The sequence below is a fragment of the Pipistrellus kuhlii genome, unplaced genomic scaffold, assembly GCF_014108245.1.
Source record: "Pipistrellus kuhlii isolate mPipKuh1 unplaced genomic scaffold, mPipKuh1.p scaffold_m20_p_15, whole genome shotgun sequence".
NCBI lineage: Eukaryota > Metazoa > Chordata > Mammalia > Chiroptera > Vespertilionidae > Pipistrellus > Pipistrellus kuhlii.
In genome coordinates this window covers 2964988-3076593 of record NW_023425460.1, presented here as the reverse complement: position 1 = coordinate 3076593, position 111606 = coordinate 2964988, and the positions used below count along the sequence as shown (strand labels likewise).

The 111606-nt window shown below is 49.3% G+C and overlaps 1 protein-coding gene across 1 annotated transcript; it reads left to right on the top strand.

Moving 5' to 3' along the window:
- The first annotated feature begins 12539 nt into the window (after nt 1-12539).
- On the top strand, nt 12540-84992 carry SH2D4B (SH2 domain containing 4B). The gene is given in 8 exon segments (XM_036438049.2): nt 12540-12849; nt 29402-29561; nt 31767-31914; nt 44416-44563; nt 55921-56124; nt 61002-61193; nt 78575-78795; nt 84514-84992. Coding segments are annotated over 8 exon segments (1350 nt in total). The 5' UTR covers nt 12540-12665; the 3' UTR covers nt 84607-84992.
- The last annotated feature ends 26614 nt before the right edge of the window (nt 84993-111606 follow it).

Here is a 111606-nt window from a genome sequence, read left to right as displayed (position 1 = left end):
CCCCGATGGCCGGGCTCTCCTGCTCCTAGGGAAGGTGGGCACTGCCTGCTTGCGTGGGAGCCAGGTGAGTGGGGAGGGAGCGGGCAGTCCCGGTGCTGGGCCTGCCTCTCGGGAGACGGGTGAGGCCATGGAGGACCCTCCGTTTCCTCCGCTCCAGGTACTCCTTTGGGTTAGGGCCTGTGCTGTGCTGCGGAAGCTGGGGCTCAGTTCTTCCTTGGTAAAATGGAGAGCATTCTCCTGATTTCACAAGGGCTCCGGGAGTGAGTGTGAGTGAGTATGAGTGACAGAGCGTGGTAACCCTGAAAGGCAGTGTCTATCCTCGGTCACCTTACTCGCCACCCCTGTGGCCTTTGACAAGGTATTTCGCCTCTCTGAGCCTTTTCCATAAAACGGGGTAATAATGCCCCAGGGGGGTTGTTTGGAGGATTAAATGAGATGAGGGGGTAAAGCGTTCTAACACAGGAGCGGATTATTTCCTGCACATACCCAGCGTTATTGCTGATACGACTGGAAGAGGCATTGTCCGTAGATACGACTCCCCCCTTCCCCCCCTCTGGGGCTGGGCCACCTGGGTCCCATGTGACGCCGCTGGGCTCCCAACCAGGCCGAAATAAACACCCCTTCCCTGTCCTTCAGGCAGGGCTGTGAGGTCTATGGGAGCCTCAGGCACCTGGCCTTCAAGGTCTGTTCGCTTTCTGGGTGGGAGGCGGGAGAAGGGTTGCTTCCTGCCTGGAGTGGATCCTGCAGGAAACCAGCACAGCGGGAAGCTGACCCTGGAGCCTTCAGAGGGAGCAGTGGCCCTCACCTGCCCAGGGGCCCTGGGTGTCTGCAGAGGCCGGACAGGGGAGCCAGCCAGCAGGGGCCACAGCCAGCCTTAGGGGCCCAGGAGGGGTGGTTGGTAGGAGAAAGGGGTTAGGTCAAAGTAGCTTTGAATGGAAAAGAGAAAAGGGCCTGGAAGCAGGCACTGCACATGTTCTGAAATGGCAGAATATGTGTTTCAGTGAGAGAGAGAGAAGGGGGGGGGGGGGCAGGCCAGCCCATAGGCCCGACAATGCTTGCCCACACCTCCCTCCACCTTCCTGGAAAAAATCTTTGTCTAAAACATGCTGGAAGTTCCCCAAGGCCAAGAAGTCACCCAAGTAAACTGTCTCCATCCGGGCTCTGAGGCAGCATGAGCCCGGCGTCTCCCCTTGTGGCCGGTCCCCCCGCCCAGCCCTCTCCCCGCCGGGCCTTGGCAGGAGCCCAGGGTTGTGGCCCGGTTTGTGGATCCTTCGGACACAGCAACCTTTCACTGCGGTGTTGGTGGGGGGAGCGTTGTGTGTTCTTTCAGTTTTATCTCTCTGTTTTTCTTCTCTCTTTTTTAAGATGCACACGGCTGTGGTCCAACATGGGAAGAAGTGGTGGCCGCTGGGAGGGACCCTCTTGTTTCACGGGTGGGGCTGGGAGCAGCTGCTCTGCAGGGGCCATGGCAGGTCTTTCCTTCTCTGAGTCAGCAGTTCTTCCTGTGCCCTCTGTTAGAGATAATCCCCGCCCCCCCAAAACAGCATCACTCATATAAATACTATGTATGCACACATCAGATGGTTCATTTAGCCCACATGTGTCAAACACAAGGCCCGCGGGCCAAATCCATCCCGCCAGGCCTTGCAATGTGGCCCGCACCGCGCTGTCATCACTGCACCCCGCTGCGTTTCCATCACAATGACAGTTTATGACTGTTCAGTAAACCATTCGGCCCGCGATTTAGGCTGGATTTTAGATTTTGGCCCCTTCTCTGATTGAGTTCGACACCCCTAATTTAGCCCATTAATGAAGCGAGGGAGCTGGCGGATTACCCACCAGTTTAGAGGAGGAACCACAGTGAGCCTATGTGGAGTAAAGGAAGGTGGAGACTGCCTTTTTTTCGGGGTGGGGAGAGGGGCCCGTTGAGTCTCGTTGGGATGTACGCTGTGTGTGTCCGTAGACAAGAAGTGTTTCCCATGAACTCTGTAACTCAGAGTAGGATGGGGAACCTCCTTTCTGCCAAGGGCCGTTTGGGTATTTATAACATCATTTGCTGGCCATACAAAACTGTCAGCAATTAGCCTGCTATATCTGGCCAAACATCCAATAACTCAGCCCTAATGCCTTGGCAGGGCCGGACCAGATGCTTTTGGGGGCCGTATATGGCCCGCCGGCCGGACGTTCCCACTCCTGACTTAGAGACTTGTAGACGAGCCCAAGGGCAGTGAAAGTATGGAGTCGGAATCAGCTGAGTGGAAGGGAGTGCTCTAAACATGCACTGTTTCCCACCAGACACACCGCAGTCTTCGCTTTTCCAAACTTCCCTCCACTCCTGCCGCCTGGCAGAGCTCACTTCTAAAATAGGGCCCCGGCAGCGGATCCAGAGTGGCCAGTCTCTCACTCAAAACAAAGCGGAGTTTGGGGGCTAGGGGGCCTGCCAGGGCCTTAGGCCAGGGGCCGCGGTGGGAGGTGTCCTGGGTGCACTGCTGCCCTCTCAGTCACGAGTGGGGAGTGGCTCGGGTTGTCTGCTGCCCAGAGAGCCCGGTGGCAGCAAAGCGGCTGTAGACTGTCCCTGTCCACTCCTGTAGATACTCAGTCACTGGATCCAAAGGGGAATCTAGCTTCTCTTCCCAATCGCAAATGCCACCCATACCCCAGCCCGCTCTTTCCGTCTTCCCCGCCTCAGCCAAATTCAGGCGTGTGAGCATCACGGGGCTCCGAGGGTGACATCAGCTCCAAAGTCAACAACACTGAGTCACCTGTCCTAACAGTTATACCTTTTGTCTAACCAAGGGATCCCGACATTTCACTCCTGGCACACCTGTCGCAATTTTCCTTCTGAACGATTCCCAGGACTCCTGCTCGCGGTGTGTGCATTTGAATCTCTTTCCAAGCATAACTGCGTTTTGCAGTGAGCTTACCTCCCTTCTGTGGGTCTCAGTGGCTCCGGGGAGCTGCGGGGAGGGGGCACTGGGTGGCACCCCCATGTGACAGAACCTGTATGGAGGTTCTGAGAAGCTGGCCGTGGAGTGCCCACCCTCTGGTGGGTGGACTCTCCCCTCCTTCCTCTCTGAAACACAATTCTTACACCTGGCAAAGGCGTGCATTTACCTTCTTGACGGTGGTCTTTTTTCCTACCCCCCTCCTCCCAGGCTGCCCAGCTGCTGGCCATGCACAGGATGGGCGAGCACCCTCGGGGGCTCTTGTGTGCCAGGCAGAAACGGGGGCCATGTCAGACCAGAGTTCTTTTCTCAGATCCCAAGTAGCTGCTACTGAAGTGTGATAGTCCCATATCCTCACTGAAAGCTGCATGGGCCCAGCACGGCTGGGCTGGTGGGTATGTGTGGGATTGAGGTAAGAGAAGTAACCCTGTTTCCTCCATTTGGCATGAGTATGGACTGCGTTTGTCCAGGATCGGAACACAACTGGCCTTGCCAGGAGAGCCGCTGAGTGGCAGAGCTGGGTTTCCAGCCCACAATTTCCACTCCGAGGAATGCCCTCCCCCGCTCTGATGACAGTAACTCACAGGACACCGTGAGCAAGAAAGTGGGCCGGTGCGGGGCACGCACTGACATAGCAGGGCGAAGGCAGCGGAGTGCAAATGAGAGAGCCGGGAACTGCCACCGATTCCTGGAGAAATGGAGATTATCCCAGCCCTGCAGCTTAGCAGATGGGCAGTGGTTCTCGGAGTGTGGTCTCTAGACCAGCAGCCGGGGAACTTGTTAAACATGCCAGTTCTGGGATTGGAAACTGTGTTTAATGCATGCTCAAACATGAGGACCACTGCATAAGGATAGAGTCATAATAGACTAACCACTATAGCCATATTCCCTAAACTTGGTAGCTTTAAAAAATAAATATTTATTTCTTGCTCATGTCAGAGTTGCTAGTGGGCTGTAATGCTCTGCTCCACACAGTCTTTCAAGGACTCCTTCCATTTTGTGGCTCCAAACTCCTATGGGTTTTTCTTGAATTGGCTCTAGTCAGTGGGTGGTTGGGTAAGAGAGGGAGGCCTGGGTGGCCGGCACACCACTTGTGTCCGCATTCGTTGGCCAGGAATCCAAAGCCACACTGAACTGGCAAGTGTCCAGCTGTGTGCCTGGGAAGCAGAGGAGAGGTCAGGTGTAGGAGGACACCAGTGGTCTGTGTCCCGAGTCCCATGGCTTAGGGGAGTGAAGACTGAAACGGGATTTTCCTACTTCTGGAATCTCCCTTTGTAGCAGAACGGAGGGCTGGTCTGCTACCTGCAGCCTCTGCTGAGCCTCCTGGCTCCAGAGAGGCCTGGAGGCGGTGGGCACCTCATCCGCTGGGCGGAGGTGTGAGCTCTCGCAAGGCCAGAGCTATGGCCTGAGCAGTGGGGGACAGAGGGCACACTAATTCCTGCAGTGCCCGCAGGTTTGACATGGGAAGTGTGGGCACAGCTGTGTGACCCTAGAATGACTGTGCAGCTAGAACAAGAGCCCCAGGGATGGGATGGAGGGAGGGCAGAAACCTGTTAGGGCTCAACAAGACCTGGGTTTAAGTTCTGGATTCAGTAGCAGCTATGTGACCTTGCCAGGAAAATTGGCCTTGGGATAATACAAATGCCTGCTTCACAGTCTTGTTCTGAGAATTAAATGAGATACAAAAATCCAGCTCTTAGCATAGTGCCTGCTGCCACAGTAGGCGTGTAGGGAATATTAGCAGTTCTTCCCTGGCTGCTCCCTGAGGAGGGCGTGGGGGGTGGGCAGGGGGTAAGGACCTGCTCTGGAGCCGTGCTCACTTTGGGCACCGCTGCTGCGTGTTGGGTCTTATCGGTCGGGCGGCGGGGCCCTGGCTGGCTGGGTTAGCTGTGACTCTCGGCGGAGGGGCAGTGGCGGGGCTGACAGACTGTCTTTAGACGGAGCCAGGGGAACTTGGGAGGGCTTTGTGGGCGGCTGCCCTGCCTGCCAGGGATGCTTCCCAGAGGGTAATCCTGCTGGCCACCTGGGACCCCAGATTGCCTCCTGCCCTTTGGTTAATAAGAACCAGTCCTGGACGGGGGCAGCCAATCTGTTAGACTTTGCTGGGCCGCCCCATTTCCAGGGAATAGGGATGGAGTAGAGTGGTTTTTAGTTAGCAGGACTGGGGCTCCAAGAGAGGTTTAAGGGGCAGAAGGTGTGGGAAGGGCAGGCCCTCTGTCAGTCTGTGTAGACGGCTGGGAGAGAGACGGCCACCAGCTCAGGACTGTTCCTCTCCCCCTCCTCCCATCCCCCCCCTTCCGACCAGGGCTTCCTACCCCACGAGCTATGTATAGGCACAAGGGACTCCGCATCCTCGGAGCAGGGACTCCCCGTCTAGAAAATCCTCTCTTCACTGCGTCCCCGGCTTTCCAGAGGCAGGCTGAGGAAGGGGCGGTGAGGAAGTGGGTCGGCTGCATTCAGAGATGGGGCCTGGGAGGACTGCCTGGAGGGGCCATGGAGATGGTCTGGCCCGGGTGCCTGAGCTTCTTAGTGTCCATCCTGTCCGTCTCTGCTGCATCCTTGGCAAGACAGGGAGGGCCAGGCCACTGGGGTGGTCAGGACATGGGGGTCACAATGACAGTAACTCAAGGTTAAGCAAAAAGGGGTTTACCTGCCGCCGTGCAGGGAGGGCTAGTGGTGCTCACACAGAGAAGCCAGGCCTGGGGCTAGAACGGACTTGACACCTCCAGGTGTTTCTCTCCGTTGGCGGCTCCTCCCGCCCTCCCCCTGCACGCAGACCCTGCCTCCTGCGGCCCCAAGTTAGCAACGGAAGGCAGAAAAGTAGCCTATTTCTCCCAGGGTTTCTTTGTCAAACCCAGGCTCAAGTCACAGGCCTGTCTGGGACTGAGGACTTTCCCCTTTAAGCCGGGGGAGTCTAGGGGACCAGCTGGGCAGACAGAACTGCCTACCACAGCCCAGCACCCCCACCCAATACTTTGATTCACCAGGTTAGTGAGGAACCAGGGCCCAGATTAAGGAGCAGGAAAACGGAACTCATTGTCGCCGACTGTCACCCACTGAATGCTGACGGGCCTGCACAGCACCCGGGTGACAGGCGGACACAAGGGAAAGGTGTGGGGAGACTCCCAGCGGCCAGGCTGGGCTGGCTGCACCCCTGGGCTCGGGACTTGGGGCAGAGACCACAAACTCGTGTGTCTGTGCTGTTGTCTTTGGTCTGCGAATGTCAGCGCGGGTGCCCTGGCCCTTTCCAGGTGCTCCGATCCCACCGATTCCTGGGGGTGAGAGCCCTGGGCCCTCTCCATGGGTTCTGCTAACTCCGGGGGCTCATGCCTGTGCAGCCCATGTGCCCCCCTCTCTTGTTCCCCTCGAGGTCTCTGTCCTCCAATGAATGGCAGAACTGGATAAAGTTCTTTCCACCCCCTAACTAAGAAATCTGCTCACAACAAGTGTTGGTGAAAGTTTGGTGGGAATATAAATTAGTGCAGCCACTATGGGAAATGATATGGAGATTCCTCTTAAAAATAAAGAACGCGTGGCCCAGTGGTTGAGCATTGAACTAGGAGATCACGGTTTGATTCCCGTTCAGGGCATATGCGTGAATTGCGGGGCTCGATTCCCAGTGTGGGGTGTGCAGGAGGCAATCAATGATTCTCTCTCACTCCCATCCTCTCTGAAATCAATGAAAATAAATAAATTAAAAATAAATAAATAAACTGTCCTAATATGTTAAAAAATAATTAAGACTAGAACAACCAAATGACCCCACGATTCCCCTTCTGGGTATTTATCCAGAGGATATGAAAACACTAATTTGAAAAGATACCTGCACCCCAGTGTTTATTGCAGTGTCATGGACAGTAGCCACGATAGGAAAGCAGCCCAAGTGTCCGTTGAGGGAATTAATAAAGAAGGCGTGGTGTGTTTATAGGGTGTCCCAGAAAAAGGTACACACCCTTTACAATGGATGTTTCTTTTCAGATTTAGCCCATTGGAATTAATAACCATTGAAAGTGTGTGTATATTTTGGGGGGACACCCTGTATACAATGAAATATTAGTTATAATTTTGGAATTTTCACTCTTATGACTGATGTTGTAGTAATTACCTTATCCATACCACAGAACCCTCAGAGAGCACAGCCCCTGAGGGAGGCCCTGCAGGGTCACAGGCCTCGGGCGAGGATCTGGTTAGCTTCCCTGCTCTGCTTATGGAATGTATCCCCCCACCACCCACCATTTTGATCAGATGCTCAGTAATTGCACATGTGTTTGGATCTGTGTCTGCCTTTCTCACTTCCATCCTCCTGTTTGGATCTGTGTCTGCCTTTCTCACTTCCATCCTCCTGTTCTTGTGTCAGAACTGAGATGTATGATTTTACACATTTGAGTACTGACAGCAAAGTTCAACATGCCTCATTATTTTCTGGGCTGTTCTCAAGTTAATTCTCTTGGCTAACAGGGGGATCATTTTATCACGCCTCTTCCCCACCTCCCAGTTGATTTTCAGATTTGGCTTGAAATTGTATTAAATGTATAAATTAAGATTTTATTACTTTTGAGGGACCTGTTACAGGAATATTCCTGTAATACTTCCGGTGGGTTTCCGTCCAACCACCGCCATCTTTGTCTCCGCGGCCGCGTGTGCTGCCACCACTGCATGCCTCGACCTCCTGCTGCTGCCTCTGCCACTGCCTCACACCCCACCCCACCCACCACACCCGCGGCCCCCACTGCCACCGCCTCCATGGCAGTGTGCCGCTGCTGCACGCCTTGCCCCGCCCTGCCCTACTCACCCCGCACCTGCTGCCAGTGCTTCCCCTCCAGCAGCCACAGCTGCCTTGCTTTCCACTTTCCCTCCCTTTTTCTTCTATGCTTTCTTCAGTCTTCCTTCTCCCTCCCTCCACGTATGCAAACCATCTGCCATCTTTGGTGGATTAATTTGCATACTTACTCTGATTGGCTGGTGGGCGTGGCTGGTGGGTGTGACAGAGTGATGGTTAATTTGCATATTACTTTATTATTAGGTAGGATGTGTTGATGCTTACCAAATTGAATGGATGTATATATATGTTTAACAAATTGGATGGATGTACACACACACACACACACACACACACACACACTGAGGGTTATAGGAACAGCCTTGCTGGGTGACTCTGGCTCAGTCCCTTGTGAGGTTTCAGTGAAACTGTTGGCTGTTGGCCAGGGCTGCAGCCTCACCTGCCCAGAGTCTTTGCCACCCTCACCCACCGGACTGTTGGCAGGAGCTTCAGTTCCCGGCCTCGGGCATCTCATGACATGGTTTTCCCAGAGAGAGTGAGGAGAGAGAACCCAAAGGGAAGCCCACGTGTCTACTGCCTAATCGCAAAGGGGACAGGTCGTCATTCCCGCATCATCTATTGGTCACACAGACCGGCCCTGATAGGAGTGGGAGGTTCCACAGGAGGCCATGATGCCAGGAGGCAGGGTGCTTGGAGCCTCTTGGAGGCCCCCTAACAGAGATGAACTGTGCCGTGTTCCTGTACCCACACACACCCCATGTGTGTTCTCAGGGAAGACCTCCCCTCTCCTTCACACAGGTCCCGCTTCATTAAATCCATCCTCAGTACCTCACATCTATTTGGCTGCTATGGTGAACGGGATCTTTTCCTCTTGGCATTTTCTAAGTCATTGCTGTGCTCAGACAGGGACACTATTGATTTTTATGGCCATAATTTGTCAGTAGAGCTTAACTGGTGACAAGGCAAAAACCACTCCACTTTCACTGAGCCCTGGGATTGCGAAACCGAGACCAGCTGAGATGCCAAATGTGCCCTTGGGAGCGGCTCCCCACGTGACTCAGTGCAGGGGAGGTGAGCACGCATAGGAGAGCTTTCCTGTAGCTGCTGCTCGCGTGGTGGCTGTGCCCAGGGTTTCCAAGCCGAGGTGATGGGGTTCTCTGGCCAACATGGACCCTGCCTTGGGGGGAGCCTGTGGCAGCTGTGAGAGGACAGCCGGGCGTGCTGCCTAAGCCCACGGAGTCAGCCCCTCTGTCCATGACTTCAGTGCCTGTCTCCGGCAGCCTCTGTCCAGGATCCTGTTCTGGATGCTTCCCTGGTGTATACTCAGCTCTAATCAACTCACTTTGAAAGTTCCTCATCCATTCCCCCTTCTTTTTTAAAAAAAATATATTTTATTGATTTTTTATAGAGAGGAAGGGAGAGGGATAGAGAGTTAGAAACATTGATGAGAGAGAAACATCAATCAGCTGCCTCCTGCACACCCCCTACTGGGGATGTGCCCACAACCAAGGTACATGCCCTTGACCGGAATTGAACCTGGGACCTTTCAGTCCGAAGGCCGACGCTCTATCCACTGAGCCACACCGGTTAGGGCCATTCCCTCTTCTAATAGGCATTTATCTGGCACCTGCTGCGTGCCAAGCAGTGTTCCGGGGAGAGGGCATCAGTGGAGTGCCTGGCCCTGTGGTGCGTGCCATCTCCTAAGGGAAGAGAGACAAAGCACAAATAAGAAAGATGACATTTTACGAAGTAAGGGCTGAGGGGAAAACAGCAGGAGGATCGGGTGTATAGAGGAGCTAAAGGTTTGAGCAAAGACTTGAAGGTGATGGGACCACGTGGGTTCCAGGCAGAGGGAACAGCAGTGTAAAGGAGGCCAGTGCATGGTGTCTGCAGAAAGCCAAGGACACCGGCGGGATGGGGCCAGGGAGGGATGGAGGGAGGGAGAGAGAAGGGGCTGCATGAGGCGTGAAGGAGGGAGGCAGATCATGGGCCCCTGCATGGACTTGGCTTTGACTCAGTAAAATGAGCCATTGTAAGGATTTAACGGAGATCTGATCTGATTGTAAGAGGATTTTCGGTGGAAGCAGAGATGCCTGAGAGGAGGCTTCAGGGTGAGGACTCTCCCTAGGCTGCGCTCTGTATTTCTCGTTGGCAAGGCCAGCTCGGACTCCTCGCCTCTGTGGTAGGCTTAGGCGTGGGCCAGCGTTTGCCACCGCTCTCCTGCCTCCTGCCTCCCGTCTCCTGTGCTCCAGGCTCCGTTCCCATCCAGCACCAAGGCTGTGTGAGGCTCAGGGCCCCTCTTCAGCCCGGAGCCTCCGAGTCACATTTGCAAAGGGCTTTTGAAATATATCTTATTTCAGTCAGATGAGTCATGTGGCTGACTCATGGCCTTGAACAATACGGACTTGTCTGAAGTGGTCTCCCTCCCTCTCCCCAGGAGAAAGAAAAGCACCATGTGTGTTCTTCGATATTTTCCCCTTTGCCTACACAAAATAAACACAGACTCTAAAAAGCGGATTACGCTGTGCACAATGTTATGCATCTTCATGTTATCTGCCCCGGACGTTTTTCCTGGCTACACCTTTGGGAAGCCCCTACCCGCCGGGGGGACATTCGGGTGGTTTGCAGAAGAAACTGCGTTAGCATGCAAAATCAAACATACACATAGGCCAGCAAAAAATGAAAACAAAATAAAACGAGTTGAAAGGCTGCAGAAACCCATGTCTGAGTACCCCAGGTGCCCATTTTCAGTCCTTTCCTGCGCGGCTCCAACCCCTGGGGTCCGGGTCATTAACAACGCTGTCCCTCTCGCTTGCCTGGCCAGGGGGTCCCCTCTCCTCAGGTCCTGGCACCTCCCTTAGCCTCCCACTGCGTCCCCTTGCACTTGGCCAAGTCTCCCCTCATAGGCCGTCCCTCTCCTCGAGGCCACCAGGGGGCGCCCAGCCCGGGCCCAGCGGCCGCAGCTCCGGGGAGGGCGATGGGCGGGAGGAGGCGCCACGCGGGCTGAGCAGCTCCGGGCCGCGCCCGCAGGAAACCCGACGCCGCTGGCAGCGGCGCCCCGCTGCCCTCCACGGCCTGGCCTCCTGCCCCACTGACCTGGGATTGCCAGGCAGCACCCGCCCTGCGGCACAAAACGGGGTGCTTCCCGACTGACCGCTGCCCACCTTTTCCGAACAGGGTCCCTGGAGTCAGCGCCGCAAGAGTGACCCCATTCCCCGCCCCCCGCCCCAGAACCTCCACCCCCCACGGCCTGCGGGTCCTGCCGCTGCCGCACAGTGCCCTCTGCCCCTCTTGGGGTCGGGCCTGGGGGACCCAGAAAAGGGGGGAGGCAGCCAGCACTTTCTGTGCATCCTCTCTCCCCTCCGAGTCTCTGGATTCCGGCCCCACCCGCCACAGCTCGCGCACCAGCCGGAAGAGTGTGGGGAAGCAGGAGTCAGGGAAGGTTCTGGGTCCGAGAACCTCGGAGGCCAGGGCTTGCAGGTGGAGGACAGAGGAGAGGGCGCGGGGCCAGGGGCCAGGGGCCAGAACGGGGCTGCGTGGCAGGAGCCTCTGTGGGAGCGCCCAGGTCCGGGTCACGCGGGGACAAGCAGCCTGGCCCTGCTCGCTTCGCTGTGATGCTGTGGTTTGAAGCTCATCTGAACCCCCTTCATGTTCCTTCCTGTTCCCTGTGGTCCATCACTCTGGGGTGCCCGATCCGCCTCCGTCCTCAAAGGGAGGAAGGATCACCGATGCCACCAGGCCACAGTGCTGAGTGCTGGTGACTTACTTCCTCCTCATTGCGTTACATTTTTGAACCATCAGAACATTCGTAGTTGGCATGGATGTGAAATTTGAAATCTGGGTAAGTCCCAGTGTGGCCGCTCATGGGTTGGGAGCCATAGGCGAGTCACTTACCGGCCCTGAACCCCAGTTTCCTTACGGGAGTTTCAGGGCAGCGGTGGGCAGCTCCGAGTGCCTGGCGGGCGGGTTCCATCTCAGCGACAGCGGCTGCTGCCCACCTGAACGCTGGTGGCATCTGCTCTGTCCCCGGGCGCCAGCTCCCAGCTCCTGGCGTTGCGTTTCCTTCCTTTTGGTCACCGTCAGACACCTGCAGCAAACAACAAAAAGACCGGTGACAACCACCCAAACTGCGGGTCCGTCTGTCAGCCGTGCCCAGCTCAGAACCTCCCTGTGGGGGAAGGGGAGAGGCTCTCTGCCTCCGGCCGTCCTTGAACTCCACGGAGAAGCCCCTTCCGTGGTCCCTCCTGATTCCACTTTGCTTTCTTTTTTGGCTCTGACACAGAGGGAGCTCTCTCCTCCCCTCAGGCAGAGTGTAAAGCGTTACCTCGGGATGCCAGACTCCTGGAGAAGGTGGGGAATGCGGAGCCATGGAGGGAAGGCAGGCCGGGGAGCTGGCTGCTCTGAGGCTGCTGGCTGGCTGGCTGGCTGCTCTGGTCGGTCTGAAATTGGCTCGAAAGACGTGGAATTAGTGGGCGAAGTCGCCCGCACCTCCTCCTCTTACCTGCGGAGGGGAGATCGGTTCCTGGCTGGCCGGGGCAGTGTCATCGATACAGCTGGTGTCATCGTTACCTTCCACTAACAGATCACTCGACACCCGTGGCCCCGGCGGGGCTGTGCCTGGCGCTGTCCCGGGAGCTGGAGCTCTGACCCTCCCATCGCCCCGAGCCCCGGGCAAGCTGCTGGGACGCGGTGCCCGGTGACCCAGCGGGACTAGATTGCTCCTGGTGCCCGCCTCTCCTGCCGGGTCCCAGCCGCCTCTCGGCTGGCTTCCTGTCCTGGGCGGAGGAGATGAGGTTGCCGCCTGCTGGGAGCTGAGGCAGAGGGACATGCTGCACGGAGCAGGGGCTCGTGGGGAGACCCTGGAGTGAGGAGCTGGGGGAGGAGCAGCCCGGGGTGTCCGGCCGCCCGGGCTCTGCTGGCGTGGGCACCCGGGTGGCACCATGCTGCAGCAGATCCTGCACGACATGTACATCGACCCCGAGCTCCTGGCAGAGCTGAGCGACGTGCAGAAGCACATTCTCTTCTACAAGATGCGGGAGGAGCAGCTGCGGCGCTGGCGGGAGCGTGAGGCCTGGGAGGCCCTGGCCCAGGCCGAGGGGCTCCGGCCCCCCAAGGTCAAGCGAGGTAGGTGCCGGGGAATTGCCGAGGGGCTCCTTATCGGTGCCGGGCTAGGTTCTGCTTTAAGTTGGGCACTGCTGGAATGTGAGGTGGGAGCTTGAAACCCTTGTTCTGTGAGTGTCTGGTCTTTGGCCTTTGGTCCAGGTCTGCGGGGCCCCGGGCTGCAGAGGGGGCCACGCAGGGCCGTGAGGATGCTGGGGAATGGGATGTGCTCTGTCCTGTGGGAAGCTCAGTCCTGGGAGGGCAGCGCCGGGGCCTCAGATGGTCTGCGATCCCGTTAGCTGCCTGGCGAAGAAGCCGATGCCGCCAAGCTGTGCGGTCATTCCCTTTCTGGTGTGGGAGGCACAGTGCTCTGGGCGAGGCCAGCTCCGGGCACTGCTACCCTCCGCCCTGCCCTCATGTGAGGGATCCCCCCGGGGGCATCTGGAGGGGGTGCCGGGAAGGTCCTGCACAGGGAACCTGCCCCAAATGGCAGGAGCCACTGCAATCAGGCAGGAAGGACCGGCCCACATTGAGGGGATTTGCCTGCTGCCATGTGTGGTCGAGCCCAGGGACGGGCACCTGTGAGGGAAGGCGCCCTGAGGCCGGCAGCGGCTAGGTGGGGGCCGGGACTCAGGATCTGGGGGTGGCCCTTTGTGCATGTTGCCTGCAGAGTGTGCAGCACCCGTTCGTTCCTCTCCCCGCACTCCCCACCAGCCTGATTCTGTTCTCCAGCGTGAGGTGCGGCCTTGTTCTGTTTAGAGTTTCCAGTCAAGATGAAATCCTGCTTCTGTGCTGCGCATGCTGGCCCCTTGGGCACCTGGCTCCTGCGTTCTACCCCGGGCTCACTGGACAGTCCCTGCCGTGTGCCACAGGGCACCTCTCTCCCCCCTCTCCCCCGGGGCAGCTCGCTCCAGCCTCTGTCTTTGCAAGAGTAGTTCTTCCTGTTGGAATGTCCCCCTGCTTTCATCCTCCCACCAAACACCTTTAGGACCAGTCCCATCCGGTGCACTCATTCATCTCTTCCTTCGCTCTCTTACCCAACACAGCCAAGGGCATCTTTTGGGGATGCTCCTGGACAGGGAAGTACTTACTCCTCTGCAGCTGCTTGGCATGGGGACCTACCCCTGCTCTACCCTTGCCACACTGGCATTCGCCATCTGCTTGCTTGGCTCCCCCAGGGACCCAGAGAGCAGGCTTTCCTCCATTGTCTTCCATCCTGGGTCCAGCCCCGCGCAGGCACAGCGCTCAGTCCTCCTCCTGCACACCATGCAGCGGGACCCCGGGGGGCAGAGCTGTGACTGGGCTCCGCATGGCTGGTGCCAAGGCTGGGCTGACGGCCGGGCTGCGCTGGCAGCAGCATCGTTAGCTGTTGAAAACGCAGGCCGCCGTGCCAGGCCCACCCGGCCGGCCCCGGGCCTCACACGGGCCGGGCAGTGGCTCTTTGGGGAAGAAGACAGATGCCTGGAAATTTAGTTGCAAAAATATTTTTACGGCGATTTGTCACGCGCGGACATCTTCATTCTCCTGGATACATTACGCCTCACACGCATTTGAGTTTCTGGTGCAGATGACTCTTAATTTTCTGACTTATAATTAATTTTCTGACTTATAAAGAACAGAAAAAGAGGAGGAAACACAGAGGACTGTGTGTGTTCCAAGTCAGCATCCCATCCAGATCCCAGCTCTTTGCTTCGATCCTGCCCGTGGAGCCGTCGGGGCAGATAAGCGGGAGCTCTGGGGCCCGCTGTGCCCGGAAGGCTGAGCAGCCTCCTGCAGCTGGTCCTGATCCCGGAGGCATGGTGCCCGCTTCCCGCTTCCTGTCCTCAGGTCCTGACGCACGTTTCAACCACCTCCCACCTCCCCAGTGAACTCCACGTTTCCCAGCTGCCCGCCCCCAGGGAACCCTGCCATATTCCACTGACCCCATTCCAGGGAAGCCATGGCTCACAGAAGTGCCACAATCCATCACGTCGACACTAAGAAATGGAGTTGGGACCCGTATCCCATGACTTTGACCGTTGGGTGCAGTTCCTGATGTTTTTCTATTCGTTCACTTTTGAATTATGACTCAAGTTCAACAGATCACCGGTACACTCATTCATCTCTTCCTTCGCTCTCTTACCCAACACAGCCAAGGGCTGACTTTGGCCACCTGGATGGAGAGAGCTGTGCAGATCTCGAGGACACAGCCTGAGGGAGCAAGGCTTGGTGCAAAGCAGCCACATGGGGACTCAGGGCGGGATCTTTCCCTCTTCCTTACCTTCGTGGGCACTCCTTCCACCAAGTTTGCCTGAAAGGGCGCATCTGCTGTGCCCTGTGGACCTGTGTGCCAGCCCCTGGGGTCCCCCGAGCACAACTTAGTCCTGGTAAACCTGGAAGGACGCTTCACCGCCTCCTGTCCATTGCCCCAGTGCTGCTTGGCCCTGAGGCCTCCACTCGCTCTCTCTTTTCCCTCCCAGCTCCTCCCAGGCCTTATTGGCTGCTTCTAGGACTGGGTGCTGAGGGCAGGGTGGGTCCAGGCACCCTGTCGCTGTGGGTGTCTGCTCTCCAGTGGAGCCAGGAGAGGGTAGGAGCCAACACTGGTGCTGCAGATGGTGCCAGGTCCCAGCGCTGAGCCTGGAGCACACATCGGGGCCGAACAGACAGACATCGCTGGGGTGGAAGGTGACAGTTATGACGGGAAGCAGCCCTCCCCTGACGACACAGATGTCTCTTGTTTTCACTTTCTATTTGGTGAGGATCTCCGGACATTCTAAGTGTCATGGAAGATACACGTCTTCAGCGTAGACACCCTCTCACTGCCGCCACTTTTGCTGCTTTGCCACATTCCCACCAAAATCCGGGTCCTCAGGCTGGGAAGGCAGTAGCATTACGTTCCTGCTGGTCCTCAGCCAGGCCCAGCATGGTGACGACCTTGGCAACCTCTCTCCCTCCTGTGCTCTTTCACTTGCGCAGGAACCCGCACCCGGTCAGGGGCTGCAGCCTTCACAGCCTCCGGCCCCTCTGCGTGCTCAGCGTCTCCGCTTCCTGGGGCTGAGCCGCTGTGGCCTGGGGCACAGGACTAGGGACACTCGTGTGCGAACTGCTGTCGTGACCCAGAAAGCTCCCCTCTGGCCTGTCAGTTCTTCCATGGTTGGCAGTTTCTGTCAGTGTTAGGTCGGTTCCTTGGTGACCACCTCCCTATCTGTCCCTACATCCTTTGCCTGGGAACCAGGCATCTTTCCCACTTCCTCTTCCGTTACTGACCACAGCTACACTCGGGCCTGCACACGGAGCGGCTGGCTTGTTGTCCTCTGTGCTTCTTGCTTACCCAGCCACCCCCATGGTAGCATCTCCACGGGCCTCCGTGCTGGCCCCAGCCTGGCCCTTGCTCCAGCCTACGGAGCGCTCTCACGCAGCTGGGTCCCAGCCCCACGGCCTCTGCTCCCCTCAGCGGGGATCAAGAGGTGGTTTCCTCCCTCCTAGAGTTCCCTCTCCCTGCCGGCTCAGCCTGCGCAGCTCCCAGAAGCAGCCCTGACCGGGGCCTGAGGGAGACACTCCTTGGCATCCTCTCTGTGTCCCAGCATTAAGCTGCTCCTGCTGCATATCTGCCCAGGCTTTGGTGCCTCATGTGTGCCGGATCCACACCCTAAAGAAGCTGTGGGACACAGTCCCCGCTGTGCGGCTGCTTTCACTCAGTAACCATGACAACCTTCCCTGGGGCCTGAGCCCTCCTAGCCTCAGTGTGTGGGTTCCTGTTCCCTTTCCCAGCTTGGAAGTCCTGACTGTAGACATCCTTAATGCAGAACTGTTCTCACACTGAGGCTGTGTGAGCCTTTCTCCCAGTGCCCTTTCAACATGCTAATTAGCTCACGCGCTTTCCTTCCTCAGGGGCACAGAACGTGCAAATGCCTTTCACTGGCCTCTGCCCACTCTCCAACCCCATTTCCACCCATTGGGCTCCCTCTGTTCTTTCCTGAGCCCTCTCGAGGCCAGTACCTCCAGCATTCATTTCCCATTACATGGTGAGCTTTTCACTGCCTGCCTTCCCAGTGAGCATGGGGCAGTCTCTTTTCATAGCACTCTGCCCCATTTTCTTCTTAGTGAGATGTGATTTTAAGCTGTTGGGTTCGTTGTCTCAAGAAATTGCCGAATGAATTCACGGACCAGGGAGGGGTAAGCAAGAGGGAGAGAAATTTATTAAAGCGAAAGTAGCAAGGCTCTCAGCATGTGAGAGGGTCCCTCCCAAAAAGGGGATTTATATTTCCTGCACTTGATTTTTATTGGCTTTTTTTTTTTTTTTTTTTTTTTTTTAGAAAATTTCCTTCCTTACCACCAGCCAATCTCCTCTTGCTCTTGTCTTCCCGCTTTTAGCTTCTGCTCTTGGGTTGGGTGGAGGGATGGGAGGTGTAGCCATAGAGTTGGCTGGTGCATTCTGCCTATCTTGCTCACATCCTGACCATCCTCTTGATCTGCTGTCTTCCCTCCCCGAGGCCCTTACCTTAAACTGCCTGATCCTAACTCCTCAACAGCAGATACTTTTTAATAAAAGAGTATCCCTTTTTTTTTAAACAAAAAAAGTGCTACCATCCACACCACATAAAATTTACCATTTTAGCCATGAGATGCTGTGCAATCTAGTGATAGTTAGCACGTTCAAAACTTTCTGTAACCACCATCTCCATCTTGTTCCAGAACATTCCTGCATCTGTGAATCTGTCACTCCCGATCTGCCCTCCCCTCAGCCCCTGGCACCACTGACTCCTTTCTGTCTCTATGGAGCCCTCCTTCTCTCCCTCTTCCCCCTCCCTTCCTTCTCTCTCTCTCCTGCCTCTTCCTGCTTCTGAATCTGTTTGCTCAGTTGAGGCCGGTCTCCTCCATGAGCCTGAAAGTACCATGAGACCATGGGTGTTGCTTGCATTGTTTCTATCTGGACTGTGCACCCAGCCTAGGGCTTTGGTGGGTGTGTGGGCAGACGGTGGAGTAGCTGGTAAGACCTTTGCAGCCTCATGTGTCAGAGGGGCTCGACTGGAGGGACAGGCATTACCCATTTCTTCTTGAGTGAAGGACTGGGTGCTGTGCTGTGTGACTAGACCTTGAAAATCTTTAGTGAAAGTATAAAAATCACAATTTGTGTGAGTTACAAAATACAATCTGTAATATACAAGTAATGGGCTTTCTGTCACCTCTCCCCTCATACTTCTAACTCATTTCATTTCTTGTTTTAGGATTTTGACTTAGATTTTAGTTCCACAAGTTCTGCTTTTCGTCTTTGCATCTGTTTAATGTATATTGCCTAAATCTTTTCTTTCTCTCTGCCTTTTGTCCCTGCTTTGTTTTTAGGAGAATCTATTGGAAAATGTAGGGCATATACTATTTTAAAACTTTTGAAAAGAAAGGCCCTCAAATTTATTTTCCCCATCGTTATCAAGATTGAACCATTATTTATTAATGATGAAAAAGATAAAGGTGTTTTTCAATTCTTCACTATTTTGTTGGATAAGCAAGGATTTTAAAATATTTTTATTGATTTCGGAGAGGAAGGAAGAGGGAGAGAGAGATAGAAACATCAATAATGAGAGGGAATCATTGATCGGATGTCCCCCACTGGGATCAAGCCCGGACCCGGGCATGTGCCCTGACCTGGAATTGAACCATGACCTCCTGGTTCATAGGTCAATGCTCAATCATTGAGCCGCACCGCCAGGCTAATCAAGGATTTTAGATAGATTTTGATTATTTATATAATCTTTCTAGGTTTGTTAAAATCAGTAATTTTTTTGGACATTAATTCTACTTTGCGTTGGTTTCATTGCTGCCTGCGTTTTTTCCCTCTGAGGGGAAGTGATATGCACCAGGGATTTGGCCAACCCACCAGCACCCCCTCACAGTCAGGAGTTTCAGCGCCTCAGATAGAAGTCATTCAACACCAAGAGAACCCAGGCCTGAAGCTGTCTTCCGCCCACCCCGTGTTGCCAGCCACGGTGTGGGCTCCGTTGATCTTGGCATGCTGATTTTCTTCAGCTCCTGCATGAAATTTCCTGTTGGTTCCAACAGGTTTGTAGTAAATACACTTGGAACACCGAGTTGCCAGTGAACACCGGGGTGTTGGGGGTGGGGGTGCCCAGATTTCTGGAGCTGTTCTCAGACTCCTTTCCTGGGTTAGAGTCTGGCCAAGGGCACATGCTTGGGTTGCGGGCTCCATCCCTAGCAGAGGTCGTGCAGGAGGCAGCCAATCAATGATTCTTTCTCTTCATTGATGTTTCTATCTCTCGCTCCCTTCCTCTCTGCAATCAATAAAAAAGCTGTAAATTAAACCAGATCCACCATTGTTTTATCAAAACAATGAGCCTGGAGGCATTCGCTAGAATTAAGTGACACAAATTATTTATGGTTCTTAGAGTTTCAAACTGGACACATATCTAGGAACAAAGCCAGCCGTGGTCCAAGGAACAAGGGAAAAGCACTCGTTTGTAAAATGTGACTTTTTACAAAATTTGTACAATGACCCACGTGACAGAAACGGCTCTGCCTTCATGGCCATCGCTGTGAGTTCACTGGTCACCATAACCATGCTGATGAGTTTCAGGGGCTGTCAAGTGGCCCCGCAGACTCCTCTGAGGAGGTTGCCGCTGGGCCGAGGCTGGCACGGGGCATTCCGTCGTACTGGTGAGCAGCCGTGCTGTCTGCTGCAGGGCTGGGAGCTACAGGGAAGTTCACAAGTTGAAATGTCACGATAAATTTATTGTTTTTCCTCAGGCTTTAAGCTCTGTTAATAACGCAGGAGAAAGGCTGGGGCTAAACCCATTACTTTCCCCTCACTTCACTCTTCCTCATTGATAAGGCATACCCTGATTTCAGAAATGTTAACATGTGTCTTCACATCAGAGAAGAAAGTTATTAGTCCTGTTTGAGTCCAAAGATAAATATGACTAGATTTTTAAAAATCTTCATGATAAAAGCTATGAAGCTGAGTTTTAAAAAAGAAGAAAACAGGAGGTAAAAGGAGAAATAAATATTTGCAACGTATTAACAAGGGATTCGGATCCAGGGAACTTGGAGATGCTCCAAATCAGTTAGCAAAGGTAAACAGTGGAAAAATGGGAAGAGAGAAGGAGCAGTCCACGGGGGTGAAATTTCAAATCACAATGAGAGGCGGAAAGGAGTGTGACCTCACTAGCAAATGGCATCAAGCAAATTAAACAGCGGGATTGGCAGAAGTTTAAAGGGTTTAACAGTAGTGATGTTGATGAGGAACATAAGAGCTTGGGCACGGGGATGGGGTAGACACAGGCCAGGGCCTGAGGCCGTACACCTGTTCAGTGGCCAGTGGCCTGCAGAGAACTTGCGTTTCAGTGAATATAGTGCCCTCCCCTCCTCCTGTCCCCTCCCCCACTTTGTCCTGCCAAAAGCCCAGGGACTGAACAGAGTGAGTTTGGCTCAGCTCTGGGTGGAGGGAAGCCACTCTCCTGCTGGGTGCAGGGCCCGGGGGATGCTGGGCTGAGCAGCCCAGGGTTCATTTCTCTCCCCTGCCTCAGGGCCTGATGGCTGCCATCTCCCAGCTTCCCCACCTTCCCACATCCCTGCGTCCCCTTCTTGCTGGGAGCCAGCAGGGCCATTTCTGAGAAAGGCTGCCTGCTGGTTATCTCCTGACTCCCTGTAACCTGACCCCAGGTCCCAGTCCAGCTGCAGCTCAGAGTAGCTGGGCTGAGAAGTAGCAAGTTACCGACCGACTGCTCGCTGCCTGTCCCTCGCAGTCCCTCCCAGTGGCCAGCATTACTGCTTTCCAGGTTTTTCTCGAGTAAAAACTAGCAAAGCTTCTTAGGATTTCCCCAGTTGGGACCAGATTTTGTGTTAGACCTGGAGGCCTAAATTCTTTGGGTGCATTTTCATACTTATTAACACCGTCCTTTCAAAATTACATGACTTTAGGTCTCAGGATTCTCTTATGTTTATCCTACTATTTCACTGAAGTGCTTATCTTTTGGCCACCTTGGCTGGGTTCTCATAACCAGACTTTGTGAAATGCTAAAGACTTAGGAGGTCTGGTCCCTGCCTCCAGTTGTGTGCAGCCCTTGCATTTTATTTTATTATTTTCTTTATTTTTATTTTTTAAATATATTTTTATTGATTTTTTTATACAGAGAGGATGAGAGAGTGATAGAGAGTTAGAAACATCGATAAGAGAGAATCATCGATCAGCTGCCTCTTGCACACCCCCTACTGGGGATGTGCTGCAACCAAGGTACATGCCCTTGACCGGAATCAAACCTGGAACCTTTCAGTCTGCAGGCTGATGCTCTGTCCTCTGAGCCAAACCGGTTTCGGCATCCTTTGCATTTTATTGACTAAGCTGTGAGCCGTGGTAAAGAGGAGAAAACTGAGCTGGGAAGGAGAGGAGTAAGCCTGGGTGCAGAGACTCTCACTGGGCATTGATTCTGCTGTGTCTCAGCACTGAAGGGGGCTGGGCTGGAGGCAGGGCACTCAGGATTTCCCAGTGACCATTGCAGTGAGTGCCGCTGGCATACATGGGGCATATGCCCTGGAGGAAGATCTTGGGTTTGCCCCTTGTTAGGCTTCTGCAAGAGACGTGGCCTTGAACTTGGGGAGCTTTTTCAGGAGCCAATGTACAGTCACAAGGTTGGAGGGAGTGACGGGAGGATGGTTAACGTGACTGATTGACCCCGTGCCTGTTTTGCTGATTCTCAGCGAGTGGTTCTGAGCACAACAGGAAACAGCCTGGCGGTATTGGCAATGACTCTTATGCCCACACCATGCTGGCCTTCACATTCTTTGTGCAAGAGGCAGTTGTGCAAAGGTCAAATCCCTATTTCAGAAGTTGGCTCTGCCCTCTTCCTATTTTGCATTAGTTAATTTGAGGTTAGCAAGTTACTCAAGCCTCTCTGAAGCTCAGTTTCCTCTTGCCATATGCAGATTGAGATGGTGATGAGAGACCTTATCTCAGATTTGTGGGGAAGATGAAATGAGATGGTCTTGGTTAGACCTGGTTTGTTGAAGGAACCAGAAAAACATAAGCACATTTATCACGTGCTAGTTGAGTTCTCATACTTCCCCACCCCCCAAAAGGTTAAGGCTCACCACTTAAAACTAAGGCACTTGGCCCAGAGGACACACAGCTGGGGCAGCCACTCCTGCAGGATTCACTGGAAGGCACCATTACACTGGAAGTGGCTAGTCCCTAAGGAGTCTATCAATCATCTATCTATCTACCTATCTACCTATCTATCTATCTATCTATCTATCTATCTATCTATCTATCATCTATCCATCTATTATCTATCTATTTAACTATCTATCATCTATTATCAGTCTGTCTGTATTTTAAGGAATTGGCTCACATGATTGTAGAGACTGGGAAACTCAGCTGCATTAATATGTCTTCAATTTCTCTCAACAAATGTTTTTGAGATGAGACAACACATTTTGTTAAATTTGTCTCTGTTTCATTTAAAAAAGTTTCTTTTAAAAATTGATTTCAGAGAGGAAGGGAGAGAGAGAAACATAGAAACAGCATTGATGAGAGAGAATCATTGGTCAGCTGCCTCCTGCATGCCCCACCCATACTGGGGATTAAGCCTGCAATTCAGGTTTGTGCCTGCCCAAGAATTGAACCGTGACCTCCTGGTTCATAGGTTGATGCTCAGCCACCGAGCTACACCATTCGGGCTCAAATTGTTTTATAGGGCTTATTTCTCTCCCAGGACCCCAGTAGAGAAAGATTGTTCTAGACATTAATTAGTAGATACATGTAAAATGAGTTGAACTGTGATTAGCAGATAAGCGCTCTGTAATTGTTAGCCGTTATTATTGCTTTTATTAATTGTTACAATCCTTTGACAGTTATGTTTATTCAAATAGCTTCTCTCATTTGCTGGATTTTAATTGTCTCCATGGTGTGTTTTCTTGTGTGGAAATTTCGAATTTTAATCTGTATTCAAATTTATCAATAGTCTCTTGCAGTTTATTCTTTTTATGTCTTACAGAAGAAATTCTTCCCTTACACAAAGTTATAATACATATGCTTTTATATTTTCTTCTAAAAGTTTCCAGTTTCCAAGCATCCTTTTTCACAAACTCATAAAAGCACTCTTATCAGGATCACCGTGACCTCCATGTGGCTGAGGCAGTGGTCAGTTCTCAGTCTTATCCGCCCACATCAGCAGCCTGTGACACCGCTGGCCTCTCCTTATTCCTGAATTCTGTCGCCCCCTGGCTTCCGGGGGTAGCGCTTTCTGTGGGCTGTTCTGCCTCATGGGTTTCTTTGTCCTTGTCTCCTTTAGGGGACCTCTCCTAAGTGTGGGGGGTCCTAGCCTCTTCCTTGAACTTCATCTCTTTTCCGTCTGTACTCACTCTCTACTGCCTCACCCATTTTGTGGCATTTAATGTCCATACACTGAGGACTCCAAACAGTTATATCCTAGTTCCAACCTCTCCTCGGAACTCTGTTGTATCCAGCTGCCTGTAAGGTGTCTAATAAGCATCTCAAACTAATCTAATCACAACAGAAATGCTGATCTCCAAGCTGTTTCTTCCACGTTACCCATTTCAGTAATATCATCATTCATCCTCTTCCTTAAGCTGAAATACTGATTCTGTTGCTTAAGATGAAACATTGGGGTTTTCTTTCTTTCTTTTTTTGCCTTTCACAATTCATATCTAAAATGTAAGCAAATATTGCCTTTTTCTGAGAGTATATTATAAACCTTAAGCACTTTACACCTCCCCACCAGTACCGCCTCCGTGCAAGACATGGTTGTTCTTCACTGGACTATCACAAACACTAACTGGCCTACAGGGTTTCCTGCGCTCATGTGTGTTCCACACAGCCGGGAGAGTGAGCTGTGAATGAGACTGTGTATGCTACGTTCCCCACCCCCACCCCCACTTCTAGTGGCGTCCTGTCTCACAGAATAACAGCCAAGCCTGCACCAGGGCCTGCAATGTCCAACATGATTGGGCTGCCACTGTCCCTCCAACCTCCTTTCCAGTTCTTGCTCCGCTCTCTGTGGCAGCCACAGGTCTTCAGTAATGACCTGTTCAGGCCCCTGCTTATTCTGAGAGGCCCCTTTACCTGAAGGTGTCACACTCCAGGTGACACAAGGAAGCCTCGGCCGCCACAGGTTCACTGCTTCACACTTTGGTTGAGTATGGATTCCGTGGAGGCATTTCTAATATTGCTATGCATTTTTCTTTTTTCTTTTGTATCTACTATTGTTACATGTTTGGCAAAGAGAGGTATATCTTCATGGGGACATCAAAAAGAAAAGGCCTTAAGCCTACAATTTTTCTTTTGAGCTCACTGTTAGTTGTGGTCATTTTTGTTGCTACATTTCCACTGTTAGATAATGCATACTTTCAATTTTGATTTCTTCTGACATTTGTGAGTTTTCAAGCAGATATTTTTTTAAAAATATAAGACAGTTAAGATTTTTAATGGCTCTTCCCCCCATTGATTTCTAATTTTTGTATTATTATTAGAGAATATGGCCTATCCATTTTTCTCATAATTTCAAGATCAAAATAAATAAAATATATTCTCAATATTTATGAAACAAAGTCCTTTAGTTGGTAATTAAAATTAGTTGACTATATTATTAATTTAAAATATCTATTTGATCCACCAACTTCTGAAATAAATGTGGTAAAATTCCCCACCATGAGTATATATACACTTTCAAATTCTTCTTGCATTGTTAGGGGGTTTTGTTTCATGCAATTGTCTGCTTTTTTGTATGTTACATAAAGTGTTGTGACTGTTTGAATTTTCTTTGTGGGTTACATCTTTTATTGTCACATATTCTTCTTTGTATAAACACATTTGTCCTTGAATTTGGTTTGTCTGACCTTATCACTTCTGCTTTCTTTTTGCTTGTCTTTGCACTGCCATTTATTATTGCCTACTTCTTTATTTTTAACCTTTTCCTCTTTTCAAATATGTCTTACATTTAAATATGCATAAATGGATTTTATTTTTAATCACATCTGATAGTCTCAGATTTTTAATTGGGGAATTAATTCTGTTCACGTTTTCATGTTAATAAGTATACTGAAGGTTTAGAGCTTCTGTGTTCTTTTGTTTGTTATCTGTATCTATTAGGAGTGTGCTTGACTGTAAATAACAGGATACATGACTAACAATTGTTTAAAAAATAAATCTTTCATATTTATAGAATCATATCTATAATGATAGAAGAGTAATATGCTAATTAGACCAGACATCTTCTGGACATCATTCTGGATAACCTTCCTGACGAAGCTGGGGCTGGACAGGGGAAGCCGATGCCTGTGGGCAGCTGGAGGGAAGCTAGTCCAGGTCCCAGGTGCTAAAGGGAAGGCCTACTCTTGCATAAATTTCATGCATTGGGCCTCTAGTTTTATTTAATAATTACAGAACGTGATTCTTCAAAGTTCCTTATTTTCCTCAAATGACGAGAAATCTGGAGATGAACTTCATATTAAATATTTTTTTAAACGTTGGTCTTTTTTAAAAATATATATTTTATTGATTTTTTACAGAGAGGAATAGAGAGGGACAGAGAGCTAGAAACATCAATGAGAGCTGCCTCTTGCACACTCCCCACTGGGGAAGTGCCCACAACCAAGGTACATGCCCTTGACCGGAATCGAACCCGGGACCTTTCAGTCCGCAGGCTGACGCTCTATCCACTGAGCCAAACCGATTTTGGCTGGAGATGAACGTCAATGGATAGACTTGGTTTATCTGCTTAGCAAAATCGTCAGGGCCCGTCTCCCTCTATCTTCTGCGGCATGTGGCTTTCTTCCTGAGGGTTGCAAAGTCTTCAGCATCACTTTTTCATTCAGGGCGGAAGGAGGAGGTGAGATAAAAGAGTAAAATGTCAAGGTTTTCTCCTAAGGAGAAAGAAATCCTTTGCTGGGACTTCTGTCTACATCTACTTTGTCAGAAATGGGACATCTGGTCATCTAGATCAAATGTTTGCCAAGGAGAATCTTAGAATGTGATGGGCTTAGGCCAGTTTGATTTGCCCTTTGAGGTGGGGTAGAAACGTGCCTGTCCTGGAACTGAGGGTTCTCTGTTACTCCCCGAACAAATCGGGGTTTTCTAAGAAGGCAGGGAGGGGTCCGGCATGGATGGCGGGAAGATAGTTGTGTGCTTTAATAGTTGCACACTTTTTATTGTTTTCACTTTTCCGTTTCCTTAGTTTTGCAGGATGGTAAGCCTCTTATCATTTACATTCTCCCACTGTTAATTTGGAAGTTTTATAAATCTGGTAGTTGTTGCCTTCCAGCTCTATTATTCATACTCAAACTGGTGTTCCTCTATTACTATTGCTTTAACATCTAAAAATAACGATGGTCTATATTCGAGGGTTAATGCTGCCTTCTGCAGCGGGGAACACTGACATTCAGTGGGTTAATGCAATGGAGGCTTATTTCTGAATACGTCACAGTTTGACGTGGATTAGGCAGTTCTTCTCTGTGCTTTGCTTTCAAACATTGACTCACGGGTCGGGCTGCTTTTTCTTGCAATTCCCCCATCCTGGACAAGAGACAGAATGTGGGCAAGGCACGCTGGCTGCCACCAGCTTCAGCTTGAAAGTGGCACAAATCACTTCCCCTGACGTGTCACAGGCTAGGATTCAGTCACATGACTCCACGGCACTCAAAGGAAGACAAGAAGGGTATCATCTGCTGTGCTCAGGAAGAGGAAACGGGGTGCTGGCATCGCAAGTCACTGTCCCAAGTTGTCACTGTGGTCACTCATGCTTTTTGCTCTTTGCCCCCTATAAACGCATCCACCCCACCCTTAAGGTGGACACCCTCAAGTTACATCCAGTCCTACACCCAGCCCAAAGCCTGCAAGGATTCAGAATTCGTCTCTATAAGGTCCGGATGTGGCTGAAAAGACATGTCACTTGAACCCCCCCCCCCCCCAATTTTCCTCCCCCAACACACACACATCTTTAAGTCAGCGTACTGTGGTGGAGTAGGGTCAGAATATCCTCTGTGGGGAAGAGAGACTGTGAACCCCACCCAGTCACCAGCCTGGCATTCCTGAAGTCCCCTAGGCCAGGCTGTGTGAAGTGCACCTGCCCTGGCAGCTAATAGACAGCCTTGAGAGGATGCTAACTGGGCCCTTGAGGGGGCTCCTCCTTGCTCCTTATTCCCCTTGGCCTCATCTGAAGTGAGCGCTGAGGATGCCCTCCCTGGACATGCCTCCTGGTCATCAAGGCTGTGTACCAGGTGGATGGTCAAGTCCTGAACAATCAAAGGCTTTTAAAGTCCAGACTCAAAAACTTAGGAGGCTTCTGATCTGTTTGCTTGGATGTCTACTGTTTGTTTTTAGACATGTTTCACAAATGGTCTGTTCTTCTTTGCCGCTTTACCTCTATGCCTCTCCCTTTCAACTAGAGCAGCAGTCGCTGACCACTGGTGCTCTGTGAGGTCCGAAAGGTTGGTGGCTGCTGAACTAGAGTACCTGCCTTAGGCTCTTTGTAAAAATAAGCGTGAGAAGATGGCATTTTCTTTTAAAAAAATACATTTTATTGATTTCTTACAGAGAGGAAGGGAGAGGGACAGAGAGCCAGAAACAAATGAGAGAGAAACATCGATCAGCTGCCTTCTGCACACCCCCTACTGGGGATGTGCCCGCAACCCAGGTACATGCCCTTGACTGGAATTGAACCTGGGACCTTTCAGTCCACAGGCAGACACTATCCACTGAGCCAAACCTGTTTCGGCACATTTTTTTTTTCTTTTTTAAAATATATTTGTAGTGTTCAAAGTATTACACATGTCTCCCCCTTCCCCCCTTTGACCCCTTCTTAATGTACTCATGTTAGCCTGGCTCCTCTGCAGAGCAGCGACAAGGATGGGATTAAACACCCAGGCCTTTTACTGGGGAAACGCCTGTGAGTGAGAAGGGGCTGGCTGGGAGCTGGAGGAGGTTGGTTGAGTGAAGGATGGAAAAGTCAGGTTGGGTGGAGGTGTTCTGGGCAGATGTGCATCCAAGGAAGGTCTGTCCAGGCCTCATGGAAGTGTCCCACCCTGTGTCTGCTGTGTCCCAGGAATAAGCCTGCCATGCTCAGCCAAAGGCCAGGAGCTGCCTCTGAACATGGCCTTGAGCAGACACCGGAGCTGGAGTGCTGACTGCATTATGCCCCCTGGTTGGGTGTCTGGGTATCAATACATTCTCATGGCTGCCACAGGTTCTGCATCCAGCTCGCTTTATTCACCTGACAGGTTTTACGGGGCTGTCATTCCAGACCTTAAAAAACCCCATCTCTTGGCCTACCGGGTTTGGCTCGTGGATAGAGCATCAGTCTTCGGACTGAAGGGTCCCAGGTTCAGTTCTGATCAAGGGCACATGCCCAGATTGACAGGCCCAGATTGTGGGCTGGATCCCCAGTGGGGTCGTGCAGGAGGCAGCCAATCAATGACTCTCTCATCATTGATATTTTTATCTCTCCCTCCCTCTCTGAAATATATATATATATATATATATATATATATATATATATATATATATATGATACATATGTATAAATAAACAACCCATCTTTTGCAATTTGGGTTCTAGAAGGAAGTGGTTTTCCCAATCTTACTAAGTCCCAAATTTCTGTATTTTCTCATTTCCTTTCATTTTCACTTGCAAAGCATTCAATTCTTTCTCGAACTAGTTTCTTTCTCTTAACACCTTCTAAACATGGCCACTGGCAACTAACACACACCGAGGATTTCCTATTCTCCAGTCTCTTCCCTCAGAGTGACCTGTTCAGAGGCAGGTCCACCATCCTGGACAAGAGACAGAATGTGGACAAGGCCTGCCTTTTCCATTACAATGCCCAACAATTTCACCCAGTGTTTTACTCCTGCATAATGGATCACCAGCCATTTAGCCTGCTGACCATCACCGGACATCCACCTGCTTAGGTAGTGACCCGTAGTTTTTGTTTCTGTCCCAGGTTTTGGGATAGATTTACATTTTAGTCACGGTAATCAATAGGATCTGTTGCAGTAGGAAAAGTGAAAAATCTCAGCAGCTTGATGACACATAGGTTTTGTTCTTGCTCATGTTACTGGTGGATGTGGGTCAGGGAGATTCAAGGCTTAGCTGCTTCACCTTGCAACACCACCATCTCCAATTCCTTATTTCAGCCAGTGGACAGGAGGGGTGCTGATGGGGGGGGTGGTGGGGGGCGGAAGTAGAGGGGTTTAGGGGAGAGGACACAGGAGAGGGCTCATGGCCCCTAACTGCCTTGGTCCACAGGTAGCACAGGCACTTCCTTCAGGGTGCTGTGCTGTCGTTGATGTTCTCTCTGCTGAAGATGTCAGGGTGCTCAGCCTCAGACACAGTCCCAGACTTGGACACCTGTTTCAGCAGGCTGACTTGGCTGCTGTGCTGCTCCCCAGAGGGAGTGGGAGGGAGAGAGGGCCATGGACCTGCACTCAGGCCCATGTCTCTCTGGAATCCTCTTTGATGATGACAGTACTGTAGAGTGGTTGTGTACCATCGGCCAAACGAGGCCATTTCTTACTACTTAGAACTCAGACCCGTTCTTCCTCCTTTCTTGTTCCTCCTCCTGTTGTGAAGCAGCGAGTGACAAGCACATCCAGTGGCTGCTGGGGGAAGATGGCGAGGTCTGGGTCTGGATCATGGGAGAAGGCCCTGGCGACAAGCCCTATGAGGAGATCTCTGAGGAGCTGATTGCAGAGAAGGCGTGGCTGCAGGCACAGCGGGAGGCCGAGGAGCTCTGGTGAGAGGTGCCAATGGGTGTCATGTGGACTTGAACTGAGGGCCTTAGGGTGGGTCCCAGATAAGGACAAGTGGTTATGGGTCAGAGGGTGGAGGTGCCAGGCAGGTGGCTGGCTGTTAGGTGACCAAACATCAAAGTATTGCTTCAGACAAACTGCATGGATTCAAAGCCTGGCTCCACTGATTAGAAAGTGAGCTATTTGGGGCCTCAGTTTTCACATCTGTGGTATGGGTGTAACAACACTGTTTCTATTGGATATGGCTTTTTCTTTCACTGAGTGGTTCCTGGGACAGTAAGCAGATTGGGTTCACTTTTGTTATTTACTTGCTGGTTTATCTTTCATGAACATTTGAGTGAGATTTGGAATCAGAATTCTTTTATAAACAACTTTTAACATCTTTTCGCCAAGCATGGATGCCGACATCCCCTCCCCTCATCCTGCCACCCAATTTTTAGTAACATTGTTTTTAACCTTTTTATGCTTCAGTTTCCTCATCTTTAGTTTATTATTTTTTAAAATATGATTTTTAATTTTTTTTTTTTAAAGAGAGAGGAAGGGAGAGGGATCGAAAGACAAAAACATTGATTGAGAGAAAAACGTCATTGATCGGCTGCCTCCTGAACCTCCTCCACCGGGAATCGAGCCCACAACCCGGGCATGTGCCCTGACCATTGAATCGAACCTGCGGTCTCTTTGTTTGTGGGTCGCTCAACTGCTGACCTACCCCGGTCCGGCATAGTGACAGTGTTTTAACTGTAAAATTGTTAACAACAACCCAACATCTGCCACCTAAGATAACCACAGTGAGCATTTAAGCAACAGATGCTCTTGACTTACAGTGGGGTTTTGTCCTGTCGTACCCATCGTGAATGGAAACTATCGTAAGTTGAAAATGCATTTGCTGCACCTTAATGTACCGAGCATCACAACTTAGCTTAGCCCACCTTAAACGTGCTCAGGACACTTACATTGGCCCACAGTTGGCAAAGTCATCCAACACAATGAATACACCAGTGTGGTTGTTGACCCTTGTGATCTGAGAGCTGTGGCTCTCCAGAGAGTATCTTATAGCAAATCAGCAGTCCAGGAAAAGAGCAAAATTCAAAATTCAAGGTACAGTTTCTACTGAATGTGGATTGCTTTGACACCATTGTAAAACAAAACACACACACACACACACACACACACACAAAAAACACACACAAACAAACCCCACACATTATCACACCACCATAAGTTGGGGGCTGTTTGTATATGCTGTGTAAATGGCTTTATTCACATAGGGATAAATTAATTAATATAGAGTCACAGCATTACTTAAGATTACTGTATAGTGTTCTCATTACATGAGAAGACCAGCTTACTGGTCCTGCTGGTGGACATTTAGGTTGTTAGCCATTCTTTATGCTCTGAAATCCTCTGGTGGAGAGAGATGAGCTTTGGAGTCTTTTATTCCCTGGCTTCTGGAACAACTCTGCTGACTATACAGGAGAATGCCTACTTCTCCCCACCTTTGCCAACATTGAGTTTTGTTGACCTTAGACATTGGTCATCCTGACAGGACAAGAAATAACTGTCTGTAGTTCTTATTTCTGTTGTTGAAACCAGACAACTATTGGGTCTGGGCTGCCTGTCACTATTGAGCCAATTAAGCAGAGACAGGGTTGAATCATACACGAGTGTTTTTTCCAGTAGAGCTGGCAGTATGGGAGAGCAGCAGGTTATCCACAAAAATCTGCTCTACCCACCCCCTCCCATAAGCCAGCTGCTTATATTGGGTAGAGAGACCAAGATCATGTGGGAAAGTGGGAAAAGGGAATTACAGGCGTGGGGAAGTAGGCACAAGGAATAAGAATGGGTATAAGGGCTATAGGCAATGTGGGCTGGTAGAGCAAAAGGTGGGCGCCTCCGGGACCAGATTGTTTCAGCAGCAACCTTGTTCATCTTCCCATGATGGTAGGCAGTTCTGGAAGGAGGAGAATGGACTGAATTTGGATGTTAACTCCCATGTCCCAGGGCGTACAACTCCTAGCCAGGTTAGAATGGACTTTCTTTAATAAGAACAAACCATCACAGCTAACAGAACATGGTTAATATTTCTTATAACTATAGTTAGTCCCACTATCCTATTTCTGCTTCTAACATTGCTATGTAGACCTTCCGTTTCCCACATGCACTTATACCTTCTGATGTTCTCTTGGAAGGAGACAGAAGGAGGCAGAGATCACCAAGAAGTTCCGGGATGCTCTGGCCAACGAGAAAGCCCGGATCATGGCGGAGAAGTGGAAAGTGGAGATGGAGGATCGCAAGGCTGCCAAGGTCCTGGAGGAGCGCATTCATGAGGAATTCAAGGTGAGCTCATGCGTGGGGCATCTGTGTGTGGCCACCTGCTTTAGCCCCCAGGCCACTGGTCCCTGGTTTAGGTCAGTCCTTGGCCACTGGCCGCATCTGCTTTATGAAAACAGAAATCTGTCCTGTCTCTGAGAAGAAAGGAACTTGACGTGCCAGTTGGGCCAACCCACTTCGCATTGTACCGTGGAGGAAACTGAGGGTCAACAGGGAAGAGGCTTGCCAAAGCCAAGTGTCGTTAAGGACTGAGCGAGGATCAGGCCTCAGGCCTCCTGCCTCCCAAACTAAGATTTCTGAAATGAGGCCGGGAAAGAGCCAAGTTTGTGGTCGGGTCAACCTGGGACGCAGTTCTAACTCTACTGCTCACTGCTGGGTGACCTGGGGAAGCTTGCTGAACCCCTCTGAGCCTTCACTCCCTGGTTTGTAATATTAAGTAATAGCATCACCCAGGTTTTGGAGGATTCAAGGAAACGAAAAAGGTATATTTCTGGGAGAGCTTGAAGCTGATAGAGGAGCTTTATAGTCCTCTGTAAGAAGCTTAGGTAGCCTGAAGATTTTTTTTTTTTTCTACAGGAATTATACATTTTTGGGACAGTAAAAAACTCAGAAAATGCATATGAGAAAAAAAAGAAAAAAAGAAATAATAATCATTCTGAATCCCAACAATTATACTATTTTGTGAAGTGTAGGTTAATGTAATTAAAAAACAAACAAAAAACCTACTTTTCCTCATAATGATTCTATAGTGAGGACATTGCCCCCTCCAGATCATTTATTTATGTGGCTGATAATTTCCTTAGTGCTGTGTTGTTTTTTTCTTAAATTTGATTGTAGTCCTCTTAGATGTACAGAAGATTGAAATTTTTACTAGCTAACTATATCCATCTTTTTCTTTTTACTATTTGTTTTATGCTTTGAAAGATCGGTGCCACCACAAGCTTCTAAAATATTGATATACATTGTTTTCTATCACTCTCATGAATTTGTTTCTTTGCACTTAATTTTCCTTCACTTGGAATGTGGTTCGATATAGGGCTTTAACTTCATTTTCTCCCACGTGGTGAGCCATTGTCCCAGCCCTGTATGATGCCCTCTTCTCTCATGGACTTGCTACCTTGATTCTTACTTCTTATATATCTCTTCACTGATTGGTCTTCTTTGATTATTCCTGAGCCAGATTTACTTAATTATTGTAGTTTAAAATAAACCTTAACATCACTATGGTGAGAAACTTTTATTATTCTTCATTTGCAAAATGACCTTGGCTAATCGTACCCATTTTTCTACTAGCAATACATTGGAGTGATTTTGTCATTATTCTTCTCTCTCCAACAACAAAAACCACATGATGATTTTCATTGGAATTGCATCAACCTTAGAGCTGTATTTGTGGAGGATGGACATTTTCACAATATTAAGTCATTGACTCTTGTTGTTTAGGGATGTGGCATATTCTTCCTGTTACTCAAAGCTTCTTTTGGTCTTTGATAAATTAAAAAAAATTTTTTTATTGATTTTTACACAGAGAGGGATTGAGAGGGACAGAGAGTTAGAAACGTCGATGAGAGAGATACATCTACCAGCTGCCTCCTGCATACCCCCACTGGGGATGTGCCCGCAACCAATGTACATGCCCTTGATCGGAATCGAACCTGGGACCTTTCAGTCCGCAGGCCAACACTCTATCCACTGAGCCAAACCGGTTTCTGCGGGTCTTTGATAAAATTTTTTGTTTGTTTTTTATTTGCAGGTGTTAATAATGTTCACAGTATGCTTATGTACTTCATATTCACATCTGTGCTTCTAGTTTTTGGAGTTTGGTGAAATTTATTGAATTATTTAAGTACTCCACAATTATTTTTTAATTAAACCTTAGGTTTAAATTTTTTTTTTTTTGCTATCATATATGAGATTGTTCTCATTACCTTAAAACCCATTGTAATTGCTAGTTATAGATTTATATTGTTATTGATCTGCTTACTTAATTTTCCATTGAATTACATTTTTTAGGAGATTCTCTTGAGCTTTTAGGTGAAGTAATATTTACTCTCAAAACATTTTATGAAAAATAGTTTCAAACTTGCAGAAGGTTAAAAGAAAAATAAAATGAATACTCATATTCTTTACTTAAATTCGCCATTACTAATCTTTGCCACATTTGCATCTCTCTCTCTCCACACACACACACACACACACACACACACACGTGACCCTTGAGCAACATAGGTTTGAACTGCTGTATGGGTCCACGTATATGTGCATTTTTTTTCAATAAATACTGTAAATGTATTTTCTCTTCCTTAGGATTTTTTGAAATAACATTTGCTTTTCTGTAACTGACTTTATTATAAGAATATAGTATATAATACATTAATATCTGTGTTAATTGACTGTTTGTGTTAGGCTTCCAGTTAGCAGTAGGCTATTAAATAGTTACATTTTTGCCAAGACAAAACCCCCACATCATTCAAGAGTATATGTACATACATATATAGAATGTCCCCAAAATGTATACACACATTTTGAATAATTACAAAGGTAGGGTTTATTAAAATACATTTCATTTTCAAAATGGAGCTACAAGCTGTTCAAGTGTGTATGCATTTTTGGCGGACACCCTGCATGTCTATAAATAGACACACACACACACACACACACATATGTGCAGTTTTTTGTTGCTGTTGTTTGGATGAACAATTAGAAGAGAAGTTGCAGACATCATAGTCTCACTCAGGTGTGAGCAATCTATTTTCTATGAAGAGGCAGGTGGTAAATTTTGGGTTTGTGAGCCATATTGTCTGTGTCATCACGACCAGACCAGGCCACCGAGGCACAGAAGACACCATGTAAACAAAGCGGGTGGCTGGTCCAATAAGACTTCCTTTTAAACAACAGATTGAATCCAGACTCGGCCTGGGAGCCTTAGTTTGCTTACTCCTGGTCAAACCCTTCATCCTCCCGCGGGCATGGCCCAGGTAAGGACCTTCCCTGCACAGCCACCCAGATCATTATCACTCCTGTTGAAATGAAAAATAGTTCCATAATAGCATCTACAACCCAGTCCATAGTGGAACAGTCCATAATTTATATTGCATATGATTATTTAAGGCTGCTGGGGAAGAAAACCAGTACTTTCTATGTATCTCTGACCCGTTCCAACCTCTGCCCCCCTCCCAGAGGAGGGCTGAGCCTCAGAGGCGGGGGCCAGGGTACAGGAGGTCCCAGAGGGACTGAGTTTCCACAGGGATGTTTGTGATGGGTGGTCTCCTTCAGAACCTCCGTGCTGAGGGGTGATACATTGTGGGTCGCTCTGTGTTAGGGTTCACAGAGGGTTTAGTGAAGTCAGGCCCCCCTCAGGTTCACGGAGGGACCCAAATATGGGCGTTTGGTATTGTTTCCGCAGAAGGTTATGGCCGTTCTGTGTTCGTTTGCCATTTATTGGTTTATGTATGTGCTTATTAAAATATTGGGTAGGCGTTGGTCAATATGAACATGTAGGCTTCAGGTGTGGGTGTCTGTGTTACAGTCCTTTTTGTTTTAACAATTAATTTGCTAAGGTTGACTGCTCAGACTTTGATACACACAGTAATCCTGATTGGCAGGTCTGTGTGTTGAGGGGCCTCAGAAATGTGGGCAGCATCTGCAAGGCAGGGGTTGAGGAGGGGGGGGGGCGAAGGTGGGGGGCTGACCAGGCAGGGCGTCAGCAATATCCGCTCACGGATCAGGTTCTGGAGCCGGGATACTGCTGCCAGCCTGTCTGTGATGGTTCCCCGTGTCGCCATGAGCTCTTCATCACAGGAAACGGTAAAGCATCGCTGACAGCGCTGAAAAGGGTTTGCGGCAGATTAAAAGTGCTGGCGGCCAGTTCTTTGCGGTGCTCCTTTGGGGTCTCTCTCCTCTGGTGCCCAGTGGCAGCGTGGACCTGCAGCATGCACTTGGACCTGTGAACGTGACCCTGTGGCTTTTGAGGCGATAAGGGATCTGCGGCTTCTACTCCTGCCCCTTTGGCAAAGGTCACTTTGCAAGGTGCCTGCGAGAAGCCCCTCAGCCTGCGATCACAGGCTGTTGGCCCAGAAACAGCAGCCAGGGGAGGGAGTCTTCTGGGCTCTGGACCCCTGCCGTGTGGAGCGGAGGGCCCCCAGCCAGGCTCTGCTCGAATTATTAACCACAGACTCACACACAAGGAACATGGATGTTGCTCTAAAGCACTCAATTTTCTGGTGGTTTGTTAATCGGCACACATACCTGAGATAGCTTTGCAAGAGGAGTTTATGCATCAGCTTAGAGATGGGCTTAGGTCCTTTTGCTTGTGTCTTTCAACTCCAAGACGCCGACGGCGTGAGTTTAGCATGCAGCAGCGCACCAACAGCATTCAGTTACTTCCTTTTCTTTTCTGAGGATCTGAGTGCAGGTGTTTTGGGTGAAGGTAGAGTAATTGACTCCCTGCTCTCAAAAGGCTTACAGGGTGCCCGGGAGAGAGGGACCACTCTGTGAGCAAGTTGAGCCCCAGCCACCCCCTGGGGACCACAGTGGAGGCCAAGCAGCACCTTTGGGGCCTGGGCACAGGGCACAGCGCAGACAGGGGTGGCAGGAGATCAGTGGAGCAATGGATGCTGCGCTGGGGGAGAGAAAGGAGCCCATGATGCTGGAGGCAGACATCACCCCAGAGGTGGCTGTGGAGCCCATGGACACTGCGTTAAGGATGGACTGTCTGCGTGTGTGAAGCCAAGAGTGAGGATCTCAGCACAAAGAAGCACATGGTCAGATCATGTTCTGTGAGGCCTGCTGTTGGCGATGGTGTGATTCAAGTGATGGGAGTTTTGGGGGAAGGACAGGCCAGCAGGAGGTCAGGTGGGAAATGGCGGGTCTGTGACTGTGGGGAGAGGTAGAAGGGGAGGAACATAGAGCCACGGAGGTGGTGTAGTCCATGGGCTTGGCATCACGTAGGTGGGGGGATGAGGGAACTCAGAGAGCACAAGTGTCTGAGCTCCAGGCTGCGGGACGGGTGCAGGCCCACTGTCAGCCTTGGAGCTGGAAGGAGAAGCAGACATGGAGGAAAGAGGGCGTGCTTGACTGGGTGAGCTGAGGCTTCACCCCAGAGAGGGAGCGGTGGGGGGTGCAGGAGCAGAGAGAGCTGCATGAGGAACTGGTGGGGGAGGGAGGCTGGCTGGGCAGCCTGTGCTGAGGAGGAAGCCAGGTTCTGCATATTCTCCTGGTCCCAGGAAAATACCAGGGAAAATTCCTTTTAGAGAGAGAGAGAGAGAGAGAGTGTGTGTGTGTGTGTGAGAGAGAGAGAGAGAGAGAGAGAGAGAGAGAGAGAGAGAGAGAGAGAGAGTGTGTGTGTGTGTGTGTGTGTGTGTGTGTGAGAGAGAGAGAGAGAGAGAGAGAGAGAGAGAGAGAGAGGGAGAGAGATCCCAGAATCTTGTGTAGGGATAAAGACAGAACTTCAAAACAGAACACACAGACAGCTGGAAACCTGTTTTTAAAAACCATTCTGTTGTGGCTGGTGCCGTTTCAATGCAATTTACATGCATAGAACGGCATTCCTTTAGAAAAAGGGGGTCAGGAGGCCAGATAGATTTGCATTTCATTTTCCTGCTTTCTTGACTCATGAGATTGCTTTTGGGTGCTTCTTCCTCTGCTTCAGACCACAGAACACGGACAGCAAGGACCCCACTTCCCCTCTCTCCTCCCCCCCCCCCCCCCACAACAGCAGACACAGCTGACAGTTACATTGTCCTTTAATTTTCCTGCATTTTCTATCAAAGCCATCTCTCTCTCTTTTTCGCTCTCTCCTTGAAGGTTGGGGTTCATTTTGGCCACGCAGTGAAATCCTCTACAGCAGTGTTTCCCAAACTTTTGACATATGTGTACCCCTTCTATAATTTTTATAATGCTGAGTACCCCCCGTACTCATGAGAACGTAGAATTAGGTGCAGCTAAGCACGGTGCAGTGCATATCCCCACCAAACTCCGTTGCAACGCGTACCCCCACCAAACCCTTCCCGTACGCGGGCCGCACTTTAGGAAACACTGCTCTACAGCTATAGAGACTATCCCTGCCTCTCTCCCAACGGAACCACAAGTGGTTGGAAAACTTCCCGCCTTTCGGTTTTCTCTTGAAAATTGTAGCCTTTACCTGAGTATCTCTTGGACAAGGCTGGCATCAACCAGACGACGTGATGTGGTTTACCCTTTCCCCATCACCGATCATCGCAAGCTCGATCTTATCCTCGCTGTTCATTAATTCATCCCCTCCTCCGGGGAGTGTTTGGGGAGCACCGACTGGCTGCTGGGCCCTGAGCTGGGAACCTGCTCTGGGGGAGTGAAGGACACAGGCTCGGCCCTGCCCTGCGGGGTGCATCACCTCACAAAGCACAGTGGCTTTGCCGGGGCCAGGCTGACCACAAAACCCGCCGTGCCTTCCAGAAGAAGCATCTGTCTCAGGGATATTTTCCACTGGGGCCAGGCGGGCCGCCTCTGTGGGCTCCTGCGGTGTCTGTTACCGATGGGTTATCAGGAGAAGGGGGTTGAGTAAGCTGGACCGCTCAGAGGGCCTTTCTTTGCCAGAAAAAGGCAGGCGGTTCCTACCGTAGAAGCGGGGGTGTTTGCCTACCTGCCTTGTGGCTGCATCGGCCTTTAGCTGGGAAACGTAAGAGGGACTTCTCTTGGGTGAGCACAGGGGCCGAGGGCTCTGATTGCAGCACAAGGATGAGCGTGTTCAGCAATTCAGCCTGCGAGGGCTGAGCACGTCAGCGAAACCACGGAAGGCAGAGGCAGCCTCCCCTGGGCAGCCGCACAGTGCGTCCTTCCGCATCCTCCTCGCCATGAGGAGCTGGCTTTTGTTGCAAGAGAGCCGGCCATGTCCCTTTGAGGTGGAGGTTGCTCAGGCCCTGGTGCTGAGGTGTCCGGCTCGCAGTTGAAGAGGAATGAGGGAACATTGGCCCTGCCACTTCTTTGTTTTTACATTTATTTCAGGTGATTTCCCCCAACTTTATTTATGTTTAATGGACAAATAAAAATTGTATATATTTGCCTGGCTGATGTGGCTCAGTGGTTGAGCATCGACCAATGAACCAGTTGGTGATGGTTTGATTCCCAGTCAGAGCATAGGCCCGGTTTGGGGCTCGATCCACTGGGATGTGCAGGAGGCAACCGATCAGTGATTCTCCCTCATCATTGTTGTTTCTATCTCTTTCGCCCTCTCCCTTCCTCTTTGAAGGCAATTTAAAACATTTAAGGTGTAGCCTTCGCTGGTTTGGCTCAGTGGATAGAGCATCAGCCTGCAGACTGAAGGGTCCCAAGTTCTATTCCGGTCAAGGGTACATGCCTGGATGGTGGGCTCGATCCCCAGGAAGGGGGCATGCAGGAGGCAGCCAATCAATGATTCTCTCTCGTCATTGGTGTTTCTATTTCTCTCTCCTTCTCTCTTTGAAATCAATAGAAATATGTTTTTAAAAAATTTAAGGTGTACATTATTTTGATATGTGTATACATTGTGAAATGACCACAGCCAAGCTAATTAACAAATCCATCACCTCAACTGTTACCTTTTTTTCTGTGTGTGTGGGGTGAACACTTAAGATTTACTCCCTTAGCAAACTTCAAGTATATAGCACAGAATTAACTGGTCCCCAGGCTGTATATTAGATTTCCAGAATTTATTCATCTGACATAACCTAACCTTTATACCCTTTTACCAAGCACAGCCTACATGTTGACTGATGGATGGATACAGAACACACATACAATGGAATATTAGTTGGTCTTAAAAAAGAAGGAACTTCTGTCATTTGTGACAACACAGATGAACTTGGAGGACCTTATGCTAAATGAAATAAGCCACACACAAAAGACAAATACCACATGACCTCACTGATACGTTGAATCTATTGGCCTTGCAGAGGCGGGGAGTAGAACAGTGGTTGCCAGGGGCTTGGAGGTGGGGCAGTGGGTGCTATCCTTTAACTTGCTGCTTTACGTTAGCAGCTGGTGGGAATGGGAACACTGCCTTGTAATTTGTGGTGAGTGGTCAAATGCTACTTGTCCATTATATGCCAGTCATGATCTTTCTCCGGGGCACGGTCTCATTCTTACTGGCTGAATTGTGTCCTCCTAAAGTATATATCAGAATCTCAGAATGTAAGCGTATTAGAAGATAAGGTCTTTAAAGGATGGTGATTAAGTGAAGTCTTTAGAGTGGCCCCAATTCATTATCACAGTGTTCTTATGAAAGGAAGTTTGGATAGAGACATGTGACCGATGAAGGTGGAATATGCTTTGGGGTAAAACGACGTGTTCTGCATTGGAGTTGGACTCTGGTTCCCACTTTGCATTAGTCATTAACTCTCTGTTCTAGTATTTCCCATCTTAAAACCAACCAACTCACCCTGACTCACCCCATTTCAATATCCCCCCCTGGCTGCTCCTTCCTGTTTCTGCTCCTTTCGCAGGAAGGGTCAAGGTTGTCTGTAGTTACTCCCCCTTCCCCCACACTCTGCCGCTCACCTGTGCTCCTCCCCTCCACTAGGATGGCCCTCCCCACGCTCCACATCATCCTGTGGCCTGTCCCTGCGTCCCTGTGGCTTCTTCGTCCTTATCTTTTTTGATGTCTCAGCAGCCTGCAGCTCACTTTACTCCCTTTCGCTCAGAATGGTTTCTCTCTTGGCTTTGCCTGCAGACATCGCCCCTTCTGGATTCCTATCTTACGCCTTGGCCTCCTTCTCAAGCTGCTTTTCTGATTCCAACTCTTCCTCTCGAGTTTACGTGGAGAAGTGTCCCAGGACAGTTTGGGTGTTTCTCTTGGCCTTCACCCTTTCTCTCAGCGGCTACAGTAAGTCCGTGGCTGAGAGGTGTCCTCCTCCGCAGAGAGGCCTCAGCCAGTGTCTCCCCCCAGACTGCCCTGGAGCCCAGGCTCACACATCCCACTGCTGACTAGGCCTCTCGACATCCCATGTCATCGCAGACTCCTCGAGAATAGAATGTTGCCTTTTCCCCCTCCAGCCACAGAAGGTAATCACACACTCAAACCTGCCAAGCCATGTGCAGTTCTGGGGCCACTGCACTTGGGCTCCCTGGGCCCCAGGTTTCTCCTCCATGAGCTTCGCTCGCAGCCTGCTGCTAATGGTCAGGCCTCAGATCTCATCACTTCTTCTGAGAGGACGTCTGGTCATGCAGCCGACGGCAGCTGCCTGCCCTCTCTGTCACTCACCCTGTCTTGATTCTCTGCGCACTGCTCCTTCCGGGTGACTACAGCCTCCCTCTGACCAGAAAGTGGTGGGGAGCTGGAAGGGAAAAGTTTGGGGCCCAGCGGGTCAGGCCGAGTGGAGAGTGCAGGGGAGGGCAGCTTGGAAACAGGAGGATTAAGTCAAGGTCTGCGCTCTGAACAGTGGGATCTGCAGCCAGGGTTGCTCTTAGGGTCCACAAGGTCAGCAAATACTTTTTGTGTGGCATCTTTTTACATATATATATATATATGTAAAAAGATATATATATGCAATTTGAGCCACATAAAATCAGCCTCTTATATGATCCTGTGATAAAGAAGCTACATAGGATTCATTTGCTTGCTAGGCCACCGTTCTGGAACTATGGCCAGAGTACTGGGCCCCTGAATGACTCCACTGATATGAGTCCCAGCTCCATGGGGCATCAGTTAACCCTCTGCATGGAGGACAGGGTCAAAGAGTACTCTGAGAGGAGAAGCAGGGACTAGGTTCATGCAGGACGTGGGCTGGACTTGGACCACCTTACCTGTGTAGAGCTGCTGCTCCTGCCAATCCCTGGAGGAGTCTTTCTGGCCACTCCTGGTGAGACTTGAGGGGAAATTTCCATGAGAGGCACTTCAAAGCCTGGTGTTCCCATGAAGAGGTTCAGTCTGCTTGAGTCCTAGCGCTGTCCAGCCCACAACCTCCCTCCTGGTAGAAGAGAGGGATGGACACTGAATAACCTCAGAAAGGACCCCTAGATTCTTTAAAATTATATATATTTTATTGATATTTTACATAGAGGAGGAAGAGGGTTAGAGAGTTAGAGACATTGATGAGAGAGAAACATCGATCAGCTGCCTCCTGCACACCCCATACTGGGAATATGCCTGCAACCAAATATACATGCCCTTGACCGGAATCGAACCTGGGACCCTTTAGTCCGCAGGCTGACACTCTATCCACTAAGCCAAACCGGATAGGGCAGGACCCCTAGATTCTTTTTTTTTTTTTTTTTTTTAAATATTTTATTGATTTTTTTTTTTTTACAGAGAGGAAGGGAGAGAGAGAGTGTGTTAGAAACATCGCTGAGAGAGAGAGAGTCATTGATCAGCTGCCTCTTGCCCACCCCCTACTGGAGATGTGCCTGCAACCAAGGTACATGCCCTTGATTGGAATCGTACCTGGGACCTTTCAGTCTGTAGGCCAATGCTCTATCCACTGAGCCAAACCAGTTAGGGCAGGACCCTTAGATTCTTATGCTGGAAGGTTTCTCAGTGAGATGGCTGGTGCCTCACCCAGCATTCCAGAGTCTCCCATTCAGATCTTTACTTTCTCTCTTGAATGGGGTCAGGAAACATCTGAGGAGAGCCTCCCGCATGAATGACAGCAAATAAAACAAACTTAAAAAAAGATCCCAAAAGAAAATACAGAGGAAAAGATGTAGGTCAGAAGATGGGAAAGGAAATACGCCAAAACCCTTAGAAATGGGCTATTGCATTCATGAAACAAATACGGGTGCGATGAAGCAAAAAAGAACATTCAAAGAATAAGAAAGAGGCCCTGGGGATTGCAAGTGCAGGGGCTGAAATAAAACATTCAGTAGAAGGTGTGGAAGATAAAGTCAGTGAAATCAACCAGGGAAGAGATGGAAAACAAGAGGGAAATGATAAGGCACTTAGAGGATCAAGTCAAGAAGACCAGTTTTTGACAAGTAGGAGATGTAGAAAGCAAAAACAGAAATGAGAGAAGAAATTGTCCAAGAAACCCTCAACCAAGATGTGTTTGGCTGGATGGACCTGAGGCTCTAGCTGAAAGCATCTCACATGCCCAACCAAATCAACCAAAGACAGTCCAAGCCAAGGCACCTCATTGAAAAAGTTCAGAACGTCCATGACAAAAGGAAAAACCACTCTTTACGCAGAAGAATGAGAATGCCAGTGGCAGTGCTGGGTGGAAGAAGACACGAAGGTACAGGCTTCCACATTCTGCAGGAAGCAATTATTAATCACATTCTGTGAGCTCCTCGAAATTAGCAGCGATAGGTGAGGGTAGCATAGAGATGCTTTCAGACAAGGCTCAGAAAGTGTCCCTTGGAAAATCCTTACTTGTGTAAGCTCTGTAAGCTCTGAGGCTGCAAAACGAGGAAGTGGCCAAGAAAGAAAATGTAGAACAACAAGCAAGGGCTTCACCTCAGGGAGGCTGAGGGGTGGGTCCTGGTGGGGGATGGACCGGAGACCGAGGCAGCAAGCAGGTGAAATAAGGGAAGAAGGTGAGATGGTGTCTGGGGTGGGGTGTTCCTTGGAAAAAGATAACGGCTGTAACAATTGATATAATAAAAAGCACTTGGTTAAACACAGAGAAATATCTGAGAGAGGTTTGGGATTTCAGAGGCCTGCTTAGAAAGTTAAGAAATGTACTTCGTAGAATTGGTGGAAATTCACTCTGTTTGGCTTTATGGTGAGCCATGGTTACACTGCTTACTGCTTTAACCACAAACTGTGGTGCTGACTGTGTGGATGAGGGAGGGAAAGTACGGGTGTGTCCCTGTTTGGGAAGTGTAAGTGCTACCTGCTCACGTACGAAAACAGAAAGGCAGTGATTAATGTCTACAATCAGTAAGTCAAGAATTGGTGGCATTATTCAGACAAATGTAAACGGGAACAGTGAGAAATACCTGAAAATGGCGGCCTGAGGACACAGACAAGGGGGGTCAGTTGGGATGAGGTTATTTGGAGAATTGCTGTGTTTTATAACAAGGTTGGGCTTATGATGAATATCTAACATACATATGTCACTTTGATGTAGACAAAGATGGGGGAAAACACACACACACACACACACACACACACACACACACACACGACCTTTTTGGGGCTTAAAAATGGGACAAAAATGGGAGATTTGGGGCCCCACACCAGCTCTCTCTTGGAGACATCAGGATAAGACATGACCATGTCCTGCTCAGTTGAAGCCTCTAGGAAGACCAGATGTAAGTGTGGCCCAGGCTGGCCCAGCATCCTCTTATCTTTGCAGAAAGCTGGAGTTTACAAATTGTTCCTCATATTTCAACCCACTTGACCTTACCTCAGCATGCTTAGGGTAATGATTGCCCTTTCTAGTTGCAGATGCTGGGACGGGAGTGGCCATGCTGGCCCAACCCATCCCACCCCACCCCATCCACCCCACCCCGCCCTATCCTACCCCACCCCACCCCACCCCATCCAGCTCAGGTGGCCCTGCTGCACACTCACAGACGCACTTCTCTGTCACCTAACGTTATTCTGTCCCATTTTAGAGGAAAGAGGAAGAGGAGCGGAAACGAGGGGAAGAGCAGATCCGCCGCCAGGAGGAGCAGAGGGCCAGGGAGCTGTACTGGACGCTGAAGCAGGCCCAGCTGCAGAGCCAGGCCAGCGAGAAGGAGGAGCGCGAGTGGGAGGAGCAGTGTGAGTAGAGCGTGGTCCTCAGGGCCCAGACCCGCCTGCCTTCCCTGCCCTCCCCTCCCACTTGCTTATCTGCTCAGCCTCAGTCCAGTTCACTCAGCCAAAGGTCTTTACCCAGAACCATCCAGGTGTCTATCCTGCTAAGGAGCAGCGGCTGAGGGCTCTGAGCTAAGGTGGGGAGCCAGCATGGGTGCAGCATGAAGGCTGTGGTGTGCTGGGGCAGAGGGCGCTGTCTGTGGCGGGCGTGCAGCTTGGAGAGTGATGGGTGTTGAGAAGGTAGATAGACAGGGAGGTGGGGTCAGGGGAGGCTGTGGTGGGTGTGCACCCAGGCTTGCTGCAGTAAGGGTCGGTGGGACCTGCAGACACGGAAATGACTGTCTTGCAGGGAGAACTTTTTACTTCCGGTTCCTAGAAACAGAGGGCTCACCACTCAGGGTCACACAGGGAAGGCCCAGGGCTAATCAGGAGGCAGAGGGGGTGAAGGGGAATGGGGGCAAGAGCCTGTGTGTGGATTCCGTGGAAGGGGAAGCAGGCTTAGGCTTGGCTGGTGTGAATGGCTTCCGCAGGCTTGGGGTAAGGAGCTGTCTCCAGTGGGCTGATACCTGGCCCTGGGTAATATTGGGGCAGCTGGATCGTGACCCAGAGTGTAAGAACTAGCTACAGGAAGTGGTGGGACATGGGCTCTGGATGGGTTGGTTTGCATGTGGGAAGGCAAGCCAGTGCTTTATAACCCTTAGGAACTGGCTGGCGCTGGGAGGGGTGTCTCTAGGCCCCAAGGTCCCAGATGTCCAACGTGAAAATACAGAAAACGGAAAGCACGTTATACAGGTGCGCAGCGGGAAGCCTCTAAAGGGGAGTGACGTGACTGAGGTTGGGCATGGGAATGAGAAGGGAGGCTGCTTCAATGGTGCGCTTCAGAGACCACTGAACCACGTCCACAGCAGGGGGAGCAGAGATGGGAAGTGACGTCCACTTCCAGGTCTCTGGTCCTCAGCCTTTCTTAACCATACGTCAGATTCATCACTCAGACTTTTAAAAAATTGAAATGTAACTCCCACAACAGTGTACAAATCCCTTTAAAGTATACAATTCAGTGATCACAGTCTACTTACACAGTTGTGCAATCATCACCATTATCTAATTCCAGAGCATTCTCATTGCCACAAAAAGAAACTCTGTGCCCACTGTTACTCCTCCTGCCACACCCGGGAAACCACACATCAACCACGAATCTAATTTCTGCCCTATGAGTTTGCCTGTTTTGGATATCCTCTATATAATAAAGGCCTACTATGCTAAGTGTCTGGTTGTCCGGTCATCTGGTTGTCCATTCAACCAATCAAAGCATAATATCAATGCTAATGACATGCTAAGGCCGCTCAACTGCTCGCTATGATGTTCTCTAACCACCAGGGGGCAGATGCTCTGGCTGGTAAGTTAGCTTGCTGCTGGGGTCCGCCGATTGGGACTGAGTGAGATGGGCTGGACACGCCCTGGAGCCCTCCAGCGGTTTCTCCGTGGCTGGCCAACCTCCTGCATCCCTCCCCTGCCTCAGATGTGCACTGGTGGGGTCCCTCAGCCTAGCCTGCACCCTCTCACAGCTGCTTTTTGAGTTTTGCTTGCTGCCCAAGGACAACAAGAAGGAAGCTGCGGGAAAATCAGCCAAGAAACAAAGGCCCAGTGAGCTACTCTGGGGCAAGGCCAAGAGAAGACGTGGTCCGAAGGACAAGTCCGGGACAGTTAACATCCCAGTTTTGTCTGACAGCAGCACAGGACAAACTCTGTAAGAAGCTCCCAGCTATTATCAGCTTGTGCCCGGCCGCTGTCTCTGAGGCAGAAGAACGTCTCTCCTTGGCCAGGGCAGCCCTGGACAATTATGAGGCTACTATGGTGGGGGAAGGAGACCCAGACTGGCAGTCCCCATTGGCAATCCGGTCCTAGCTCTGCCCTTGCTGGTGTGACTGCGGGCAAGTGTCTGCTCAGTTGCTCAGCCTCCTCATTTGTAAAATGGGGGCAGTCATTTTGAGTTGCGTCTTGTTGAGAGGGTGAAATGAGAGGGAAGAAACCAAGGTGCTTTCTAAGCTGTTTCTGGTGAAGCGTTTCTCTTTTCGTAGCTGTACGATGAGATGGAAAGTGTATGGGCGGGGCTGCTGTTTTGTTGGGATGGAGAATGGAAATCATCTGGCCGAGCGTGGCCTGATTGTGAATTAATGTGCTGCGTGGCAAGAGAAAGTGGAAAAAGCTCCCAAACCCAGAGGAAAGACATGATAATACAGGCCCCATGGTTTTGATTCCTCACTTAATGCCTTCTTAAAGAACGGTGAGCTAAATTCTGGAGCCTGCCATTCAAATTCAGCAAAGCCATTCTGGTCATTCAATTAATTTAATATGAAAGATAGAGTGGGCCATTAATCTACTGGGAGCAGCAGTTTTTTTATTAAAAAAACTTAAATTAAATTCTTCAAGTTAGAAAAAAAAGGGGATTGTTCCCTCTCATATCACTTGAATACAGACTTAGTTATTCAGTTCAAACAGCAGAGCAGGCTCTGGCTTCTGAGAAGCAGAAATTCATTTAATTATTTCTCAGCTGTGAACTTGCTGGAGTGGGGAGTTCTGTAACATCTAGTTGCCCCGAGATTTAGAGATCAGCCAGGGTGACTTGGTTAGTGATATTATTTACAAAAATCGGCCCTGTATTATTGTGTGTTTTTAAAAAACATATTTTTATTGATTTCAGGGAGGAAGGGAGAGGGAAAGAGAGAGAGAGAAACATCAATGATGAGAGAGAATCATTGAACAGCTGCCTCCTGCACGTTCCCCACTGGGGACTGAGCCCACAACCTGGAATCAAACCATGATCTCCGGGTTCATAGGTCAATGCTCAACCACCAAACCACGCACTGTATTGTTAACCCCTTCCCTCCCTCCTGGAACTGTGTGGCCTGGCTGTGGCTCCTCACCCACTGCTGCACTCCAGTTGCCTCACTCCCGCTGGCATCGTCAGAGCCGAGTGAGGAGACATGCCCAGGCCCAGCACAGAGGCGGTGATGTGGGTTCCCGTGCTTTTCCCTCCCAGAAAGGAGTGTGCTGTGGAATCTGAGCTCAACGTCAGTGATTCTGAAATACCATTTGCTGAGACAGGCCGAACCCGAGGGGCCTGGGGAGATGCCGTGTGGTCTGCAGATGGGGTGGGGGCAGAGCAGAATTTGGGGCTGGAGGGAAAGCTGAAGGATTCCACAGGAGGAGGGTCTTTTCTACCCACTGACGGGATGAGCAATCGTGCCCTTTCTCCTTTGTCACAACCCATTCCAACTGGCCCTGAACTTGATGCCACGTGGTTTTGGTTTTACAGCTCAGAATAAGGCCAGTGTGAGTCCCCACATGCCTGGTTTGTGGCCTGCTTAGGGTTCTCTCTCCTCTTTTTTATTTTTCTATTTTTCATTTTTTATATTTTATTGATTTTTCACAGAGAGGAAGGGAGAGAGCTAGAGAGCTAGAAATGTCGATGAGAGAGAAACATCGACCAGCTGCCTCTTGCACACCCCCTACCGGGGATGTGCCCGCAACCAAAGTACATGCCCTTGACTGGAATCGAACCTGGGACCTTTCAGTCTGCAGACTGACTCTCTACCGCTGAGCCAAACCGGTTTCGGCGGGTTCTCTCTCCTCTTGATCATCCAAGATTCCTCAAGGGCTCAATGTGGCCCCAAAGCAAGTCATTCTGAGGATTCTGGCCTTATGGGACCGCTGATGTTGCTTCTGGTGGTCACGCGGCTCACTGTGGGAGCCATCAGGGATTGTGGGCAGGACAAGGACCGTTGGCAGCTGACCTCAGAAGCCTTGGTGTCCGCACAGCCATGGGTGGAGCTGGCTGGTGTTCCCCGAGGCTCACTTCTCAGGGTTCACTGTCTTGGTGACAAACCACCTTTTCCCCCAGGGAAGCTGCTCCAGCAGGTTGGGCCTCCAGAGGCCTGTGTGCATGCGCATCCTTCAGCACCCGCGCTGCCTGCTCCCCTTCCCCAGAGGCCACGGAACCTCTTCTTTGCACAAAATGTCAATGTTCCCATTTTCCTGACAAGGCTCTTGACTCTGCTCAGCTCTCATCCCGCCCCACGTCCTCCCTGCACTCACCCTTTGTACCTGGACCAGAAAGGCCCTTTCTAAAGATGGCATTCTAGTTCCCTTCTCACAAGTGAATACAACAACAACAGCAGCAACGACAACAACAACACCAGATCACACACAATGAACCTCCACATGTGTCAGGAGCTGTCCAAGCGCCTTCTATGCACTCGAATTTACCTCTCAAAGCAACCCTATGGGCCTCCATTTACAGGTGAGGAAATAAAGATGTGGTAATTCAAGTTGCCATGGTCACAATCCAGGGTCACATGGAGTGGAAAATGGAGCAGAATTTAAACACACCTGCTCTCATACACAATCTAAAGCTTTATTGGTGTCCTTTCCTGCATAGAGGATTACGCACTGATTTCCAGGGACATTCTATTTCCCCACAGGGTTACTACAAACTGAAACTGCTTTGAAACACTCAGTTTCCTGGAGGTCGTAGCTGGACCATCTGGTTCCGTAAAGCCTGAGGCCCTTTTCTGTCTGGGCAGAGCTTGGGAGAGGGCCCAGGGACCGTGGGTAATTCTCTGGAGAGAGAGAGAGAGAGCAGCAACGAAAGATCTCCCAGGACCTTGTGCCCACTGGACCTTTCCTCCTGGGATCTCACAGGCACCCCTACCTCCACACGTCCAGACTCAATCCTCCTCCTCCTCCTCGTCCTTCCATCCTGCCTTATCACCTGCCTGCCATAGGAAGAGGCTTGCGGCTAGGCTGGTCTCTACCAGCTTGTAAGAATTCAACCACCTTAATATTTTTTGAATTTATACCCCTCCTCCCCATTGTCCTGACTGCCTTAACTTTGACCCCTGTTGTTCTTTGCCTGGATTTCTATTTTCTTTCTCCTCCTCTCCTCTCCTCCTCCTCCTCTCTCCTCCTCCTCCTCCTCCTCCTCCTCTCCTCCTCTCTTCTTCTTCTTCTTCTTCTTCTTCTTCTTCTTCTTCTTCTCTTTTTAAAAAATATTTTATTGATTTTGTACAGAGAGGAAGGGAGAGAGATAGAGAGTTAGAAACATCGATGAGAGTCATCAATCAGCTGCCTCTTGCACACCCCCTACTGGGGATATGCCCACAACCAAGGTACATGCCCTTGACCGGAATCGAACCCAGGACCCTTCAGTCCCCAAGCTGACGCTCTACCCATTGAGCCAAACCAGTCTCGGCTGTTTTCTTCCTTCTTGTCCCTGTCGGATTCATTCCCAACAATGGAACCAAATCCATCTTGGACAAGTGCTCTCTCACTGAGAACTTTGTAGTGGCTGCCAAAGCCTTGGGAAAGCATTCCGGTTCAGTAGCCAGGGTTGGTTGGTCTCCTAAAAGGCCTGTTCTGTCCCAGCAACCTCACCTCTTGTCCCTCCCTGCGCACTCTGTCTTTTAGCCACGTGACTTGTTCCAAGGGGGATGCCCGAACTCCCTTTTGCTCTGGGACTCTGGCCCTGAGCTTCCTGTGCCCGGCATACCCTGTGATCAGCCTCTCTTGATGGAATCTTGTGTGTCCACCAGCCACCAGCTTAGAGGCCCTTCTCTGGAGGATTTCTCTGCCTGGAGCCCCACAGCATCCTGGGACACCCCCCCCCCCCCTGCAGCTCCACTCACCATTTGTGGGTGTGTCTCCCTACTACATGGAAAGGTCTCTGAGGGCAGAGGCTGCTCTATCTGCATCCCCTAGCACCAGCCTGGCAGCCAGCGGAGATGGTGCCTTTGTGAAATTAGAAAAAGACACTCAGCCGAATCCGGTTTGGCTCAGTGGATAGAGCATTGGTCTGCGGACTGAAAGGTCCCAGGTTCGATTCTGGTCAAGGGCATGTACATTGGTTGCGGGCACATCCCCAGTAGGGGGTGTGCAAAAGGCAGCTGGTCGATGTTTCTCTCTCATTGATGTTTCTAGCTCTCTGTAAAAAATCTTCCTCTCCGTAAAAAATCAATAAAATATATTAAAAAAAAAAAAAAGGAAAGAAAAAGACACCCATTCCTCAAGACTCTGAGCAGCCATCTGCCAGACAACTGTTCCAACATCTGCACAAATCTACGATGGTCATCTGGTGACTGTGCCCCTGCAGTTGTGCAAGGCACAGCTTGTCCTGCCCGGCACAGAGCTGGCACACAGTAGGCACTCAGTACAGCTGGGCTGGGTAAATATGCACCCCCTGCCCCAGCGTGTCATTGAAAGTGTGGGAAACCCTCCCTCTCACAATGATGAGCCTGGCTGTGTCTGTGGAGCTCTGTCACTGCTCAGAGGCTCTGGCGAGAGGAAGCCCACTTCGGTGTCGCCTCCGTGTTGGGGCACTGAGCAGGAGCCGTGGGCAGATGAGGGCCCGAGTCCAGGACAGCCTGGCAGTTTGGGCAGCCCTTGGGTGAAGGGAGCTAAGATCCAGCAGTATGCAAACTTGTCCTGATGGGTGAACAGAGAAATATAGGGACTGTGTTAGGAGCCACACCAGGCACAATGCTCCCCTCCCACTCCACCGCCCTCCTGCCCGGCTAGAGGCAGCTGGAATTCCCAGGTCTGATGTGGGTGAGGGTGGGCCCTAAACACTGTGAGATTTTGGTTTTCTTACTGAGCAGGTGGGTCCAGCTGGCAGTCCTGGAGAGCAAGGTTCCAGGTCTGAGGACGTGGCCTCAGGCTGGACAGGCATGGGCGCATCCCTGACAAGAGGGCAGAATGAAAGGGACCTCTCCTTCTCACCTGCAGATGAGAGATGGGGGGCGAGGGGGGGGGGGAGAGAAGGGTAGGGGGGAGAGGTCGAGGTGGACCCACAGCTGGGCACACATCCAGCCAACAGTGACACGCAGTTGCACTCCGGCCTCTTGATTCTCAGCCAAACTGGTGGTTATAGAATGTCCATTCTTAAAATTTGTGGTAAAATACACAACAAAATGTGCCATTTTAACCATTGTAAGTGTAGAGTTCTGTGGCACTGGGTACATTCATGTTGTGCAATCGTCACACCATTCCCCGAACTTTTCCATCTTCCCAAACTTCAACTCTGTCCCCATTAAATACTAACCCCCTTCTTCCCTGCCCCCTCCCCCTCCCCAGCCTCCGGCAGCCACATTCTACTTTCCGCTGATGACTAACTACTCCAAGTACAACGAGTGGAATATAAGCAGAATCACACCTTACTGCCTGTTGTGTCTGGCTTATTCACTTAACAATTTCCTCACGACTCATCCATGGGTCAAATTCCCTTCCTTTTAAGGATGAACAACCCTCCTTTGTATGTATAGACTGCCCTGTGTTTCTCTGTTCATCCATCCACGGACGTTTTGCTCCCGCCTTTAGCATTGCTGTGAACATGGTGTGCAAATCCTTGTTCCAATCCCCCTTTCAGTTCTTTGGGGTCTATATCCAGAGTGGAATTGTTGGATTACACAGTAACTGTATGTTTAATTTTTTATGGAACTGCTATACTATTTTCCATAGCAGCTGCACCGTTTTACATTCTTAACAACAAACAAGGGTTACAATTTCTCCATGTTCTTGCCAACGCTTACTGCTTTCTGTTTTTTACAAAAAATATTTATCCACTAGAGGCCCAGTGCACAGATTTGTGTACCACTGGGGTCCCTTGGCCTGGCTTGCACCCTCTTGCAAGCCAGGCCAAGGGGGATGTCGGAGAGCTGGTTTTGGATCAATCCCCACAGGCCAGGCTGAGAGACCCCACTGGTGAACAAATCAGTGCACAGGGCCTCCAGTATGCATATAAGATCTTTGGTTAATCTCTTCCCACCCTCCCTCAGCTCTCCTTCCCTCTGAGATTCATTAGTCTGTTCCATGTTTCCAGGCCTGTGGTTTCTGCTCCTGTGTTGAGTATCTGCCCCCTGGTGGTCAGTGTGCATCATAGCTACCAGCTGGTCAGCTGGTTGGCCAGTCGTTTAGGCTTTTATATCATTCTAATGAAGGTGAAGTGTGGTCAGTCCATTTTTTATATCTAAATCCAACCTTCCATGAAAGTCTTCAGTGTTTCCATGCTTTGTCGTCTTTCCGCTATTTCTGTGAGACAAGGCTGACTCTCCCTTTGAGATGGAGAAAGGAGACCCCTGGCCCCCACTGCTCTGTGTGCAAAGTGGCCCTGGAGTGCCTGCTGAATAGGCCTGTGGGAGTCCTTGGGCGAGTGAGGGCTGTGGGAGGGGGCAGACGGCTTGGTGTGAGCCCTCATGGCTGGCTGCAGCGGGTCCTCGGGGCAGGAGGACAGCCCAAACCTTGCTGGCTTGGGGCAAACACTGCCGTGACTGTTCCCAGCGTGGCTTCTATGCCTAATTTGCTGTATTCACTGAGTTAGATGAAAAAGCATTCCATGAATTCTGCTTTTTCACAGCAGATTCATGGGATACAGGCCAAACCCTTCCCTGATCCTGAGAAGGAACTAAAAGCCACATTTTAAAGTTCTGAGTGTAGTTTAAAGGAAGCTAGTTACAAATGGTCACAGGACAGATTCCACCTGATGGACAAGCAAGGGTGCCCCCTCCTGGCCGGTCCAAGAACTGTTCTTGGCTCTGTTTTGGACTTCGCAGTGCCAGGGCTAATGAAAATAAAAATTTTAGTTAACTTGCCATGGTGCTTACGGATCTAAGTGGCTTGTGTTGTTAGCTTCCCTTACCCTCACCAACTTTATGAAGTACTGACTGTTACCATCTCCATCTTCCTTATGAGGAATGGAGGCCCAGGGTGAGTAAGTGGCTTGTTCAGTGTAACACAGCTGGTAAGTGACATTGCAATCTGCTCCTGGGCACCTGGCTCACACCTAGAGAGACTTGATTTAATAAGACGTTGCTTTTCGGAAGCATTTTATAGTGTTCTGTAAGTTTCATTGAACCTTTATAACTCAGTGAGGTAGGCATCCATGTCATTCCCATTTGGCAGAGGGGCAAACGGAGGCCTGGAGACTCCCTTAGGGAAGCTGTGGAGTGTTGGTGAGGATGAGGAGAAAAGGGAACCCTTGTGCACTGCTGGGGGGAATGCAAATTGGCTCAACCACGATAGAAAACAGTATGGAGGTTCCTCCAAAAAATTAAAAATAAAACCACCATATGGTCCAGCAATGTTCTGGGTATATAACCAAAGGACATGAAAACAGGATATTGAAAAGATTCCTGCACCCTCATGCTCATTGAACATTATTCACATTAGCCAAGATAGGAAAACAACCCAAGTACCCAACAGTGGATGAATAGAGAAAGAAGATATGGAACACACACACACACACACACACACACACACACACAGACACACATGCATGCATACACATGCACAATGCAAAATTATTCATCCACAAGAAAGAAGGAAATATTGTTGCCATCTGCAACAATATGGTTGGACCTTGAGGTCCTTATGCAGAGTGAGATAAATCAGACAGAGGAAGACAAGTACTGTATGTTCTCATGGGTCTGAGGAGTAGAAAAAACCCAACTCACAGAGACAGAGTAGAATGGTGGTTCCCAGGGGCTGGGGGTGATGGTGGAGGAACTGGGGAGACGTCGGTCAGAAGGTGCAAACTTGCAGTTACAGGTGGGTAAGTTTTTGTCTGGCCAGTGTGGCTTAGTGGTTGAGCATCCAGCTACGAACCAAGAGGTCATAGTTCCAGGAGGTCACAGTTTGATTCCGAGGCACGTACTTGGACTGCCACTGGGGGCCCTACAGGAGGCAGCCAATCAATGATTCTCCCTCATCATTGACGTTTCTATTTTTCCCTCTCTCTTCCTTCTTCTCTGAAATCTATAAAAATATTTTTAAAAAAGATGGATACATTTTGGAGATCCAATGCACAGTATAGAATTATAGTGAACAATTTTGTGTTATATATTTGAAAGTTGCTAAGAGACTGGATCTTAAATGTTCTCATCACAAAAATGAAATGATAATTATGGGATGTGATAGAGATGTTAGCTGATGCTACAGTGTCAATTATTAAATTATATAAATGTATCAAACCAACACATGTACATCTTAACTTACACAATGTTATATGTCAATTGTATCTCAGAAAAGGGGAGGGAATGTATGGAGACAGAGAGAGAGAGAGAGAGAGAGAGAGAGAGAGAGAGAGAGAGAGAAGAAAGCTTTCTGACTCTATGAACCTGGTGCCATACCCTGGGCTGGGTGGCAGGGTTGGCTTTGCCAAGGCCAAGGCCGGGTCCTGCTTCCTGCTGCAGCATCTCAGTGCCCTCAGGGCTGCTGCTGGCCTTTCTGAGCTGCCTCGGCTGCCCATGCATACAGAGAAGGCTTTGCTGAAGGAGGTAGGGGGGGGTGGGAGCTTGGTGGGACCAGGGCACAAGTGTGGGAAGAGCTCAAAGCCCGGTGGGCTGGGAAGAAAGTGGGTGTGTGGGACACCTCTAAAGGGCCAAGGGGTTCTTCCTTTATCCTGTGCACAGAGGGAGCCACGGAAGACTTTTGAGGAAGACAGAGGTGGGATTAGCGCTGGGCCGGAGGCTGGTGTAGTGTCTGTGTGACCAATGATTCAGGGCCTCCCCAGCTGAGTTCCTCGTCTGCGTATGACTTCCTTCTGCGACCTGTCTGTCTGTCTGTCTGTCACTGAGCACTGCGATCACCAGGGACTGTAATCTCTCCAAGGTCACTGGCCCTTGTAGGGCACAAATTTCTGGGTTCAATTTGCAGCCTGGTGACTGCAGAGCCCATAAGGGCCCTGGGCCCTGTCTGACATCACAGCATCTCAGGATCAGGCACTTACAGGCATGCCCACCGGGCTGCGGAGCCCAGGCTTCCTCTCAGGGTGGCGTCTGACCTCTCTTCTTTCTGGCAAACTCCCACAGACCGATCTGTGGGTGGCCTGGCGTGTCTGCCATGAACTAGTGCAGAGGAGGCATGTGGCCCAGGGCCGGCACGGGGAACCCCACAGTCAGAGTGGGAGATCACAGTGGTGTTTGGAGGTGCCGACCCCTTTGACGGGTGCCCTTGAAGCTGGGTGGGTGGGCAGCGGGTGTGAGAGGCTGCTCTGAGCAGGGCACTGCAGGAGGAGGTGCATATGGAGACGTAAATTTCCACCCAGAGGCTTCCTGCTCATTCTGGAACAGGGCCCAGGAACAGCCCCGTACTGAACTGTCATGTGTGTCCTTGTCCCCCAGGGACAGGCTAGTCCAGGGCTGCTGGTCCAGGCTGGGTGGCCTGCTGATCCGGTTCCGGCTCCGTGCAGCCCCATGGGGAATCCCGTGGGCCCTGGCTGACCTGGCTGCTCCCGTGTGGCCGGGCTGCGGCTCTAGAACTTCTCTCCCTTCCAGTGCGGCGGTCCAAGGCAGCGGACGAGGAGAGGAGGCGCCGCGCCCAGCGCGCCCGGGACGAGTACCGGCGCCTGTCGCTCCGCGCCCTCCAGAAGGGCGCCGTCGCCGGCCTCAGCTTTATGCTCCAGGAGCTTGGCCAGAGCCACGGGGAGGAGGCCAGGCTCCGCCACCACTTTCCCGGCCCGGTCAGGTGAGTCTGGGGGGGTTGGGGGCGGGGCATGGGGGTGCTTGCTGGGGCAGGGCCTTGGATGGGGGCACGGGGCACCTGGGTCCAGTCCTGGTTCTGCCTCCAACTTGCTGTGAGATTTGGGGTCAGTCATTTCCCCTCTGTGGGCCTCAGTGTCCCAGGCTGTGGAGTGAGGCAGGAGGGGAAAAGGGAGGTTGGAGATTTCTAATAACTGGAGTCCTGGGAGTCTTAACCCTTTTGGGGACTCGTATTCCTTTGAGAATCTAAAGGAAGCTGTGTACCCCCGTCACTCCCAAACGTGCGTATATAAATAGTCCCAGCTGCTTGCATGGAATTCCAAGCTCTCCAGGGTCCACAGGCCGCAGGTTAGGAGCTGGCACTGTGAGACCTCAGGTGGAGTGATGCTGCCCAGTGGCCTGGAACCTGGGCTGGCTGCCTCTAGCCACAGGCAGTGCTGGGCCATCCTGGGTTCTGATAGCAGCTTTGCAGGTGAGCGTGGTGGGATGCAGGAGGCACACACACGCTGGTGTCACGGGAAGAGTGTGGTGAGGGCACTTAGGGGACTGCCCATGATTGCCAGGACCCAGGGGGAAGTGGGAAGTGGCTGCCTGGAGCCTTCCACCTTCTGCTCGTGCCCGTCAGTCCCAGATTTGTGCTCCCATCACTGAGGCTGGGCGTGAGTGCCTGCGGCTCCCTGAACCACAGCTCACCTGCAGAGTCCACTACTCGCAAGGTGATGGACAGCTGTCTGAACCACAGCTCAGAGAGTCCACTCCCCCTGCCTCCCCAGGTAATGGACAGCTGTCTGAACCACAGCTCACCTGCAGAGTCCACTCCCCCCCCCCCGGGGGATGGACAGCTGTCTGAACCACAGCTCACCTGCAGAGTCCACTCCCCCCAGGTAATGGACAGCTGTCTGAACCACACCTCACCTGCAGAGAGTCCACCCCCTCAGGTGATGGCCGGCTGTCTGAACACAGCTCACCTGTAGAGAGTCACCCCCTCCCCCCCCAAGTGATGGACGGCTGTCTGAACCACAGCTCACCTGCAGAGTCCACTCCCCCCAGGTGATGGACAGCTGTCTGAACCACAGCTCACCTGCAGAGAGCCCACCCCCTCAGATGATGGACAGCTGTCTGAACCACAGCTCACCTGCAGAGTCCACTCTCCCCCAGGTGATGGACAGCTGTCTGAACCACAGTTCAGAGAGTCCACTCCCCCTGCCTCCCCAGGTGATGGACAGCTGTCTGAACCACAGCTCACCTGCAGAGAGTCCACCCTCTCAGGTGATGGACAGCTGTCTGAACCACAGCTCACCTGCAGAGAGTACCCCCCCCCCCCCCAGGTGATGGCCGGCTGTCTGTACCACAGCTCACCTGTAGAGAGTCACCACCCCCCCACCCCCCAGGTGATGGACAGCTGTCTGAACCACAGCTCACCTGCAGAGTCCACTCCCCCCCAGGTGATGGACAGCTGTCTGAACCACAGCTCAGAGAGTCCATTCTCCCTGCCTCCCCAGGTAATGGACAGCTGTCTTAACCACAGCTCACCTGCAGAGAGTCCACCCCCCCCCCCCCAGGTGATGGACGGCTGTCTGAACCACACCTCACCTGCAGAGAGCCCACCCCCCCAGGTGATGGACAGCTGTCTGAACCACAGCTCAGAGAGTCCACTCCCCCTGCCTCCCCAGGTAATGGACAGCTGTCTAAACCACAGTTCACCTGCAGAGTCCACTCCCCCCCCCCCCGGGGGGATGGACAGCTGTCTGAACCACAGCTCACCTGCAGAGAGTCCCCCCCCCCCCACCCCAGGTGATGGACAGCTGTCTGAACCACAGCTCACCTGCAGAGAGTCCACCCCCCCCACCCCAGGTGATGGACGGCTGTCTGAACCACACCTCACCTGCAGAGAGTCCACCCTCTCAGGTGATGGACAGCTGTCTGAACCCCAGCTCACCTGCAGAGAGTACCCCCCCCCCCCCAGGTGATGGCCGGCTGTCTGTACCACAGCTCACCTGTAGAGAGTCACCCCCCCCCCCCCCCCCCCCAGGTGATGGACGGCTGCCTGAGTTTTGCTTTAATTGGGATTAGGATTACTCATTCTCTGCGTCTCGCTCTCCCTGCAGGTAGGGAGGACTGACCTCGTCTGAATTTCCTCCTTCCTATCCTTCTTTCCTTTCCCCTTCCAGTCACTTATGTGATTCACAAACCAGGAAGTTAAAAAAGACAGGGAGGAAAGACCCACTCCCATCCTTGTCCTCTTCTCCTCAGCGCCCTCTCCCCAAGGGAACCCCTGTTCGTGTGTCTGTCATTTCCTTTGGCAACTGCCAACAGAGAAGTCATATTCTCTCCTTTTTTTTGAAAAAAACTTTGCATGTTCTACACAGGGTTCTGTATTATGTCCTCCCCCCCCCCCCCCCATTTATAGTGAAAGCTTGGAATTGATTTCTCTTTATGATGAGGTCAGGTATTTTGTATCTGTTTAAGGACCACTGCTATTTCCATATCTGTCTCAGCTTCCCTCTCCCCGGTTTTTATTGTGTTGTTATTTGTTCCTCATCCCCCATTTCTAAGAACTCTTTAAGTATGAGGGGAGAGGATACTGTTGTTTGTGATAAACACGTTTCCCCTGTTTGCCATTTGTCCTTTGCCCTTTGCCGTGAAGTCTTCTGTCACGCGGGAATTCTTGGTTTTTCTGACGAAGTTTTCTGTCAAGCAGGAATTCCTGACTTTTATGAGGTCAGGTTCTCTTTCATGTTTCCCGGCTTTGGAGACAGAGCTAGAAAAGCCTTCTTGGCATTTTCCCAGGAGAAGGATAATGTGCCATTTCACAGGAAACGGATGGCTGGTCCTGCAGGCCCACGTGTGGAGCTGCCTGGGCCGTGGTGCAGCGGGCTCCAGGCGGCTGCCATTGCTCTCAGTAGGGGAGCATCAGCTCTCACCAAGGGGTGCAGGGGCCATGCAGATGGGGTGCCCCCCCCAGGTGATGGGCGGCTGCCTGAGTTTTTCTGCTCAGCGCCCTCTCCCCAAGGGAACCCCCGTTCCCAGTGTGTCTGTCATTTCCTTTGGCAACTGCCAACAGAGAAGTCATAGTCTCTCCTTTTTTTTTTTTTTTTTTTTTTTTTTTTTGCATGAAACTTTGCATATTCTACACAGGGTTTTTATTATGGTTTTTAAATACAGAACCTGCATCAGCCTCCTGCTTGGCTGCCCCCGGGGCCCAGTGTCCTGACTGCACCACTATTAGCGCTGCCGCCTGGGCACACCTGGTCTGGCTGTGCCAGGGCAGACGCACTGTTGCTGGTGCAGGAGTCAGGCTTCTGGCCGGTGACCCCCAGCATTCCGGCTCTGGCCAGTCTGCTCAGAACAGAGGGACGGGAGGAACTGTCTTTCTTGCTGTTATTTGTAGCCTCCTCTTGCCTTCTAAGGAACATGAGTCCTCACAACCAGACACGTTTCTCCGGAGCAGCTACTGATTGGGGACAGGAGTGTGGAGGAACACCAGGCTGGGCAGGGCTGCCGTGTGCTGGTAACAAAGAGGCAGGGCCTCCGAGGTGACTGTGAGGGGAACCCCAAAGTGGGGTCAGCAGGAGCAGAGCTGGCAGTGGGGTGCAGAATTGCCCAGGGAGGCGGTGGGGGAAGGAGGATTTTTGGGAATAAACTCCACGCTGGTGGCGGTAAGCCTGCGATGGAACCTCACCCGCTGGCTTCCGTGCGACCCTTTCCTCACGTCACACAGCTCGCTGCTGTGTATGTGTGTGAGGGGATTCATTCGAGGGCAAGTTAATATATGACCTCATCCTGGGGTTTGCAAGGAAGCGCTGAACTCGGCATCTAAGTGTTCGTGCAGGGCAAATGCAGGACACGTGCAGGGACAGCTCTTTTTATAAATAAAATGGTGAATTCTAAATGCCAGCACCATCGGAGGGTGGCACTGACAGGCTGCTGGTCAGCTGCTGTGCTCTCACCTAGCTACCACACAGACCAGGGCACGTGGCCTTGCCATTGTCACCTCATGCCATTGTCACCATTTGCCTAGTACGTGTCCCGTGCTATCCAACTCTAACTGTGCTTCCTGTCGGTGTAGTTCCAGTGCCACAGGGCTGTTCGGCGGCCCAACCTCTATACACATTCAAGAGCCGCAGTTCAGACACAAACACGCTAAAATCTGGGCTTGATTGTGAGAAAACATAAAAAATATGTAGCTCGTGACCCATAAATTCTTCAAGTGCCTCTCTTTGTCTCACGCTCACTATCTTCAGCCTCTCCCTAGACCCCTTCAAATCTATCAAGTCAGCCAGCACACTGCTCTGTCCCTGTCCTCTGTCCCCCAACTTTCCTCTGTCCTTGTCCTTTTTGTTTCTCGGTGGTGCATCTCAGACACAGCCACAGCCACAGCCACAGCCACAGCCAGTCGGGTTCTTGGTTTCTCTCTGTTCACTGTCCTGATTCTGCCACATGGAGCAGGGAGCAGCTGGCGAAGGCAGGTGTCCCCTGAGAAGGCTGGGGGAGGAGCTACCTGAGGGACAGACTGGAATTCTCTTTCTTGGTGTGTGTGAGTGTGTGTGTGTGTGTGTGGGGGGGGTTATGGAGGACCCTCACACGTTAATAATTTTGCTCCCGTTACATTAGGGTCCTTCTTCGTGGACGCTCACACTCACACCTGGCCATCCATGAGGGAAAACGTGCCTTTTCCTTCCCCCAGACACCCTGCCCGTCCTCTTTCCCACCCCCACCTGGGTGGCTCTCTTCAAAGCAAGTGATCACAGTGTTCTTTGGGGAACGAGAGTCACAGCTGGTACATTCCAATCTGCAAAGTGTCTTCGAGTACCCGACTCTCATTGCATCCTCTCCGCAGGCGTGAGTGTGGGCACTGTGCTTATTCGTCCTCACAGTGGCCTCCCTCCTTCCGTCTGTCCCCTCCCCCCTGACTCTCCCTCGCTCCCTCTCTCTTCTCTGCAGGACTTGGGAGCGCCCTCTGCGTCCCGTCTCCAGAGAAGTCATAGTCCGCTGGTTCAAGGAGGAGCAGCTGCCTCGCCAAGCTGGCTTCGAGAGGAACACCAAGTCCATCGCCCCATGGTTCCACGGTAGGACGGCGCTGGGTCCCCTGCAGACCCTCCCAAAGGCCCACCTCTTTCGGAGCCTGGGAGGAGGTCCCACAGGGCTGCTGTAATCAGGGCTGTAAAGGACTTACAACTGCTCATTTCACTCTCCCACAAACATGGGCCCGTCTCCCAGGGGTAAGGGTCAGCGCTCCTGGCTCCCTCGGGTGAGACTGAGTGGACAAAGGTCCCCTTCCTGTCATTTACGTGCACATTGAGTGTGCTGAGTCCAAGGCCCAGTTCTCATTTCCTCGGGGCATGTGCTGAAATACACAGGGACCTTTCTCGAGGCCTTAGGACACCAAGGCCGATCTCTGAGCAGGAGCCCCGAGGCTGAGGCACCTGGGTATTGAGTGTGCATCCCTCTTTCTGCTGGGAAGGGGTGAACATGGCTCTTGCCCACTGTCCTCACCTCGGCCACCAAGAGCTCCTCAGAGGCATCCTCTCTACACTCGCAAGACAGTGAGCTGTCAGAGGAGTTCCCGGTAGGCCGGATCTGAATCTTGTTGTCTGAGCCTGTGTCCCTACTAGACCTGGCCAAGGCCGGGCCCTCAGCAGGCTCTGAGCAAATGCTTGCTGAGTAAATGACAGAGGGAAGGAGGGAAGGAGCAAGGGGACACTTGGTTTAGGGAGGAGGTCAGAGTTATCCAAACATAGAACCTGAGAGCTGGGAGGCTCCTGGAAGTATTTCGTTGCTTCGATTTTTACAGATAAGAAAACAGTCCCGGAGAGGGGAAGACATTTTTCTAAGATCACAAAGAAACTTGTAGAGACAAGTTCATGGCTCATGACCCAGTCCAGTGAGCTGAACATGTAGAGGACTCGGACAGGGAGACAGGAGTGTGATGCTAGCGGAGGCCTGCTACAGGGAAACAGGAAGGGCCTCTGGCCATTGTACCCTCTGTATCAGTCAGTGATTGCTGTGTAACAAATTATCTCCAAGCTCAGTGGCTTAAAATAAAGGAGCATTCATGATTTATGAGTTTCTGAGTCAACTAGACAGTTTTTCTGGGATGGGCCAGCCTCAGATGATCTGAGCTGAGCTTGCTCATGTGTCACCAGACAGCTGTCAGGTCAACCGGGGCTGGCTAATCCAGGGTAGGCTCCGCTGAGACAGCTCTTCTCTGCTCCATGTGTCTCTCACTGTCCAGTGGCCTGGTCAGGCTGTCAGGTTCTCTGAATAAGTTGTGTCTTTGCCTTGCTCCTTCCTTCATCAATGTTGAGCCCAGATTTGCCTGAGGACTCCCCTGGTCAGGATTGATCTCTCTTGCCATAATTAGTACCTGTCTGACCTTTATCTGCCTCTATTTCCCTTTTGCTGGCCTCCTGGAAGCTTGACTGGCCTCCACATTACCCTGTATTTCTCCTGCATTTGTCTTGATTCCTGGCCATCTCCCAGGTGTTCTCAACTCCATCCAGAAGGAGAGAGAAACCCATTGTCACGGTAGGCATTGAAGAATATGGGGTCTTGAGATTCTGGGAGACCTTCACAGGCAAGTTCAGGACGTTGCTCTAGCTCCAGGAAAGGCAGGTGAAGTGATTAGAAGGAACCATGCAGGGGCGAGCAAGGTCATGTGCACCTTCATTCCCACCCACCTCCAGGAGCCCAAAGAGTTTGTGAACTAGGAAGTGCAGACAGTAGGCACACTCTACAGATGGGACGACTGAGACGTAGCACTGTTAAGGGATTGCCCAAGGACACAAAGGTCACAGAGCCCCAGCAGGCTGCAAGTGTCCTCACTGGTCTGTCTCTTTCATTGTGGCCCCTGAACAAGCCACTGTCCGCACAACATCCTGAGACTCTTTTAACCAGAAACCAGGTCCTGGTGCTCCCTGCCCACGACCCCCTGCTTCCCTTCACACTTGCAATGAACTTCCAACTTCATGCTGGGGCCCACAAGGTCCCGATGACCGGTCTGCTTCTGGCCTCATGCCACAATGGTTTCCTTGTTTTCCCAGCTCTGGCTTTTTCCTGTTCCTCAAACAAGCCATTTTTCCCCCCACCTCGAGCCCTTTGCACTTGCTGTTTCCCTAGTTTTTTAATTTTTTATTTTTTTTTATTTTTGCATGTCTAACACATTCCCGTTTTTCATCTGAAATATCTCCTCCTCAGAGAAACCTTCCCTGAACCCTTACCCTAAGCAGCCTTCACCAATTTCTCTCAATTCACTGTATTTATTTAATATTCTTCACCAACTGGCATTTATCTCCTTTTTTGCTGGTGTCTGTCTCCCTATCTAATTGTGAGCCTGTGAAACGCAGGCCGTTGTCCCTTTCCCCTGAGCCTGCCATAGGAAGTATCCATGAGGAATGGGAGAAGGCAGAAATGAAGGGCCAGAGTCGGGATGAGACCCCAGTCTTTCAGATTCCAAAGAACAGCCCTTGCTTCTCCGCATTGGACCCTGGTGTGTGTGTGAGTCCCCTCAGGGCCCCATGAGGGAGGCTGAGCCGAGAGCAATGAGAAAACCCAGAGCCACATGTGAGAGGTTAGGCTAGCCTTCCTGGGTGCCATGTGCTCACTGGGGCCAGAGCTGAACCCATGCCTTAGCATCTCTGTATTCAACCTTAGCCTCTGCTTTCTGTTTTAAATTCTATTTATTTATTTATTTATTTTTAAAATTAAATTTATTGGGGCCTAACAAGTGGTGATGGAAGATTTCATTTCTGCTTTTCATCTTCCCCAAAACAAGGGCAAGGGAAACTCACTGTCTTTCTCTGTTGCACTGTTGTTGAGCTCTTCAACTCAATTCACGGTGTCCCTGTGTGTGAGTCAGATTATGCATGGTTCTGCCACAGTAACAAATAATCCCAAAGTCTCAGCGACTTCCACCAACCCAGAGGTTTCTTACACACCCGTATTACACACCCATTTGCATGTGGAATTTGATATGGGCCCCAGACTGAAGGAGCTGCCTTTGTTGGAAATGCTAATGGTCTATTGGAAACTTGAATGGTCTATTGGAAACTCAAATGGTCTATTGGAAACTCTAGTGGTCTCATGACAAAGGGAAAAGAGTGGCAAACCTCATGCCGGTTCCCAAGGCTTATGCCTAGAGTGTGCCATTGCTGCCCAGGATTCTTTGTCCAGAGCCAGCTTGGCACCTGTGGTGTGGGAGTAGAGTCTATTACATCCACCAGCCGCTTTTAGACCCCTTCGTACCCCCTGGCCTCCACACATCCCACAGGAGAGGGAGTGGCTCTTTATGCTCAGAAAGAAGACAGTCCACTTCCCTGAGTGACTCAGCCACGCTTCCCGGGAGCTGGTCCCGGGATCACTGCCTCTCACCCCTTTTCCATTACATGTCTCTGTAGCCTTCAGAGAGTTCCCGCTTGAATTGCCACTTTCTTTTTCATCCACACATTCTTATAGTCTTATAAGCATAGCACTAACATCTTAGGCACCTGTGTGGCGCAACTATCAGTTCTGTGGGGTGGGGGTCGGGCAGGACACAGGTTGCTCTGAGGCTTGAGGCAGACAATGGAGAAGGGAAGACAGAGGTGCTCACCTTTACCTTTAACTTTTTCTTTTTATCTTCACCTGTGGATGTGTTTTTATTGATTTTGAGAGAGAGAGAGAGAGAGAGAGAGAGAGAGAGAGAGAGAGAGAGAGAGAGAGATCAATGTAAGAAAGAAACATTGATTGCTGTCTCTCATATGTAACCTGACTGGGGATGCAAGGTGAAGAGCAGTGTGGACAAGGAGCTGACGGTGCGGCCTGCTCTAGAATCGAGCGGCTCTGTGGCCTTGGCTGTGTCCTCTGAAATCCTCATCTGTGGAACTCAGATGACAGCATGGACTTCACGGATGCTTAGGAAGTTCAAGCCCACAAGTGTGGTTTGCCCCACTGAATGAGCCATGTCAGTGTGAGAGCTGACTTCTCCTGGCATCGGAGATCCACTGCCAGGAGTGGGGTCACTCCTCGGGGGAGCAGTTGGGGAGATGGGCAGGGATCTAGCTTCCTGCTGCTGCCTCGGGGTTCTTGATAAAGTTTCCTCTGTTAAAAAGCGAGATAAAGTGGCAAGGTCATTCCTCTTTTCTCCTTTGCTCATTGTTACCGTCCAGGGGTTTTTAAGAGAGATTTCTAGTAATCTAAAAATACTCTGGAGAAAAGGGAGTGCGTGTAAGTTCAGCTTTGGGTTGGCAGGGTGGGGAGGGGAATCTAGTTTTGGACTTCAACATATATCTAAAATTGATAATTTTGCCCAGTGGCTCATTTGGAACCCGTTTCTCTTCCTGAGCGTTGCTTCTAGAAGACAGCCACCGTGTGGCCTGTGGTTGATTGTCTTGGCAGCAACCCCCTGGCTGTCTTGAGGCTTGCCTTCAGAACGAGGTGGGGAGTGGAGCCACGTAGTGGGTGGCAGTCGGCCTTGGAAGACTTCTTGCAGGGCCCTGCTCAGGGGCTGGGAGTCGGGCCTGGGCTCTTTGCTCTAGCATCTGCGTTGCTGTGCCATGCTCTGCTGCCATTGTTCCGGGACCCTGGGCCTGCCCACAGCCCTGCGGAGCCCTCAGAGTTTGCTCAGGGATCAGGAGCTCTGCAGAGGTTGGCCAGGGCTAGGGAGTCTGTGGACTGAGGATTGAGGGCTTGGCCTTGCTTCTCTGTTGCTGGGAGCGTCTGGTCCAGGGGCTGAGGCACGGGCAGTGGTGACCCCTCTGCATGGCCCTTTTGGAGTCCTGCAGGGAGGAGCCCCCAGAGAGGTGGGAAGGGCTGTGCCCTGGGAGACAGTGCTGAGTGGGAGTGGAGTGTAGGCTCGACCCCTAACCACATGCTCTGGGAGGTCACTTCCTCTCTGAGCTGCAAGGCCAGGATGGGGTTGGACTGGCTGGCTCGTGCTGCCCGTGGCAAGTTGGCCTGGTCTTTGTGATGATTCTCAGGAGCTAGGGAGTCCAGGAGCTGAGGGGCAGAGAGAGCCAGCTTGGGTCGGTAGGAGAATAGGAAACTGGTGACTAGAGGTGGCAGCTAGAATGGGGACCTGGCAGTGTGGATCCAGGCACTAGATCTGTGTTAAACAAGGAAAAGCTGAAGAACCCAGAGGTAGAGAAAGTAATAATACTGACTTCATTGTGGTGTGATGGGGACTGGGTGCATTAATGTTAAAGAGTGTTAGAGCATGTGTGGCATGTGATACACGCTTCTGTTTGTTACGTGGAATAGTGAACACCGTAGCCTTTGGAGATGCACGCTCATGCACTGCTCTCACTTGGAAGGAAAGAGGAGGTCGACATCAAATGACTCCACATGAAGGAGGATGATACTTATTTACTCTAAAGATAAGCGCAAGTCTGCCTGTTCTTTCATCATGAGAGGGCACTCATTTTGAAATGTCCCTTCAAGGCCACACGAGGTAACTCACGGGCTATTTGGAAGGATTGTTAGCGTGTCCCCATCCATCGTGTCAAGTCAGATTGGCCATTTTCCTCGCGTGCAGAATTTGGAATGGAAATTTCCCACCAGCTCTGATCCCAAATGCGACATTTCTAAACAGGACAAAAGTAGGTCAGTTGACCTACTTTCTCCTCAAGTTCTTGCTTAAGCTGTTCCAGCTAAGAAATAAAGGAATCTTTTTTCTTCTTTTTTTAAAAAAATGGTGCACTGGCTATAAAGGCTCAAAAAAGGATCACAAAGAAGAGTGACATGATTTTCTGCTTTAAGAAAGCATCAGTGGCCACAAGATTTAACTCTTTCCATCCCTTTGGGTATAGTTCTGCATTATTGACTCCAGACCCTCTGTCTCCCAGGGACCTGGCCTTCAGTGTGGGTGTTCTGATGAGCTAGCTCTCTCTGGTTTCTGGCCCTCGGGTTGGTAACTAAAATGTGGGGAAGGTACAGGGGTTGGGTGGACCCACATGATTTGGATTTCACAGAACAGATTTTTTATCTTCTGTCTGGATTCTAAGAAGCAAGGGTAACAATAAACAAAGCTGTTTTAACTTCATCCTTGTCCCGGCCCACGGGACAACAATGGGGTTACGCAGGAACCACCTAAGAGAATGAAACAAACAAGGAACGCGAAAGAATGGAGGCAAGACAAGGTTCTGATCAAGCCTCAACTTTATTCTTTGAAATGGCTGTATTTATACAGCAGAAACAAAGCGGGGCAGGGTTGCCTATGCAGAGGGGTCTTTGGCAGTGTATAATTGGTTTAGGCACTGAGTGACAAGGTGGTAAGGTATCTGGCAACACAGGATTGGCTAACTGCCAGGGCGGTGTAACATTCCAAGGTGTGACATTCCAAGGCTGGGCTATCTAGGGGGGGGGGAGGATCAGGAAGGGGAAGTTGCAAAGATGCTAAGGGGCAGGTTAATCTTATCTTCTGGCCACACCCTCAGGACACCACATAACTTCTGCTAGAAGGAACTTAATTCTATTTTCTTAAGACTGAGTTACTTGTCTCAACTCTGATGGCTCCCAACACATCCTCTTCCACAGCGGAGTCTGTTTAGTTAACTCAGTCCCTCCGAGGAAATCTAGGTTGTTGCTGTCTCCTCCCTGTCTCCCTGCTTCTCTGCCAGAGGGCATCTGGCCTGGGAAGGTGGCAGGACGGTCCTGCCTGAGGGGGTGTGGTGGAGTGGATGAGAGAGGCTGAGACCCTGTCTGGGGCTGTGTCCATCTGGAGGTCACAGAGGCCACTTGACCTTGTTCCACTCCTTAGGGGCCACTGGTTGGTATCCGGGGGTGTGATGGATTGGCTGCACCTGTGGGGTCACGCTGGCTTTTGTGTTTTCACTGGTCATTTATTGAACATTACTTTGCGTTGACCTGTGTCAAATGAACATGAAGTTTCCAAGATTGCATTTATTTCTCACGCTACTCCGGGAGAGGTAACCATACCGAGCACGGACACTCTTATGTGTGCTTCACACATGTTAACCTATTTAATCCTCACGTGTCTCTCTGCACCTGTTGCCAGCATTAGCCCATTTCACAGTTGAGGGGCTGAGGCACAGAGAAGGGAGTGTGTGTGCCTGTGGCTCACTGGTCGTAAGTGGGGGTGGCGGGATTCAAACCCTGGTGGTCTGGCTTTGGAGTCCATGTTCTTATTCATGATGCAATGCAGCCCTGAGGCCACCCCACAGTGAGGATTAGAGACCCCAAAGGTTAAGTAAGTGCCCTAGGGCACACAGCGCTGGGGGTTGGGGGGTAGTTTTTCCCTGGGCCAGGGTGTCTCCCTGAGGATGAAGAGATGGCTGTCCCTTTGGAAGACACCAGCCTTCTCCAAATCACTGGGCAGCTGTTGGGGCAGCTGTTTTGAAAGGCTTCCCTGCCTTATTCCTGGCGGGACAAGTGTCCGCTCCTCTGAGGTCAGCACTGGCCCTCCCATAGAATTCCTGAAGGCGGCCCCCACTCTCCAGACACTGCCAAGTCCTCATGCAACACATGGAGTGAAGCAGGACCTGCAGTGTTTGGGATTTTGAGTTACCTGGACAGCGGCACTAGGAGACAGGCTCCCTGTGTATGGCATTTAAATAATTAATTGGCTGATTATTAATATTAAGTTTCTGTTGTGTGCTAAGTACAGGGTATGTGATGGAGAACAAAAGTGATAATTTCCCTGCCCTTGCATAACTTACATTCACTCGCAATTAACCGAAAATCAAACCAATATAATAAGTCATAGGACTGAAAAGACCAAAGGTCGGTCCAGCTTCAGGCCTTGCTTGATCCAGGCTAAGGAGCCCGCCTCACTCCAGCTCTTGCTCTGTCACTCCCATGCTGTTTTCATTCTCAAGCATCACCTCAGTTGTGGCTCCACGCCTGCGTTCTCCCAGCTCAAAGCCAGCAGCAGAGAGAGCACACCTTTCTTTCAGAATCCCAATAGTAGTCCCGATATTCTGGCTTCTTGGGTCTGGTTTGGACATAGCCCACTCCTGAACCAATCACCGTGGCCAGAGGAATGCGCTCTCTGATTGGCTAGGCTTGAGTCATATGACCATCCCTGTTGGGGGGCAGAGTCCATCCATGGCAACTGCATAGACTGAGTGAGAAGGTGTGGTTTTCCAAGAAGGTCACCTTCCCCTGTTCAGCGGAAGGACAGATGGTCCTGGATGGGCAAGACCAACCGATGGCCACCACGGAGAGGGAATAACCTGTCCTGTCTCCCCGGGGAACTGAAAGCACATCAGCAAGCCTGGCCGAATCAGGTGCTAGGTTCATACTTCCAGTAGGGTAGGGCTACACAGGGTCCCGTGTAGACACTTCAGAAGTCATTTTGCTGGTAGTTGCACCCTCAGTTAGTGATTTGAACCTGGCATGTCAGCTCGGAGCAGGCAGTCGTGGGCATGGAAACTGCCTCTGGTGCATAAATATATCTGGAACAAGATGCCTGTCCAGGGAAGCCCTGTCTCAGCAGTTAGCCGTGGTGGAGTTTCACTTGGAATTATAAAAATGAAGGCTTTCCAGCTCATTCATCACAATCTCCGTGGCTTTCCGATGCTTTGAGAAACTCTTGAGAGTGAAGCGCTTAATAATTCCAGCCTCCTTAATGATCCCGTCTGCAAAGCACGGCAATAAGAAAGAAAAGTCACGGAAATGAATGAGGAATAGCGAGGCAGTAACGGAGGAGTTGTCAGCCAGCGAGGCGTAGCCGCAGTGAGAGCGGGGAGAAATATGCACATCAGATGAATTGAGACCCATCAAAAGTAAAAGGTCGTGCCTGGGCTGCCTGCATTTCTTTCCTTTCGGGGAGAAGCCCTGACAGGAATCCAAGGAGCTCATTTGGTTACTGAGGTTCAGCTCTGAGCTAATGATTTCAGGGACTGGCATGGAGGCGGAGGAGGGGCTGGGAACCAAATCCCAGGCCTGCTCCAGGTTTGCTAACACATGGATTTATGGGTCCATTATGGGACAGCATCCTTTAAACATATGCTTAAAGCGCCTTGCCTTTCCTCCCCTCCCCTCCCCTTTCCTCCCCTCTCCTCCCCTCCCCTCCGTTTTCCTCAACTCCTTTCTCCTTTCCTCCCATTCCTCCCCTTCCCTTCCCTTTCAGAGGGGCTGCTCAGAAGTGACTATTTTGATAGCAAATGTGAAGCCGCTAGCAGTGTTGGCAAGCATCTGTGTGGGCTACAGGAGGTGTGTGGGGGGGAGGTCAGGTAGCACATCCATGGAGTGTGTCACAGCAGTAGCAGAGGCGTCAGGAGCTGTGCTGCAAACAGCCTGCTTATGCCGAGACCGGTTTGGCTCAGTGGATGGGGCGTCGGCCTGAGGACTCAGGGGTCCCAGGTTCGATTCCGGTCAAGGGCATGTACCTTGGTTGCGGGCACATTCTCTCTCATCGATGTTTCTGACTCTATCCCTCTCTCTTTCTCTCTGTAAAAAAATCAATAAAATATATTTAAAAAATATTAAAACAAAACAAAACAAAAACAAAACACCCAGCCTGCCTGCATATTAAGGGGTGACACTGGGAGAGTGAGCATAAACCTGGACTGGGCTATGCTGGCGCTCATCTTCCTGTTCCTCGCCTTCTCATCCTCACCTTGTGCAGCCACAGGGGAGGGGCTGCTGCCCTCGGGCCTGTCCCCTGACCTTGGCCTTGCCTTTTTCTACAGAGGCCCGCCAGGGGGCACAGCAGTTATTCGGACTGAGTCTGATGCCCAGTGCCCCAGGCGCCTGGGCACCTTCGGGCTGTCTCAGATGCACCTGCCCTCGTTAGTCCTCATCAGGAGCCCTGATCTGTGTGCTGCTTTCTGCCTCAGTTTCCAAAGTGCGGCTGTTGGCTTCTGCCTCACCCCTCGACCTGTGTGGCTTAGGCTGCGGCTTGGTCTGTGTCTAGCCTGGCAGTAACAGCCACCACCGTCAAAGCTGCCATTGCTTTCCTGGCATTATTTCACTCCATTTGGCCAGCTTTGGGTAACACTAATGTGAATCCGTCTATTGTCCACGGAAGAAATCCCAAACCTAAAGAAAGGCTTAAGGAGTGTATTTGAGCCAAGGGCTGAGGAAGCAAAATCTCAAAGGACGGAGAAAATGCTCCGGGAATAGCAGCGGTGCCGTTCTTTTTAGAATCAAAGGAGGAAATAAGGAAACGTGAAATCCATTGGTGGCGGGTTAAGGAGGCAGGAGAAAGCAAAGCAGTGCTTTTCCGTTGGCCATTGGTGGGTGTGGGATAGTTAACATCGAACAGTTATGAGTGGGAGTAGAGATGGTGTGCGGGGAACGAGATAACGTGAGCTTCCTGTAATTGTTCTGAGGCTGAGAAGGAAAATTGCTGACATTTGACACGTTCTTCGACAAAAGGCTGAGAAGGGTCTTTGACATTTAAAGGTGTGCTATCAGTGCACAAGAACAATGGACAGGGCGTGCTCGAGTAAAGATTAACGTTTCACTAAGGACGCCTGCTTCTGGAGACAGCCAGGCTCTGCTCCCCTCCCCCACAGGGGTCTGACCCTTCTCCTCTATTTTCTTTGTCCTTATCTTCCTGAATTTTGATCCCATTCCCAGTGGTGGAAGGTGGCCGTGGAGTGTCTCACCTTGGGCACAGCCCTCCTCCGGTTCAGCTGTGTGTTCTCACGTTGGCTCCTGCTCTCCAGTGCGTTCCTGTTCGCTGCTCTTAGCACCTCCATCAGCCAATGGCCTCTTCCTCCTCCTGACTAAGCACTTGCTGTCTTGGAAGTCTTGTGTTGATGGTTTGTTCCCACCACCATCCTGGAGATCCCTCGGCACCTAGTGTTGTTGTAAACCTTTCTGTGGACTTTTTGGCTTTGCTCTTTAGTTGCTCTGCTTGTTTTTATTTGGGATTTGAAGAGATTGAAAAATGATGTTGCCACCACCACCAATTCCAGAATCCACCCCTCATACCCTGCACTTACATACGTGTGCATGCAAGGTGAGGAGTGTTAAATATCACTTGTGTTTCTTTAATAAAGGTGGATCTTCACCTCCTTTTATTTATTTATCCTTTCCCAAGAATATTTTACCATTGATTTTTAGAGAGAGTAAAAGGGATAAGGAAAGGCAGAGAGAAACACTCTATTGATTGATTGCCTCCCGCATGCTCCCGACCAGGGCAGGGAGCCTGCAACCGAGGTAGGTGCCCTTAACCAGAATTGAACCCAGCACCTTTGAGTCCACCAGCAGATGCTCTATTCCCTGAGCCAAACCGGCTAGGGCTCACTTGTGTTTCTTGATCTCACTGAGCACTAGCTGTGAGGCCCATGCTCCGGGCACCTCTGGTGTTCTGGTTCTAATCGTCGCACAGTATTCTGTAGGCCGCTGCCACCTAATTTTGCTCAACCCACTCCCTGAGTCTGGATACCCAGATTGCCTCCAACTCATCACCACCACAACTTACTCTAAGTATCAGTTGAGTTCCTTGCACTGGATCCCTATGGACCTACATGAGGACTTCTTTGTAAGCGACCTCAAGATTAAAGTTGTGGGGCCAGAGGATATGCATGCACTTAATTAGACCAGTGGTGCCAGTGGCTCTCCAGAAGGCTGAACCAGGCTCTGGTCCCCGCAGCCACACAGGAAGGACGCTCTCCCTCCATGTTTCAAACCCCTCACTGGAACATGCTAGGAATCCTGGGTCCCCTCTGTGCTCACAGGAAGGTGGACGCTGGCAGTCACCGTCTTCAGATGCTTCTCTCTTCAAACCCACCATTTCTGCTGGGCAGTGGCCTCCTTACGCAGACACAGCACCTGCTAGTTCTCCACAAAACAGACTCCTCTACCTCCTCAGTCTCTCTGGGTGCAGAAGAGTAGTGAGGGCACTCCTTTTAGTCCTTCTAGCCCCTGCCCCAGCCCAGCCCAGCCCAGCCCAGCCCAGAAGAGCTCTTTCTCTCCTGGCAGGGACTTCTCACAGGACCCACCCACCATCCCTCTGAAGTAGGCCTACGAAACCCCGCCTTCAAACTCTGTTCCCCTGAAAATACAGGCAGTTTCTAGATGTAAAACTCACGTTTAAGTTCTTTGTCTGTCCTAGCTCTCAGTGAATCTCAAAACGGCTACTTCTTAGAACTGCATGAGAAGATGTTAAACATTGCTGATGCTTGGCGCGCCCAAGAAGAAGTAAACCAGACCTTCTCCAGTGGGCTGGTGCTGAGAACCAGGCTCCAGAGACTCAGCCCACTTGGACAGTTAAAGCTCATTAGTGACCATTTATTTCCAGGTGATAATCTCCCCATCCGCCAAAGGACATGGACCGGTTTTGAATGACTCCCCACCAGCGATATGTGGGGAACTGCAGAGCAACAATATTAAAATATTTTAAATATTAAACGCTGAATATGTACAGTGAAGGGAATAAAGGAAGCTCAGGGAGTGGAAAACCAGCTATCCTTGGGAGCCTCAGTGTGCTCCTCACATCGTAGCCCTCTTCCTTCCACCCGATATGATCCTCATCCTGACCTTTTTGTCCATCATTTCATTGCTTTATTTACTGTTACTATGTTGAACTCCAAAAACTGTAGTGTTGAGCTTTGTGGGCTTTTCAATTTAATACATGGAATCATGGTGTAGTTATTTTTCAGTTATTTATTTTCAGTCATTAGTTTGTTTCATGCATCATCAAAAACAATTTTCTCATTGTAGTTTTTCTTTTCTGTTGTTGGGAGGTTATACCACACTCAAACCTGTCTTTTCGGGGTTTACATATGTACTTTAACATGTGTACTTAACATATTCTAAAGTTAATATATATCTTTACCCTCTTCCTAACCCAACTGAGTTTTATTTAAACTCCAATCCTCTTTTTCCCCGATAAGATGGTTCTAGTTTCTTAGACTCTCAAATTATCCACTACAATCATTTTGTAAGTCAATATGTATATTTTTTAAAAGTTGACCCACTATATCTATGCTATTTATCATTCCTTTTAGCATCTCAGGTTTTTCTATCCATGATCATATTTCTTCTACCTGAAGTACATCCTGGAATTCCCTTAGTCATCAACTCCCAATTTCCCCCCCCTGAATATGTCTTTATTTTGCCCTTCTTGAAAGATAGTTTAATTAAGCAGTTATTTTTTTTCTTGGCACACTGAAAATATTATCCTATTGTCCTCTGGCTTCAATTGTTGCAGCTAAGAAGTCAACCATTAGTTTAATTGTTTCTTCTTTGTAGGCAATCTGCTTTTTCTCTCTGGTTGGCAAAATGAGACATTGAGTAGCTTTGCGCAGCTTCACTATGATGAGTTTTCAATGAATTCTCCACCACTCACTCTTTAACTATTGCCTCTTCTCTATTCTTCTTTCCTCTTTGGGATTCAGATTATGCTAGTACATGTGTCAGACCTTTCATTCTACCCTCAATGTCTCAATCTCCTGAGACTTAGATTAAACTTCTCTTAGGTTACATTTGTATAAATGTCCCATGGATGTGCCATTCTTAGTCTTCACTGGGACTCTTCACTCTTCCTATCCCTTCTTACCGTTCACCTCATCACCACTCCTTACTGCTCACAGGGTCTACTGGTCTTCCAGGCCCACTTCACACACACCTTCATTGTCTCTGCAAAGCCTGTCCTGACTTTTGTTGGCTCGTTAATCTTCTCCTTCTTGTGTTTTTTTCATAGCCTTACTGTCCCCTGCATGAGATAACATGGTGTAGAGCAGAGAGCACTGGGCTTGGAGTCTGAGGACCTGAGTTCAAATTCTGGTCTCACCCTTACTAGCTCTGTGACCTAGGCTAAGTCACTTCTCTTGTTGAGCCACACTGTTCTCAGTTATGAACTGATGATGGTGGGGTCATCAGGAAGACTAATGGGACAAGGGCCACAGAGTGCCCCAGTGGAGCCCAGTGCTGGCTTTGGCATAAAACGTCTCCCATGACCCTTACTGTGTCCTTTTGCCTCTCTGTTTCTAAATGGAAGCCACTTCTGGCAGCCCAGTGACCCGGGAGCTGGCCACAGCTGTGGAAACGTACTACCGTGTTTCCCCAAAAATAAGACATTCTCAGAAAATAAGACCTACTTACAGGTTTCCTTATCTTTGGGAGCAAAAATTAATATAAGACACTGTCTTATTTTCAGGGAAACAGGGTAGTATTTGCAGAGTAATCCTCAAATGAGGAAGCCCTCACTGGGCTGAGATCCTGGCTCATACACCTCCAATTTATGCCCGTTGAATCCGTTTTCGACCCTTGGGCATTCTTATATTCTCCCATCTAGGAAGCATCAGTATCTCCCATTGTCCTCAGCATGGTGTCTGTACTTCTTTTAACGATAAGGAGAGTGTGTTGGGGCCTGACCCCAGCCTATCTCCGTGCATCTTCCCGTTGCCCAACTGCTCCTTTAGTGCTCCATCCAGCCGCACGGAGCCCTGTGCTAATTCCTTTGGCAAGCTGCCCTCCTTGCCATGCCTGTCTGTTTTAACCTTTCTGTTCTCAGCTGTCTGTCACTTCCTTCCCTGGGCTCAGAGCTGGGGCACCTTCCCTAGATACAAACACTGCGGCTAAGGCCTTACCCCCTTCAGCCTTGATCACCATGGTTACAGTACCCCTCCCTGCCCCTCTGCTTTTTAAATTTACACCAGTCTTTCTTTCTGTCCAGAGCCAGAGGTTTTGGGAAGCAGGGACCAGTTCTTATTCGGTGCTGATGTCCAGGTGCCCAGCCTGGGGCCTGGCTCCTAGGTTTTGTCTAATAAATACTTGTTAAAGGGAGGGAAGAGAAAAGGGAAAATAAAGGAAGGAGAGAAACTGCAGGGATAAACTACATTTTCCACTGTTTGGGGTGAGACTGGCTCGAAAGAATCTGTGGTTGCCTTCTCAGTAATCATTCTGAACCCACCACCATGGATGTTGTCTGGTAAGTCCACATGCCTCAGTCAGCCCTGGTCATTGGCTGAGCTGGAGTGTTTTCATGATCCCAGTGCTGTGCTCTGTCCTCAGCCAGGAGGGTGGGGTGGGGCCTTCTCCTCTTCCCTTACTCTGGACTGTAGAGTGCTTGAGTGCTTAGAAGGGGCAGAGGTGGGTGGGGTGGGATTGATCACACAATACTTGGCTCAGAGGCAATTGGGGGTGGGGAGATAGGGAGGGCAGAGTGAACGAGACAGGAGAGCATAGCAGGTTTTTCTTGCAAACATCATGCATGCCCCAGCCACCAACCTGTTCTCTTGGGGCTGGTTTTCTGTGAAAAGGTCTTTGCCATCCTGACTATGAGGCTGTATCACCTTTGGTCTCGAGTCAAAATGATTTTGATTTCTAGGTAAGTATCAACGAAGGGGCAGAATTCACAGATGCCTACTGTTGAGACACCTGGAGAGTCTCCTAAGAATGGCCCAGGCTGGGCCCAGGACCAGTCCCATTCAGAGGAGGTCCCCTCAGCAGCCTCTGTTTGAGAGGATTGGGGGTGTGGGGTGTGGGCAATACAGCCTGGCAGCATTATGAGCGTCACTGCTACCAGCAGAAGGCAACACCCAACACTAGTACATGTGTAGTGTGCTTAGTGTACTTAGTGGAAACAAGGGACAATTTTATGACAACCCTATGATGTAGGTAGTGTTATCAATACCACTTAATACTAGTAGATGAGGCCATTGAACTCGGTTTCAGAGGGGCTTAGGTAACCTGCCTATGGCCGCCTGCTGATCAAGTTCCTGTGCTGGGATTAAAAAAACAGTTTATATTGATTTCAGAGGGAGAGAGAGAGAAAAACATCAACCATGAGAGAAAATTATCGATTGGCTGCCTCCTGCATGCTCCCAACTGGGGATCAAGCCTATAACATGGGGATGTGACCTGACAAGAAATTGAACCATGATTCTAGTTCAGGGGTCAATGCTCAACCACTGAGCCATGCCTGCCAGGCTGTGCTGTAATTTAAAAAAAAAAAATTATATATATATATATATATATATATATATATATATATATATATATATAATTGAATTTTTTACAGAGAGGAAGGGAAAGAGAGAGTTAGAGACATCGACGAGAGAGAAACATTGATCAGCTGCCTCCTGCACACTCCCCACTGGGGGTGTGCCTGCAACCAAGGTACATGCCCTTGACCGGAATCAAACCTGGGACCCTTGAGTCCATAGGCCGATGCTCTATCCACTGAGCCAAACTGGTTAGGGCTGTGCTGTGATTTTAATCTGTGCACTTGTTTTCTGCTCCAAACCAGTCCCTCTACATCCCCGGTACTTGGGATATAACATCACAGTTCTGGTGTCTATTTGAGTCTTCCAGAAGCAGAAGTACATGAGATTTATTGGAGGAAATGCCTGGGAAGCTAAAGCAGACACAGAGCAGGAGAGGGTAGCAGATTCTTCAGATGTGGTGCAGGTTTGACTCCTAGGAAGGGAGAGGTGGCAGAAAGGACCATTGGGAGGGAGAGCCTAGTGCTGGAGGAAATCCCAGTCAGGCTGACGGGAAGCCCGGAGCAAAGATTGCTCACTAGAGGAGACCCACATTGGGTAGGAACCCCTGTGCTCTGAGTCAGGGGGGTCTCGGTCTGGTGTCCCCTGTGCTGAAAGCAGCCTGGGGGCAGCATGCCTCAGCACGGGTCCTGAAGATGCAGCAGCTGGAGGCTGCCAGCTCTCCATGTTGCTCCTGGCAGCAGGATCTGTCTTAAAGGGAGACCTGGGCCACATGCTCCCAGGGCCACAGGCTCTGTTTTTGAGCTGCCCACAGACTGTACTAATATACTTAGAGTTTGGGCAGGATGCTGCGAAAGCCCCAAGATGGGCTGTCCCTGCAGCCTCCTGGGATAGAGCCATTTCCTGGAGGGTGAACAGGCTGCACCCTGAATCAAGGGACCCTGCAGAGGGGTGAGGAGTGGTTGGGGGTGGGGAGGCTAGTTGGGAGGAGGGACTGAAATACAGAAATATGAGCTTTGCCATTTTGGCCCAGAGAGGCTGCCCTTCGTAACTCAACCACTCAGAGGGACTTATTTTTCTAACTTGCTGTTATACTGGGTAAAACCACATTGTAGAGGATTGAAGAATCGGAGAGAGTTTGTTTTTTGAGCGAAGGGAAGCTTAATTACGTGCCTCTATTAAGAAATTGCTTGCTTACTGTCCACAGGTAGACAGAGGAAGCCTTTTTTATTTCTAAAGAGGAAGTACTTTTTCCAGGTGCTCATTATAACGGAGGGAATCATGAGTCATCCAGGTCTCACCATCAAGGCTCTCCACAGGGCCATGCTGCTGACTTGTGTTTGTAATGGATGGATGCTACAGTTCTGGGTCATTACTAATTCTCTGTAATGGATCCAGATGAGTGTGGCTTAATTTAGAGGAAAGTGTGCTAAACCCAGGCCTGTGGGAACTCTGCCCAGGCAGACAGCTGGCTGCTCTGGACCAAGATGGCCCCTCAGTGGCCTGAGGCAAGAGCTGGACAGCCCCGGCTGGCTCCTCCCTGCCTTTGACACAGGCTGAGGAGCAGGAAGAACCTGCTGACTTTGTTTGTTTTTTCTCTTTTAAACCAGGAATCATTAGCCGAGAAGATGCAGAAGATCTCCTTGAGAACATGACAGAGGGAGCATTTCTGGTCAGGGTCAGTGAGAAAATCTGGGGCTACACCCTCTCCTATCGCCTGCAGAAGGGGTTCAAGCACTTTCTCGTGGATGCCTCTGGGGACTTTTACAGCTTCCTGGGAGTGGACCCCAATCGCCATGCAACGCTCACCGATCTCATTGATTTCCACAAGGTAGTGCTCTTAATGGTGCTGCTCAGGGGATAAAACTGGTAGAAACGTGAGCTGAAGGGAGCGCCAGGCTGGAGGTTTTTGATGAGATGGGGATGGAGAGTGAACAGACAGGGCTCCAGGGATATGGAACTTGGGCTAGAAGAGACCAGAAGTTGTCTAGATACAGGCAATGCAGGTCTGTCTTCTCTCTGACCCATGTGGGCTCCTCAGGAGGGTCCCCAGCCCTCTTCTTTCCTTGAGTACCTGAGTGGTCCCTACTGTCAACACGTAGGAGCTGGTTGACCAGCCTTCTGTCCAAGACCAGTTCTCATTCCCAACTCATCTCCGGGATGTCCCTCTTGGGGATATTCTAGAAAGGCCTCTTGCAGCTTTGTAGAGTTAGCTGGAACCTAACAAGCAACCCCATGGTTAGAGAAGCTTTCCTTGTAGAGTTACCATGTCTCTTGTTCCAACTATAGCTTTACCATGGAGTATGTGTGTGACTGTGGGCAGCTTCCTTGATCTCTCTGAGCTTTAGTTTCCTTCCCAGACCAATGGATGTAATAATACTTAGCCCAGATCCTCTGAGCATTAAAGGAGGGGATGTATGCACCAGGACTCTAACTACAAAGTGATAGGGAGTATCATTTCCCACAGCTCTGTCTGCTGAGGACTCATATTGAGACAGATGGTGCCTTCTATTTTTTTTTTAATAAGTTTTTAATGTTCATGTTATTACAAATGTTCCTCCCCCCCCCACCCCACCATTGCTCTCCTCCACCAGGTTCCCACCCCACCCTCTGCCCTTTCCCCACTCCCCATTGTCCTCATCCATAGGTGCACAGTTTATGTTCAGTCTCTTCCCACATCCCCCTCTCCCCTTTTCCCCAAGAATCGTCAGTTCACTCCCCTTCCATACCTCTGATTCTATTATATTCAACAGTTAATATTGTTCATCAGATTTTTTTTTAATTTCCTTGGTTTTTAGATTCACTTGTTGATAGTTACATATTTGTTGTTCATAATTTTTATCTTTATTTACTTTCTCTTCCAAAAGAACCCCCTTCAGCAATTCATATAACTTTGGTTTGGTGTTGATGAACTCCTTTAGCTTTTTTTTATTAGTGAAGCTCTTTATCTGACCTTCGATTCTGAGTGATAGCTTTGCTGGATAGATTATCTTTGGCTGTAGGTTCTTACTATTCATCACCTTGAATATTTCTTGCCATTCCCATCTGGCCTGCATGGTTTCTGTTGAGAAATCAGCTGACAATCGTATAGGTGCTCCTTTATAGGTAACTACCTTCTTTGCTCTTGCTGCTTTTAATATTTTCTCTTTGTCTTTTGCTCTTGGAATTTTAATTATGATTTGTCTTGGTGTGGTCCTCTTTGGATTCCTTTTGTTTGGAGTTCTGTGCGCTTCCTGGACTTGTAAGTCTAATTCTTTCCCCAGGTGGGGGAAGTTTTCTGTCACTATTTCTTTCAGTATGTTTTCGATATCTTGCTCTCTCATCTTCTGGTACCCCCATAATTCTGATGTTGGTTCGCTTGAAGTTGTCCCAGAGGTTTCTTACATTATCTTCAATTTTCTGGATTCTCATGCCTTCTAGCTTCTGTGGAGGAGTGTCTTCTGGCTCTTTATGTTCCAAATCTTTGACTTGATTCTTGCGATCTTCCATTCTGTTTTTAGGACTCTGTATAATATTTTTTATTTCAGAGAATGTATTCTTTATTTCTTGTAGATCCCTTATCATTTCTTGTTGATCCCTTATCATTTCTTGTTGATCCCTTATCATTTCTTGTTGATTCCTTATTAATTCTAGTTGATCTCTTTTCATATCCTCATAGGTCTTATCGATCTTTTCTAGGAAATTCTTGAAAAACCTTATAAGCGTAGATTTGAACTCTATATCCAGTCGCTTTTTGTCCTCCATTTCTTTATTTGTGATCTATTTCGTTGTCGCATTTCGCAGCTACAGATGGGGTGGGGTTTCAGGATGGAGCCTACAGCCTTGGCTTCAGTCAGCCCTGCCCTATTCAGTCTCAGTAATCCCCAGGGTCCTTCAGTACTCGCTGCAAGCGCCTCTGAGAGAAAGGTGCCCTCGATTTTCGCCTGCTACCAAACAGTCTATGCTCTCCCCCAATGAGCCCTGTGTTGGGGTTCAGTTCAGTTGGAAGTGGAGTTGGAGGTGGCGTTCAGAGCAGTCTGGAGCCCCTGTCTCCTTCCCGTCAGGGCAATCCCGCGGCACAGCCGACCATCCCTTCTCTGCACGCAATGTGCGCGCCTCCGGGACCTCCTTTCACCGCTCCCCCGGAGTTCCGCCTTACAGCCCAGCTCCCGCTGTGTGAGCCTGGGTCCCCGGGGTCTGGCCTAGAACTGGGGTTCAGAGCAGTCACAACTGGGGCCCAACGCAGTCGGAGAGTTTATCTCCTTCCTGCTAGGGAACGCCAGCCAGGCACTCAGCCACCCTCCTCTCCGGCTCTGTCCTCTCCGTGTGTCTCCGTACCTTGGGCTTTTCCAACTCCTCCGTGCTTCCTTCTGGTTTTCTCCTTGCTTCTTGCTGTAGAATTTCCAGTCAGTCAACTTTCCTGTAGTTCTGGGTAATGTCCATTTTATATTTTAGTTGTATTTTATTGAAATTGTTGTGTGCGCTGCGGCTAGGTGTTTACCTGGGCGCAGCCATCTTGGATTCCAGATGGTGCCTTCTAAATAAGATATGTAGAAAGAAGCAATTTCTGTGTTACTGTGGCTACTGGCATCAATAGTAACTGAAAGAAAGACAAAGGTGGAACTTGGTGACTTGGAAGGCAGGACCAGGATTCTGAGACAGAGCTGTGGGACCTCAGAGGTCTACCCTCTACCTGAGCTTTGCAGGGGTAGAAAGTCCTGCAGAACTAGTTGGCTGTCTCACTGGGCTTTTTTTAAATAGGGACTCTTGGATTTTTATGACTTTTTCTTTATGGATGTCCCGAAGCTCTAGGGACTATTTTTAACCTGATCTTATTTGTAAAGCACATAGAAAATCACTCATTTACCAAATACCTAGACACTTGGAGGAGAGTACTGCCTGGGAGATTAGGCTAACCCGGATCAAGGCAGAGTTCTATTTGGGTTGGGAAGAGCCTTCTAATAACTACAGGAAAGAGAGAGGGAGGGGATGTGAGAATATTGGCACCTTCTTTGTGCTAAGCGCTGTGCCTGCTGCTCTATATACATGTTCTCATTTCATCTTCACCATAGCTCTGTGTGTGAGGCATATCTGTGTGGGAGGCATATTAGTCCCATTTCACAGATCTGGAAAGGGAGCTTGAGCAGCTTGTCTAAGTTTTCAAGGCAGATACAGCTGGGTCTAGGAGTTAAGCCTCAGGCCGTGTTCCTCTCAAGCTTGTGCTTTCCCCACTAAACCACGTTGCTTCCTTTTCCTGTCCAAGGTAAGCTGCTTTGAGCAGCAATAAGCTCTGTGTCCTTGGATGTGATCAAGCAAAGGGTAAATGCTCAACTCTCAGAGATGCTGTAGATAGGTTCTGAAGGGGAAGGCTCACCCAGATGTCTTTGAAGGGGCTTATTCTCTCCCAAATCTAAGGTTTGAGACTGACAATTTGGTTTCTAACACTGAAGAGAGAGCTTGTCTAGGCCCATGTGGAGATCTGGTGACCAGTTTTACAAGTTAAAATTTTAATTATACAATTAATTTAAGATTACATTCTAAGAAAAATCAAATATAATACCAAGTCAAAGTCGAGTTTCCATCTTCCACCATGTACCTGGGCATTAATATAGAAATGTATGTATAAGAGGACATACATAGTTTTTATTTTTTATAAACTGGATAATCATTGTCCAATAGCCCAGCAATTTGATTTTAAACATGCTTAGTATATTATAGAATGTATTTTGTAAAAGCATGGACCCTGGAATCAGGCTGCCAAGTTTTAAATCCCAACTCTATGGCTGTACGTGACTTTGGGCAACTACTCACACTCTTGTGCCTTAGTTTCCCTCTGAGTAAGATGGAAATGTCTCATGAAATGTGACAGATATGGCATATGTGCAGTTGACCCCTGACCCAGTGCCCGGTGCCCAGTGCACTTACCTCTTAGGGTTCCAGTGAGACATCACTGTGAAGTATTGGACCAATGTACCTGCCATTGTGAGTTATCAGGACACTGGCTGTCATTGAGCACTGAGGTATCTCCGTGCCAACTCACGTGCACATCCTGGTAAAAACCCATGGTATTCCATGGCATGGATGTGTATTAGAATTCAGGCCCCCCCCAACCCCCCCACTTTTTTCCAGATCATGAACACTTTCTTTTACTTTAAACAAGATTAAATTCTTTATTGTTGAAAGTATTACTCCCTCCTCATTTTGATGAGCACTGGTGGAGCTCCCAGGTTGTGATGGTCACAAACAGCGCTGCAGAGACTGGCTCGCATATATCAGCTTGGGCACATGTGTGGTTATTTCTCTAGGAAGGACCTTCAAATTGGAATTTCTGGGAAGAAGACTGTGCACATTTTAATTTGAAAGTATCTGCCAGAATGCCTTCCAAAAATGTAGTACCAACTCATTCCCCTGCCAAAGCTGCACGGGGCTGTGTCCTCACCCTGCTGCCAGCGCGGGGACTGTCAGTCATTTGCATTTTCCCCATCAGATGGGCAGACACTGGGTCTCACTGTTGTTTAACTTGCATTTCTCCGAGTACCTCTGATGCTGAGGCTCTTTTCATATGTTTAATGGCCTCTTGGATTCCTACTGTGAATTATCTGTTCAGATACTTTGCCTATTTTTCTTCTTGGGTGTCTCTTTCTTATTGATGTGCTGGTTCTTCCAGCGACTAAATTGCTCTGTAGTTATGTCCATTCTATCTTCGGTTCTTCTGTTGAGATTTTCCTTGTGATTTAAATGTGAAGCTTTGTCATGTCCAGGCATTCTCTAATTGGCTCTTTTTAAATAATAGCCCATTCTTGTCTCATGGATGCTCTATCTTCTTAGTCCACCGAGGAGATTAATGCACATCTCTTAAAGGTTCTTTCTGTTTGTTTTATGAACTTGATCTTTTCTTGAATCGTAATTAGGAGCCCGTACTTCTCATTCCAAGCATTTTGATCTTTATACTCTCAAAGTTCTGTTGTCAAGGTTGCCATTTTTCTTTCATGTTTTTGATTTTCCTTAAATAGTTACAGATTTTGAATGAGGAGGTGATTTTTTTTTTACTTTGAGCTTCTTATTTATCCATCAGTGGATACAGTTCCTGTTTCCCAATCTCATTCTCTTTATCCTGTCAGGGTTGGAGTTGATGGTGAGCAGTTCATCTTTTGGAGATGGGAGTGTTTGAAATGTGTAGGTCTCTTTGCCTCCCTAAGGAACTATGTGCTTCTCCTTACTTTCTACCTTGTGGAGAGGTCCTGGGGGTGCTCAGCCTGCCCACTGGTACTTGCCCCACAGTAACGCCTCTGAAAACCTCGTCCTGTATATCTTTTGGTTTTCAAGTTCTCCTCAACATTTTTGATTTGTTGATTGCCTTTCTTATTTTCCCATACTTTTATGTATTTATTTATTTTTTAAAAGCAGATTCTCCCCCCTCCCCCTGTGATTTCTAGAAATTTGAATGAGGAGGAGGCAGGAGGCAGGTACATATGCTTAGTTTTTCTACCTCTAATTCTTTCTCTCTGGTGGATGCTTATTTCCCTTTGTTGATTATAGGTGAATATTTCTATTTTTATTTTTTTTTTAGGAGGAAATCATCACTGTTTCGGGGGGAGAGCTGCTGCAGGAGCCCTGTGGCCAGAGAGACAGCCCGCCAGACTACCACCTGCTGTTTGAATGACACTTGCCCCTTAGCTGCTGGACAACTTTAGGCATCCTTTCTTCCCCCCCCCAAGAACTTTTCAGCTCAAATCCTTATGGCCTTCTGGAAGATTCACCCCCCATCCGGAGGATTAAGTAGATTAGAATGTTTCAAGAGCTACAAAAGATAGGGCCTATGTGCTGCCGGCCCCTGTCCCAGTGCCCAGGCCAGAAATGTCTACTGGTTGATGCAGAGCTTGCATGAAGAGTTTGGATAGGACGTCAGACGATGAAGCCTGTTTGTTGTGGCTGCTCTAACTCAGCTCCTAGAGCCCGTGGATCATGTTTTTATGATCCACACTAATGCCAGTGCCGAACTCTGAATTCAACATATGGTGTCCATTCAATAAATGCCTGTTGAATGAATGTACTTTTTCTGAACATTTTCAGCATGAATCCCTGATTTCTAGTAAGGATTTCCTACTCGTCACTCTTTATTAAGTCATAGAGATGATGGAAGAAGCGCTGTAAAGGGTTTATGTGGGAAGCATTGATGCTGCTTCTTTAATAATGTTCATCATCACCTCAGTGACAGCATCAGTGGAATTGCTAAGGTTTCTGAGCCCCAAGTTCCAGAGCAGGTGACTGATACTTCCCCGCCTTCCTTACTCACCTCTTCTTCTGCCTCCCCTCCTCTGTCTGAAACCACATCTTGGCTCTCATTCTGCAATATGGAGGCTATGGTTTTGTATGTTCTAACTGTGCCCCAAACCTGGGGGGAAGTATAATTTAAGAAAGGTCCATAGACATCTGAAAAGTCCTTTGCTCTCTAGGATCTGGCTCTTTCCTGCAGGTTATGCTAATGAATACCTTGTCTTCATAGTCCTTTTATTTTTTATTCTGTTGTCCACTTATTTTAAATATGTTCTTCCCCTTAAGAAGAAGACTCTCCCAATAACATCTGAACTGCTCTGAGGGATGAGGTCTATGTGTGCACATTCACACTTAAGGACGTAGACATAGAGACAGCATTGTGTTTGGTGAGAGTAAGATAAATGGACTCTGTGGGTGTCAGTGACCTGGTTTACCGTACTTGACAGGTATCAAACATCCCTCATATCTACTTCACCTCGTGCCTCACCTATTCCTCACATCCTTGACCTCTTGTTTCACCCCAATCTCCACTTGCTGCAGCCAATTTTGCATGGGCTCTGCTCTCCCCAGTCTGTCAGCTGCACATGAGCATAAGCCAGCAGCACCTTGCCCCGGGCAGTGCTCTGGGCCTCTCGTCTGCTGTTGTTGCAGAGGCAGGAGACACCATGCAACCAGGAAGAGCTGGGAAGTGAACTCTCCATGTGGTGAGCCTTTATCAATGGGAGACTGTGGCTGATAAGTCAATTTTTCTCTCTTTCTCCTCTCTGAGGGACTTTTCAAACAATCCTGAATGATCAGCAACTAGTCCTAGAGAAGCTAAGCAGTGGTCAGGTCAGCGCCCCGCCCTTCTGTCTGTTCTTCCTCCTTTGCTGCCTCACTTCCCTTTCTCTTTCCTCTGCTCCCTGGGAATTGCACTTCTGCATCAAGTAGAGCAGGTAAGCACTTATCATAGACTCTGCCTCTTGGGCCCATCACCCAAACGTGTTTAATAATACCACTTGCACTCTGCCTCCATGGCTCCCCTCCTATCTGCCTGTCTCCCAGGCCCCTGAATGGATAGAATGCAGGGATGGAGCGACCTTGCTTTCTAGACTCTACAGTGCTTTAAAACCATAGACAATATCATTAAAATGACCTCCTTTCTATGGGACTCAGAGGAACCGAATTTTAGCTTTGATTACACTACCTCCCCACTGCCTGACTGTTCAAGTCACACCAACTCTCTGTAGGATGGAGAAGAGAATGTTCTGTGTGGCCATCGCTAAGTTTTTTTTGGCAGATCAGTTCAATGATGAGTATGGAATCTCTGTCCAAGTGAGAGGTGTTGCTAATTGCAACACTACAACAGCGACAATCATTTCGTGCTCAGCGGTGAGGTGGCCAGGGGATAGATAGGATGTGCTGATTTTTCAGGTGTTAGAAGGAAGTTTTGATTCCAAGAAAGAGCAGCAGCTTTGAAAGCAGACCAAGCTGTGTTGAGAACCTGTTGCTCTGTCACCCCAATTAATATGTGAGAGACAGTAGCCAAGGTGTCCGTACCTAACACCTTTGTTTCATTTTACTTGGGGTCTGCACTTTCTGCATTCTAATATATTTTAGGTTTTACCTGTCCCTAAAATAAATTTATTGCATGTTGTCCTGCAAATAGAATCACATTCTGGAAAACTGCAATTTTATCTTGAGAATTTTAGTATGATAATAAATGTCAAGATTCTCAAATAAAGGAATTGCCTTTTCCCCCCCTGAGCCCTACAGATATAATAAAAAACAGTGACTACAAGCTCAGCTAGGGAACACTTACAATCTGTAACCAGAAAGAGGAGTTGTAAAGAACACTAATGAGTCAGTGGAAGATACATTTCAAGGAGCGAATGAGGAGCTTTGGGTACAGACACAGGGAGGTCCCTGTATGGCGAGTGGGGTGCTGTGCCCTGGAGTTACAGAAGACCAGAGAAGAATCAAGTAACACTTAGAGAGATAGAGTTGTACTTTATCATTATGTGAGGGATGAGAGAAAACTGTATTTCAAATTCTGGGCCCCAACATGGAGGAACTTTCCCTATTTATATCTTTTTACTCTCTTTGTTTCCCAAATATAAAGTTTTCCAGTCCCAAGTTCTTAAAGAGCCCCGTGTGCTGGGGCTTTGAGACATCAACCAAAGGCTTGGCCTGGCACCAGCACTGATAACTTCGTCACGGGAAGGTTTATGGCCTCTTTGGAATGGGAGCAGTCTTATTTTCCTTATTATTTAAGCAAGCAAGTGTTTACAGAAGCCAAAATAGCAGGGTTAGAATTTCAAACAGCAGTTTTTATGTAAGACGAATGTTTCACTGGAAGTGGGTGCCTCAGGAGCACGGGCTGAAAGAGGCCTCTGAGAGTGAGCCATTGGAAGGGAGACATGGACATGAAGACCTGGCACTGGGGAACTGTGTCCCCTTTTGTACCCTTGAGCCCTTCGTTACCCTCAGCACTAAATTTGGGGACAGGAAGACCTTTGTTCTATGACTTCGATTTTCTGGGCCACAGTTTCTTCTGTGAAATGGGATAAAAAGTGCCTGTCTCAGAGGGTGGCTGTGGAAGTAACATAGTGTGAGATTTTGTAATAGTAACGACAGATAACATTTCAGGTGTGTGTGTGTGTGTGTGTGTGTGTGTGTGTGTGTGTCTCACAGCCATGCTGAGGGAGACAATGCTGTCATCTTCTTCTCGCACACTGGGAAACCGAGGCCTGGAGAAGCTCAGAACTTTCCCTGGGCCACTGTTCTGGGAAGTTGTATTTTATCAGTCTGTGTAGACTATAAGCCAGTCCTCAAACTGGGATGTGCAGATCAGACATGAGATGATGTTCTTATGATGCAGGTTCTCCTTCCGCCGACGAGGGTGGGGCTTGAGCTCTGTGTGTCCTTGGGGCTGCTGCTGGACTGTCCCCACAGCCTGGACAGCAGGGCTGGCGGACGATGGCCTGGACCACCCTCGGCCTCGGCCTGCGTTTCCCAGAGCTAAGCATGGTTTTCACATTTGCAAGTGATTGGAAGAAATTAACAAGAAGAATAACATTTTATGAACTGGGAAAATAAAATTATATGACATTCAAATTTCATTGTTCACAAATAAATAGAGTTTTATTGGAATACAGCCACGCTCATCTGTTTACGTCGGGTCTTTGGCTGTGACCTGCAAAGTCTAAAATGTTTATTATGTGTCTTTTCACCGAAAAGGTTTGCCGACTCCAGCTTTAAATTATGGTGCATAAATTAGGAGTTGTTCTGCTTTCTTTCTCTGCTTTTTGAAAGTCTATTTGTAGGAAAGACTCCAACACCATCATTTCTGCTTCAGAGACACCCAAGTCAATGTGTTCCGTGTTCCAGCAGTGCTCTCATTTTAAATTTAAATCTCATCTCATTGCTACTGACCAAAAAGGAGGCCCGTTTCTTAATAAAAGGATTTTATTTTATTATTTATTTATTTAAATATATTTCATTGATTTTTTACAGAGAGGAAGGGAGAGAGATAGTTAGAAATATCGATGAGAGAGAAACAACGATCAGCTGCCTGCTGCATCGCCCCCCTGCCCCCGGGGATGCACCTGCAACCAAGGTACATGCCCTTGACCCGAATTGAACCCGGGATCTTTCAGTCTGCAGACTGATGCTCTATTCACTGAGCCAAACTGGTTTCGGTAGTCAAAGGATTTTAACCAAGTGCAAGCGAGTACTGTCACAGATGGAGGTACTTTGTATGGGGATAGAATCCTCTGCGATCTGGAGTCTATCATACTTTCTGACACTTATCTGTATGTACCTGTTGCCCTTCAGTCTGTGAGGGCCTGGAGGTCAGACCCTGCATGTTTGCCTTGGGTTTCACGGAGCCTGGTCCAGTGACTGTTGAATGCCATTTGTTATAGATCCAGGACAAATGGACTGTGCAGATTCCAAAGATCTGCTTTAACCCTCAGAGGAGCCCTGCTGGGAAAAGCCCAGGCAGGACCCACTACTCTCAGTTGTCAAGGGGAATAAACAAACAACTGACAAAAAGACAAACAAATGAGGCTGAACAAGTCGAAGACAGTTTTGCTAACAGCCAGTCTGAGACGGGGCACTGAGACCTGGAGCAGAAGCACATCTTGGCAGAGGTTCCGTGACAAGCGAGGTAGACGCAGTGGTCCCCTTATCCACATTTCGCTTTCTGTGCTTTCAGTTATCCGCGGCTACACGTGGTGAAATTGAAAGTCTAACACAGAAAACTTCAGAAGAAAACAATTCATACATTTTAAAGTGAGAGCTGTTTGGAGTAGCGTGACAAAATCTCGCCTGCCGGGACGTAGCTCGTGCCTTTGCCCAGCGTTCCTCGCTGCACATGCCCCTGCTTACAGTGATGTGCAGCCCTCTGTCTGTCAGGTCTACTGCTGTGTGGTGTTGCAAGGCTTGTCCTACTTTACTTATAATGCCACATTTGCATAACCTTTTATCACAGTATCTATCTACATAAAAGCCTTAGCAACCATCACAACCAAACAGACGACTGAATAGGCTACATGGGGTGACCAGGCCAGCAGGGGGGGAAGTTGGGGGCGACCAGGCCAACAGGCAGATGAGCAGTTAGGGATTGTGAGAGGGATGTCCGACTGCCGGTTTAGGCCTGATCCTGTCTGGCAGTCGGACATCCCCCAAGGGGTCCAAGATTGGAGAGGGTGAAGACTGGGCTGAGAAGAAACCCTCCCACCCCCATGCACAGATTTTGTGCACCGGGCCTCTAGTATTGTTAAAATTGTTCTATTTTATTATTACATATTGTTCATCTCTTACTGTACCTAATTTACAAATTAAACTCTATCATAGGCATGTACCTATAGGGAAAATATAGTATATATAAAGTTCAGTACATCTGTGGTTTCAGGCATGCACTGGGGGTCTGGAGACATATCCCTCAAGGATAATGGGTTACTGTAAACTGCACTAAGCTATAGCCTATAAGAGAATCTCCCAATCCTCAGATCCTTTAACCAGCTATCTGCATCCATTCTAATAGGACATTAGATGAACTGATTTAATAGAAACATTATGAAATTTGTTTATTGTGGAAAAATAGACATAAAATCTACCATTTTAACATTTTTTAAGTGTATAGTTGAGTGGCATTAAGCACATTCATATTGTGCAAGTCTCTATGCCTTCATCAACACAACTCCTCCTCTTGCTACACTGAATCTCGGGAACGAAACGATCACTCCCCATTCTTCCCCCAGCTCCTGGCAGCCAGCATCCTGTTTCTGCCGGTACTATTATAATTTGATGGCTCTCGGTACCTCATATAAGTGGAATCACACAGTGTCTGTCTTTTTGTCACTAGCTTAATTCACTTTGCATAATGTCTTCAAGATTCATTCATGCTGTATCCTGTATCAGAATTTTTTATTTTTACTTTTTAGGCTGAATAATATTCCACTGTGTGTGTTACCATAGTGACTAGTTAGCTAATATTAATAATAGAAAGAGGAGCAAAGGGAAGACCAGACATATGAGCATGGTCATCCGGGCAGCTTCCCCAGGAAGCTGCAACTCTACCCTCCGCAGGAACCACACATCCATTCCCCGGAGACCACTGGGGGTGGGGCCCAGCAAAGGGGAGATGGACGGGTACGCAGAGAGGTCAGGGTGCCCAGAGAGGTCAGGGTGCCCTGGGGAAGGTGCTTGTCTGCCAGTCTCACCTGGGCACAAAGAGCATCGGCTAGGAGGGCAGAGCCACTGCAAATCCAGAAGGCTTCATTGGTTAAACACCTACTTATCTCCCAGAAAAAGGACTCTCTCTCTCTCTCTCTCTCTCTCTCTCTCTCTCTCTCTCTCTCTCTCTCCCTCTCTCTCTCATTCCTCTCTCTTCGCTCCTGCTTCCTTGTTCTTGCCTGTGCTCCCTCCACAGCCAGGAGCCCTGGAAGCAGGAAGCCCCACACGCAATGGGCTGCAGCTGGGAGCACAGCGAGGGCAGCCAAACACCTGCCCAGACTGTGCTTTACCGCGGAATGGAGGCCAGGCATGGCTGTCACCCTAGCTCTGCTGAAGGCAAAATGGGGCTTTTCTATGGCGGGTGTGGAGATGGGACTTGGGAACTCAGGGGCTTATTCCACAGAAATAAAACTTTCTATGACACCTCACCCTCCCGTGGGGCCTCTGGCAATTCTTCTTCCAGTTGCTCTCTGAGAAGCCCACTTCTGCTTGCAGCCAGGGGACCCGGAGGACACTTACTGACAGATGACAGATGACAGATGTATTCGTTTCATTTTATGTATCGTTCTTCTGTCCATGGGCATGTGGGCTGCTTCTACCTGTTGGCTGTTGGGCCTAATGCTGCTGTGCACATGGGTGGGTGTCTTTAGGACTCATATGTATGACTCATGTATGTCTTATGACTCACATATCTGTATGACTTGCATGTATCTGTAGGACCTGCGTGTGTGTGAAAGACTCATGTAGGACTCACACGTGTCTCTAGGACTCCTGTATCTGTAAGTCTCCCCAGTGCTCCAGCAGCTCCCGACATCACCGGTTCTGACTGTCCCAACTAAGGCCGTTCTGTGATCAGCTCCAGCTCCCCCCTCTCACTAAGCCCCCTTCCCTGGCTCCCACCCTCGGAGACACTCAGCTCCTCTGGCACGTGCCCTCCGTGCTGCAGCAAGCAAATAAGCCCGCCTTTGCCCACATGTGTGTTCCGCATGGGCTTCAGCTGGTGGGCTTACAGTGCCGGGTCCATGGTAACGGCTGAGGAGAACTGTCTGTCTTCTCTCCATTGACCACACTAAGAGCGGCCACGAGTCCCTGTGATGGCAGAATTTTTGCTCATTTGTAGCCTCATCTCAGAGGATGAGTTCCGGGTCTGCTGGGCTGTGGGCTCATCCCCAGGAGACTGGGAAGCGGAGGGTGATGAGGGTGCAGAGTCAGAGACACACTCCAAAACAGCTCTGCTCAGGGCCCTTCTGAAGGGAATTTATAGATATAATTTACATATATATATATATATATATATATATATATAATATATATTATATATATTATATATATTATATATATTATATATATTATATATATTATATATATTATTGATTTTTTACAGAGAGGAAGGGAGAGGGATAGAGAGTTAGAAACATTGATGAGAGAGAAACATTGATCAGCTGCCTCTTGTGGAAGGGAGAGGGATAGAGAGTTAGAAACATTGATGAGAGAGAAACATTGATCAGCTGCCTCTTGCGGAAGGGAGAGGGATAGAGAGTTAGAAACATTGATGAGAGAGAAACACTGATCAGCTGCCTCTTGCACACCTCCTTCTGGGGATGGTGCCTGCAACCAAAGTACATGTCCTTGACCAAAATTGAACCTGGGACCCTTCAGTCTGCAGGCCGACGCTCTATCCACTGAACCAAACTGGTTAGGGCTGAAGGGAATTTTTTTTACCCCGGAGGCACCCACATCAGAGGCCCAGCCATCAATGGGACCCCTGGAGGGCAGCCGCAGGAGAGAAGGCCCCATGAGTGTTGGGGCTTGGGGAAGGCCAGCAGAGCTGCGCAAGGGAGACCGGTGACCATTCCATGGGCTTCTGCCCTCCGCAGACTGCCCTCCCTCTCTCCCCACAGGCAGGAGGCGGCAGGTATGGAGGGAGAGCCATTCTCTGGGCTCAGCGATACAAATCTGACTTTAATTGGCAGGAGAAGAACAAAAGAGGTTTCTGGGAAGAGGAAATACCCAGCAGGAGCAAAGGTGTTGGGGCACGAAGGTGCATACGTGCCTGTGTGTGTATGTTTGAGGGCAAAATGCCTTAACCATGATCCATAGAGTCCTGCAGACACAAACCCGTGTGTATGTATTCGTGTGAGTATCTTACATGCTTGTCAGCATCCTATACCCTCCATTATCATATAGATTAAACATGTGCACAGCCAAATTCATCACAAGGCACACAGTCTGCCTAGGGTCTTGGCCCAGCCAGCGCCTCGGACACTTCTGGAAGCCTATGGGGCAACAGCAATTTGTGGTGATAACGTGGGCATTGACCAAAATCTCAGCCCAGAGCTTCCCCATTGCCGTTTGTCCCCTATAACTCTTCTCCTGACTGTCCTATGCTGGCCCATCTCCGGTTAATCTTCACTGTTTTTTGGCGAGTTTTCCATTTGGCTTGTTCTAACTGCCTATAATTATAGCCTCTCATTTTGCCATTCTTTCCCCCGGGTGTGGCATGTGTGTGTGCAGCCTCCTTTGTCCACTGGTAGTTGGCTGTTGCATAGAACCCCAAAAGGTTCTTTGGGATAATTGAGTCTGTCCTCTCACTTCCGGTTTCTAAGGATTTATGAAGAGTAAGAAGCACTTGTGGCTTATTCGCAAACAAGACAAACAGAACAACCAAAATATTATACCGAACCACAAAAATCAGTATTCTAATAAACAGCTACATCCATAAAAGCACCCATAAGCTGGCAGTCCCGAGTCTGCGCTGGCACCCCGCTTTAGGAACACATCAGACACCGCCCAAGTCTGCCTAACAAAAGGTCATTCTCCACTCGCAGCTTAGTTAGCAATTTGTCCTAGACCTAGAGGCATGGAATCCCCGAGCAAATGGGCTGTCGGGAAGCTAATTAATAACCCTGAGAAACATTCTTAACCTTAGAAAGCAGGCGCTAGCTCACAGCTGGGACAGAAACACACAGTCATTTTAGGGACAGCTTAACTTTTATGACTTGGCACAAAGGAGGAATACTTTGTGTTGTAAGCACTTACCTGACATGCCTGTAAACAATGGAGCCCAGGCTGATGGGCGTGGCTCACTGCGCCTTTAAAGAGAAACCGTCAGTATTCCCAATAGAGATTTATGTTCGCAATTAAGCAATTCAATTATTGGCTTAAGGGAGGTACCACCTCTCCCAGCAATTTTCAAAGCCCCTGAACACGATTTTTAACCAATTGTACTCAAAAGTATAATGGTGGCTCAAACGAAGAAAAAGCTAGAGACACGTTTCAAAAGCTCTTACAAGCCTCTCCTCTGTTATCTGATTCTTACTTCCAGTGGCATAATTCTCTTGCCCCATTGATTATGTAACCTGCCTTTTCCACAGTTCCCTGAGAACGGCAGGAAGGAAACGTTGGTGCCTGTATTAGCACCTGATAGGAAGGAAAGGGACATTTGATACAAGATGGGGTGTAGGAGCACAGGAAAATGCAGTGATCTGTGGCCAGGCAGCGTCACAGCTGGGACCCCCTAGGCCCCAACGACAGGAAGGGAGCAGGTATGGTGTGAGGAGGGAGACACACAGGCCGTTGGCCATTTTGGGGGGTGGGGGCGGGTCAGGACTGTGTTCAGGGACAGAGCCAGCCTGAGGCAACCTCTCAGAGAGGCAGCCAGGGCCAGAAACAAATACATACCCCAAGTTCACCCACCTCTCCATCCAATTGCTGCGGAGCAGGCCAGTGTCATCTGCACAGGTCAGCCTCCCAAGGCGAAGGGGCCCAGAGTACCCACCCTGGAGGGTGAAGGTAGTCTGACAGTGTCCCAGCTTTTGCTGCCTACCCTGTTACAGTAGACTGGAGAAGAACCAAGCAATGCTTAGAGAGATGGAGTTACATTTATTATTATTAATACACACGGGCTGAGAGAAAACTGTATTTCAAATTCTGGGCCCTAACATCAAGGCACTTTCCCTATTTATATCTTTTTACCCTCTTTGTTTCCCAAATATGGGGTGTTTTCGGTCCCCTTTGCAAGTTCTTTTAGAGTCCTTATGTCCTGGGGAAGATTTCACTTGCAGGTCACGTTCCGGGGTCTTCCCAGAGCACGTGTGAAATAAGGTGCCTCCAGTGTGACTGTGAGGTGACTTATCTCTCCGTGTCTGTCCAGCGGGGGCGGGAGAAAAGAGGTACATTCATCAGGGAAGCCTGGGACCACGCCTCTCACTGACCCAAAGCCTCAGGGCCCGCAGTGGTAGGGGCCCAGCCCTGGCAGCGTGGGGCTAATAGAGGAGGCAGCGATCCATACACTGGAGATGCTGTGATTCCAGTGCTTGTGTGGATCAAGCTGTTTACTAGTGCCCATGAGCAGTGGGCTGCTGAGGGCACTCCTACTGGAAAGAATTCCCCTGATGGTGAGAAGGCTAATCCTTATTTTGTAAAACTACTGTTTGGAATTCTCTGCTGTTTTCTTTAGACAGCCTCTTATTCTAAAACAATAACTTTGCTTTCCAGCCTGCTCGAATAATGAGGAAGATAAGCCTAGCTGTCTGAACGTGTAGGCCAGAGACTAGATATGCCCATACTCCCAATGCCATGCCAGGTGCACTTTTTAATTGGATAGAACTGTGTTGTTTTCGAGGCCAGCAACAAGATAACCACTAAGCACACATGGGGCTGGCTCTTTAATAAAAAGGGAAGTTCTGCTTGTAGCCTTGCTTAGAATTTGAATTCATTTTCTCTAAGCCCACCGGTGAATAAAGTACGACTCCAAATTCTTCAAGCATTGCATGATTTATTCTGGTTCTCTGTAACAATGGCAATGCTCACCATTTCCTGAAGGTCCACTGATGCAGGGTACCATCCTATGTACTTATACATGGCATCTTACATTCCACTCAAAATGCAGTGAGGCAGGTGTGGACATGCCTATTTTACAGACTTGGAAATCAAGGTTCAAGCTGGCTAAGCCCTGCTGAGAGCACACAGCTGGTGCGTGGAAAAGATGGGATTCAGATCATTCTGTCTGACTCCAAAGGCTACGCACCTTCACCGAGAACATTATCCTTGAACCAGCGATATCACTTCACCGGAGACGTGTTAGAATACAGGATCCCAGGACCCACCCTAACCCAGCTAATCAGAATTTGTGTTTGAACAACATCCCCGGGAGATGTCTACTCACATGCAATTTCAAGGCACTGCTCTGGGTTATGCAACCCAGGCTCCAGCCTTTCTGAATCTTGTGCTGGAATGTCTATTGCCACAGACAATTGGGCATGAAGAGAACAAGTCTCATGAAACATTTCCCTTTCTATTTGGAGAATTGTTCCACTTTAGCTCCCTATGTTATGTACAGGTTTAAACTTCTGGAGGCCAGGCCAGAATCTGGAAAGGGGAGGGTGGCCAGGCCTGTGATAGCCAGTTTGGCCAGTAGGGGGCGTTGCAGCATCTGCCACAGCAGCCTCTTTGTCGGCAGGAAAGTTCGGTGGGAAGCTGAGACCCGGTGATTTGGAGAGTGCCCTCAGGAGTAAATCACGCTTTGGTGAAAAAGCCTTGTTCTCTGCTTGCTTGGCCTGGGGGACCTGCCTGAGCAGCAGCGTGGTGGATTTTGTCAGTATGTGTATTTCAGAGTAAGTGATGGGGTTAACCTCCTGGAAAAAGCAAATACGCCTACCTCTGCAGCCCCTGCGGCAGGAGCCCGTGGACAGGGCGCGAGGGGCCTGGATGCTAATTCTGTCTCTGCCACAAACTCAGTGTGCGTCTGGGACTGGGTTCCTTTCCTTGGCCTTAGTTCCCTCAGCTCCCTGAGGAGTGGGGTGGGTGTGATCTCCTTGAAGGTCTTTTCCAGCTGCAGCATTCTGTGAAGTCATAATTAAAATGCCTCAGGAGAACACTATTTAAAAGGTTTTTTTTTTGTTGTTGTTGTTGTTAAGTCAAACTGTGCAAAGCTAATTATAACTCCTAATTCATCTATTTTATAACTTTCACTGTTTTCTGCTTAAGATTTTTAGATACAAAAGTGAATTTAAAATATGAAAAGAAATCACAACAAAACACAAGTGTAAGTTGCCAAATACAACAAACATCCTCCAAGCCAGAAAGACAGCATCAGATGTTTACCAAATACCTGCCTAACACACCTCTGAGTACTTTCATCTTATACTTTTTTTGGCTTCCTACTCTTTTAGAAGATTTTTATTGATTTCAGAGAGGGAGGGAGGGAGGGAGAGAGAGAGAGAGAGAGAGAGAGAGAGAGAGAGAGAGAGAGAGAGAGAGAGAGAGAGAAAGAGAGAGAGAGAAACATTAATGATGAGAAAGAATCATTGATCAGCTGCCTTCTGCATGCCCCACACTGGGGATGGAGCTCGCAACCCAGGTATGTGCTCTGACCAGGAACCAAACTGTGACCTCCTGGTTCATATGTCGACTCTCAATCACTGAACCACACCATCCAGGCTGGCTTCATATTCTTTGATCATCTCTTTGTAAAACTGCCATTTTATAATGTTTTTCATACAAAGAATTAAACAGATAAGTTATTGTTTGCTCTAACAGGGTTAATAAAAATTTTATTCTTTTTTCAATCCTAACTCAAGATATATTATATATTTTTATTGATTTTGGAGAGAGAGAGAGAAAGAGAGGAAGAGAGGAAGAGAGGAAGAGAGAGAGAAAGAGAGAGAGAGAGAGAGAGAGAGAGAGAGAGAGAGAGAGAGAGAGAGAGAGAGAGAGAGAGAGAGAGAGAGAGAGAGAGAGATATGTAAGAGAAACTTGGATCAGTTGCCTCCCATACAAGCCCATTCAGGGGATTGAACCCACAACCCATGTATGTGCCCTCACCTGTAACCGAACCTGAGAACCTTAGGTGCATGGGACGACACTCCAACCAACTGAGCCATACCAGCCAGGGCTATGATTTTTTTTCTAGATTTTGGGAATATATAAACCATAAGACTTCAGATACAGACATGCTCATGGTTTGTAGTATTGATATACGATTGTGCTTTTCAAACAGGAAATCTAAAAAAATCATATTGCATCCAACTCCCATCAACACAAAGAAAATATGTGGTGTGTTTATAACTTCAGTATATTCTTGAGAGGAGAGAACTTTCATTTTGACTAAATGTCAATGAGAAGTCTGACTACCACCATCCATCACACACACCTGATAATTTGAAGGCTTTTCACCAATTGGCTTCTGGCTCAGTAGATTTTATATCCCATTTCTCCTTCATTGTCAACTTACCTCTGGTGGGAGGTGCAGTAGGACATGTCCCTAGGGAGGTGGAACTGGTGGTCCCGCCCCTTCATGAGGAGTTGGCAGATGAGTCAGGATGTGGAGTATTCCTGGAGCTACTCGGGACTCTATTCTTTCTCCAAAGCTCTGGAGAAATCAGGCTCCATTGTTGTTGTGGAAAGATGTTCACCTTAGGGCAGTGGTGGGCAAACTGTGGCTCTTGAGTCACATGCGGGTCTTTGGCCCCTTGAGTGTGGCTCTTCCACAAAATACCATGTGTGGGTGTGCACGTACTGTGCGATTGAACTTTGTGGCACATGCGCAGAAGTCGGTTTTCAGCTCTCAAAAGAAATTTCAATGGTTGTACTGTTGATATTTGGCTCGGTTGACTAATGAGTTTGCTGACCACTGCCTTAGGGGGCAAGGCAGGCCTTGGCCGCAACTGAGCAAGGCTTTGAGATTCCCCAGAAAAGGGTTCAGTGGAAGATCGGATGACTGGGAAAAAACGTATTTCATTGTTTTATTTTTCTTCACCTCTTCAAACCCCAGTGTCATTTCTCTCCTATACGATATGTCCTTTCTTTCCCATTAACTATTTTTTCTCACCACATTCCCAAAGTCTGGGACAATTAGTAGGCTTGGGATGGAAATAGTTGCATCCTGCTTTCCCCTATCACTTCAAACTACAAATGAGAGGATTAATAAAAAATGAAACTAATGTTCTGGTTATTCTATTCACCTAGAGAGTATTTTTCAGGTAGGTCTTTCTGGCTCTCAGCTGGGCTGGCCATCTCTGCCTAATTTTGTAAAAACTTAAGCTTCTTATGAGGATGTAGTGAGCCAAATTCACAATGAGACAACCTCCACAGGATAAATGCGCTGACTTCTTTAAGACAGAAATGCCATGAAAAAGAAACAGGGGTGGGAAGTAACTTTTAGATAAAAAGAAACTCAAGAGACAGATTAAATCCAATGCAATGTGTCGACAATGTGTGGACTTAGATATGAATAAATCACCTATAAATAGGACATTGGACTGTGTTCTGAAAATTTGTTGATATTAAGGAATTTTTGCTAATTTGGCTCAGTGCGATATGGTGTAAGTTTGGATTATGGCCATCCCCCTACTCTCTACTACTCAGGTTCCCCAACTATAGGGACATATTGGGGAGCAATGACAATGAGGCAGGATAATAAGAAGCTAGGGAAATTCCTTGGCAAGTGGAGTGGGGAAACTAAGGCAGCTAGCTAAACAAAGCTGAGAAATTTGCAGCCTGATGATAAATTGTTAGTCTTATCTTAACCAAGGACACTTAGAAGCAATTGATTTACACATTTCAGACTGAGCCAGGGCAGATCTGCCTCAGTCCCAGCCCCTCTTTGAGTCATTTTTACATTCTTTGAATGTAAAACTGACCCAAGAATGATCCCTCTATTTGCGCATTTTGATGAATCAGTTTATTAAAGGACACCCCTGGAAAACTGATGAACATTCATCTTTCCTCAGGCATATATTTTTGCCTTTAAAAAAAAAAAATCTAAGCTCTAAAGGTTCCCAGGAGACTTGCAACAAGGGGAACAGTGGTCAAAGGTGGCCATCCAGGGGTTAACCCCTGAACCCGTCTCCAAGGGCCCTCCTTTTGTTTCCCGAGTCCATGCAGTCCAGCTGGCTCACTTCTTCCGCCTCTGTGACTTTCTCAAGGGCCAAGGACGTCTCGCCTGGGCTCACTCCTGTTGCTGTGATCTTGACTTTTCTTCTTCAGCCCTTCCTTTGTTTCACCATGCTCAGCTTTAATGAACATACTCCTGTTAGCAATGGAGTAAATCCTTCCTCGGAAGTGTCTCATCAGAGCAGAGGCCGGAGATAAGTCTGCCCTCTAGACTTGGAGTTACCCCTTCATACGATCATCCTCAGGTAACTCCTGGGTGAGTCAGAGTCTGATCACCTCTGATGTTAACATGGGCCCCCTCCCTCCCCTTCCTCTCTTTCCTCCCTTTTATCCTTTTCCTCCCCTTCCTCCCCTCACTTCTTGTCACTATTGTTGTGGAATTGAGTCCTATGTCTGGGCAGAGTAAATTCAATCTCAGGGCATCTAGCCACCACCATGATTGTTGGTAAGTCTGCCCTCAGAATATAGGGTAAACACATCCAAAGGACTGTTCCCCGGTGGCTCTGGGTGACAGAGTACCACACAAGCTAGGAACTGGTCACACATAGTGACCAAATGGATCCACCCTGTTTTGCTACTGCCTTCTACAAGCACACTTTCTTTTAGTATCTTTCTCTTTTTGGGGGACCAGATATTCTTAACTTTGTTCAATGCTTAGCCTCCTGTTTTAAAAAGAAACCTCTTTGGGTTGTAACATATATAATTTTTTGAATTGGAGCTGAGGTTGTCTTTGTGTTTAACCACTCATTCACAGCCTTTGAAATGTTTCTTGAGAGTCTCAACAGGTCTTTCTGTTGGGCAACTAGGAATGTAAATGAGGCTGAAGTAAGAGGGACCGCCCATCCCCCTTCTCCAGCCTCCTTAAAAGTTATCAAGAACTAATGAAGAATCTTGTATCTTCTCTGCAAAATGAGTGATCTGGGATATGCACATGGTCTTTTTTGTCATATGTGTTCATCTGTGATTATATGTGATGCATTTTCTGCTTCCCAATGGCATTGCTGGGCTACTACCTATGTAATTAGAAAAGTACCCAGATAGAAAGAAACATTCCAAAAACAGGTCCATGGATTTGTCAGTCCATTGCCAACATTTAGATGGCAAACTAATTTTTGAGGTTTAAAACAACTGTCCTTGTTTTACAAATAAAATCTTTACAGGGCCAGAGGTGTGGCTCCAGAAACAATTCAAAGCTCACCAGTTCCCTTTACCCTCCTCAACCATCTTCTATTCATTTCAAAAGGCTTATGACCAAATGGATCACCTCTGATATTAACATGGGCCCCACATCACCACAATAGCTCAGACTCAAACAATCGTAGTATCTGATGCTGTGAGACCATGCAGAATTCACCTAAGCACCCGATGGCATCCTCAGAGACATTCACACTGCAGCCAAGGAGTCTCTATCAGACTGTCACAGCCTGCTTTCATTCTGGCAACAGAAATGCTGAGTCTTCCATCTAGGAATCTTCCTGACTGACAGCCTTACAGCCTTAGCAACTGGTTTACAATTTGCTCTGATCATTAACCTCTGTTCTTTCCTCTGTGTTCATAGGCACACACTTTATTAGATGCCTGATGGCTTGTTTACCCAATCTAGGTCTCACATTGGGTGCCTGTCTGCATCGCCGCCTCCTGAAATGAGGCTCCGCATTGTAACCTTCGCGGCTTATTTTCAGGACTAAGCAATTGACTCAATGAAATATGGAGCAATCTGCCAACTTTGTCTCTGGGATGCAACATTTTATTGTTTAACAGGTGGGACTGAAGGCGCCAACCTTGAGGCTGCTTTTTTGGATATTGATTTTAAGCTGTTTATTAGAAAACAAAAGACTCAAAGAGAACTTCTGACCCTCCCTGCTCCCTTGCCCAAGAAATTCTGACAACAACCATCAACAATAACCCGCTTCAGGAAGGAATCTGAAGGTCCCAGTGGCTTTCTAGTGACAACGATGACTATGGTCAAGGGGGTGGTGACAGGGTTAGTGGGAAGGGATGAGCCACAGAACCATTTTCACCTCCCTATTTGCCCCATCACCTGCTCTCCATCCAGTTACACCTTTCTTGTCCTCTTACACCTTACCACCACATTGGGTATAAGAGTTATACCTATGCCTCCTCCAGGAAGCGGCCCCGACTGTAGCGCACACTGCCAGCCCTTCTCTGAAAGCCCAATGCACACCCTGCATGCACAGACATCAGTGTATACAGGCAGCTCTTGGCCATCTGTTCATGTCCCCAGCTGGACAAGGGCTCTGTGAGGAAGGGTCAGGGCTGAGTGTGCTGTGTGCTGCACCCTCTGTCCTATGTGTTCAGGAAAGGTTTACTGATGGAAAAGAACACCAGGCAGAGATAATTTATCTTGGGAAATGTATTTACATAGATGCAGGGTAGCCCTAGCTATGCCTGTACCAACTGGGGGTGAGTGTGGAGGCAGTGAGAGTACCAGGTGGGAAGGTGCAGACCCCTGGGGGTAAGGGATGATGTAGCTTTGTTCCATCATGTCCCATCCCTGATAATGGCACTTCAGAGATGCTCTCCTGAGGGATGAGGCAGGAGTCCTGGCAGAGAAGGTGTTGATCTGCTCCATCATGGTGCTTCTCAACCCTGGGCACACATTAGAATCACAGGAGGAATGGGGAGAGAAGGGGAAGGAGAGTGGGGGGTGGAGCTTAAAAGGCATATCCCATTCATGGCCCTCCCACCCCTTGCAGATTAATTAAAACAAACTCTCTGGGGGTGGGGACCCAGGCATCTTAGTTTGAAAAATCCATCCAGATGATTCCAACTGCAGCTGAGGTTGAGAAGCACCGGGCTGTGGAAATCTTTGCCCCACTGCAGAGCTGGGCTTTAATGGAGTCACTTACAAAGCTGCCAGCTGTTCCGTGTCAGCTGTGCCAACAAAGAGAACAGCTCGTGGCATTTTATTTTTATAAAATACAGTCAATAGTCCCAATAACAAACAAGGGAAGGTTCCCAAAGCCTATGCTTCAGGAGAAAATTGGGGTCTGGGCTCCGCTGCGAAGAGGCCGCCTTGCAGAAGAAAAAGGGGCAGGGCAATCATTTCAGATGCTTCCAAATTCCTGATTTTGGGGAGGAGGCTAGTGCATAGGGTGGGAAGGGCAGGGGCAAGAGGGCAGGAGAAAGGGGAGCCTGAGGAAGTGCATCTACCCTTGAGGTTCAGAGTCAAAGGAAGGACTCTGACAGTCTAAGGAGGCTAGGGCTCTCCCGGGCCCTGATTAGAACTCTGTACCCTGCCAGCGCTGGGAGAGGCTGGTGTGGCTGGCAGAGGAGAGAAGAACTAGGCAGCTCGAGGACTTTCCTCTGTGCTCCTGAGCAGGGTCTCCTCTCCTCTTAGCACTTGCTACCCCATGGGACCATTGAATGGGTAAAAGTTACAAATTACTTACATATTTGTGTAAAAAAGTGACACATTTTCTAATTTTTCTAAATAATGCAAAGTCCAGCTCTGAGATTCAGCTTATGGAGAAGCCAGTCCAGTCATTCCTGGGCTTGGCTTAGGGCCCCAGTGCTGACCTGTCCCATGGTGGCTGCCTGTTCCCTTTCCTTTGCTTCATCTGCTAACAGCGTCCTGCTTCCTTGGGAAGGCTGCTGGAATAATGTTCTATTCTCAGTAAGGGCAGAAGCCCAGACCCTGCTGATCCGGGGACCGGACAGCACTCCTTCCAGGCCCAATGCTCAGAGCTGCAAACTCCTCACTGTAGACCAGCCATTCCCATTGAGGAACTTGAAAAACTACGATGCTTGACTCTTACCTCAAGAGTTTCTGATTTAATTGGCCTGAATGAGGTCTGGGCACAGGGACTTTTAAATGTTCCAGGTGATTGTAACCTGCAGCCAAGCTTGAGAGCTACAGCCAGCCCAATTCCTCATCTCTGGGCATTGAGAAGGTTCACCAACCAGCTGCCTGCAGAGGGGGAGTGGTCAGCATCAACAGCTGCCCAAGTCCAGGGGCGTTAAAAGCCTTGTGCAGGCTGAAGGCAGTGTTACAGGGTGGTTCTCAGGGACCAGTGTGGGACCACTTGCCCAGATTTTTGAAATAAAAGCTTATTGGGTAGAGGAAGCCCACATCTTCAGTATCGAAAGCCCTGTGTTTCTCTGGGAAAAAGACAGTTATTGCTAAGCCAGGTTATAATATAACCTGCTACACTAGCTTACTTGTCTGTATCATCTAGAATCAGTTCCACGGGACCAGGGTCCACATCTTTGAGTTTACTGCTACCTCCCTGCTCTCCAGGACAGAGCTGCTGCTCAGTTAGTTGTCATGGCAAGAACAGATAGTGCCTGAATGATGGATGGGTGGATACATGATACGTGTATGTGTATATAGGTGGGTGGGTGGATATATGATGAGTGCATGGATGGATGGATACATGATACATGTATGTGTATATGGGTGGATGGGTGGTTACATGGTGAGTGCATGGATGGACTGATGGTTGAATACATGAAGCATGTCTATATGAATAGGTGGGTGGTTGAATACTTGATGAGTACATGGATGGATGGATGGTTGGATACATATTCATGTATGTGTATATGGGTGGGTGGGTGGTTACTTGGTGAGTACATGGATAGATGGGTGGGTGGTTACATGATGAGTGCATGGATGAATCAGTGGTTGGATACATAATGTGTGTCTGTATCAGGCGTCTTCAAACTACTGCCCGTGGGCCACATGCGGCCCGCAGAGGAGTCTGATCCAGCCCGCCAGGTTTTTTGGGCAGTGAGCGCAGCCGAGGTGTTACAGTAGGAATTAGTAGTTCATATAGTCCAGCCCTCCAGCTCTCTGAGGGACCGTGATCTGCCCCCCACTTTAAAAAGTTTGAGGACCCCTATAATAGGTAGGTGTGTGATACTTGATGAGTACATGAATGGATGGATAGATGGGTGGTGGGTACCTGATGAGTGTATGTATATATGGGTGGGTGGGTGGATACTTGATGATACATGGATGGATGAATGGATGGGTAGGTGAATACATGATGAGTGTATATATATATATATATATATATGGATACATGATGAGTGTATGTATATATGGGTGGGTGGATACATGATGAGTGTATGCATATATGGGTGGGTGGATACATGATGAGTGTATGTATATATGGGTGGGTGGGTGGATACTTGATGATACATGGATGGGCAAACCAGAAGCACTGCCTCCTGAGAGGCTCTGGACAACCAGCCTCTCACTTGGGGTTTACGGTTCTTTTCAAAAGGCAGAAATGACAGGGGACCTCCTAAAGCAGGGAAACCTATAAATTCAATTTTTTAAAAGGCCAGAACCTCAGAGCCCTGTGAAGATTTATTTTAGCTATTCATGTAGCCGCAGTTTAAGATTTTATGAGCGGCCACTGCCGGCCTCTTTGTCTTGTGACATGCAGACTCCGGGACCAAGGAACAGAAAGAAAGGGCACCTAAGAAAGCCATCAACCTCAGAGGTGACCTTTCAGACACAATGCTTATAAGAGAAGAAAATAAATGCTGCGAGAAAAGACTAAGATTTCTTCCTTTCACTCTTTTCCGGCTACCATTGTTCCCGGAGGAAGTGCCTTGGAGATGCTTTTACCCCATCGCTGTGGAGGCCTCTCTGCAACCTGTGCAAAAGGCCAACCCCCAGGCAGAGCGGCCTAAGCACTGGTGGGGAGATGGGAGAATGTGAGGTGGCTGTCCTGGCTTGTTTCATTCCAGCTGTTTCCAACCAGCCCGCAGACCTGCAGGCCTTCGGCTCTCTTCCTAGTGAGTGAGGATGAGGAGGAAGCAGTTTATGTGCCTGCAGCTGGTCCACCTTCGCCCGGACTCAGAGCTCTAGGCCCGGCCTGAAAGTTTGGGTGCTCAAGAGAGCTGCACTGTACCGGGCAAGATGGCAGGACAGGAGGGCAGGTGGGCGTTTTTGCTCCATGGAGATCTCTTTGGAGGGCTGGGTTTCACTTTTCAGAGAGAGCAGGTGTAGAAAAGCATTAATTTATGAACTCATTCATTTGCTAAAAATTATTATCTGTCAGAGCCCAGCACTATGGGTTTCTAATAGAACGTAGACACTGAAGGTAAGAGCAGAAATAAGACTGATTCAGATGCTGATGCGACGGAATTGAAAAGGGGTACAATGGATAGTGACTGGTGAGTGCAGGCTGCTTTGCATTGGGTAGCCGGGAAAGCCCTCTTTGAGGAGGTGACATCTGAGCTGAGGTCTGAGGGATGAGAAGGAGCCAGCCATGCTGAGGTCTAGGCAAAAGGGGCAGCTGTGTCCAGCTGCGGCGGGAATGAACCCTATGTGCTTGAAGAACAGAAACAAGCAATTGCACTTTAGTCCTAGACTGACAGGAAGTATGGCAGGGGCAGCTAACTCCTCACCACACTTTTCTCCACCCAGTGCCCACGTCTTGTACATTTCCTATACAAGACCTTGACGTTCAGTGTGCTGATCTGATTACGTTTGGGCCAATGGATGTGAGGGCAAGTTATTGAGGCCCTTGCAGTCCTGGCCTGCTTTCCAGGTCCCCCTTCCTTCTGCTGGTTTGATGGGAATGAGCAAGGTGATACCGGGAGCCATGTTTTGAAAATTTGAAAAATATTGCCAGTTTATTTTTTGGAAGCACAGATGGATTCCTGTTTTGGATACCAGTTAGACACTGACAAGACTATGCCCACTGCCAATTTAGAAGGCATATAGACTACCCTCACTTCTGATACCAACTACAAGATCTGGGACTTTTTAACCCCTTCATGGTTGCTAATTCACTGGAAGGGCTCACTGAATGCACTGAAGGCTGTTATACTCATGCTTATTGTTTATTATAAGGAGAGGTACAGGTTAACATCAGCCAACCACAGAAGTTTACAGTAGAATCCAGATGAGCCACCATGGAGCTTCCACTGTCCCCTCACTGCAGAGTCAGACAAGACAGCATCGCTCTCCCGCTGTCGCTGGGTGACAATGAGCCCACAGAACTGCCAACCAGGGCAGCGCATCCAGCCTCAGCATTGGGATTTTTTTATTGGGGCTCCATCATGCAGGCATGATTGATTGCTCCTTGGTTGATCTTAATTTCCAGCCTCTCTGGTTGCACTGATACCACGTTACTTAATTCTCCCAGCATAAATCACATTGCTAGGCTATTCGGTGTGATCCAAGGCTCTCAGACCAATAAAGACACTTCCATTAGGCATGGCATTCCAAGGGCTGAGAGATAACCTCCCAGAAGCCAAGGGCAAAGAATAGACTTCTTTATAGGCAAGATGCCATTTCTTACTACTGCACATCTAATGCAAATGTGAAGCAAACAGATGAGTAAGAGTTGGGAGCTCAAGAGAAACAGCAGAGCTAGAGCTAAAATGGTTGGGAGGGGGGGTATTAGACATAGGGATGTTATTGAAAGCTGGTGGCAGATAGAGGAGGCTTGAGAACCTAGGACAAAGCTGCGACACCCCACCGTTTGGAAGAGCCCCAGGAGCCCAAATTAACAAAGGACACTGAGTGGTATCAGCCACTGGGATAGGAGGAAACGAGATATATTCAGAGAGCTTCCGAGGCACCTGGTTAAAGGTATCAGTCTTAAACAAAAGAGCATTTGAAGGAAGAACAACACTTAACTAGCACTTAATGGAATTCTTGGTATTTGATGGAATTCTTAATATGTATTATTACTAATTATTATTATTATTATTTTTTAAATATATATATTTTATTGATTTTGTACAGAGAGGAAAGGAGCGAGAGAGCTAGAAACATCGATGAGAGAGAAACATCGACCAGCTGCCTCTTGCACACCCCCAACCAGGGATGTGCCCGCAACCAATGTACATGCCCCTGACCGGAATCGAACCTGGGACCTTTCAGTCCGCAGGCTGATGCTCCATCCACTGAGCCACACCGGTTTGGGCTTTTATTACTAATTATTATTAAGACATGCTTTCATTGTACATAACACACTATGAGCTATCTTCTATAAATTCTCCATTTTATAAAAAACACTAACATTTAGTAAGTGCTGAATGTGAGTTAAGAGTGGTGTTCACTTGTGCACAAGATTTTATGAGGAATCTTCTCTATCAAATTCTCCACGTTGTAGAAGAGGAGTTCAGTCCTGAGAGGGTAAAACCACTGGACAAACTGGACTCCCTCCATGCTCTTCTGACTTCACAGCCCTTGTGGGTAAGAACCAGGCAACACAGTTTCAATTTGGGCAGCAGAGACTGGACTCCTTTGGGAAGCAGAGGCAGGACTGCTCTGGGTAGCAGCAGAGGGCAGATGGAAAGCCTCAGCTGATTAGACACAGGAAGACCTTCCAGGTGCTCAGGCTCTGAGTCAGGCCCAGCTGTCCAGGCTGGTGAGCCAGGGTCAGGGAGGGTAGATCCAGGTCCTCCTTCCAGGTGGCCCTGCTGCTCCTCATATGTGAGAGGCTCCTACTGAGTCCAAGCTAGGTTTTCTTCTATGCTTTGTGGGCCACAGTCCCCACTCCTCTCACGTTTTTCTTCCTGTGTCTTCAGTTTTCTTAAATGGAAGGCAGCTAAACAACAAGCTGCAGTTAGGTGCATGCCTCCTGGTCCTTGCTGCCCAGAGCTGTCCAGAACATGAATGGTGCGCCGGGGCTGTGTCAGGTGCATCACAGCAAACCCAAAGAGGTAGGTGTTATTCTCCACATGTAAAGGAGGGAAACTTCAGGAAGGTTGCAGAGCCAGGATCAAACTCCAGCTGGCCTGGCCCCCGAGCTCGTTTGCTTAACTGTTGTGCAGAACTCTGACCAGGTTGTCCAGGCTAATGTGCAGTCTTGTCCTGTTAGCCTCATTGGTTAGTTATGGGATTGCTGCGTTTCCTCCCTGAGCCATTAGAGACAAACCACTAGGCTTCCGTGTTTTGGTGAGGGATCAACAGCTGAAGCATGAACTGTTTCTATAAAACAACAGCTGAGGAATAGTGTGGAAGGTCAGCTGTGAGAGTGGAGGACAGACCCTCAGCCACATCCTGGGCCTGCACCTGGCTTGGAGGCGGGTGCTGGGGTCGGTGGGGTACCTTTGTGTTTGGCTAGTGAGCCTAACGACCGAAGCGTTCAGTTAGGAAAGTGGAGATGAGGCTCTACAATCTCCTTTGATCCTCCTGCCAGCCCTGGAGACCTAGAGAGGCTGAGCCAGGCTCCCCAAGTCACCTAGTCCAGTGGTCTGCAAACCGAGGCTTGCGAGCCACATGCGGTTCTTTTGCCCCCTGAATGTGGTTTTTCCACAAATACCACGGCCTGGGAGAGTCTATTTTGAAGAAGTGGTGTTAGAAGAAGTTTAAGTCTAAAACACTTGGCTCTCAAAAGGAATTTCAATGGCTGTACTGTTGATATTTGGCTCTGTTGACTAAGGAGTTTGCCGACCACTGACGTAGTCAGTTAATGTAGAACAGGGACACCCTGTGCTTTCTGCTCTAATGTGCTGCCTTCACAAGGGACTAAATCTACAAAACAGCCTTGCCGTGGGCCCAGCCAGAGGAGCCCACCCTCCTTCCAGAGGCGGAGAGAGGTGAGTGTGAGCAGAGTAAAAAGGAAGACAGTAACTATTGTGTTTCTCTGGGAGAAACACTCTACAAAATTTGTCCCCACATCCCAACCAGGCATGGAGGCTGGACTACTACGGTAGCTAATTCTGATTCTTGCCCAGGTGTGGAGGCCAGTGGGGTATCGGATGCTTAGGAGGCCTTATTGTCACATTAGTGCAGGTGCTGGGAGTGGTTTTGCTGTGAAATTTACGTGGCAGCTCAGCAGTGAAATTGCGGCTAATTAATTTTGCCTGACTTGATGGGATCCTTCTTATTCTCAATCCTCTCTCCGCTCTTTGAAGAAGAGGGAGGGGATGTGGATGGAAATGGAAGCTCTGACGTGCACAACTACTTCTTTGTGTGGCTACCTGGCATTTCCCCTGTAGGCCACACCGGGGTTCCAAGCACAGACATTCTCTTCTCCCAGGGTCTGGGTGGAAAGAAGGCTGAGGTTCTTAGGGTTTTCATTCATTTCCAGCAGGACTGCAGAGGAATGGAAAATAAGGAATCTGGCAGAGGAAGGAGAAAGGGATTGAAGAGTCCCGCTGTGCAGATTTGATGGAGAAATTTAGAGGACTTTTTAGAGCTGGAGAGGTTCTTGGAAGTCAGCCATTCTATAATATCCTAGCCCTGCCTTATGAAACCGTGGTTCTCCTTGAGTTACAGTGGACTGAGCCTTGACCTGAAAGGGGTAAGCTTGGGTAAGAACCCCTGGGGCTATTGTCCAGTGCTTGGTAAGGCCTGCGGCTGACATTTGAAGATAATTCATGGCTGAAGGAATGGGCGGCTGGTCCAGGCAGGCCATTTAGGTCCATCTGAACCACAACGACTATCTATCAATAGTTGCTTTGACAATATTGGGGCTCCTGCACCTCCCTAGATCTCAAGCTTAGGGAGAACAGCTGGAGTCCCTCCAGCTGAGACTACCTGTCCCCAAGGCATAGTTCCTTCGAGGAACTTTGTAGAAAGTTTTGCCAATCAAAACCAGGGCCCTTCCAAGCCCAAGACACTTCTCAGAATTCTCCTTTCTTCCTTGTCTGGGCTCTGTCTATGCTAGTGTTCCCACCAGCCATTGCGACCCACAGCCTAGGTTAGAGCTAGAAGCAGGCTTCCCGTATCTCTCTATTCTTGCTGTTTTGGTCACTGTTCTCCCCAAGAATGCCAGCTCACACAGAGCTACGTTTCCTGAGATAAGGGACTTGGAATTAGGAGTGCCAGGGAACCCCTAAAGCACATGTGTCAAACACAAGGCCCGCGGGCCAAATCCGTCCCGCCAGGCCTTGCAATGTGGCCCGCACCGCGCTGTCATCACTGCACTCCGCTGCGTTTCCATCACAATGACAGTTTATGACTGTTCAGTAAACCATTCGGCCCGCGATTTAGGCTGGATTTTAGATTTTGGCCCCTTCTCTGATTGAGTTCGACACCCCTACAAGGGTTTGTTCCTCCATTGCAATCTTCTTAATTTAATAACTTTTTATGGTACCAATAGTTTTTAGATTTACAGAAGAATGGCCAAGATAGACGAGAGAATGCCCATATAAACACCATACCCCGTGCCCACTGTTATTAACATCTTTTATTACTATGGCACCTTTGTCATGCTGAATGAACCAATGTGTATGTATCATTATTAACTAGAGTCCATACTTGATTGAGACTTCTAATTTTTACCTAATGTCCCTTGTCTGTTTCAAGATCCCATCTGGGACACCATCTTATGTTTAGTGGTCATATCTCTTAGGTTCCCCTTGGCTGAGCAATTTCTCAACTGTACTGAAGGGCTTTAAATAGGGGTGTTATCTGGTCAGATTTGAGTTTTGAAAACTCTGGGACTAGAGAAATGGAGGGTTGCCCCTCAGAGATGGGTCTCAGGGAGTAAAGGCTGACAGGTGGGTTTCCTGGCACCTGGGCTCAGACCCTTGGTCTGTGAGGCAGGGGTCGGGGTTTGGGAGGCGGGCTATGCTGCTCGCTGGATCAGGGCCAGAAACACTGTAAAAAATCTGGTCCCTTTACCGGGATTTTAGGTTTATTAAGGTAGCTCAGTTGTTCACTTATATTGGTCAGTAGGTATTGCCCATTTCATTCTATTGTTTATTTATTTTAATTTCCCCTTTTTGTCTTTTTAAAATAATATATTTTATTGATTTTTTTACAGAGAGGAAGGGAGAGGGATAGAGTTAGAAACATCGATAACAGAGAAACATCCATCAGCTGCCT